The 121,719-nt window shown below is 38.5% G+C and overlaps 1 protein-coding gene across 2 annotated transcripts; it reads right to left on the bottom strand.

Moving 5' to 3' along the window:
- Nucleotides 1-1,283: 1,283 nt before the first annotated feature.
- On the bottom strand, nucleotides 1,284-120,493 carry gpr158a (G protein-coupled receptor 158a). 2 transcript variants are annotated; one of them, XM_058764620.1, is made up of 12 exons: nucleotides 117,625-120,493; nucleotides 101,227-101,338; nucleotides 59,595-59,697; nucleotides 56,087-56,316; nucleotides 52,001-52,069; nucleotides 17,005-17,114; nucleotides 9,786-10,024; nucleotides 6,954-7,092; nucleotides 4,404-4,509; nucleotides 4,148-4,294; nucleotides 3,914-3,997; nucleotides 1,284-3,475 (listed from the first exon to the last, which is right to left on the bottom strand). In XM_058764620.1, exons 1-12 carry the CDS (start codon nucleotides 118,467-118,469, stop codon nucleotides 1,535-1,537), a joined length of 4,125 nt encoding a protein of 1,374 aa, XP_058620603.1. In that variant the 5' UTR covers nucleotides 118,470-120,493; the 3' UTR covers nucleotides 1,284-1,534. The 2 variants fall into 2 exon arrangements, with proteins under 2 accessions (XP_058620603.1, XP_058620604.1); XM_058764621.1 differs by lacking the exon at nucleotides 3,914-3,997.
- Between the last annotated feature and the right edge of the window lie 1,226 nt (nucleotides 120,494-121,719).

Genomic DNA, 121,719 nt, shown 5'->3' with positions numbered 1-121,719 from the left:
ATGTGCTGAGAAGGCATACAAGATATGTTAACATTCCAACAGTAATTTAGACACATTGTTGAATTCACATCAGCGATCACTGGGGATGTTTCAGAATGTTCTTCTAAGAAATCGATACATTTTCCAAAAAAATCAATATGGTAAGAACAAGATTGTATTTGTAAACTGATGTAATCATCATAAAATGTTAAAGGATACCAGATACATATTAAAGAAATTGAGGCTTGGGTTAGAATTCCATATGAGATAGACTGGAATTTGATATTTCATATATTGTCATGAGTGTTCTAATTGTAAAAGACAAAAAGGAAAGACATTAGAGGCAGAAACCTTAATGATTGTGCCCTACGCTGAGAAAAACGATATCTATGGTCCCATGAACTGAGTAGTGGACTTTTTTTTCATTTTTTTTTTTTCATAGCGTACCCCATTCAAAAAGCATTTACAATTTTGCAACATTACTAATATATAAACTAAATTTCATTTCTTTTCAAAAATAAGATGCTGATTTTCATCAAGTGTTTCAATAAGTATTTGTAACATGGGCTATGACAAAGGTTTCACATCTCCCAATACAAAGTAAGACTGGTACAGGACTATTTAAATAGGCACATTCAGGATAATATATCAGCAAATTTGGAAGCATTGGAAATGTTTAATTTTTTTCTAGCTTTTTTTTCTAGTCAAGATAACTAAAAAAAATAAAATAAAATAAAATGTTGCAGATGTGCACATATGATCGCAGAACAGCATAAAACAGCAAGGCCAAACAACAAACAAGGACAAATATGAATGGAGTTCCGTCCAGTTTATGTCTGTCTCTCTAAGCATGATCTTTACTAAAGTGCTACAGGCTAATTTTCTAGCAGCCGCATGAATTCAGCTCACTGTACAAATGTTGTGTCTCTATTATGCTGTTGAGGTTTGAGTTCTTATATTTATTGGATTTTACCTCTATCTTTGGCAAATATGAATTTTTACTCAAACCAGATGATAATGTATGAAACAAATGAAAACAAGGAAATGGATCAGGCTTACTCCATGACGCTTCATGCATGGTCCACACCTTCCTTTGTAACAAGAACTTGTACAATATTTTGTGGAAGCCAGAGTCAAGGAGAGGCTACAGATGCAGCTGTTATGAGAGTTCAAATGTTAATGAGGATACATGTGGTGAGCATAGGCATCTTGTTTACATTGCACATAAAGAGTTGCATAATTGTAAACTACCATTTTTATTTAAAGGTTCAACCAATACTTTAAAATCTGGAATGCCTGGTGAGTTGTTGCATTTTTTTTTGTGTGTGTTTTTTTGTTTTGTTTTTTTTGTTTTGTTTTTTCAGGTTTTTTTTCCTTTTATTCCAAAAAACACAAAGGGAAAACAAAAGGTTGAAGAGAAAGGCAGCTTGTGCGACATGTTGATTTTCTTCTCCAAATCACCATCAATTCTATTAAAGTTTATATTCCATGGTGTATTTATGAAAGAAAAAGCACATATAATGAGGACTAACTAATGGTTCACTCAGGTAAAGTGTCATGCTTTTTTTGTTGGTCCTTGGTCATCAAAGTCCCAAGGGCAGACATCTGACATTTTAACATCACTAGTAACTCTGCCTTTGGAATTAGAACTTTTCTGTTTGCCAGTGGATGAACCGGTGCTCCGGCTGACTTCTTTACTAGTTGCCGCATCTTCAAAATCCCAAGGGCATACATCTGCTTTCTTGCTTTTTGCAAATGCAACATTTGGGCTTTTTTGTTTTTCCATTGAGACAATTTCTTGACTACTATCAGAGTCCCATGGACAAACCTCAGCCAGTTTAGACTGGCTGATAGGTCTTTCTTTTGTTTTTCCAGAGGTTAACTTGTCTTTTGCGTTTGATTTCATTTTGTCTTCATCGGGACCCTTTGTGTTCTCTCTTTCCATCTCTGATATTCTGACAGGAGAAGTTCCCTTCTTTATAGCATGGGTCTCCTTTGTTTTAGAAACCTGAGAAGAACAAGGGTGTTTTTCAGAGATGGGACCTGACGCAGTCTCAAAGTCCCATGGACACACTTCTACTTTAAAGGGCGGCTGTAGTGTGCTGCCTGTGGATTTAGTAGGCTCGGAGAAAACGCTCTTTGCTTTGCCCTCTGTGGGAGTTGTACCCTTGCCCTTGACTTCAGTAGGCGAGGAGCTTACTTTCCCTTTGATCTCAGTGGGTGTGGTGTCCTTTCTGGGTCTGCTCTGATCAGGGGAGCAATCCGAGTCCTTTGGCTTGCTCGACACTTCCTCAAAGTCCCATGGACAGACCTCAGCTTTAAGAACCTTGGCAACCTCTCCAGATGCCTGGGGTTTGGACATGGCAGGCTTACTACTGGAGTGAGGTTTTGGCCCCACTGCCTGACCATGGTCCTCATTTCCTTCCTCCCACGGACATATGTCTGCTTTATCAGCAGCTTTCTGGGTTGGACGTCTGGCCACGGAGGGTGACTGCTCTGTGCCTTTCTGCTTTTGCTGTTGAGACTTTGTCGCCTTGTTGCTACTTCCATGGACTGTGGTGGTCTGCTCTGGGGCAATAGACACATGCTTCTGGACCTTGTTTTCAGAGGGAGTCGGCAAGTCCTCCAATTCCCAAGGGCACACTTCTGAGAGGTCATACAGGTCTTTCCCCTTGGCTGTTTCTGAGCAAATTGAGGGTTGGCTTCCACTCATCTGTGGCTTCATTATACCAGTTTTGGCAGCTGTCTGCTTGTACTCTACTGACTGACTGACAATCATCTTTGGATAACCCTCCTTTTCTTCAGCTTCAGCTGGGGTCTTGGCATCCTTGTTCTTTTGATTAGCTTTCTTTGTTGGATCCTCCGCTGCTTGGGCCTTTCCTGTTAGACCAAGAGTTTTCTCTTTGGCACTGGCAATGACGCTTAGAGATTTCTGCAGCATGGATGTTCTAGGGTGAATAGGTTTCTTATCAGCTGTCAGGTTGTGAGCGCTGGCTGACTTACACACCAAGGGAACGGACTCTGTTGACTCACTGGCTGCATCAATCTTCTCAGAGGACTTTTTGACCAGCTTCTTGCCCATTAGGGTTTCGAGAAGGGAGCCTTCTGTGTTTGTGACTTCCATCTTGTCAGTAACTGAACTGCTGGAATCCTCACTGTGGTCCCGAACATGGTCATAACTGCTGTGGGACTTTTTAAGGGAGAAAACTTTGCTCTTCAAGGATTCATCTTTGGCAGGCTTAACAGAGTGTGAGGGGTCGAAAGGGTTCTTTCTCAAGACACAGATGCTGTTGCGGTTACTTCCATGTTCACCCAGGTCCTTGTCCTCACGGCTACACTGGCGGCCCATTGTCTCTGGAATCTCAGTGATGCGGCGCATGAGGGAGCGACCTAGGCCCTTTTTGGAGCTGCGCTTCTTCTGCAGGTGAGGATTGTTGGCCAGCATCTTTTTCCTCTTATATATCTCCAGCTGGGAGTAGAGTTTCTTCAGCTCTTCCTGTGGATTTGAAGACAAAATGGGCCATTAACTCATAACATATGCCTGGATGTAGAAGCATAAAAATGAAATGATTCTAGTTACAGTCAAGCAGACGCTCTATTGCACAGAAAGCATGCAGAACTAGTCATTATATGCAACTACAGACAGTGCCTCAAAGACGTTAGACCAAACCAACATGCTGTTTTACACTAATTAGAGACAGGACAGTCTGGGACGGTGTCAAATACGAAAATTTCATGTTTTATTGTTAGGTCTGAAACAGCCTCTGAAGAACATCAAAGTATTTCGTGCAGCTGTGTCTTGAAGTCATCAACGACAATTATACCAAGAGCAGATCTTTATCCCATTAGCAAAATGGCCTTTCTATGAACAAAATTTGAGTCTTTGGTGAGAGACTTCTTCAGCTCTAACAAACAAACGAAAACCTCTGCTCACGTTGGTACGTTTTTCCCAAAGACTGTTGCAAGACCTTACGCCACAGCCATTAATAGAACTTAGCTGGCCCATTTCCTCTGGTGTCTGCAATAAAAAACTGCCATGGCTCAGTATGTTTGTCAGTTATAGGACAAGGGGTCAAGAGATATTTGCAGATTATGAAATTTCATTTAATTACTAAGGCAGGAGAGAGTCAAGGGGAAAAGAAAGCCTGAAAGAAATCAGGGCACCTACCCGAATATCCTCTGGGTCCAGACTGTGCTCACTCCAGGCGGACGTTATGCTGCTATTCAGGTATGACCCAGACCGGCCCATGTCCAATTCATCTTCATAGGCCTCTGTAGCAATGTCATCCCTTAGATGCGTACCCGCAAACAAGAACTGTGGGAAAGACATGGAAAGACATGTTTAAGAGATTCTGTAAAATTAGATTTTAGCCAACAAATGATTCAGAGGATGAAAGAGGATGAAAGAGGATTGGTGGGTTTACCTTTGGCACAAGCAGTAACCCCAAAGTGACAGTCACTGTCAAGTGTGTATGAGCAAAGAATAGCATCAACATCCAGTCCGGATGCAGTTCAGGGGCAAGAGTGAACCTGTGGATGGATTTACAGAAAAAAATGATAATAATAATATAGTTATCTGGTATGTGTGCATTACAGATGTGGCTCTGGTCGCATTCCGAAATGCTTATTTACACAACCAAATTCTTTTGTAATTTAACTTACTTTTTATGAATGCATATCAAATTAAATAAACATATTGATATAATTTTCAATATATGGTATCAGCAAAGTGGGTAATATGGTAATGTTACAACTTTGTCCAGCTTTGAAGCAGCATCCAATGTTACATGTTTTGCTCACTTTTCTCGCCCATAAACCTTGGTAGTATCTACAGCATGCTTTTATCACACTCTTACACTCTACACTATTACTCTGATTTAAATAATTCTATGCAGAATCATTAATCATTGCTGAACCTGTGGGTGGATTTACAGAATACAAGTGAACAATCATCTACACTTTTTACTTTTTTTGGTGTTAGACTGAACAAAATAAAACCATTGCATGTTTATATGGTCACCTACTGCAACTACAAAACAGGATTTTTACTAAAATGAAACCTACTAAGTGAGTGATTAAAGAGGCTAAACTCAACTTTGAGCCAGGTCCATACAAGTGCCTGGATTTGTGTACACAACATACTGATTCCTGAACTCAGGAGCTAGGGAGCTGTTTGAGACGCACCCATATTGTTGCCTCAGTCTGTGAAGGTAGAATGGCATTTGCAAATGACACAAGCTATAATCGAACCTGCAGTCACACAATGATGACAGAGCATGTGCACAGCTCCAATACAGCAGGTTTATTTTTAGATTTAAGCTGTGTTTATTTGTGCTCGGTCATATTTTTTTTTTCTTCAGGTCTATCTGTGCTGACCTGCTGGGAGACTGTGTTCACCTTCACCATGTTTGCAGTGAGGTTTGCAGCTCTGTTGCTTCCAGCTCTTTTAATCTGGTTGGAAACTGACGGTCCCTCTGAGATGACAGATGCACTGCTACATGGAATAGCATGGACATGTCCATTCAAATGCAGAAAATAAGGTTTCCTCATATTGCTGTTACATCACCTTCTGAAATAACTGAGGTAAGCTAGAAAGGACCTGTGTATGCTCAAAACTGGCTGCCACAATACACTAATTACTGTTTATGATGAAAGGACACGGGTGCTGTTACACCAAAATACAGATAGTTAAGTAACACTATCCCATGGCTCTGTACTGTGATTAATTACTGTAGAAACAGTGGAGAAAGCAGCAAGCGATGCAGCACTTCTAAAAATCACATGCCCTGCCTTTGAAGTCAACTGCCTTTATCTTGTGTAAGAGTTCAAGCTAAGTCCCTGCCTGAATGAGTGCCTCATTACTGCTGAAGTTATTCATACTCTCCACAACCCTAAACTGACTCTTTAGAAAGCAGTGTCAGTCCATCGGGCAAGGGAAGCTGAGCTTCCTCAAAAAAGCATTTAAAATTATCATAAGAACTAAAAAAGCGATAAAATTGTTCAAATAGCACAGGGGGGTTTAATCACTGCCCAAATGCCAGAGCTGATAGCTTAATCAAAAATATCAATAGTAAACTGAGCATTCAGAATGAATATTCAAACAATGCCAAATCATTGGTTTCTGTCAAAAGTGTGTCTGAAATGGCAAAAGGGATAAGAATAAATGGTAACACTTTAGTACAGGGACCAATTCTTACTATTCTTACTAAACTAATTGTTTATTAGCAAGTCAGTTATCAACATATTTACTGTTTATTAGTACTTATAAAGCACATATTCTGCATGACCATATTCTACATCCCTAATCTTACCCAATAGCTAAACTTAACAACTATACCTTACTAACTATTAATAAGCAGCAAATTAGGAGATTATTGAGGCAAAAGTCGTAATTAATGGTTTGTCAATGATGAGAATACTTTAAAATAGTATGACTGAATAAATTAAAAAAAAAAAAACCTTTCAAACTACTAAGCGTGTGTATCATTTTAGTGAAATAATGCAACAGGTGAAGAGAGACTGTTTTGCCAAGTATCCAAATTAGTTCTGATTATTAAAGGATCTCAAAGCAAATGAACGAATACAATTTCATCAAAGCTTGAAGAAATCCTAACCTCTGAATTATTCAAATGATTCTTTGGGGGATTTTCCATTTAATGAAACTGATTGATGGTTCTTAAGACCCAATGATCCTATAATAGCGGTTAACAATCAATTGAAGAGGAAGATTTTTAAAGAAAGACAACCTATATTTAGATCTGTTCTTCACATAAACCACATGACTTGGAATAAAGAGCACAAGTCATTGTACCCTTTTTATTCTTTCATTGTAATTGCATGGAAAAGAGCGACCAGTGAGTTATTATTTGGGGGCGTGCAGCGAAGGCAATATCTGTATCTATTGCAAGTTATTTATATCTTTTAATGTGGGTGGGGCTTAAAATTAAGATGTCTGAGAAGTGGCAGTCACTCACCTTAAAATGTGGAATATGGAAGAGAGGATGAGCTCATTGTGCACTGCGATGGCCATGTAGCGTGGCTCATGAAACGCTGAGGGGACCGTCCTCACCGCATAACACAGATACACACCCCACAGGAGGAACAGGAACTCAGCTGTTTGAGAGAGGTAGTATAGAGTTAATACCCAACTGACGAGTACCTGGGACCTACCAGTTCCCAGATCAACTCGAGAATGATGTGGCTGTCAAAACCTTCCTGTTACAAACCAATATAGAGCTAGATTGAAAATACTAGAGAAAACAGACATTCAATAAATGCAATAAACGCCATCTAGATTGCTTGTATTCTCTGGACAACCCTTGACAGACAATTGCAAATGAAGCTGTGGAAGGCAGTCCAAAGTTTTATAGTTCCCCATCCCCTATTGGCACATCCTATACAATGTCAGCCAGTCAGCTGGCCTGACATCAATAAACATGTGTTCCCCGGTGAAAATCTGTCATCATTAATGTGACGCTTACTGGTCCAGGTGTTAGATTGGGCACTTTCCAATCTGCTATGCTTGAGGATAAGACATCAGGATAAACATTTGTGCTGAATTCGATTCGTCACAGCCCGACTGATGCTTCCTGCGAGATTCGCTATGTGTCTGCAATTAGTGCCAAGGCAGCCTTGATTCATCACTTTCTTGGCTTGTATTACGAACATGATGACCTGCATTGGTCTATCGCGGTTGTTATGTTTAGATTAGCATACGCTACACTTACAATGTATGCAGTAAAGAGTATGTACACTATGCAGATAGTTTGTTATTTTTTGTATGCAAAGCATACCTCAATGACATATGACATTTGTCAAATTGAGTATAGTTTACACAATAGAGTGCACTCACTGTATGTAATATTGTATCCCATAATGCAATGCTTTTGACTTGGCTTTCTATTTCAAATACCCACTCCATACAAATACGATAATTATAATGATGATAATAATAATAATAAAATAGGTAGTAAGATAGTATAATCTTGCTTGATTTATTATTTGTTTGGGCATTTTAACACAATGCAAAATAACTACTTTTGCATGTAGAATGTTGAATACTAATATTTGAAATATTTATCATAGCAAAATGCACTTCAGTTTTGTCTTCACTTATTGACAGCTTGAGCACTATTTTATTTGAAAATAAATAAATAAAAAATAAAACTTTAGGCCAATTTTGTCATGCTTATTACAGATGTTACAGACTTTGCATGAATAGCAACATAAAATAGCTGTCCTATATGAAAAAGTACAGTACATCCTTTTTTGCGTACTTTTAAAAAGAATACTTTTCTTTTAAAATGTACTTCTTTTTCATTTAAGCGCACTTCTTTTTCACAAGAGATATGTATTTTTTAATAAGAAGCGAGTCATTCATAGAAAAAGTTAAAAAGTAAAAACAAAAAGTGCCTACAGAAAAATGGGAATATATGGGCACCATTTAGAGTGCTCTCTTGCTACTGCAATATACATTCACTTTCATTATATGGAAAAGAGAGGTGGGGATATTCTGCTAAATACAGTTTTTTTGTATTCCAAGGAGGAAAGAAAGTCATATGGGTTTAGAACGACATGAAAGTGAGTGAATGACACATAAGTTACATTTTTGTTTAAACTATTCCTTTAAAGGTGCCATAGAATGGACAACTGTTTACCTTGGCATAGTTGAATAATAAGAGCTCTATACATGGAAATGACATACCGTGAGCCTAAAACACCATTGTTTCCTCCTTCTTATGTAAATCTCGTGAATAAAAAAGACCACTGAAAAATAGGCGAATGAGAACATAACACCGACTGTGATGTAACAGTCAGGATCACTAATAGTTACACCCTCAACATTTGCATATATCCGTCCATGTTCTAGGCCAGCTGCCAGCCGAACCATCAGAGGTTCTGCAGGTATTGTGAAGAAACAAGCGAGGACAGATGGCAGATCATGAAATAAATGTTATGTTCCAGGCTGTGCAGGGGATGTGAAGCGCAGGGATGGGTTGGTGTCTGTATTCAGAAAGGCACGGAAAGCAAATAATGCGTTCTAACAAAATAACGCAAGCCACTAAAGGTACTGTAGCCTGTTACAGTACATAAGATTTAACTTACCACATAAACAGAGTAAGGAGAGATGACTGAGGATGATGGCGAATGATTTACAGATCCTGAGCACCACTGACAAGCATCTGATCTTGTAAAATGTGTGGTAAGTACTGCCACTCCATAGTAAACAGAGTACGTGCGATTGCGAATCTTGAAAGTAAAAGTCGATTGTGCATTTGAAAGCAGTTTCAGTGCCCCGCACATTAATAGCGGTTCCCTGATGCCCACATTTTATATACAGTATAATTACCCAACGATATAACTGCGTGAGAAAGTATTGAAATATATATTTTCCTCCCTGTGTTTCCTTCCTGTGAGCTAATGAAATGAGCCGCACTGTGAAACAGCCAATCAGAGCAGAGCTCAACATTATTATTCATGACCCTTCCAATAAGCCAATAACAGACCGTTTCATTATAGGGAGAAATCCTAGGGTTGTAAATGCACATGTAAACCCATTTCTGGAAAATTTTTGCCCTTACCTAAGCCACATACCTTCTATGTAGATATCAGAGAACAATTTAAAATATTCTATGGCACCTTTAAGCAGTGCCTTGAAAAGATTATTTGTATTTTCTTTCATTAAAAAAGTATCCACATTTGGGAACATTTCATCTAGACTGTTACAAATGTAATTTATTCCAGCCCGTGCTCATTAAAATGCCAAATACTCATACAGGAAACTCTTAGGTAACAGATTCACTCACCCACAGCTATCATGTAGTCCCAGCGGTCCAACAGACACATGCTGAACTGTAGCCCATCAGTGGTGAAGCCCACACTGATGAGGGCGAGATTTCTGTTTGGATTCTGACAAACGGCGGCGGTCCAGGCTATTGCGAACCATAACACAATCAGCAGGATGACACACAGAAGACGTAACACTCTCCAGCTGGTCATGTAGGGGATCCTTTGGGCTGTACGTGACAGGAACACCTTAAGAACCCTGGAAAACAGTGGCAACAACCATTGTATCATTACCACTTCCATATTGGAAATGACATGGGATTGAATCTGGAAAAGTGGCGATATTAGAATATTTTGTTAAAGTTTTAATATAACTGAAGTATTACACATCAGTGTGCATTAAGAAATCATATTTCATTTGACGTATTATATACATTCTTCTATTTGGATGTGGACCAATTTTTGATTTCAAAGTCTATCTCATCAAACGAACTTATAAATGGCCATAGCATACAGTCCTCTTATAATCACTATTTGTCTATGTCACATTAAGTGTCATCTACACCCCTTTAATGAGTGTCTAGTAAAAAAATTATCTAAGCAATGTGTTAATTTTCACCCTAGTGACATATCATCCCATTTCTGTCCAGATCTGAACAGAAGTCATTCATTTCTGTTGCCTAATTACAAATGTCATTAAGTCTTTTGGCATTTCCAGCATATATCATACCATCTACCCCACATTTCCTTCTGTGCATGTTCTGTGCAAAATTCTCCTTCATCCTATTCTTCTGCAGGCCAGATCATCAGAACCCGCCACACAGGCTGTCCACTGTTCATTTTCTACTTTTGTTGTCCAAACCATTCAGTAAATTGTAATATATTGTGGTCATTTTGGTCTAAGTACCTCCGGTTATTTGTTTTCTCACAACGATTTTAAGTAGACATTTTGGCGTGTAGCTTAACGATGTACTGAATCTTTTTAAAACGTACTTTACCCCTGACGAACTAGTCGTAGAACATACAGCTCGGACACTTCATAGGATGCTTACCTTAATTGGAAATTAGGGATAATACAAACTTTAACTGTGCTTAAAAGGGTTTCACAGCAGCTAAATCAAACATTTTGAAATTAATTAAACATTTTGAAATAGACTGCAGCAATTAATATTTTGTTACAGCCTCTAGCAAATTACATGTTATTTTGCATAGTTCAGAATCATAGGAGAATCGTTATTTGAAACATAAAAATCGTGATTCTCAATTTATCGAGAATCGTGCAGCTCTATACACATGTAATGATGAAGTGGAAATGTAGTACATTTAAAATATGTTAACTTTAAACTAGGGATGTCAGCGTTAACACGTTAACGCATGCGTTTAATAATTTTTTTTTAAAGCGTTAATATTTTTTAACGCAAATTAATCGTTTGATAAGGTTTGACCCCAACTTCTTGCCGTCATCGCAGCGCGGAAGGTCATCTATCATTGTGTGATGATGGTACAGCGAACCAGTGTTGCCAGGTTAGCGGCAAGTGGGCTATTTTGAATATATAGTCGCGGGAAATATTACAGAGCCGTGGGTTGCGGTTTTTTGGGCTACTTTTATAATGTACCGCGGCTGCCCAAAGTGTATAGATAGACAAATACAAATTAAAATAGATCCTTTTACTAATGTGTATTATACTTGGAATGTATCCCTGGCAACTTAAGAACGGAGAGGCGGTTGTAACATCACAAATAACGTGAGTTTCAGCCAGAGCATGTGTTAAGGCTTTTACACAGAAGAAATAAACATGACAACAGCCACTATAGATTATATAAGATAATAAACACACGATTACGATAGATATGTTTTGTATGTGATTTTCTTGAGGTGAATGTGTACATCTGAAATGCTAATTTGTGCAGCGATATAAAAGGCTATAAACATATTTTAACAACAGTAAACGACCAAATTCCACATATGATCGCAAAAGGAAGTTATTACAAACACTCGATGGTGGTTTGAAGTGAGTTCTGAGTAAAAGTGTACTATTAATCTCATAAATTGTCTTATAAAGCATGATGCTAATATTAGCTCTAATGCACCTGCAGAACAGGTTCAATTCTTCATAATGCATTTTGTCATAATACTTCACGTAAGGTCGCAAGAAAATGTCTTGTTGTATTTATTTAGAAATACTTTTGATAATAGTTGGGTAAATGTGTACTGGGATTGAAGCGATGTGGCTTGGTAAACTTTTTATTGCCAGTTTAAAGGCTGATAATGGCTAAATAAAAACAAAAGAATAATGATAAAATAATAATAAGGATTATGTCTCATACCTGGCGGAAGTGTGACAGGTTTTGTTTCCTTAAACTAGTTTGTCATGCATTTCTTTATTTCAACACATTTACAGGTAAATCCTAGTATTTTAAATTTGTGATTAATCATGATTAATTGCAGTCCATGACTGTGATTAACGCGATTCCATTTTTTAATCGATTGACAGCACTACTTTAAACATAATTTTGGAATTACAATTAAGTACAAGCACATTCAATACAACTGAGGATATCTCATTTTCACAATGATATACAAAGTCATGCAGTTCAGAATATTTAAATTGCATAATAGTGTTTATAAAAAAAGTTAGTTAAAAATAGATTTTAGGGAAAAAATTTTTTTTTTGTCACACACACACACACACACACACACACACACACACACACGTCTGGTTTGCTATCCTTGTGGGGACTCTCCATAGGCGTAATGCTTTTTCTACTGTACAGACCATATATTCTATTGCCCTACACCAACCCTACACCTAAACCTACCCCTTACAGGAAACTTTCTGCCTTTTTAGATTTTCAAAAAACGTCATTCTTTGTGATTTATTAGCTTGTTTACCCGTGGGGACCTCAATTTAGGTCCTCACCGTGACACGAGTCCCTATGAGTCTTTGTGTATTCAGGTTTAAGTCCCCACCTGAATAGAAAAAGAAGGTACTAACAAACACACACACACACACACACACACACATATATATATATATATATATATATACAGTCATGACATACAGTATTGGCACCCTTGGTAAATATGATCAAAAAAGGCTGTGAAAATTAATCTGCATTGTTAATCCTTTTAATCTTTTATTTTAAAAAATCACAAAAATCTAACCTTTCATTGGAGAATAAGAATTTTAAATGGGGGGAAATTTTTCTCTTATATTTTTCTCTAATAAACATTGGCCACAATTAGCGGTACCCTTTTATTCAATACTTTTTGAAACCTCCATTTGCCAGTTTAACAGCTCTAAATGTTCTCCTATAATGCCTGATGAGGTTAGAGAACACCTGACAAGAGATCAGAGACCATTCCTTCATCCAGAATCACTCCAGACCCTTTAGATTCCCAGCTCCATGTTGGTGCTTCTTCTCTTCAGCTCACCCCACTCATTTTCTGCAGGGTTCAGGTCAGAGGACTGGAATGGCCATAGCAGAAGCTTGGTTTTGTGCTCAGTGACCCATTTTTGTGTTGATGAAGATCCAAACATGGCCCATTATAAGATTTCTAACAGAGTCAGTCACTTTTTTATTTTTTATTCAAGATTCAAGATTCAAAAAACTTTATTAATCCCAGAGGGAAATTACTTGCCATATTACAATTACTCTCAAAAAAAGAAAGAATAAATAAATAAATTGTAGTAATAATAGATCGAAATATGAATCAAATATGAAGTTAACTGAGGCACAATGGAACGACAAATGCTGATCATGATCCAGCGTGGTAACGGCAATTAAGCACAGCAGTTATACAGTATGTACTGCACACCAATCTCAGCACTGACAATAAATAAGCAGCAACAATAATAATACATTTATATTGCACATAAAAGTCCCTTATTGCACATGAAAAGAACATGTATTGCACATACATTACTCATGAATGACCCAGCACTTATAAAGAGGAGTTGTACAGGCTAATGGCCACAGGGATAAAAGATCTTCTAAAGCGCTCCGTGGAACACTTGACAGCGATCACTCTCAGGCTGAATGTGCTCCTCTGGTCGACCAGCACATTGTGTAGTGGGTGAGAGGGATTGTCCAGGATTTAGTAAAATTTTGACAGCATCCGTCTCTCAGCCACAACGTGAACAGGGTCCAGCTCCATGCCAAGTGCAGAGCCAGCCCTCCTGATTAATTTGTCCAGTTTATTTCTGTCTGCCACCTTCATACTACTTCCCCAACAGACCACCGCATAGAAAAAGACACTAGACACTACAGACTCATAGAACATCCGCAGCATGGTGTTGCAGATGTTAAAAGACTTGAGCCTCCTCAGAAAATACAGCCTGCTCTGACCTTTCTTGAAAAGTGCTGTTGAATTGAATGACCAGTCCAGTTTGTTATCTATATGGACTCGCAGGTATTTGTAATCTGCAACAATCTCCGCCTCCTCACCCTGGACAAACAAAGGAGTGACAGGGGTCCTAGATTTCTTAAAGTCCACAACAAGTTCCTTTGTTTTCCTGACATTGAGCTGTAGGTTGTTTAGCTCACACCAGGTAACAAAGTTGTCCACTACCGTCTGATACTCTGAGGTATCACCTCCCTGAATACATCCTACAACCACAGAGTCATCAGAGAACTTATGGAGATGGCAGAATTCAGAGTTGTAAGTAAAATCAGATGTATACAGGGTGAAGAGAAAGGGAGAAAGAACTGTCCCCTGAGGAACACCGGTGCTGCAGATCACAGTGTCGCACACCATTCACACACCATTCTGTATGCGGACGTATTGGGGGCGGCCAGTAAGGTAGTCCATAATCCAAGAGACCAAAGGAGTGTACGCCTACATGTTCTTCAACTTCTCCTCCAATAAAGTGGGCCTGATGGTATTAAAACCACTAGAGAAGTCAAAAAACATAAACCTCACAGAGCTCCTCGGTTTCTCAAAGTGAGTATAGGTTCGATGGAGCAGGTGGACAATAGCATCATCCACTCCAAGTTGAGACTGGTAGGCAAACTGTAACAGATCAAGGAAGGGTTTGACAAGGGGCCGAATGGATCTGAGGATCAGTCTCACAAAGACTTTCATTAGGTGAGAGGTCAGCGCTACAGGCCCGTAGTCATTGGGGGCACAGGGCTGTGATACTTTTGCTACCGGCACTAAACAAGATGTTTTCCATACCACTGAACCCTCTCCAGATGTAGTCTCAGATTAAAAATATATTGTAACACACCACAAAGTTGCGGGGCACAGGCTTTCAGTATTCTTGGACTGATTCCATCAGGGCCCACAGCCTTTGTGGGGCTAAGCCTACTCAATTCCCTTCTTACTTGATCCTCTGAGATGATGATGGTTCCAGAGGAATCTGGCATAGTAGCAACTACATGGGGTGGACTGGTGAATGTGTAGAGAAGTTGTAGGAGGAGAGCATTTGAGACTTCACATCAAATCTATTAAAGAAAAGATTAAGCTCATTAGCATAGTCTGTATTGCCTTCCAACAATGGGCTACCGGTCTTGTAGCAGGCTATTCTCCAATTTCCTCCTGCACTTTTCTTTTATCTGTTGGCATTTGATAGAATAAGTGATGCTGTGTGTCTAAACAAGTTGTCCAGGACCTCCAGCAGAAATATAGGCCCACAACATCAAAAATACAGCAGTATATTTCATTGTACACATGGGGTACTTTTTATCCCTGTGTTCACCAAACCCATCTTGAGTGTTTGCTGCTAAAAAACTAATTTTTTAGTTTCATCTGACCATAGAAGCCAGTCCCATTTGAAGTTCCAGTCGTGTCTGACAACTAAATATACAGGAGTTTGTTTTTGGATGAGCTAGGAAAAATTTTTTGAAACCCTCCCAAACAACATGTGGTGATGTAGGTGCTGTTTGACAATTGTTTTAAGGTTTTCTGACCCCGAGACTCAACTATTTTCTGCAGTTCTCCAGCTGTGGTCCTTGGAGAGTCTTCAGCCACACAAACTCTCCTTCTCACCGTGCATTAGGATGATATAGACACATGTCCTCTTCCGGGCAGTTTCGTATCATTTTATGTTGATTCGAAATTCTTAATTATTGCCCCGATGTTGGAAATGGGAATTTTCACTTCTCTAGTTCTTTTCTTAAAGCCACTTCACTAATTTGTGAAGCTCAATTATCTATTGCCGCACATCAGAACTAGATTATTTGGTTTTTTTTTTCATTGTGATGGATGAATAAGGGAATTTGTCCTTTGTTTTCCCTCCTATTTATGTTTCTGTGAAACAGGAAGCCATGTCTGGATAATTTCATGTTAATAATTACGCTGGTGTGCTCAAAATTGTAAATATGAATGGGAATATACTTCAGAGATATTTTACTTATAAGAATTTCTAGAGGTACCAATAATTGTGTCCGTGTATTTGAGAAGAACATTAATTTCATAATGAGATTTTCCCGCATTTTCAATTGTTTTAGTTCAATAAAAGCTTAGATTTTTGTGATTTTTGTGATTTTTTAAATAAAAGATCAAAAGGGTTAATAATGTAGGTTTATTTTCAGAGTCTTCTTTGATCAAATTTACCAATACTTTTGGCTATGACTGTATATATATATATATATATATATATATATATGTTTATTTATTTAATACTAAGAAGCATTCACAATTTAAAATGAACAGTTTTGTAATACAATAGTGTGTGTAAAATTTTAGTAATGGTTAAAGCCCTTGAGGAACAGATATAATCTAGCTGACTGTTCGGTCTCTGTAGCCCAGCCTTTGGCTCTCTCGCCCACTATCCAATCTGCTACCTGACACCCATCCAGCCTTATTGTTTTTTTCAGGGTTGATTCTGAAATGGCAAAGATCTCAGCAGGTTCCACCTCATCGGCCATATTAGGAAAGTGCAAGTTGTGACATTTAATAACATTGTGGTCTGTGAGTCATACAGCGTATGTGTGTGTTATTGTGTGAACAGGTGCAAGCGTATTTGTGTGTGTGTGTGTGTGTGTGTTTGTCTGAAGCAGCTTATCTATTTTGCAGAGGCATCAATCTCAAAACTATCACGGACTGCAGTGTGTCATTCTCCGCTCACATAAGTCATTCTCAATATCTCATTCTAGCCATTCCTAGGATTAAGATTTTTATCAATCAAAATAATTCATTATAACTAAGACTGTGACCAAAATAACAACAATACTGCAAGTACTACAGGTATCTGGAAGAGTGACTCATCTTTTATAATGTAATAAATGTCTTACCTGTAGAGTTTGAGGGTGACCGTTCCATAGACAGTGGCAAATCCGAGCAGACGAACCCATCGCAGTAGGATACAGCGGAAAACACTCGGCTGGAAGTACAGAATCACCACCTAGAAGACGATTAATAAGCACTTAAATGGAATATGCATTTATTTTAATATCTGGATATCTATTTATTCGGATAAGAGGATGTTTGATATGAGACCCCTACTGTTTTGTCCTTGACTGATGGTCACAGGATGAAAAAAGTTGTTTTATTTTATAAATTATAAACCACTAGAAAAAGAGTAAGCAAGGAAATATATAGTCTAGCTGTTACCATAAAAGAACGCCATAACTAAATAATCACAGTTTAATAAGCTGTGATAGAAGAAACTAAAAAATCAAATTAATTACATATGCACATTAAAGACACATATGATGCTTTTTTAAAGATCATTATTTTGTGTATTTGGTGTATCAGAATATGTTGACATGCTTTAATGTTCAAAAAACACATTATTTTTCAAATACTGTACATTATTGTAGGTCCTCTATGCCCCGCCTCTCTCAAACGCTTCTTTTTCTACAAAGTCCCTCCTTCCAACAAGCGCAGTATGTTCTGATTGGCCAACTGGCACATTGCATTGTGATTGGCTGAACACCACAAGCACTCGAGCCGTTTTAGGGGGGCATGGCAGAGTCTTAACTTTTATAAAGAATATCTCTTTGGTTTTGAGACTTTAGTCTTTGCAACTTCAGGGATCTTATCTATGCACAATCAGCTTGTAACACTCCAAAGAGAAAGGAAAACTTGAAATCACATCATATGACCCCTTACATTAATCGCTATATATAGGCTAATAATATTTGCTGAGAAAAGCCCAGCAAATATTATTATATATGTACAAAATAAAAGCCCTGTATATAATAATGTCTGCAACCTTTTTCTCACTGTTTTTTTAGCATATTGCGCCATGAGCAACACATTATATTATTTTGTTATGCTTCATCCAGCTTTCAAATTTCAATGCATTTTTTAATTAAATTAAATTATTTTATTAATTTATTTTGAATTGATTATACTTAAATAACACAAAATTTACACCCATTAATTGACAAATAAATAAACAAACAAACAAAAATGACACACTTAAACATCTTTTTATTGTTGCATTTGTATAAGGAACTAATGGACAACTAACATCCTATCAGCAGCTTTTTTTTTTTTTTTTTCTCCTGAGGACACCTGGAGGTGCATAAATCAGAAATTCACTTTTCATTTCTTTGCTCATAGCTCCATCCAAACTTACATCAAGCCTTAAACCTATTACAAAATGCAAAGAATCTCTATGATGTGTCAGTGATGTGTGCTTTCATTGATCTTTCCATCCATCATCCTTATCTGTCATAGTTCTCCAAACAAACCCGTCAGATGCCAAGGAATCTAACTGAGAATTCCAGCACATCACCACAGTTCCGTTGCATCCACAGAGAGAAAGAGAGAGAGAGAGAGACACTAAAGGTGAACTGTAATTGAAGCAGAATCTCACAGCTGTGCCGCCCCCCTCTGTCCCCCGTGCGCTGCTCAGTCTCTCTATGTGCAAACAGCGATGCGACGCTCTGTGTGTAATCTAATAACAACAGTCTGCTCACTTCTCAGGAAGCTCTATTATTGGATTGATTATGGAAAAATGATTCCGAGCGGATGAATTGCTCCAGCACGGACTCTTCTGTCTTAATTAAGTTGAGGAAAACTAATGACAGACACAGAGGCACATCCGTAGGGGGACTCCTGCAGACCCCCACAGCTCTCTAACACACTTCTACAGCTACCACACAAATCTTAGAGGCTGACATGATCGAATAGTGAAGTTGCACATCATCAAATATTTATTCTGCTATTTAAAGTCAACATGAGAAGCTGTTTTGGTAGCTCATTTAAGAGTGAGACTATATTTTATCCAATTGAAATTAGATAAGATAAAGACAACTATTCAACTACTAGTCTTACCACCAAAACGTACAACACGCAAAACAGACATGTAGATGGTCTACAGAAGATACATTTGTAATTTAATTTTTAATTAATTTATTTTTTTGTGTGTGAAAAGAAACCAGAATAACCTTTGACTGAGTGGTTTGGCAGTTTGAATCCTTCAGTTATAGACATTCAATTGCCCTTTCACAGATTACTGTTTTTATAGACAACATAAAAAACATACGAAGACCATTTATTAACTCTTAAATAAAATACATGGAAGTAATTCTAAAAGCATTGTGTTATTGTAGCTGCTTTGATCTCAAGTTTTTCCATTGCATTTACTCGTGTCACCAGCCTCTGTGTTTTGATTCTGTGCTTACTTGATCTATATTATATGTTTTTTAAAATGCTGTAGATTTACGTAGCAAATGAGAATCGCTAAAATTAATACATATATTTTGAGACAAAGGTCTTCTTTATGATTTTAAATTTTGTTTAAGATAATTAAAGCAACAGTTTTAAATAACAAAAGAATATGTAAAAATTACGGTATTTGGGGTAAAAAGCACCCCTGCTGTTGGGGCTAAAGGCGCACAGTAATTAACATGATAATTAATAGATCACTGACTTTTCCACTTGTTGACATGACATGGTTAGATTCAGATGGTAAATATCATATATTATGTTGGGTGTCCATATTAGAGATAATCACCATGTTTAGAATGAAACCATCAAAAACTCGATATTAATCATATCATATAATAAAATATAATTTGTTGTTACTACTGTAAATGTATATTTAATTATTATTGGACCTCCTTCAATACTTTCAGAATCTTTACTTATTAAATGATTTTGTTTCTGTATTTTAAAATATATTTTTTATATTAACACATTTTAATGACAGTATATTTATTGAACAAAAATTAATTATTTAATTTTTTCAAAATAAGCAGAAAATAGTACAAACTTTGCTAAAGTGATTGTTTTGAACAAGTATTAACTTAGACATTATTTTAAAAAACATTATTTTAGCTGAAGTATTTCTATCAATACCATACAAAGAGGTATAACATACCTGTGCTGCTTCCCAAGAACATTATAAAATAAACTATTATCACCAATGGTCTTTACAATATACTTGGGCTTACGATGTTTTGCAGCCCTGGACTGGTGCACCAGAATGGTGTAGTTATGGCATCTACCAGCAGGTGCCAACTGATAATGCTAACCAGACAAACCTGACCTTGCCAGTGTTGGGGGAAACGCAATATAAGTAACACAAGTTATGTAATCAGATTACTTTTTAAGTAACTATTAAAATAACATATTACTTTTTAATTTACAAGAAAATATCAGAGTTACTTTTTCAAATAAGTAATGCCAGTTACTTTGTTGTCCCATATACTGACTGACAGCTCTCTTGTCCGCATGTTGAGAGAAATCGGAAGTGCAGAGGCACTGTGTAAACATGATGGTTATGGTTACTGTACTTCTAGACTAAATGTGAACATGCATTTCTCATCTCACTTGCACAAAAACAGATTCAGTATTCCTCAAAATAAATAAAAACAGTGAAATGCTAACTCAGAATATGATGCAAATCTGCAATAATTAAAGGTAAAAAATAAATAAATAAACATACTTTAAGTATTATTACCATTGTAATATCTAATGTCTTTGTTGCTGACTGCTGACTGCTGACCGCTGACCTTCGATGAACCAATTGAACCATACTAAAAAGCAAAAATGACGTTAGAAAAAAAATATATATAGTTTTTTTTTTTTTCATTGGTTAAGAGTGTTGAACTTTCTTCTTCTGCATCCTATTCTTTATGCAATCCAAAATAGCAGCACAGCTGAAAGGTTTGTTTGACATGAATTTACATTCATTTACTTATTTTTATTTAAATGAATTTACTTATTCATTTCACTTAAGGTGTAAAAGGGTTTTTACATTTGTTCAAAATATTTTTTTACATTTTTACATTAAAAACAAACAAGTAAGCCCAGCCCAGATGAGAAAAAGTGACACACAATTAACGTAACACATTACTTTCCATAAAAAAGTATCTAAGTAACACAATACTGTAATGCATTACTTTTTTTTTAAAAGTAACTTTCCACAACACTCTTTATGTGTATATTACTGTGATAAATGGTCATTACTCTGTGTCACCAAAGTGTGCACTTGGGGAAGGACTGCAAGCGTTTAGGGTGCCAACATAAAAAAGGGATGTCTCTTAAAGGCACAGTGACAAAAATGACTGCACAATTGTCAGGGTCAGAGAGAGGGTGGAGAATGGATGTGGAAAGCTAAACTCAGATAAATGTAATGACCCCTTTAAATGCAATTTTAACATCCAGTGGGGCAGGAATGTGTTTAAGATGTAGTGTGTGTGTGTGTGTGTGTGTGTGTGTGTGTAATAGCTGCCTAAGATCCTTTGGCAGAAGTGTGTGTGTGTTGTGCTTGTCAGGGGAGCATCCAGTCGGCCAGCTCTTAATTAGAACTGGGAGTACCACACACCTCCAGCAGAACTCTCAACAGTTTTAACCAGTCACTGACAAACCATGCAAAACTAACACTTTACACCTCCTCATAAATATCTGATGCAGAGTAAACAGCACTCCTCTCAAAAACAACTTCATTGTCAGCATAATATTCATCTCAACTAAAGTCACATCACTGTTGAAACCTGTACCCTGTCAGCAATATCTATAATGTGCTACAGGAGTGACTAGAACCGCAGTGTTTCAAAGGCCTGTAATGTGTCAAAACGCAATGCAAGTATGCACAGCATCTCAGCATTGTTGCAAAGGGAAGCTAGGATGAGCATTAGCATAAACTGTCATCTTCTACATTCAGTTTCCTATTTCAGGTCAGCTAATGTGAAGTAGCAGTTTGAAGAGAATCTTGCTGAGCAAGTGAAAGTTAGTTAAACTGTCAACGGGTATAATAACTTGAATAACGCATTCGATGTAGTGACACAGAAATTTGAAAGTAACTCTATCGCCCCCTTCAGCAGTGAAGTTTGTATCTGCCAGACAGAAAAAAGTACTTCAGATAGAAGTTTGTATCTTGCTAGACAACACACTAGCAACACATTGGGCTAGTCTACATCTGTGTACTGAAAGTTTATTTTGAGTATGCAGTGTGTTTTTTGGAAACCGCTTTATTACAATTAAAGACTCAGAATTGAATTATTGCATAGTGTATATCATGTTATATAAACTACCTACTACATACTTTAAACATATTCAAATTGCATATTGAACAGTACACAAGCTGCAACAATACACGGTTGAAACAATAGTATGGTACAATGTTGTCACATAATATAGTCCAGCAGTGTAAAATTTGCATTCTATCAAAGCGTGTGCAGGATTTAATGATGATCATCGATTTTATACGTTTAATAAAAATGAATACAAACAGTATATACTACAGTACATTTTCCATGTTGTCATTGTCATGTGACCTACAGTATTATGTCATGTAAGTTGGTCATTTCTATAAATATTAATTTATGAATCTAGCGACTTCTCTCGTTACCTTTGTGCAACCCAGGCTCATTGGAAAAACGTGCCTGTGGTGACATTTCTGCAAAATGTTATTACACTGCTTCTTGCACTGTTTGTGACACTTTCAAAATGCTATATTCAGTAAATGGCACATAAATCATGTTTAGTTTTATTCCAAACAGAAAAACGTGAACATTACCGCGGGTAGTAGGGGTGCTGAGGGTGCTGCAGCACAATCTCATTTTGAATCAAATTGATTGTGAAAGTCGTTTCAACTTAAACTGACTTAGGAAGTTGTTTGTTGCCATCACTTTTTGATCATATTATTACCTGTAACATGTCTGTGCCGTACCCAAATCAAGAATTAACGACCATTTCTACAGACATTGCAAAGATACAGCAGAGAAAGATAGAGCCTCAGCAGCAACCAATCTTGCGTTCTCGCATCTGCAGCGCTTATTTTGATCTTTAACGTTAGATCTTTCCTATTCTTAGAAAAAAAAGGAATGCTTAAGGTTGGTTGATTCAGTATTTCTCTTAATTAAAAAAATAAAAATAATCCCACACACAACATCAGCAATGCTACAATGACAAAGTAGCTATATTAAACATAAAACTTTCATTAACTGAATGAATAAGACATACGTTGTAACAAATAAATAAAAGGTTTTTGGATTTTCCCTTACTTCAAACGAATGCTTAGTTTGGTTCATTATTATTATTATTATTATTATTAATAATAATAAAAAAGGCTATACAATAAAACAGTACAATGACAAATTCACTTTTAATCAACTTTTATTAACAACATGAATAAGGGAAATATGTTTTACCCACATTGTAACACAAATAAATAAACAGTCTTTGGATTTCCCCTTTCTTCAAAGCGATCATAGTTTGTTGTTCATTATTAGCCTATTAATTAAAACACATCAGCCATAAAATAGTACAATGGCAAATTTGCATAGGCCTGTATTAAACATCTAACTTTTATTAACAAAATGAATAAGACAGATATAGCCTACTTGCGTTGCATAAGGTCTTTTCTCTCTTTTAAAACATATGCGTTGTGGCTCATTGCTTTATTTATTATTATTATATATATATATATATTAATGAAAACAGGAACAATAAAGACAAATTCGCTTATATTAAACAAATGAAACTTTTATTAACAAAAGTTGCGCTTTTGGATCATAGTGTCTCGGACTCGCATCACTCTTGTCACGTGACAACCTCCCAGCCCCCCAAGTCAGGTTTTATTTCTCAGCCCCCCCTGCTCAATATACGTTCCTGCGGCTATGAACGTGAATATGGCACTGTTTTATTAGTTGGTTATTCAAGTGTGGAAATGAAATGTCCGTTTTTTGGTGCTAAAAGGATAAAATTGTATCACGTTTGAAAATGACACACCACCTACATTAAACCCTACCCTAAACCCCAAAATGAAAATTCTGTCATTAATTACCCACCCTCATCACATTCCAAACCTGTTAGACCTTCATCTTCGGAACACAAATTAAGATATTTTTGATGAAATCCGAGAGCTCTCTGAACCTCCATCATAAGACCCTTGATAATGGCAGAGGACTATCCCAGGAGAGAATAAATTGTTGAATAAAGTCGTTAGTTTTGTTTTCTTTGCACGCAAAAAGTATTCTCATAGCTTTGTAAAATTACGGTTGAACCACTGATGTCACATGGACCATTTTTACTATGTTTCTGTGCCTTGAACGTGGTAGGACCCTTGCTGTCTATGAAGGGTCAGAAAGCTCATGGATTTTAACAAAAATATCTTAATTTGTGTTCCGAATATGAACGAAGGTCTTACGGGTTCGGAACAACATGAGGGTGAATAATTAATGACAGAATTTAAATTTTTGGGTGAACTATCCCTTTAACAAAAACAAACATGAGATAAAAATGCCTTTGCTGAAGCAACCATGATATTTTAGATAGTTTCTACAAGTCCTTAAGTTCTTTTATTGTGACGTGTGTTTCACGGGACTCGTACTCGATTGCTTTGCACAAGTGCAATGATATACCAGGTGACCTACCGAGCAAGTTTACTGCAACAGAAAAGCCATACATATGTAGCTGGTAATATAATGTATTAAATTGCAAATCATGCACGATGGTATTAGTGTTTTGAGGTCCTAATATGGCATTGTGCAAAGAACAATGTAATTTTGTAATTTACATTATTTGGCCCCTGTAATCATAATTTATCTCAAAAGGAATAAAAGTTGTTGGTGTTTTACTGCCTCTAGTGTTCATTTCAGTTGGAAACAGTGAATTTTTAACGTATATGTAAATTTTTGGACTTTTGCAAAAATGTAGGTAGAAACATATTTTTCTAATGAGCCTTCTGTATGTTGCTCATAGAATAATAAATTGGATATGCACTTAAGAATCTTGCAAGAAGTAATACATCACCCGAGTGTTTTTGCCTACTTTTTCATGATACTGCATATTTGGATATAACACTAATTGGATACACTGCTTTCGTCATACAGTGGTGTAAGTAGGACGTGTGGAATATTGAAATGTAGAGAAGTAATCAACAATTATTTTGCCTTTCAAATCCAATTTTGTGTAAAAAATGTCTTAGAATTTAAAAATGTCATGTGATGAAACTATACTACTTCTGCTACCAGGGAACATTCTCAGACGTGTTGCTAACATTCTGGAAAGTTTGTTCAAACTTATGAACAAACATTCAACCAGTAACATTAAAAGAATGTTCATTCAGCATTATCTGGTCTTTAATAATGTTCTCAAAATGCACAAAAATATAACTTTTTAGTTGGATGTTGTTGGTTTTTAAGTTACTACTTGTTTTAGAATGTTTAGCGAACATTTAAAAGTAATGTTTCCATAATGTTTGCAAAATTATAAAATTGAATGTTCCCATACGTTCACAACGTTTTTAAACAATGTTTTTATTTATTTATTTATTTATTATTTAAATAGGATGTTTTGAATATTCAGAGAACTTATAATAAATGATAAATAATGTTTTTATAACTTAATGGGATCGTTAGCACAATTTTCTTAGTACACATTTTTGTTAGCAGGGATCTCTGAGTTTTCACACAAGTAAAGCAAATTGCATTCTGGGATGCATTACAGAAGTGTACTCTGGTAGTATACAGCACATATTTGCAAATAGTAGTAGCTTATCCAAGCGCTCCATACATATAGAAAATTCACACATTGTGCACAGTATACATACAGAAAAAAAAATAATAATAATTAAACAAAAAGAATGTTACCTATCATCTCCTGCATGCCACTCACAGCTATGCATAATGGATTTTCATTGATGACCAGTTGAAAGTTGATCCACACGTACATCAGTCAAAGATCAATGAGAATTAATGTAACCTGACCTCTCTGTGTGTGTGTGATGTGTGTCAGCACCAGAGCCCCATCCAAAACATGAAAGACAAAGAAGAACAAACATCTGAGGCTGCGTAATTATCAGTGTGTTGCAGATGTGCCACGACCCCCCTTTCGGGACCGTTCGTGTTAATCCGATTAGCAGAGGCATTAATGGTCGTCCCACAGCAGTGGAAAAAGATGCAGGCACGTGGTTATTTTGGCTCACTAGCTCTGAGTCAGACGAGGGATGTGGTGCAACTCTTGGGGGGAAAGCTGAGAGGAGGCGACGGAAGTCGACGTTGCCCGGATCGGTGAGGCGAGACTGTATTTTGCATGCTGCAGGGAAGTCTCACCGCACTCGGAGCGTTACAAAACACACAGCGCTTCAAGTGGCTGATTCCTCAGAGGGCTTGAGAACACAAACAAAACGCAGTTGCCGTGGCGAGAGACGACGGAGAGCCAGACGGTAACCAGGTTGAGAAAAAACACTGAGTTATCTAACACTACACGTTAGTGCAGCTATATCACTAAACCTTCATATTTTTCAGCCTTTACACGATATTTGATCTTGTTATAAATTAGTGCTGTCAAGCGATTAATCGCGATTAATCGCATCCAAAATAAATAAAACATGTATATATATATATATACATACATACATACATATATATATATATATATATATATATATATATATATATATATATATATATATATATATATATATATATATATATATACATACATACACTTTTATTGCGATTAATCACAATTAATCGCTTGACAGCACTATTATAAATACAGTATGTTTACCCTGTAATGACTGAAAATGGTGATTTTTTTATTTTTCAATCAAAAGAACTATATATACAACCAAATATTCACTGTTGCCAAGTTGACTCAAAATAAGTACTGTATAGTGATTAAAATATTCCAGGCACACAAAGAGGTAAAGATATATTTTACATCACTAATGAAAATTATATTGAATACATAGTTATAATTATTAAATATTGGAAATATAATGTCCAGCACATCACAGTACCTATTGTAACACTAACACCTTAAAAATACAAAAACAACATTTAAAAAACCCTCTGAAACTCCACTCTTGACGTGAAGGGGTTTAACTGAATGTCAGGGCAGTACGAAACGAAAAAAGGAAAGAGACAGCTCTGACATTTCCACAGTTTGCCCGGAGCACTTACATCCACTCTAAATATTAGTGATGAGAGGAACTTAATGACGAGACCTTCCCTCTTCCCAGAAAAACTGAATCTTATTGACAGAGAGAGAGAGAGAGGGGTGCACAGAGGAGCAGCTGACGCATGTCTCGTCTTTGGGGATTTGACAGAGCTCTCATCCATCAGAGAAACATGCTTTTGGGTCACACCTGCTATACAGCACACACATGCACTGTCAGCACTTACTAATTTTATGTTACTGCATATTCATGAATCAGTGCATCTAAACGACCTATAACGGCTCAACAAAAACTATAGCATTGAATTTTAAAGATTTTTTTTTTCTTGCACCACAAATGGTTATAATTCAGCTTTTCATTAACCATTTTTCACCCTTTCCCTAACCTGCAGAATTACACAGTGTTTCTACTGCAACTTCTATATAAGACTTCTATGTCTAAATTATCTCTGGTTATGACTGGCTAACCACCGGGCGTAGGTCTGATCAAAATCATATCCAAGCAATTTTATATTACAATAAGTGTATACACTAGCCTTTTGGGTCAGTAAGATTACTGTGTTTTTGAGTTTCTTACGATCACCAAGACTACAGTTATTTTTATCAAAAATATAGTAAAAACAGTAATATTGTAAAACATTATTACAATTTATAATACGTCATTTATTCTTTTGATGGTAAAGCTGAATTTTCAGCAGTCTTCAATATTTCAATGTTGAAAACAGATGTGCTGCTTAATATTTTTGTGGAAATATGAATAGAAATGACAATTAGTTGCGTTCGTTTGCGTTTTTTGAAATACGTTTTTTTTTTTTTTTAACAAATTCTTTGTCTCATCTGTTCAGTTAAATATGTTTTTGCTGAATGAAGGTATTAATATAGAATATATCATAAATTCAAATAGATATTTTTTTATATTTTAATAGCCATGTGGTAATTTAGTTAATTTACTAAATTAAATTGCAAGTAAAAATATATTCTTTAAATAATTAAGTTAAGCTAAGTAATGAAGAGAATTTGTGGCATAATTATCAAAAAAAAAAAAAAAAACAGACTCGTCCCTTTAAGGCAATTACAATGGAAGAGGAGATGCATTCACAGAAATGTAAGGCTTGTAATTTTATAAAAGCAGTTACATTAATTCTTCATTTAAATCCTGTGTATTATTTGAGCTGTAAAATTGTTCTCATCATTTTAGGGTCATTTTAAGGTTTTCATGGCAACAAAAATTGGATTTCACAGAAACGTTTAGTATTATGCATATTGTTTACTCATCATTTTGAAACATTTTAATAATTAATGTTAATCAATTTGTAATAATTAACATGACAGTTCTTCTGTTTATTGATCTTAACTTGTATTGAACATGCCATAATTGATCTAATTTCAGATGATCTCAAGATTCATAGTATAGAGGGTGAATACTGAATATGTTAATATGTAAATGTGGATATTATGTTATATGTGCTCATGTGACATTACCACAACATCAGAATGTCATCTTAAATAAATAAAAATAAACAAACAAATCCATACTACACTGTAAAAAAAAAAAAAAAGTTGAGCCAACTTAAAATTTTAAAGCAACCAGCTTCAGCAGATTTTTGAGTTTTCTCAACTTGTCGTTTTAAGTTTATACAACAAAAATTTGAGAATCTCCCACAAAAATAAGTTGAGCAAACTCAAAAATCTGCTGAAGCTGGTTGCCTTAAAACTTTAAGTTGGCTCAACGTTTTTATATTTTTTTTTTTTACAGTGTATAGGTCTACAGGCCCAGTTGCCATGAGAGCCACCCGACTGCCCGTTCCCTCCTCAGCAAACCAGAGCAAATGCCAGTGCATATAAAACTGACCTCTCTCTTTCATTCCCTTGTTTTTAAACTCTCCATTAATAATCAATGCTAAGTGCTGGGAATCACGATGATATTCCTGCTTGTTGAGGAAGATGGGGGGTAGGTAATATGAGTGAAAGGTTGCATCGGATTTTAAGTACGTAAAATTGTTATGAAGGCTATTAGCAACATTTAAATTATGCAATAAGGCCATTCTTATGAATATAGTTACAGCTAAAGTATTTTTCACAATACAACAGGGTCTCAAGTGCTTTATTGTTTTTACAATATATGCTTACAACGCATATCATATATCATATATATATATCATATATCATATAGATTATGATATTTTATAAATTAAACTGCAGTAATGGATGATAATGCTGTATTTATTCTAAATGTGCGCTGCAGTTATGATCAGTTTGCTAAACAGAATTTTTAATGAAATACCTTAGATGTTGATTTACTTACACAACACGCAAACAAATCTGTAAAACATGATCACGATTTAACTAAAAGAAGGTAACAAATTCTTAATTCCCCTTGTGCAAAAGTACACATTAACACACTTACGTACAATTAACGACATGTACGTACTATATGAATAGAGTTTGGCTTAGGGTGACTTGCATGTAATTATGCATAATTTACTGTTTTTATAATAGTAAGTACATGTAACATGTAACAAGGACACCTTAAAATAAAGTGCTACCAAATTTTAACTCTATGTGACCCTGGACCACAAAACCAATAGCAAAAAATACACTGTATGGGTCAAAATTATTGATTTTTCTTTTATGCCAAAAATCATTAGTATATTAAGTAAAGATCATATTCCATGAAGATATTTTGTAAATTTACTACTGTAAATATATCAAAATGTCCTTTTGATTAGTAATATGCATTGCTAAGAATTCATTTGGACAACTTTAAAGGCGATTTTCTCAATATTTTGATTTTTTTTGCACCCTCAGATTCCAGATTTTCAAATAGTTGTATCTCGGCCAAATATTGTCCTATCATAACAAATGGAAAGCTTATTTATTCAGCGTTCAGATGATGTAAAAAACTCAATTTCTGAAAAATTGACACTTAAGACTGGTTTTGTGGTCCAGGGTCACATATGTTATTACAAAGTGCACCTTCTAAAAGTGTACTTAAGTGTGTACATACATTTATATAATTGGGTGACACTTTATTTTAGGTTGTCCTTGTTATACATGCAACATGTACTTACTATAATAACAATAAATTATGCACAATTACATGCAAGTAACTCTAAACCAAACCCTAATCCTAACTCTAACCATATAGTAAGTACATAGTTAATTAATATTACTCAGTAGCCTACTTAAATGCATAATTGCACTGTAACAAGGACACCTTAAAATAAAGTGTAACCTAAAATTGTACTCTCTTTAAGTACACATTTCATTATTACTAGAATATCTGCATATACAGTTTTTGTTACGAAATATATATTGGTATTTAATTTTTATATCTGTTATACACTACAAGCACACTTTTTTCATGACAGTTGTGGCCACAATATCTTGTACATTTGAAAATAAAACTGAAGAAAAGGAGAACATTTTCAGCACAAAACAACTTAAACACAACCAAGACTATCTTCTTTTGTATTTGATAGAAAAAGAAAGTCATATTAGGACGAATAGATGAATCTGAATAAATGATGAGAGTATTTCTGGGTGAACTATTCCTTTAAAAGCAGGAAAATAAAGACACATTTCCCCGGTGAAACTGTGTGAGAGGTACTGTCATGCCGTCTGGCTCATCTGTGTCTGTGGCACTAGCCTCTGGAGTGTAAACCTGAGAACAGTGTGTTCCTCATTCCTCACGCAACATCCACACAAAAACACACACACTCCCCTTCAAAGCTCGCATGGGCATTCACTCACACACACTTCATTACACCCCTTCAGGGGCTCTATCCACTCACAAGCCGACGCCAAAAAAGCATTTATTATTTACCTTTACATAATAGTCCTGGAAGATTTATCTTAATGCCTCCCGCTTGCATTTCTTTTCTTTTTTTTGTGAGTTTCAACCCCCCTGCAGCCCCCTTTTTTCTTCGTCATTCTCAAAGAAAGCACCACATTACGTAACATGTCGTTTTCTCTGCACATCTTTGAGTCTTTGTGTAAGACGAAGAGAAAGAAGCCGAGTAGGAGTGGACCTGTCAAAGAGTGTTTGAACACATGCTCTCCCCCAAACACATAACCGCACACACACTCTCAGAGTGCCAAGGCTGAGATTGATAACACTGCAGTCAATCACGACGGCCGAGGAATTCACACAGCCGATGCCATCAGACTCATGTGGTGGAATTCAGAGAAACCCTATTAGTGCTGTCAGTCAAAACTCACACAAACAGCCGTGAGTGGCAGAGGAACACAGGAAACAGAGAGTGGCAGACAGGGAGTGTACAACACAAAGGCAGCAAAAAAGAGGGACAACGTGAATAGAAATAGTAATAATAATAGTACTTGTACAGTATCTGCAGTATTCACTGTGCAAATTATTTCTCTATTCATGGAATACCTGGCTTACTACAAAATATGTAGAGTACAACCACAGTAAACTGTGCTGAGAACCGAAATAGTGTCGTCATCTTGATCTTTATTTCCATTGAGATGAATGAATCAAAAGTACCGTACCAAACAATATTTCTATTTTAAATATATATATATTTTTACTGACTGATGACACCTCAAGGTACTTTAAAAATGTAACAAAACTAACTAACTAACTAACTAAATAATGTCATTTGCAAACTCTGAAAAAAATGTTACCATCTAAAATAAGTTTGTATTCAAGTCAAATATGTTATTAAACATTACAGAACCTATATGCATTCATTTATAAAAACAAAACTATTTTTATGTCTTAAATCAGTTATAAATAGTGCTTTCAGTTGACATTTGCAGGTTATCAATGTTTACTGTGTAGTAGCTACTATGCATAGAAATACAAAATGCTATGGTACAATGTCTAGAAAACCAACGCTATCTCATGGCCAATTCGTACGTATTTTACGAGGTGGCTAATTTGTATGAATTCGTACGACCTCACTCATACGATTTTGTACGATTTGTCTAAACCCCAGTGACGGGTAGGTTTAGGGGCGGGGTTAGGTATAGGTCATTCGTACAAATTCATATGAATTTGCAACTCGTAAAATACGTACAATTTAGCAAAAATCGTATGAATTTGTACGAGTGAGGTCATACAAATTCCTGCGAATTAGCCACCTTGTAAAATATGTTCGAATTGCCGTGAGATCGGGCTGAGAAAACCATGTTAATATCATATTACGTTTTGGCACTTTTTAAAGTTCATGTGCTCCCAGGTATCCTAAAAAAAGGTATGTTACCCTTTGTGAAAATAAAGTGTGCTTAATTGTACTTCATGTGCACATTTAGTGTAATTAAAATATCAAAAAAGTAATTATTAAAAAAAGCAAAAACAAAACTGTACTTGCAGATAATATAATATTAATGAAACAAAATGCCATTTAAAATTTCATGACTATGTTTCTCAATACTTTTTAAAAAATAATGTCAAATTATACATTTTACTGTAAAGTACAATTCATATTTGTCACGAATCTGGTCTGTACTTCCATTCACTCACCACCAGAGGTCACTCGCTCACCACATGGACTTTCACACCACACATCACAATGGACTCCAATTCCCATCATCCATTACTGATCACAGCTGTCACCAATCACTCATTGCACTAATCACATACACACCTGATCCTACACACACACTGATCACATACCTTATTTAAACCCTGGACTTTCCTTCCGTCACTGCCGAGTATTGTATGCATTATCGCTTCCCTACAGAGCCCCATTAGTTTTTCTAGTCTTGCCTTGCCTTTGTCGGATTGTGTTTTCCCCTGCCTGGACTATCGCTGACGTTTTGGATCACCTCTCCTGTCTCGCCCCTTTGGATACTGTTCGCTGTCGTATGACCCATGCCCGTTTTGGATTAGTCTTAGCATTACCTCTGATATACCTGTCTGCCATTGTTTGACCCTGCCTGTTATGACCACGTCTATCTTCAATAAAAGCTTGCACATGGATCCACACGTCTCACGTCTCGTCAGCCCCGTAACAATATTATTGTTTTGACAAGCTTTTGTAATGCTTTAAAAAAGTTTTTGACAGTCATTCTAAAGCACATGTAAAGTACTTTATTATAATTTTGACTGTAGTTTTTAAAATTTATATTTTTTTATATATATTTTTATTTTTGCAGAAATAAATTGCAACTCGTTACAAATGTGTAATGGCAATTATATTTAAATACACAAAGTTTTTAGAAATTGCATTAAAGTTTTAGCTTCCCATCAATGCTTTTTAGTACAGTTTACAGAACTTTTTAACCATAAATCAAACATATACTACATAAGTGGGTCAAAAAAGGACTCATAACTGCATTGAATATAATACATTTTTGTTCAATTGAAATCGACATGCAGTTAAGTGTCTAAAAACATTTAAGCTTATTATTTCTGTAGTAAGTAAAAGTATGTAACACTGTACTTCTTTTTAACAAGGGACTCTTTAGTATATTTTTTTATTAATTAACATCACTTCCACCATTCCGTACATGTCTTCTGAAAATAAATCTGCGAATGTTCTGCACTGAGGACATCTCTAACAGGTTCAGGAATGAATGCCGGGCAGTGATGCTGAGATAGCATGACTCAATCTCTCAAGCTCTCTCGCCTCATCAAGGCAGCACTTTCACAATGTGCTTTAATAAAGAACTTCCGTTTCCGTGGAGCGGTGTGGCTCCAACAGCTGGGCTGTGAAAGCTCGAGCAGATGATATGACGTCCGAAGCCCTCTATGCAGCTGAATGCTGTTATTTATTACAGTCATGTATGATCATTAGCTGGCGTGTTCCTCATCTCCACCCCCACACCAATCTCCACGCACTTGGTAACAAAGGCCACGGATCACGCCGTTGAATTGCTCAAACTGACGTTAAATGCTTCCGTGCAAATGCTGATGTATGATTCAGAAGTTCCACCATCTTGAGTTTGCAATTTAGCATTTCCATGAATTGGACACAAAATATGGCTTGAAGAGCTTGAAGAACTTTTCTTCAATAAATGCCAGTGAAAGGATAACCTCAGCTAGTCATTGCAAAAAAAATGTATAATTATTGGAATTCTTGTTTTTATTTTTACATAATAGCGGAGTAGATACAGGAAAGCAGGTGATTTTTATTTTCTATTTAGTTTTATTTATTTATTTATATTGTCAATACAGTCTTATTTGGGTCATTTTCTTTTCATGAATGAATATAAATTTAATACAATTGACAAAAAATGGGTAAAGATTAGCCTAAGTTGGGACCGTTTTGTAGTTATTGACAAATTAATATTTCCCATGAATTAAAGAAAATATTTGATTGATCTTTCCCTCTAACAAAAACTTGGCCAAAATGATTGAATACTTGAGTCTGGCAAAGGTAGTGAACACTATAATGTGTAAATGAGAAAATTGTGAAAATGCAATGAATTTATCCATCATGCAGTACAAAGAATCAATTTTTACTTTAGATGTCACATTTATTTATTGTTTGTTTGAGTGATTAATTGACTAAAGGATTGATTGGGAGAACTGTCATATTGTCAGTATAATTAACTGTTAGATACAGAAGGTCAAGACATTTAATGAAGTGTTTAAAGTGTTTAAGTCTTTAGCTAATTTTCAAGTGGAGGTTAATTTTAATGTTATATAATAATGTAACAAATAAATATGTCTCAACAAATTGTGCTTGTTACAACGTTTAAAGAAAAGTAATGGGACATGACAGTGGCACATATTCATGACGTGCCATTTGATAAGTGCCTAAACCACAAAGTGTACAATAGTGGTGTTTAGAATAACTAATAAATGTATTTTATTATTGGTGGACAAGATGTTATTGGTTTGTTGCTCGAAAGCATGACTCATAAAGCTGACTAAGGCAGAGATCAATGAGACAGACAGCTCAAGGTCAGAACATAGATCATCTGCTTATTGATCCTAGATTAGTTTTCGTAGAAACCCACATATATTCCAAGAAATTGCCTTATGTTCTTGAAGACGTGGTGAGAAGTGTGTGTAGGTGCGTATTATAGCGCGATTAATAATGCAAGAGGTTCCTGTCCTTCAGAGAAGCAGAAGAAACATCGTAAACATTTGCTTTTTATGCGTGAACATAATGCTAGCCAATCCATTCAATCAATCATTTGGGAGATTCTCGTGTAGCTGCATTCAAAGGTCCTATATTGAGTGATCTGATGCCTGTTTCAAAGCAGTGACCTTATGCCATCCATCCTTGACCCTTGGGAAGCTTCTATGGTTTCATATGCCAGATGGACAAATGCAGGATTAGAGAGAGCATGCACCTTTTTCCCAAACATCATAAATAATTGAGTGCCAGAGGAGGTCATTCCTGGGGCAGGTCTAATTGACATATCGGTAAGCCCCGCCCCCCTTAGTTACTGTTGCTCCCTCGGACAAACAAACGGAGTTGCTCACTGTTTTACAATGACAGCTAAAGTGTGAAAACCTTGTCCCACGATGTTTTTGCACAATTTTGGACACAGAAGGCCACCAAATGGGAATTAAATATTCCATGGAGGGATTTATAAAATATTTAAAAATAAAAACGGTGGGTAACTCGAAGCGAGGGTTTATAGATCACAATGTAAGCGGGAGAAGTCTCATATTACGGTCGGTCATCACGATCGCGGATGACAACATGCAGGATCAACACTGTTCATGTATCGCAGGGTACGATTAAATTAATGTACATTTAACCAGTTTAATATGGAGAGAAACTGAAATGTAGACCTACGTTTGTGTGTTATTGACCTACACTGTACAAGACGCGAGAACAGCCCGCTATTTAGGTTTGTACATTAGCATCACTAACTTTACCGTTAGCTAGTTTTAGCCAGAGATAACGTTACCTTGCTATAGCACAAGATAACATTAACGTTCTGCTTGAGCAGATGAAAACTGTAACTTAATGAGTGTATGACAACCAGAAAACAAACGTTTTTTTGTCTTCATTTGTATTGGGGTGAATACTTGGGAACATTTTGCTGTTTTGTTTGGATTCAGGAAATGTAATAAAATAAATTCCATTGCCCATCCTCTCCGGATATCTCGAATAAGTATTACAAGTGCCCCAGGCACATCGTTTTACCATTTTTGCGGCACAATCACTTTACCAGCGCGAGCAGTGATGCTAGCGGGCTAACACAGCTGTTCTAGCGATTGCAATCACACTCAAAAAGATCGGTAAACATCGTCAATATACTATAATTAACATCAGGATTATACACATAATCACCATCAACACTTTGTGTCATTATTAGCAAAAAAGAAGTAAACTTACAGCTTCACAAACTTTCTCTTGCAATGATAGTGTGAATGCGCTCTGACTGCACCGCTGGCGTGACGGTAGAGTGAGCAAGAACGTCACGCGCTTAACCACTTATTCTTAAAGGGAGAGAATTCACAACAGCCGCCCCCACATTTGAGCAGCAAATGGGTAATCAGGGGAATTCTCTAAGTGTCTTTGGGGTTATCTTCTAGAGCGGGCAACTGTATCAAGTGAGCAACTGGTCTGAGATACGTTTTGCCGTCAATGACAACTTCAGCAGTCCGCACACATCCATCGCTACTGGGCAATGTCTTTCGAACTTTGCCTATGGGCCACTGAGCTCTTGGGAGTTGTGGATCCACAAGCAGTACAACAGAGTCTACTTCCAGGTTTGATGATGCTTTATGCCACTTCTGTCGGGTCTGGAGTGTAGGCAGGTAGTTTCTTGTGAACTGTATCCAGAACTGATCAACAATGTTCTGACAGTGACGCCACCTTCGCCGCCCCATGTCTCCAGGAGCGTAAGCCACCTGAGGGAGTGATGCATCCCGCCGCCCCATAAGGAGAAGATTAGGAGTGATTGGGTCGATGTCAGCAACGTCGGTTGAGGCATATCCTAGTGGTTTTGAATTGAGGATTCAGGTGGCTACTTCCACTAGAACAGTGGACAGAACCTCCTCTGTTACTGCTTGGCTACCAACAGCTACCTGGAGAGCATTCTTTATGGAGAGGACCTCACGTTCCCACATGCCACCAAAATGTGGAGCGCTGGGTGGGTTAAACTTAAAGCTGATTTGGTGGTCTGCAAGACGGGTTTGGAGTTCTGGCTCCATACTAGTAAAGGCTTCCTGTAATTCTCGTTCTGCTCCGCGGAAGTTGGTGCCACAATCCAAACGGATCTCTTTGGGATGACCTCTTCTGGCTATGAACCTGCGGAGTGCGAGAAGGAAGGCATCCGCATCTATTGAATTAAGGAGCTCAACGTGAACTGCCCTCGTTGTGAGGCATTTAAAGATAAGGCCCCAGCGCTTCTCATTACACCTTCCTATTTTGACCAGGTATGCTTCCTTAGTCGCCCCCCAACTCTTATCAGATTAGTCAGTATGTCCCACTCAGGAGCGAAGTTGACTAGTCGACTGTGCACGGGAACAGATTTCTGTGCTTTCAGGGTAGCTACTTCTTCCGGGAAGCTCTGAGCTTGACATGATCTCAGCAGAACAGCTTCTGCTTCTCTTAAGCACATCACTTGATGTGGCCGCCCCTTGATAGACTTGTCGCGTTGCCTCCACCAATTCTCGCCAGGTATTGAATTGGGTGACATCAGGAAGACTGGAATTAGTTTACTGTCATTATGGAGTAGCAGGATAAGCCCTTAAGTTCTGATACTGCTTCTACTGGTGTAACTTCGGGTTTCTTAGGCCAGTGTTCTGGGCTCTGTTTCAAGAATGAAGGCCCTTGACTCCATCGACTGGGCTCAGACAGACTTTGGAGGGTTTTGCCCCTTGTTATGTCGTCTGCTGGGTTATCCTGTGTATTAACATACCTCCACGATCTGTGGTCTGTTAGTTCCTGTATCTCAGAGACTCGTGTCCCCACGAATACCTTGTATCAGCAGGAGTCTGACTGAATCCACTCTAGAACAGTCATGGAGTCTGTCCACAGGATTGTCTGACCGAGGGAGAGTGTCAGCTCATCTCTCACCACTTTGGCTAGTTGAGCCCCAGCTAAGGCAGCACAAAGCTCCAAGCGAGGCATAGATTGCTGCCTCTTGGGAGCAACTCGTGATCTGGCCATTATAAAAGAGACATGGATGTCACTGTCCAAGTTGAGTGCCAAAAATGCCACAGCCCCGTATGCCTTTTCAGAGGCATCACAAAACACATGTAGGGAGCTGTGCTGAACTGCTGCAGTCGTGGAGGCTGGTAAGTAACAGCGAGGAATCGATACCGTATTGAGTTGTGCAAGTTCGTTCTCCCAGTTGGTCCAGGCAGTCTGAAGGTTTGGCGGTAGATCTGGGTCATCCCAGTCTCTCTTATAACCCACAACTGCTGGATGATCACTTTCGCCCTGGTAGTAAATGGTAGTATGAATCCCAATGGATCATACTGGGATGCCAATACTTGATAGGCAGCGCTCATGGTCAGTGCTGTGCGTTCAATGGGCCGATAATGATAACCAAGGGTATCAGCTGCACAGTTCCACCTGAGGCCTAATGTGGGCTCCATCGGGTCATCACGCCTTTGCATTAACCACTGCTCTGTGGCAGAGGACCGTGCTTCAGATGGAAGATGAGCTACCACTGCCGGATGACTGCTGGCCCACTGTCTGAGGTCGAACCCTCCTTCTCCTAACATGCTGCGTAACTGATCCACTGTTTGCTTGGCTACAGAGACTGTAGGGAAGCTGGTCAGACAGTTATCCATGTAGAAGCTTTGATTTCAGAATTGTGAGCGTGATGTTGCAGGGCAAAGATGGCACAGCATGGGCTGCTTGTTGTGCCAAATGGCAGAACCTGCCACTCATATATGTCTGGAGGAGTTTCACTTTGCAGAGCTCTCCAAATGAAATGGAGAAAGGGTCTGTCTGTCTGCAGTAGACGGACCTGATGAAACATGCCCTTAATGTCTGAACTCACTGCAATCGGATGCTGCCTGAATCTTAGGAGTACTCCTAACAGCGATGGTCCAAGTGCGGGCCCTGGGAGGAGTTGATCATTCAGGGACAAGCCATGATGTCTGAAGGAACAGTCGAACACCAACCGTGACTTATTGTTATGGCTCACCAGGTGATGAGGCAAGTACCAGGCCTCTGCTGACTGTGTTGCTTCCCTCTGGTCGAGTTTGACTACATAACCTGCCTCTATGAGTTTAGCAATCTCTTCTGAATAGATTGAGGCCTTTTCAGGGTCCTTCTGGAGTCTCCTTTCCGTGCTTCTCAGATTTGCAAGGACAAATTGCACGGAGCCTTCAAGTTTAGGTGCACCTGGTTTCCACAGAAGAGGGGTGGCGTAACGTTGTACTCCGTCAACAGTGACTCGCTGAGTTTGGGACTCGAGCAGATGCATCGCCTCTTTGTCTTGCCTAGAGCGGACAACTACTTTCTCATTGCGAAATGGCAGCACATCCAGCTGCCATAATCTTTAAACATTTCTGTAGAGAAGATCGTCTGAGTGGGCCCTTCTCCTTAGAAGTGCTTGGAGCTTTCTCATACTGATAGCGTTGCACTAACCTGCTAGACAGTCTCTGTTGCTGGGCTTTGACTTGAAGCCATCCTGAGAAGTCTTGTAGGTTGTACGGGTTGATGCTGAGGGAGTTGAGCTTCCCTTGTAGCTGGAGATACTCTATGAAGCCATCTCTTAAGAACTTAGGCAGCTTACTAAGCAAGCGATCTACATGTGAGCAGCAGTTCAATTCCATGCCTTCGGGACCATCTAATGACAACAACATACTCACTAAGAGGTGGACACGGAGAGCGAAACTCTGGAAGCTGCGAGCATAATTTGGTTTCACTTCTGGCGCGGTAAGAATCACTGAAATCTCGCTCTGAGCCAACTGATGAGGCTGACCGTATTGCAATTGGAGGGCCTGCATAGCTGCCGAGTATGGAAATGGATGATGGCGACAGGACTGGCCAATCAGCTGGGCTTCAGGGAGTTTGAGGTGTTCCAGCAAAATGTGATATTTATATTTCTCATCCAGCTCTGCATGAGGTTCAAGGAGGTTATCAAGTGCTAGTTTGAGGTTAGCAAACTCCCTTTCATTGTCGTTAACAAAGTCTGGAATCTTTGGCTGGGGGGCAGCATGCAAAGGGCGGTGAGGCGTCAAATATTCTGGGTGCTTCGGTATCTGGCTGAATGGCTGTAAGGAAGGGGCAGCAAGGGCTGGAATGTTCATTGCAGGAGCTGAAGCAATGGGCAGAGTTTGAGGTGCTGCCGCCACTGGAGGCATCTGAGCATACTGAGGAAATGGAAAGCTAGAAGAGAGTGGAGCAGTGACAGGTTCTCATGAAGAAAGTGCAACTGACGGAGGGATGTAAGGCACATTGGGTTATTTTTCATATTGCTTAAGTTTGCTCTGAAGCACAGCCATGTCAGCGGCCTCGTCCCTTTCTTTATCAGACATAGACTTCAATAATTCCCTCAGTGAACTCATACTCATTAAGTCCATAGAGCCTGTGGCTGGAGGCTCACCCTGGTTGGAGGATGGATGGGTTTGACTAGTTATGCTCACTGCGGCTGTGGCTCCTTGTTGCTCCTCGGGAACCCCTACTGCAGGCTGGGAGGAAGGGCCCGGTCGGTGATGGCTGTAGTCAAGGAGGTAGTCCTCCAGATGCTTGGGTGGGTGGCGCTGCCGTGAGGGTCTATCTGACGCTTCAGCATGAGAGAGGGAGGCTGCTTGCTCCTCTGATGACATAACTGCAGTAGTCAATGCTCCGGCTCGAAGGACCAATGTTGGGGATTGCCCCACTGAAAACTGGTAATGGTGTTATTGACCGCTGCAGAACTCTGGTCAGGGAGTTGGAGTCATCAGATAGAGTTTAGCCATTTATTGTACAAGAACCATATACACATAGCAGTGTACTTGAGGTAGTTTCTGGAAATCAAATAACAGAAATAAATACTTATTGTATATATAACTTGACAAATATAACAACAATTACAGCATTATTATTAAACAACTTGCAAAGTACACTAATATGTGAAAGACGAACAAGTATCAATCTCAAATATCAATGTTGCAATAATAAACTGCACAGTAATGAATCGTATGAAGAAATGAGAAAGTCACTAGTAATAGCGATTATTACCAGGCATTTATCTCACAAAACCCGTAACAATCAGGCGGATTAAACTTGTAAACTTTACCAGCGCGAGCAGTGATGCTAGCGGGCTAACGCAGCTGTTCTAGCGATTGCAATCACACTCAAAAAGATCGGTAAACATCGTCAATATACTATAATTAACATCAGGATTATACACATAATCACCATCAACACTTCGTGTCATTATTAGCAAAAAAGAAGTAAACTTACAGCTTCACAAACTTTCTCTTGCAAATCAACCTGGCATGAGTGATAGTGTGAATGCGCTCTGACTGTGCCACTGGTGTGACGGTAGCGTGACCAAGAACGTCACGTGCTTAACCACTTAGTCTTAAAGGGAGAGAATTCACAACACTCGTGAACATGCGACAAAGACTGATGAGAAGAAACTGTTTAAGAAAGCTCTCGGATTTCATCAAAAATATCTTAATTTGTGTTCTGAAGATGAATGAAGGTCTTACAGGTTTGGAACGACATGAGGGTGAGTAATTTATGACAGAATTTTCATTTTTTGGTGAACTATCCCTTTAAGAAAGTAAATAGGGTTCATTTTTAATTCATGTAAAAGTTTACAAAGAGGCTAACTACTATAACAAGATACTTAAGATTGTCATGGGTCAAGCAGAAAGCAATTTTACAGCAATAACAACAGCTTGCCTAAGAGGTGAGAGGTGCTAGTCTTTTCAAGGCTTAGCTAACATTAATCTGAATGGTGATAATGTGAACAGGCAGCTTTGGGATGATAACGTCATCCACTTTCATTCTTTCACAGCTCATCTCATTCTTTTCTCTCTTCTTATCCCATTTGGTTTGTAATCTGTGAGAATGTCTGTGTGGACATGTCTGGTTTAGGTGTGGGGAGTAGTTGGCTCCTCTTTTTCACATTTGGGGGCAGGAATAGGAGGTAATGGCTAGTGTTGTGTCCCCTGAGTCTTGAGGCGTGTAAATTACATCTAGTTTGGCCCCCACGGAGTCAAGAGTTCTCTCTCCGTCAGAGCCGTGCACTGTTCCCTTCCCTGTCATCACCAAATCCACAGAGATATTTCTGATAACATTAGGTTAATAGGGATGTGACCTGTGCTTTGTGTGGGAGAGAGAGAAAAAAGATGGGAAATACAGCAAGAGAAATGTTTGTGTTGTTAGTGTACTGGATGTGCATAGCAAACCAGACTTTTGAGCGCCAGCTTCAGTATATATATATATATATATTAGGGATGCATGGTATTATCTGAACGATATCGGAATCGGCCGATAATGGCTTAAAATGTAAACATCGGCATGTACAATTATGACGACATGTCTTGCCGATAAGACAAATAACTCGCATGTGCTCAGGGTGTGCTAGTGATAAGATCATGTCAGCATTGTGGTCATTCTTGAAGCAAATTTTAGCCTGAATGGTGATTAGATTCACTGTTTTGATTGCTGCATTTAAACTGAGAATGCATGAACAGAATGACGCGTCCGGTGCACAATAGATTCAACAGTCACTAGCGCATGCAGCAGCGGTAGCAGCAGTCTCCCCTGGTCCTAATGCCCATAAGGTAAGGAGTTTTAATTCCCCAGGGGGCGCTGTTGGCCTACTTGTAATAAAATAAAAATTAAATACACAAATAACATTAAGATTGCATTTCTGATTAAATAAAGCAGTAACGGAGGTCGTAAAATCACGAGTATGTTTTGATTTAAAGGTCAGAAGATATAGCTTGCATGAATAAAAATCACAAACATGACACTTGTAAATTAAATAATTTTATATATACAGATTTATTTATTAATGTGTAATATGTTTTCTTTTTATTTTTTCAAACAGATTATTAGCTCTGAAAGATTTTCTGAATGTTTACAACTCTTTTTCTTTAGACCATCTACAAATGTTAAATCTTTAAATAAAATGTTAAGGTTACCACTGCATCTGTCTGAAGAAAAAGTGTTTGATTTATAGTTGATTTATAATTATTTTCAAAGCTTTCAATGTACTCTCATTATAAAAGAACATTATTGTTTATTTAATTCTAACAAATAATTGTTTGTTAAAAACTAACCAAAATTAAAAATAATTTGTTTAGAATCTCTGCACAGGAGAGACTTGATGTTGGTTTCCAAACAAAAGGAAATATATCTGTATCGGCATTGGTATCTGCAAAAATGAGTTGAAAATATCGGCATATCAGATATTGGCAAAAATCCAATATCGTGCATCCCTAATGTACAGTCATGGCCAAAAATATTGGTACCCTTGCAATTCTGTCAGAAAATGCAACACTTCTCTCAGAAAATTCTTCCAATTGCAAATGTATTGGTATTCACGTGTTTATTGTTTTTGTTTGCACTGCAACAACACACAAAAAAATAAAATAGAGAAGAAAAGTCAAACTTGATTAAATTTCACACAGAACTCAATAATGGACAAAATTATTGGCACCCTGTCAAAATTGTAAGAAATAATTGCTTTTCAAGCACGTGATGCTCCTGTAATTTGTTTTTAGACACACCTGTGGCAAGTAACAGGTGTGGGCAATATAGTAATCACACTTGCAACCAGTTAAAATGAAGAAAAGTTGACCTTTGTGTTGTGTGTCACACTGACCATGGAGAAAATAAAGAAGTGTAAAGAGTTGTCTGTGGATTTGAGAGAAAAAATTGTGGTAAAACATGGACAATCTCAAGGCTACAAGTCCATCTCCAGAGATCTGAATGTTCCTGTGTCCACTGTGCGCAATATCATCAAGAGGTTTACAGCCCATGGCACTGTAGATAACCTCCCTGGATGTGGATGGAAGAGTAAAATTAATGAAAAATTACAACGAAGGATTGTTCGAACGGTGGATAAAGAACCCCGATTAACTTCCAAACTAATTCAAGCTGATCTGCAGACACAGGGTACAACAGTGTCAGCTCACACTATCCGTCGCCATCTGAATGAAAAGGGACGCTATGGTAGGAGACCCAGGAGGACACCACTGCTGACACAAAGGCATAAAAAAGCTAGACTAGAGTTTGCCAAAACTTATGTGACAAAACCACAATCCTTCTGGGAGAACGTGCTGTGAACAGATGAAACAAAAGTAGAGCTTTCTGGTAAAGGACATCATGGCACTGTTTACAGAAAAAGAAATGAGGCCTTCAAAGAAAAGAACAAAGTCCCTACAGTCAAACATAGTGGAGGTTCAAAGATGTTTTGGCGTTGCTTTGCTGCTTCTGGCACTGGATGCCTTGACTGTGTGAACGGTATCATGAAATCTGATGATTACCAAAGAATTTTGGGGAGCAACATGTATATTAAGTTAAGGGTGCCAATAATTTTGTCCAGTGCATTTTTTTTAGGTTCTGTGTGGAATTGTATCAGATTTGACTTTTCTTCTCTGTTTTTTTTGTAGGGATGGGACGATACACCTACCTCCCGATTCGATACTATCGCGATACTTGGGTGCCGATACGATATGTATTGCGATTGTTTTGTTTTAAAGAATTTCCAATAAAATATCCAATAAAAAGCACTTTTTATTGGATATTTGAGTCCTCGCTAATCAGGTCTTACAAGTTGGTGATTGGATCACATTTAGTGTCGATTACATTCATTGGTTGTGACTGTTTTTAAATGTCTTGTCTGTAACAGCATACACAAGCTTGATGAAGGTCAGTGGACCGAAACGTCGCTGTTTTTTGTAATAAATTTCTATATTTAGCATGGACCGATAGTGTGCGGGATCATCATTTTTTATTGATTCTTAGGAAAAATAAAATAGTGAAATAAAAATCATGATTCTGAGGTAAACCAATCGATTTTTAAATCTTTTTAAAAAGAATCGCGATAGTTAGGTGTATCGATTTTTTTTTTTTTTCTCCCACCCCTATTTTGTTGTTCCAATGCAAACAAAAAATAAACATGTGAGTACCAAAACATTTGCAACTGCAACAATTTTCTGAGAGAAGGGTTGCATTTTTTGACAGAATTGCAAGGGTGCCGATATTTTTGGCCATGACTGTATATATTCCCCACATTACTTCTTGAAGAATAAAAAAACATTACTGATGCTCAACAAGGTAATGCATTAAGAGCTGGGGTGTGTACAACTTTGAATTAGATGAATAGAGTAAATTAGAATCATCGATTGATTTTTACATTAATTACCTGTTACAGTTTACATTCATGTAATGTGATGTATTGTAATCAGGTTTTGAAATGAACACCTGCCAACCCACCAAATGCAGGTAAAAATCAGCTGTGGCGGGTAACGCTGTCAAATCACTAGCCAATCTGGTGGGTTACTTTTTGTAAATTATGTTCTCTCATTAATTTCTTGGCCTAGTTCGCTTAAGCCAAATCTGCACAGATTTAGCGCAAATACTGAACTCATGAGTCCAGCTTACTTAAACTTACCCGAAAAATAACGCCACGATGGGCGCACTGGTTTCCTTTGCAGTGAAACATTAATGAAGAGTCGAAAATCGACGGACGTGAGCAGCGTGACAAAATACAATATAGAACCCATTATGATACATTGGATGCGGCGCGACACGACAAATCCCCGACAGTAAACTGATGCCTCGTTCTATTTATGACTTACTGATACAAAGTTCAAGTGATTTGCTACTTTTGCTTTGTCACATTCAGTTTGGACAGCTGCAAGCTGTTGGCTTATTTTGGTAATTTTTATTTTATTTTTTGGGCTAGTATAAGTTATGAATGGCTGGTAACTTAAAAATTTAGAAGCCAAATTGGCTGGTGAGTGAAAAAGTTAAATTCAAACCCTGAGTGTAATGTAATAAATTACAGTTTACATTAATTTTAAATACGTACTGTAACTAAGTTACATGTATTCCGCTACTCCCCAACTCTGCCCTAAGGCTATCCACGATGTAGATGAGAAAGTTAGCATTACTTCACTTGGCCACCAATGGATCCTCTGCAGAGAATGGGTGCCATCAAAATGAGAGTCCAAACGGCTGATAAAAACTTCACAATAAATTCACATGACTCCAGTCCATCAATTAGCATTTTATGAATGAAGTGAAAAGCTGTGTGTCTGTAAGAAACAAATCCATCACTAAGGAATTTCTTTTTACATTTAAACTGATGCTTCTGGACAAAATACCAGTCCAAAATAACGCTTCCTCCAGTGAAAAAGTCAATACCCTGTTGTCCCCTCACATCAGAATTTACCAACATACTTGTTTAGATCTGTTTTAGACTGTTTTTACTTGTAAACAGTGTTTGATGAGTGCATATTTTTCTCCTGATTCAGACGAGATGTATTATCACCGGAAAAAGCAATATTATGGACATGGACTCAGAAACCAGAAACAATGGTTTGAAGTTAAAATTGCCTTAATAATGAATTTGTTTTGTATAAACATGCAGCTTTTCCTCTCAAATCCATTAACTGATGGACTGGAGTCATGTGGATTATTTGTGGATTATTGTGATGTTTTTTATCAGCGGTTTGAACTCTCATACTGATGGCACCCAGTGACTGCAGATGATCCATTGGTGATTCTATTATACATTTCTACAAATCTGTTGTGTTGAAGAATCAAACTCACCTACTTCTTGGATGGACTGAGGGCATTTTTCTGTGTACTTACAAATATAAGTGTCCTAAAAATTACATTCAGTTCACACTTAAGAATATAATTTCTGTAATAAGTGCTCCTTTTAAAATTATGCTAAAGTGTACTTCTTTTTTCGCAGGGGTCGGTAACATAAGGCGGAAGATTGGTTTAAGATTGTGAAGCCAGGTGCACAGACAGGAGAACGACGGGTGTTCTGTGAATCACTTTATCCACAGAAAGGCAGCGACTTGGACCGACCAAAAACATATGGCCACACCCCATCCTGTGCCGGTCAGAACGCACCAGAGCACAGCAGTGTGTTTGTCATTAGCCTCCCGATGGGCCGGGCTCCAGGGTCAGGATGACATCAGGCCATTCGAACACGGAGGTGAAAGAAGTGGACAACTGGAGTGGGAGGAGGAATAAAAGGTAGAGACTGCTAGTGGAAAAGAAAGAGGGCCTAAGGTGAAGACTGTACCTATGGGGGATTCACGCTCACACGCAGATTGATGGAGGGTGGAAATGCTCAGCATGGAGGGAAGGTGTATAAGACGTATGAGGGACTTGAGGCACAAGGGAAGAATCACATCCCAATGGAGATAAATGAGAGAGATACTTGAAAATGGGGAGATCTGCAGTTGCTCCCTCCAGGATTTTAGGATAGCAAGTATTACAGGAGTAGATTACCCCAAAAACTAACATTCTCTCATTATTTACTCAGTCTCATGCCATTACAAAGCAGTATGTTTTTGTTTTCAGTGGAACACAAAATGATACATTTTTGAGAATTTCTTTGCAGCTCTTTTTCCAAATGAACTGTGCACCTAAAGCTCGATTCGGACAGTAATTGTTTCTCATATGGACATCTGTAAAACTAAATTTACATATCACCTCAGTGATAAAACTGATGGATTCGGATGGTGATTTATTCACAGTGGAGGAGCAAGTTCTGTGATCCTACGAACCCGGTAACGCACTACTCACGTGGCCAGTCACATGACTGTCTGCTGTAAATAAAATTAATTTTATTTACAAATTTATTCTTATTGGTGGAGCAGTTATGAAGTATTGTTCTTTTAAATACTTTCCAGCATAATTACATTAGAAGTAAAAAAAAAAAAAAGGATGCAAACTGTTGCTGTGACATTTATGAACTCTTTTGTTGTGTTTTGTATCATATAGGTTCTGTCTTCTGTATTGGTTTAGTCCTTCTGTGTTGGTTCCTTCCGGTTCCTGTTTGTCCCTATTTGGTTATGTTCCTGTTCTCATTAGTTCATTGTCCGTACACACCTGCACCTGTTTTACCCTCATTAGTTGTCCTATTTAGTCTCCCTCTTTAATTCTGTGTTTTTCGGTTAATGTAGATGTTATCCTGTGTGTTAGCTGTTCTTTGTCATTGTTGGATACCCATTAAAGGACTTTATATTATTGGAATTACCTTCGTCTTCGTCTGCCTACTTCACCATCCTAACAGCAATGTCTGTGACAGTTGCGTTACTTTTTTTTTTTTTTTTTTGAGCTAACGCATTATTTTGTGTCTATTAAATTGCTCTGAATGTTACAGATTTTCTGGTAAAACTGTATTTTATCTCTTTCCCTGGCATAAACAATTTTTCAACATTTATGACAACGCTTCCCTGCCATTGACGAGTTATTCTGGCAATCTGTGTTTTCACTCTTACGTGGTAGGGGGGCACTGTTCTGAACAAATCTTCTGAAATACACGTGAAGATGATCTGTGTAAACAGCATCTGACTCAAAATAGCGTAATGATACTGAGAAAATTGTTGATTAGAGGTCGACCGATAGCGGATTTTATTGATAAAGATAGCTAGGTTGGACCACACTGGCTGATACCAATTAATCAACCAATAGTTTTTCAAATGGATACTCAACGAAAACTAAATTTTTTTTTAAAAGAACTGAACCATACTTTGTAAATGAATAAAGAATATAAATTATATTGACCATTGAAGTTACCGTTGAAATTTAAAAATGTAGTAACAGTAAATGCTGAAATTAAAGGGGTGATATGATGCGATTTCAAGTTTTCCTTTCTCTTCGGAATGTTACAAGCTGTTCGTGCTTAGATAAGATCCCTAAAGTTACAAAAACTAAAGTCTCAAACCAAAAGAGATATTATTTATAAAAGTTAAGACTTGTCCACGCCCTCCTAAAATGCCTACGTCACTGTGTGGGAAGATTTGCATAACACCGCCCAAATGTATACGCAAAGAAAGAGGGTGTGATTTTTATTCTCGCTGTAGTATTGTTGTAGTATGTCCTGGAGACACTGTGTTTCGTTGTGAAAGCGAAACTACTTTGTTTGGGCTTCCAAAAGAGGACACCACTAGAAATCAGTGGTTAAGTTGTATTTACAACACTGTTCCAGAACAGTTCAACCCAAATATTAGAGCAGGGTTTTGGCAAAACTCCGGTCCTGGAGAGCCATAGCCCTGCAGAGTTCAGCTCCAACCCTAATTAATTCACCTGCCTGTAGCTTCCTAGTAACCGTTCAGACCTTGACTAGCTTATTCAGGTTTGTTTGATTAGGGTTGAAGCAGAACTCAGAACTCAGCAGAAAAGGTGTTGTTTGCCGATCGCAAATGCAGACATGGTAATGTTTACCTGGCATGAGGCAACGCGATGCGTAAAAAGACAGTATAAGTCATTATAACCATTAATTATGTCCTCACTGGATGCAACAAATGCCCCGTTTATATTGTTTTTGTCTCGTCACGCCAGGACACGGCATCACAATATGGTAAGGGGCGTAACATTTCCATTACATGCTTGAGGTATTCAGCCAATCACAACGCACTGGATAGCTGGCCAATCAGAGCACACCTCGCTTCTCAGAATGATGAGCTTTGCAAAAAATCGACGCGTTTCAGAAAGCAACAATAATGTACAGTATGTGTAAAATAATGTTTTTTTTTAACCTTAAACCACATAAACATTGCATTACACCAAATACACAAAATAATGTTATTTTTTAGCAACATCATATGACCCCTTTAACACTATAATCTGGCAACTTAAAAACAAAACTCTGGCAGGAAAAGAGTTAACGTGTCCTTTTTACACGTTACACAATGTAAAACCTGAGAAGTTACCAGAAAATAAAGCTGTCAGGCATTGGCAACTAAAACGACTTAGAAAATGACAAGCATCAGATATGGAGTATAAAGAGAATATGTGGATGGTTCAAAATTAACCAAAACAGGTACCCCGTTACTTTTGCATGGCCAGGGATGAACAGCCAGAAAAGCATGTGTGTGCGTACATGTAATTCAGTTTCCCCTCTCTCGCTCCACATCCCCCGCCTTATTCCAGATGCCGTAGAGTGAAGTTATTGCATGTGACACGCTCAGCAGTAGGAGAGGGGTGCGAGTTAAAAAAATTGCATTACTCCACAAAGCAGAATGCCAGGGGAACAAGATGAGATACATCTCTGCTTCTTGATAACACTAGAATTATTTAAAGTAGAAGAGGGGGAGAAGGAGTGGAGAATATTTTCCAGTCTATATTTAGATTGGGAGCAATCGCAGCAGAACAGACAGGCGGAGCTTCTATCTGCTTCAGATGAGCTACACGGTGGGCCGTGAGCGGGCAGATCTATCTGTCTCTGAGCTTCAGATTAAACCACAAACTGAATCAGAGGGAAACGACAGCTCTAAAAGAGCATACGCATTCTCATAGGCTGCATGTAAACTGATAATGTACAGATCTAATATTTTGACACCTGGCTGATATTTTTTCCTGTCTGATAATATTCACTTTAAACAAGAGCATCAGTTAATTAAAATATGTAATTGTGATTAGTTAATGTGATAATGTTGCTTTTTAAGGACAGAGAAATTAGTAATATGTGTAATTACTATTTGTGTGGATGGCAGAATGTGTGCATATCTGTAAAATGACACTTGAATCAAGACTGCTTTCAAGTAAATGATAATAAAATAACTCATTTTAGGGTAAAAAAGAACATACTAACTTGACAAAAAATAAGTTACGTTATTTAAATAAATACTGACGGAAATTAAACTAAATATAATTTTTTTTTTTATTTCAGCTTGTTTAACTTTTTGTTTAACTTGATGTGTTAAAATAATTAAAACAGAAACACACACACAAACAAAAGTGCAACAAAATGCCTAAAACAAAAATAAAACTAATTGAAAATATTAAAATATTATCTCAATGATACAAAAAAACTTATTGAAAATTAAACAGTTACACTATTTTTTACTCCACCCAAGAAAAAAAAATGAATGTTAATTTTGAATTTCAAACAAGTTCATCATATCAGATGTGTATTCAAGTTACTGTCTGTATGAATTACAATGTTTATGTATTTTTGAATAACTAACCCTAATCACCCTTCACAATTGCAAGTGGCCCAAATCAGATGCTAAAAAATCATAAACTGGTACTTTTCTAAAGGTAAAAAACAGATAAAGGCATTCATTTTCTGTGCACAGGGAATTACGGTCACACAAGAGCGATTAAATGGCTAAAATTCTCCTCCACCATCATTCCAACATCATCTCAAAGATTATTACTTTCCAGGACCTTGTATGTGCTAATTGCTTTAATTACAAGCCTCTAAATCAGTTCACTTTAATTACATTTACCCTTCCATGTTAAGACAAGCCCACAGCTTCCTGTGAATGCCACTAAACTGCAATTACTGTGAGCCAAAAGGCTTTGCTGAATAAAGCACATGACGACATCTGTCTAAATCAATACTTCATCGATACATGGACAGCAGAGATTGTCCATCAGTGAAATATCTCAGCCCTTATTTTATACTACATTGCTTCAGTGTATATTTTGCACCATGTGAAATGCCAACATCTGTATGGTTCTATAATGTCAAGGCCTTTGCAAATGTGACTTTTGCTGTATTTTATGTTCATGGATCAACACAAGCTGAGCTCTAACAAAAATCTGTAACATCAGTGAATGCAGCATTGATGTAATTCATGTGGACTGACTTTTCTCCATGCAAAAAGTCCCTTCGTATTCTTACACAAATCATGCATAAATTACCAGATTTAACAGCATTACATGATCATGACAGGAGTCCATAGAGCTAAACTCGAAATGATCCCAGAACATTTCTTTAATGCTTAAATTAGTGCCATTAAAAAGACATTCTCCATCTAATGGCAACATTACATTGCACTACAAGTCTAAGGATATTAGTCACCAAAGTGCCATTAATTTTAACACCCCTAAAGTAATAAAGTACATAATAAAAATGACTACGGTCATTAAAGCTTACCGGAAAGTACAGTAGGAGCGCTCCAAACAAGATGGCCTCTAACAGAATGAGTCCTGATGCTCTGATACTCTGAAACACATCAAAAACAACATCACAGTGAGAAAAAAAAGCCTCTCTCTTTAAACTATTCTCTAGCTAAAAATGGGTCAGTGGAAAACCATTCATTTGTGACTACTGCATAACTTATCTCTTTGCGCACAAATGCATTCTCCTTGGACTATTCTAATGTGTTCACAGGGGTTGATTCATCTTTGTTCTCTTCAGACTGATGCCTTGCCCTGGAATAAACCTGCTTTGTTTAACATTCACAACTTGATTTAATTGTAATCCACATTGTGTATACGTCCCAATATCTTTATGAATAACAATAGTAACACTTTTTTTATAGTCCACTTTAGATAATCTACTATAAGTAATTTAGTAACTACATGTTAACCATTTAATCCCATCGGACATAATAGTGACTGTAGAGAAGGTTTTCATTTATAAAGCTCTAAAAATGTTACTGCCTGGTGTTTTAGTGCATTCACTGCAAATATGGAAAAATAAATAAATAAAAGGTCTCAATTAAATGTGTGCAGTGTGACATGGTTAGTGCAAATTGTCACATGACCAGAACAGTTAATTCCTGTTTGCACCATGAGAAGATGATGGCTACATCAAATCTCCCAAACAAAAGGTTAGTAAAAGTATATTAACATAAAGATATGTCAAAGATTTTTGATACATGTTATCTTTACGGTGTCTAGTATTAATATATGAATTCGCAATTATTCAGTTTTTTTGAGTGTGGTACAGTAAACATGTTAATGGCAACAACAGTCCAACAACTCCAATTGCAGTTGTTAGTGAAGGTTGCACTAAAATGTCGCAATGACAAAGTTACAGTGGATACTGCACTAAATTAAAAGTTCAAATGTTACAAATAAGTTACAATATTGATGTTTTAACCCTTTATGGCACCGTGTAAATAAAATGAGACACCTATTTCATTTGTAAATGCTATCTCAGGAGGAAAACTCAAAATACTAATCAGTATAAATGCGAAAAGTGGTCACATGACCCACAGGGGTCCTTTTCTTTTTTTTTTTTTTTTTGTGGCACTGTGGCATGTATATTTCGTTTGAGTAGCTGGCTCAGGTATGTCAATGAGAATTCCATTAAGAGTCAACAGGTGAGCTGTCAAATGCTCTCTGAAATCAAACGGCCAATAGAAAGCACTTGACAGTGTGAGCTGAAACAGAACAAAATTTCTAATCCTAACTCTGTCGCTTTCATTTAGACTTCTCCAGCATTTATGGATCGCTTTCAGGCAGCGCCCAGACGGAGCATACTTCCAGAGTAAATTAAAATGCTGGCACTATCAAAACTGAGTGCCCTACATATCGACAGCCTAAACGGCGCCTCACTGCAGGGATTAATGAACCTTCCTCGCAGTCAGTGTGAATCCAGTCTACTATTACTCAGGCCACAGTCTGCACGTCTGCTCAAGCTGAGACAGTAGCATGTGTGGTATACGCTACTGAAATACTCTCCATATGCATTAATAATGTCCTAATTATAGTAAGTAGCTGTCCGGATTCTTAATCTGTACAGACTCCTCCTGAGAAAGAAAAAAAAAAATCTTAATGAACCTATAATTAACAGAGAGACAATTACGAGAAATCATCGAAGAGGTCAATGTTAAACTACAAGTTGAACCAAATCATGCAGGCATTTGCCATACATGACAGAAATCACTAAAACTGCTAAAATTATTCAAATATATGGGTGAGGAAACCTGTCAAGAACATTTTCAAACTTAATTTTAATTCAGTTTTAGTTCAGTTTTAACAGTTTACAAATTTAACGCTTAAAAATAAAACAAGATTAGGAAATCAAGGGCCAGTTTTACTAAACAGGGCAAATTAACGCGAGAGCACAATTCCAAAACAGCGCCGATGGGCGTAGAAATTTCTGCGGGTGATTTACTAACAATGCGCAAATTAAAGAACACAGATGCAACATCTCATTTACATATCGATCAACGCAATATACCAAGCGTAAAGCAAATTAGAGCAGTCGCAAATAAAGAATAAAAAAATAAAGAAGCCACAGTATGTTGAAAAGAACCAGAGGCCAAAAAAATTAAGCTAAAAGTTGCAAGAAGTTTTGATAGACCTGGTATTGTGTGACTCGTAGTTGAGGGTTCCAAGTCGTCTTTTATTTCCTGAAGCAAATTAAAAATAACATGGCTTGGTAAACGATATTTTCATGTTCTTTTTGCATTCCAAATAAATTAATTTGTGTGGGGAAAAAAATCCTCTCTCTACCACGCGCTCTCTATTCTGTGCGGTGCCTCCTTCTAGCAACAATAATTGCAGCCATTTCAAGCGCAAAATAATTTTTGGCCGTTAAATAATGGCACAAATACCAGTAATTTGATGAGCGCAAGCCTTAGTAAATCTCGTTGCGTGATTCATGTGAATACTCTCCTCCCATAAAGTTTGCGTCTGAAAGGGAAACTCCTACAAATGCATAATCAATAAGGTCAGGCGCAAAAATAGCTGTGTCCACGCCTTTTTAGTGCTAATTCTTCACTGCACGTCTTTAGTAAAACCTTACAGTAATATTTTAACACCAAAATACGCAAGCTGTTAGTAGAACTGGCCCAAAATGTTATACATCTTAAAAGGTAAATTTACCCAGAATTTAAATTCTGTGAAAGGCTCAAATATGCTTGCTTGACATGCGAGATCCAATGAGGTTCTTTCTTGTGTGTCAAGCAAGTCCGTTTGAGCTAGAATAAAGTTTGAGAAGTGATTGACATACCCCTTACATTTGATGCAATGGAAAACACCTTGACACTGTAGATAAATAAGATCCGTCTGTTAAGAACGGCTAGACTGATATCTCCCTTTCCTTTCCTAAGGTAATAGTTTGCAGCAAATAACACCTCTTTTTCCTTCCTCTGTAATTCCTCTGCAAATTTTGTCTCTTTCCCTCTAATGGTGCAATCCATTCATTTAGTCTCATGGAAACTTCATTTTCTCTGTCCTTTATCAACCTTGTTTGTGTCTCAACCTGTCTCTGTTCTAAATATCTCCTTAATTAACTCATATAAGCTTAAAATATACCATTTCTTATCTCCTTGGCATGCTGCCTAACATTTTGAAGTAAAATCAAAGTGCAAAGTGACAACCTGCAGTGATTAGTATATTGTACTTTTGCAATTATGTTGAATCTAATTTCACATTCAACAGAGCAGAGTTGACAGATGGAAACAAAGATGTTGAAACATGATGACAACCATGGCTCACTGGAAATATATGCCTCTAACTGCATTTTTGCAAAACTCCAAAAACGTACCTATACTGTATGTACAATTCACTGCGGTTTACATCTGAAATGAACACTAGAGGAAGCAAAATGCCAACAATTTGTATTCCTTGTCAGAAAAAAAAATTTGATTACAAAGGCAGATTATCAGTTAAGTAAGACTTATTTTCATGTGGTTCGTTGCACAATACTAGATCCAAACGGATTTGATTTGATTTGATTTGATATGAAACTAAACTTTGTTTTGTTAATTATTATCGATTAGGTATAGTATAGGTGGAACATTATTTTCAAACGCTGTTAAGTTTTTAGCACCATTAACCAAATATTTCATTTCCGAACTGCCACAATACTTACAACAACCAATGTAATAAAGTCTGCTAGAATCACATTCATCTCTTTGGGATACATTTTATCGCGCTTTTGGTGCCACTCAATGGACCTTTCACTTTGAATGTGTCGCAAAGCGTGCAAGACGCAACGAAAAATTAGTTCGCAGAAATGTAGCCACAAGCATGTATTTCCAATAAACCTGGTTTTCACAATGTAGATTACACTTGCAACTCTAATGTATCTCAAAACCATCTGCTTTCTAATTTAACAGGGAATAAAATGTCATCTAACAGGTATAATACTGTACACTTGGCGTACGAGTGACTAATTGTAATGTAACTCAGCATGGAAACACCCCGGTGTCAATAAGAACAGGATGTGCTTCACGGAAACAGTTGCCATCTTAATTAGCTCCCTCCGGCAGCACACACTCACCTTGTTCCTGCGGAAATGGTAGAGCAGCACCATACTGATGAAATCCACCAGCATGCACAAGCCCTGGAAAGAGAGCACCGCCATGCGCAGGGTGCCTTCACCCCGGGCCACGCAGGGTGCGTCGTCCTTGCAGAAAGCACAGCCTGCTTGGCAGGGCAGACAGTAGCTGGAACTTTCTGGAACATCCCTGTGATGTGGCAAACTCTCCTTGACCTTCCCAGTTGCTTTCCCTGGAAAACAAATCAAATAATGTTGCATGATGTTCATTTAAACAAATCTGCATTACATTTCAGTTGCTGTATCTTAGCACTTGCAAACATTTGCATACATTATAATCACACCAACAAAAAAGCGCAAAGAATCGTGAAATTAGCAGCACAGACGTGACATTTAAAGCGGTCCAGCCCACCCTCCCCTCCAGTCATTGGTGGTCTCATCAGTAGGCAACTCACACCGTTTCATGTGCTAGCCAGGGTGGATGGGTGTGTACACACCATCTGGGCCGTCACTTTGATGCACCAGTTGTTTCTGCCTCAGTTACAAATCTCACATCTTTTCATGATGACAATTTCATGGTATTCGTTAGTTTTAATTTCTCTTAAAATCCAGCTGTGATGTGAGGTATCACTAGGAAATCGGTTCAAAATATTCTTCTTTTTTATTAGCTGTTTAATGGCATTCAGTGATTACCCACACTGCAAGATAATATAGAATAAGTAGTTGGTGGCACTAGTAGGTGACACCAACAGTGGGATTTTAATGGTGAAGTGTATAATGTTTCCTTTGCTACAATATGTTGCAAAGGTCATGAGTTTGAATCCCTATGCATGAACTGAAAAAGTGTATACCTTGAATTCAATGTAAGTTGCTTTAGATAAAGAGGTCTGCCAAATTAAAATGTACAAAAATATGTTTTCTACTATCTCGAACCATTTTTCACCCACTCTCAATAATTAAAATCAAACAGGTCATTTTTAAGAAAACCTTTACATGTGAACAATAACAGTCACTTACAGGCTACAGGTTTGCTGTAAGCCCAACAGTAGTTTTTATCTGCTGCATTCTTTAATAGCAGACTTGCTTTAAATTGTGAAAGATTTTTTTTTTTTTTAAATCACTGTTAAAACTTTTATTTGTTGTTTATAACACCAGCATTCTTAAGAAGGATTTGCAGAGCAGTAGGTGCTACACACAGCCAGAAACAGCACAAGCTTTTAACCTTGGGTAAAGAAACATTTCACACTTGCAGTTTAGTAGTGGGGACTTTTCACCCGACGTTATGAAACCTTCTTATGTTGTGCCTCATCACATGTTTTGACAGTCACAGAATCACAGCACATTGTGTAAACAGTTGTTTCAGCATTTGGGGGGGAAAAATGTCAAATGGGGAAGGAAAGCAAGTCAATTGCAGTTATGTAAACAGGTTGCATGCTGCGTTTGTTCTTTCAAAGGCACTGACAGTGCAAATATCTGCAAAAAAAAAAAAAAAGAAAAAGTTAATCTGAGGTTACAGGGATAAACTGCAATTTATACCGAAGATTAATGGTTAACCCTGAGTAAATTATGAGAATTGTGAAACGTGAAACGACATAACCAAGAATTCTGTTTAACTGTAATTTAGAATGACCCAAGGTTTACTATTTCAAGTGCAAATGCCTTTTTTTGTGTGTGTTTCACGAAAGAAACAAAGTCATACAAGTTTGGAACAACACGAGGGCCTGACTATACATTCACAAAATACTGCATTCTTAACATTAACTGGGATAATGAAGGCCTATAAGACGTCAACAATATTTATCCAGAAAACTGAAGGGATGATGGCTCAGTAGAGCAGATAAAAGAGAAACACACGGAAGACAGCCAACTTCTCCCAGGAACACACTTATCAGAGATCATTGGAGGAGATCCAGAGATGAGCTATCACAGATGGAGGACCTGTGGTGATGTCCACATGTCTGTCTGCCTCTACCTCTCTCCGCACAGTATGGAAGGAATATAGCTTCACAATCTGTTCTTAAAGCAGACAAAAGTTTCTGACTTTCACCACAACTACAGACTTATAGCAAAACTATTCAGTGCTCCAGGACAATTTGGGTAGTCTTACACAGCCAGATTTCTTCACAGTGCAAACAAACAATGGAAAATAAATTAACCTCTGTGTATAAAATAACAGTTTCGTGATGGTAGTATGAAATATTAAAAATAAAGTAGCAGTTTTGTGAGGGTAGTATAGAATATTAAAAATTAAAACAAATTAGAATTAGATAATGTTGTGTTCAGAGAGGTGTGAAGGTGGGTGTCAACTGTGCTGGGCCCCTGCTGAGGGCCATGCTGCCAGCATACTGTTGATCACATGTCTCTCTCTCTCTCTCTCTCTCAATTCAATTCAATTCAATTCAATTCAATTCAACTGTGCTTTACTGGCATGACAAAAACTATACATTTGTATTGCCAAAGCAATTGCAGCTGGGCTGCTTACAAATAGTGTACATATGTATAAACAGAAAGAAAAAGAAGAATAATAATAATTGGAATAACAATCATATATAAAAGTATTAAGCATGTAGTGCAAAATTAATTACTAATGTATGTAAGTATATAAACTAGAAATAAAAAATAAAAAAAATAAGATAAGATAAGGGATTAGATAGATTTACAGAAGCAAAATGTACATCTAAGTAATATAATACAGTAATATGGCATAATATAATCTACATGTGCTGGAAACATCAGATCAGGCCAGATCGCTCTGTCTCTCTTTTCTTTTGCTTCTGCAAGTTTTTGTAGTGTTCGTTGTGGGAAAACCCTAGAGTGACGGGGGTTTCTGTGCAGAGAACTAATTAATTAAACATAAGGGGTGTAGTCTTGTACTGCTTCAATAAGATTAGAGGCAAATGACATCATGTATGCTAAGTGCTCAAAAACTTTGTTGGGCATGTCTGAGAAGGCAGAATGAAATATTTATACAAGATATTGCATCTAAACTGCACAGCGGCTCCACACTGAAAATATGGAATTTAAAATCTAATTTAAACTAGAAAGCAAACAGAAAGTTTTCTATATTTAAAACTAAAATTATGACACTGAATAAAGAAGCCATTAAAGCAAAAGCATTCAAAAGCTAAAGCATTTTTCAGACAAATTGTTATGGTGATACTATAATTTTTAGTAAAACACTGTATTACATTACAAAAATGTAAAATAAAACATATTTTTATAAGTAGACTTTTGGACCCCCTGTATTTGACAGATATGTGTAGACTTATAAATGGATAAACATATGGAAAGACAGGATATCAATAAAATTTTCATGAGAATGTGGTGGCAGCCTAACATCTAACATACATTTTGTTAAATTCATATCTTGTTCTGTCCATATTCTGAGCATAGCATTTACTATACTATAAAAACTGCTATAAGAAATGTAATGCAGATTGCATGAAATTACATGTTTTCTTCAAAACCAATACACATACACTAATCCATAAAATTTTAACATACAACTTACTTTTAAAGCCATTGACTGCAACTCTGCTTGAATGATAAAAGCCGATTTTGCAGTGACATTTATACTTGTCCAGCACAAATCCATGACCTGGGATGGGCAAACACTGTGGAAAAAAAGAGAGAGAATGGAAATATCAAAACTGTACCTTCAGGAGGCAAGAATATATACCTGGGAAAAAGAGTTTCAAGAAGTAAAGAAAAAAAAAAATCAATATAGAGGTTAAAGGTTTGATTCAATAAAGAATAACTCAATGTTACTTGCAGTTTCTAAGTGAAAATAGTTTCAAATGTAAATCCTACATCATTCATTCATTCATCTTAAGTGTATATATTCATTTGGAGATGAAAAAAAAAACTCTTGATGTTGCATAAAATGCGTTTTTGGACATTTTATAAAAGGATCAATATTCTTCTAAAATAAATAAATTAATAAACAATGGGAAATGTCATTTTTTTAAAAGTTGCAAATGAGGTTTCAAACCAAATCTAGTACCTACTAGCAATATGAGATATTGCAGTACCTACTAGTGATATTAGTAAAACAACCTTTTATCGCAAAGTTACAAACCAAATCTAGTGCCTACTAGCAATATGCAATATTGCTGTCAGTAATAATATAATACTAGCTATATTCACACTAGAAAATACTTTTTTAATGGTTAAAAAAGTTTCAAACCAAATATAGTACCTACTGGCGACATGCAATTTCAGACGTAGCTACAGTGTTATTTTTCAATTAATATGCTTTTGTAGCTGCCTCTGCAAGCAGTACACAGCAAGGCAGCTCATTGGTTTTGGAACAGAGTGAAAATTCAGAGCCTATATAACTTGTACTTTATTTCTTAATTATAGGATCTACACAGCTTCTTCTCTGTCAATAAAGACAAAGGACTAAGTTTCTACTAATAGCAAAGAGCCACTAGGGAGGCTGGGCTGCCGACATGGTATGCTGTTCAATATAAGAGCAGTGTGAGTTTGACTGAACTGATTTAAACAGTCCTCTGAAATATAATATTCAAACAAGGACAGTTTTGGCACAGATCTCCTTGCGTGTGCCAAGACATAATTAATATCTGAATTAAAGACAGACTCATTTGCTGAATTCAAAAAGAATATTAATTCAGTATCTAGAGGTTTCCTTCATGAAACAATAGGTCAAAAGCGGGAGTGTGTAATCATAATCCTCAGTATTTCAGGCCTGAGTGTTTCATGACTGCAGTCCAGGGCCCAAAGCAGACATGTTGACCCCAGCTCAATACAGATCCACTCCAGCACACACTTAACAAGCTATGAAGGGCCAAAGCCTTCATATTTGAGCAGAACAGCAGCGACATCAGCCTTAATGAAACACAGAATGGTAGAACACTTACACAAATCCATCTTTAGAGAGAAGAGGACTCTATTTCTGCCTTTCATGCTTCTATAGGATCAGGGTTTGAAGACAGATAGCCACAGGAGAATGGCCAGAGAACATTATGGGCTCAAAGTTAAACTATAAATATATAAATTAGAAGTCATTTTCAGCAGCATGTTTTGAAGAGGCTATATTGGCAGTAACAGTAAAATATTGTTGGCACACTGTATAGCATAAAAGAGTGTTTTAATGACCTAAGTACACTCAGTATGCAGTAAACAGAAGGAGGTTATCTGGAGTGAGAAGTTTTTGTTGATGATGCACAGTGAGAGTTATTTGGCTTAAAATCTCATTTTATTTTTGGCTATGTTTGCACCTGTAATTAGCAATGCGTGTTCATGAAAAAAATATGAGTTACTTATTCTGCATTACCAAAATACACGACTGTTCAAAAGTTTAGGGTTGGTAAGGTTTTTTGTTTTGTTTAGTTTTTTAATCTTATATGTTCATCAAGGCTGCAATTATTTGATCAAAAATACAGTAAAACAATATTACTGTGAAATATTATTTAAATATGAAATATTGTTTAGATATAATATTGAAATATTAAATATTATTTGAATAGCTGTTTTTATTTTAAAACATTTTAATGAAATTGAAATTTAAAAGAATTCAGTTACTTAATATATTTTAAATGTAATGTATTCCTGTAATGCAAAGCTGAATTTTCAGCATCATTACTCCAGTCACATGATCCTTCAGAAATAATTCTAATATGCCGATTTGCTGCTCAGAATTTTTATTGTTATTATTATTATTATAATTATTATTATATTAATGTTGATAATAGTTGTTTCCCCTTCAGGAACTTGAGCTGCGTCGAAAACGCTAGGGGAACGCCTTTCAGCAATATCAAGCTCTGAATCATATGTGTAATCAGTCCAATTGATGGCGAGACGTCAGGTGCGGGTGACGTCATGACCAGGAAGCTTAAAAGCACGTGAGGTGCAGCCGGCTTCAGCTTTCTGTCATTCAGCAAAGCTCTCTCTGTGTGTCAGTCACGATCTATGTTCTGTGAGTCATATTTATTGTTGTCCGTCAGTACACAAGCAATACAGTATGTCCAAGGCCAAGAATAAGGGCGAAAGCGGATCGCGTTATAGACTGTGTGTTCCTCCCTGCCCACGTTATATTACGAGCGGGGATACACACAGTCTGTGCGTGGTCTGCTTGGGAGTGAAGCACGCAGAGTCGGCTCGAGGGAGCCGACTGTCCGCATTGTGAGAGAATGCCACTGCGTGCGCTTCGCTCCCGGAAGGCTCTCTTTGAGGAGGGAGCCTTTGCCAGCGTTCCTCACGGTGCTGGCCCCGCTTCCGCCGAGGCGGAACGGCGGCTGCACTCGTGGGGTTCGCAGCGGGATCTGGTGGAGGGAATGGAGACGGGCGAGTCCCTATCTTCTTCCTCACCTGCCAGATCCACCGCCCGCCTCTGGGATCGGAAGCCCGTTCTGCGGTTTCTTCCCCGGGAGCGGGCTCGGCGCTTCTCTATCTTCCTCCGAGGAGGTTGATGTGGAGAGCGTCGAATATTCGCCCCTCAATCCCCACAGTATGAAGAGCTAGTGGAGGTAGTTACCGCGCTGGTTGCCAAGTTGAACATCGATTGGCCCGCCGAGAAACAGGCTGAATCGCAGAGAAGTAAATTAGATGAACGCTTTCTGCGTGCTAAGCCGCTACCTCCGCTACCGAGCTCGTTTTTTCCCGATCTCCACACCGAGGTGTCGAGATCGTGGAAGAAACCTTCGGCCCGCTTATTCGTCCCGCCTCTGATTATTATGGTAATGTGGCGGGCTGAGTAATTGCGGTTACAGAGCGATGCCCCGGGTTGAGCAGACGCCGCGAGCTATCTGTCTCCTGGCGCGCAACGCGTCTCTGAAGGCTCGGTCTTGCCCTCCAAGCCGCTGCGCACAACATCAACGCTGGTGGGCAAGGGGTACACGGCAGCGGGTCAGGCTGGTGCGTGTCTGCACACTATGTCAGTGTTACAGGCGTATCAAGCCGACCTGCTAAAAGAGCTAGACGAAGGCGAGCAAATAAAATCTGAGGATATGGTAGAACTGAGGAGAACCGCTGATTTAGCTCTCCGCGCCACCAAGGAGACTGCCCGTGCCATCGGGCGGTCCATGGCAGCTCTGGTGGCGGCGGAGAGGCATTTGTGGTTGACCTTGTCCGATATGAAGGAGAAAGACAAGGTCTTCCTTATGGACGCCCCGCTTGCGCCTTCTGGTCTGTTCGGCGACGCCGTCAATTCCGTCGTCGACAGATACCAGGAGGCTCGTAAACAGGCGGCGGCGTTTCAGCGGTTTCTCCCTCGCCGTTCGATAGCTCTGGGGGCTGCTGGGCGGGAGCAGCCCCAGCCGTTTACCAGCTCTTCATACAGAGAGGTTCAGAAGCAGAGCGTCGCCTCTCGTGCTACCCCGCAGCGGGACCGAGGTCGGCGGCGCTCTAAGTCGGGGGCTTCTAAGGCGAGGCCTGATCTGAGGGTCGTGCTTCAGTCTGGGAAGCCTCCGACGAAGCGGTCCTGACATCCATAAGTCCGGGACTGCTGAGGGCGGCCCCTACTGGGGAAGAGCGGGGTGCACCGCATTACACGGTGTCCGTCTCTCCTCAGCGCCCTCTGGAGATCGTTCTGCCAACCCTGCCAGTGTTCCAGGGCGCAGCGATCTCCAGCGAGTGTCTCTCTCAGTATTTCCCGCCCGGAAACGTAGCGGAGCTGAGAGCCTCGTCACCCCTTCGGGGGTCTCTCGAGCATCTAGTTCGGCCGTCTCCTGCCAGTCCTCCGCTTCAGGGCACCGAGCTAGTAGCTCCAAGCACACCAGAGGCCAGTCTCGAGAGACTGGTTCCCTTAGTAGATTATTTAGCAGCGTGGAAACTACTGCCAAATGTATCTCGTTGGGTCCTGCAGACTGTAGAGAGAGGTTATCGCATTCAGTTCGGCGCCCCGCCGCCGCCTTTCAAGGGGGTTTTTCTCACGTTAGTGGGCCCCGAGCAGGCTCTGGTATTAGAACAAGAAGTGAACACTCTCTTGAGGAAGGAGGCCATCGAGGTGGTCCCTCCTCTCGACAGGGAGTCTGGGTTCTACAGCCGGTACTTCATTGTTCCAAAGAAGGATGGGGGGTTGCGTCCGATTTTAGATCTGCGGCTATTGAACCGCTCAGTCATGCGTCTGAAGTTCAAAATGCTCACTGTCAAACAGGTCGTGTCTCAGATCAGGTCCGAGGACTGGTTTGTCACGATAGATCTAAAAGATGCATACTTCCATGTCTCCATCCTTCCCAGTCACAGGAAGTTCCTGAGGTTTGCTTTCAGGGGCAAAGCTTACCAATATCGGGTTCTTCCTTCGCCCAGCACTCTCACCCGTACTTTCACGAAGTGTGTGGATGCTGCTCTGGCTCCTCTGCGACTCCAGGGCATCCGCATACTCAATTACATCGACGATTGGTTGATTTTAGCTCAGTCAGAGCAGACGGCGGTTCGACATCGAGATGTCGTTCTCGCTCACATGAAAGAGTTGGGGTTAAGACTAAACGCCAAGAAAAGTGTGCTTTCTCCATCACAGAGGACCACTTATCTGGGTGTGGTGTGGGATTCGACCACGATGCAGGCACGTCTGTCTCCTGCTCGGATCGAGTCGATCCTCACTGCAGTCACGAGTCAGAGAAGGCCTGTCACTCACTGTCAAGCAGTTTCAGAAGCTGCTGGGTCTGATGGCAGCGGCATCCAACGTGATACCTTTTGGCCTGCTGTACATGAGACCCCTACAGTGGTGGCTCAAGACCAAGGGTTCTCCCGGGAAACCCGCCGCATGATCAAGGTCGCGGCGTGCCTCGTGCCTTGGACATGTGGAGGAAACCTTGGTTCTTGTCTCAGGGCCCGATGCTGGGAGCCCCTTGTCGCCGCGTAACGCTAGCGACAGATGCGTCCCTCACCGGTTGGGGAGCGGTCATGAGTGGCCGCCCTGCCCGCGGTCTGTGGACTGGTCGCCATCTCATGTGGCACATCAACTGCCTAGAGATGCTGGCCGTGTTTCGAGCACTCAAACACTTTCTTCCAGACCTAAGAGATCACCATGTGCTGGTGCGCACCGACAACACAGCGGTGGTCTTTTACATAAACCACCAGGGAGGTCTGCGTTCGCGCCCCTTATACAAGCTGGCGCACGGATCCTTGTGTGGTCCCAGAACAAGCTTCTCTCGCTGAGAGCAGTTCATATTCCTGGGCATCTCAATATGGGAGCAGACATCCTGTCGAGGCAGGGGCCGAGGCCCGGGGAATGGATGCTTCACCCCGAGGTGGTGAAGCAGATATGGAGAGTTTTTGGCCAGGCTCAGGTGGATTTGTTCGCGACTCATCAGACATCGCACTGTCCCCTCTGGTTCTCTCTGACTCATCCAGCTCCACTGGGGCTGGATGCTATGGTACAGACTTGGCCGAGGCTTCGTCTGTACGCCTTTCCCCCGATCGCTCTGCTCCCAGGAGTTCTAGAGAGAGTGCGCCGGTATGGGGTCCGTCTATTACTAGTAGCCCCGTTCTGGCCGGGCCGAGTGTGGTTCTCGGACCTGGTTTCTCTCCTCGATGGCTCTCCGTGGGAGATTCCCGTCAGGAGATCTCCTCTCACAGGCGGAGGGCATGATACTTCACCCCCGCCCGGAGTTGTGGAAGCTGTGGGTGTGGCCCCTGAGGGGGCACAACTCATAGCCTCTGGTCTCTCAACCGAGGTTGTTGAGACCATCCTCCAATCTAGAGCTCCCTCAACGAGGAAACTGTACGCCCTGAAGTGGAGACTCTTCACTTCGTGGTGTGGAGACCGCCAGCTTGACCCAGTTAACTGCCCGATTGGTACAGTGCTGGAGTTTTTGCAGGCTCGTTTCTCCACCGGGTTAACCCACTCCACCCTGAAGGTTTACGTGGCGGCTATAGCGGCCTACCATGCCCCTCTTGGTGGGCAGTCAGTGGGAAAGGACCCCCTGGTTACACGTTTCCTCCACGGTGTGATGAGGCTGAGGCCTCAGGTACGATCTCGTGTCCCTCCCTGGGACCTCGCTGTGGTGCTAGACGCTCTCTGTAGGCCTCCCTTTGAGCCTATTGAGGAGATATCAGACCGTCTTCTTACATTAAAGACTGTATTTCTCTTAGCGATATCTTCTCTAAAGAGAGTTGGAGATCTGCAGGCCCTTTCTGTGGCCCCTTCCTATCTCGACTTTGCGCCCGGTCTGGCCAAAGTTTTTCTGTACCCTCGTGTGGGGTATGTCCCTAAGGTCCCCTCTTCTACACCACTGCCTGTCGTACTTCAGGCTTTTTGTCCTCCTCCCTTCAGGGAGCCCGACCAGCAGAGGCTTAACTGTATGTGTCCAGTGCGAGCAGATGTGTCCTCTGATCTCCCCTCACCATTGGGGGTCAAGGCTCACTCAACGAGAAGTGTGGCGGCCTCTAAGGCCTTTTTGGCAGGTGTGCCTATGCAGGACATCTGCAACGCTGCGGGATGGTCTACACCCCTCACCTTCGTCAGGTTCTATGACCTAGATTTGCGAGCCACTCCAGGCTCCTCTGTTCTTTTGCCATAGCTGTGCTCTTCCACACTAGGCAGGGATTTGCAAGTCTGGCGGCGTGGACATCTCGTTCCCCTAGCGTTTTCGGCGCAGCTCGAGTTCCTGAAGGGGCGTCCCAGGTTACGTGTGTAACCATGGTTCCCCGAGGAACGAGGCGGCTGCATCGCGGGGCCATACCTCCGGCATCCCTACTAGAGCTAAGCTTCATTCCTAGAAGCTGAAGCCGGCTGCACCTCACGTGCTTTTAAGCTTCCTGGTCATGACGTCACCCGCACCTGACGTCTCGCCATCAATTGGACTGATTGCACATATGATTCAGAGCTTGATATTGCTGAAAGGCGTTCCCCTAGCGTTTTCGACGCAGCGTCTCATTCCCTCGGGGAACCATGGTTACATACGTAACCTGGGACGATTTTCAGGATTTCAGGATTAAATATAATGCATTATAAAGGTATTCATAATGCTTTAAATAGATATTTTAAGTTGTTACACTTTTTCATAAATACAAGTATAATAGTATTACATAAATATTAAGAACATATTTGTGGTTATAGTACTTACACTGAAGTATAACACATTATAATCCATTATTATACATGAAGAGGTAAGCGTCAAAATACAATATAAATGTGGTTACAATAACCTATGAGAACAGTGAATTTGCAATTGTGGTTTTATAAGGCATTTTGAATAAATACCCTCATAATGTGTTGAATATACTATTTTTAATCAACTACTTGCTACCAAATATTCAAGATTGGGAGATTCAAAACAAAATCTGAACAACTGTTAACTGGTTTGTCTTTAATCTGGTTATTGTGGTTATGACTGTTCTAAATATTTTGAATTTGCATGTATTCTCCATTTAGCTGTTAAATTGTGAGCTATGGCTTTTATCCTTAGCCAGGCCAAGATCAAGCATATCTTGACTTCAAGTAAAGAGACAACAACACTCCCAATATTATTCATTGTGTACTCCAGGAACTGACCCCTTGAGCTTCAGTCAATTCCTGCAATAAAAGCTTCAGGAATCACACAACTGATAACAGCTTCTGCCCGAAATGAGAGAAACAGACTCTGGCCCACGCTGAGAGAAAGGGACAGGGTCTTCTGATAGAGCGCGAGCTGACGGCGGGTATTGAGCAGGTGAGAGCTTCAACTGGGAACACTCTATCCTAATTAAAGCCAGACAGACACATCGCAGACACAGACACTGGCACATCTAAGCCGCTGGGAGGACACAGGATGAATTCAGTAGCTCTACACACCTTCACGCTGTTCACTTTTAATCAGAGTGAGAAAGTTAGAAAGAACATTTGACTGACTGAGACTAGGGATATAGGGATTGGTTTAGATAAAGGAGCTCCGTCTCCACTAGGGCTGCCCTGACCAAAGATTTTCCTAGTCAACTATTAATCAATCATTTAGTCGACGTTTACGATATTTAATATGTCATCATATTTACTGCTCTGTGCATTCAGAGGACTGTGGGACACGAGCATCTTCATGTCTTCTCCTGATGTTCCAAAGCAACTGACACTTGTTGTAAAAGCTCAGAAGTGCTAATTTTATCTTTTGCATGTGCAAGACATTAACTCTTTCCATGCCATTGATGGAATTTTTACTGTTATAGGAAACGCTATTATAAATCTTCTGAAAGAGTGCTGAATGTCTGGATCAAAACATGGTTAAGAAGAAGCAGAAACAAGCGATTGCATATGTAAGCAAATGAATATGTAAAATAACGCGATCATCTAACATTAAACAGCATATAGATCAAAACTGCCAAATGTTACTGAATGAAATATCGACAAAGCGGTATAGGACTGTAGAAATAGGACTGTAGAAGCTTTGGGAGAGCTGATGGAAGTGATTCTGATTCTGATCCGAAAATAGTCTTTGCTAAAAATGCAATTTTCTCAGACTTTGTTCAATTTTATTTTATTTAAAAAAAAATTATGAAACTTTCCCACATTCAAGTGTTGATAAAAAAGAATGCATGAAGCTAGATTATTACATGTTCAGATATTCATATAACAAAATATTCTTGGGGCCATGAAAGTTTTTGAAAATGATGAAACATGCTGGAGGTGACAGGCAACTTTTTTCAAAAAGAAGAAGAAGAAAAAAAAAAAACATTGGCAGAGAAAGATTTATGGCAATATTTGATATTCCACTGCCAGAGAAAGTGAAATTAAATTACCAATGTGTGTGTGTGTGTGTGTGTGTGAAATGTGCTATACAAATAAACTTGGCATGCATTACCAAAGTCTAACAAGCAGAAACTTGGAAAATATGAAAATAGGTTTGACCAGATTGCAAAATACAATACGAAGCTGAAATATAGCTTAAATTTATGAACTCATGTACCTCTCTAATTCAAGTCAAGTCAAGTCACCTTTATTTATATAGCGCTTTTAACAATACAGATTGTGTCAAAGCACTTAACAGTATCAAATTGGAGGATAGAGTGTCAGTAATGTATAATGATAAGATTAAACACTCAATTTTCAGTTAAAGGCATTTCATTATTGAATTCAGAGATGTCATTGTCTAGCTCAGTTTAGTTTAAATAGTATCTGTGCAATCAAATCGAGGATAATCGCTAGAAATTAAGTGACCCCAACTGAGCAAGCCAGAGGCGACAGCAGCAAGGAACCAAAACTCTAATTCAGCACAAATGTTTCTATGGTTGCGATATAACATTTAATTGCTTACCTTATATTTCTTTTGTAAACAAAGCTTTGTACTAAAATTGGGCCTTAATATTCATCTAAAACAGAATTTACATAGAAGGGCAGCGGCTATTTGCACTAAGTGTAAATAGTAAGAGATGCAATAGTGCAAATAGCGATAGATTTTACACTATGTTAAATTAGAAGGATTTTCTGCTATTTTTACTACTTATTGAAAATAGTGGCAATTATCTGTAGCTCAGTATTGTAGTACATTATAAAACAGTATGCAATAATAACATATTAAGTATAAATTATAGTTTTAATTCAAATTATTAAATGGATAGCCCTAGTCTTCACTGATTTCCATATGCACAAGACTTAAGTATCTTTTTTCCTGAAAAACCAATGGTAGCCACCATGAGGATTCTCTACTCACGATGTACTTAATTTTTAAAAACTGTACTTGCAGATATTAATGAAATAAAAGGCCGCTTAAGTGTACTTAAAGAGAGTTTAGTTTTAAAAAGTGCACTTTGTAAGTTACCTCCTAGGGCCCTATTTTAACGATCTAAGCACATGGTCTAAAGCACACGGCGCAAGTGCACTCAGGGCATGTCCGAATCCACTTTTGCTAGTTTAACGACGGGAAAACGGTCGGCGCGCCCGGGCGCATGGTCTAAATGGGTTGTCCCTATTCTCTTAATGAGCAATGGGTGTTTTTTTGGGCATAACGTGCAATAAACCAATCAGAGTCTCATCTCCCATTCCCTTTTTCTTAAGGCGAATTTTAAGGCGCACAGACTGAACGCGTGTCCAGAGAGCAAACGGATCTGCTCATGCGCGAGCAAATAGGTATTCTGATACACGCAATGACTATCCATTATGACATGTATGACATTTTTATGTAGCCTACACAATAATATTCTTTTACACTGTAATCCTTTAATTTTTTATATTTGCCATGTTTGTGTGCTGCAGCGCATCCCTGTGTGTAATAAGCAAAGTGAACGCACGTTGTGGACCCGCCCAGAGGCGCATTTTATACTACCACGTTCTTTAAATAACAAAAAAATAATAATATTGCACCATTGACTTTAGACTTTAGACCAGGTTTGAGTTGGTCTATGGCGCAGTCTATTTTCAGTTCGTCAAAATAGCAACGCGCCAACAATGCGCCTGAACACACCTAATTTTTTAGACCAGCACGCCCATGGGCGCACAAATGTGCGCAAATGCATTTGCTATTTAAACAACGTGGTGCAGGATGGGAAAATGAGAACTGTGTTGGGCTGAAACTAGCAAAAACACTTGTGCCGCGCCTTGCACCGCATTGTGCCGGGTGTATGATAAGGGTCCCTAGTGTTTTCCGTAGTCAGTTTGCACTTGTGTATATTATATATTAGTGTATATTAATGTATATTATTTCAAGTGCATCAGTTTGCACTTGTGTATATTATTTAAATGTATATTTGTCACGGTTGAGCACTGTGACGAGATGAGGAAACGAGAGGTAAACTTCAAAATAAACAGTCTTTAATCCAAACACGGGGATACACAAGGCAGGGAGAGACTCACAGGAAATACAACATCGACAATCAATACCGGACAGGGAACACAGGCAAACACAGTGCTTAAGTAATATTAACTAAACTAGATAATTAATAAACACGGACACAAATGAATACAAATGAGGACAGGAAACAGGAAGGACCAAATATGGGCATAATGACACGAGGGAAAACTAGGAGCACATAAGTAGGAAAACCACAACACACAACTGACATTATTATTTCCTTAATAAGTAGTCTTTTTAAAAGTATACTAAATTTTACTTCTTTTTTTAACAAAGGATGTTTAGCATACTCTCGTTTACCTTTTGATCTGATTTCCAAATACCTTTTTTCTTTGTATCAATTGACATAATGCGATTCATCTCACAGCAAGCTGGTTTGGCTCAAGCTTAGTACATTACTGAATAATATTTTGAAATGCCTATGAATCAAATGAATGGGAAATATAGAGGCTGCTGATAAAAATGGGCAGTCACTGATGTTCGTTTGTGTCATCTGAAACAGCCATGCTATGCCAAAACTAATAGAGTAAACAAAATATCTTTACAACAGTGACCCGCAGCTTGCAGAGGTGAAATCAATCTAACTTTCCAGCCATAAATCACAGTGACCCTCAGACATCCACCAGCTTCTTGCATGCTCTCCCTGTTTCTCTCATTCTCTTTTAGTCTTTTTGTGAATGTCAAAGGCACAGTTGTGGCAGCTGTCAGTCAGTGTGTGTGTGTGTGTGTGTGTCTGTGTGACAGGCTAATTGGCCCAGTGACACTGCTCACACTCAGAGCTAGAGGTTTTTAATGGCGGCGTCACACTGTCATGCCAGGAGGTCCATCCGCGTACACATGCCTGTGTCCCAGCAAACACCTCGAACAATAATAGGACTCCAACTGCACTGATGTCGACATTCTTTTATCTTCCCTGTGATCCTTACTCCAGAAGCATATTAAAAGTTTTTTGAACAATGTGGGTCGACCAAGTTATAACAATGCAAAATTTCACTATTGGTCTGGAGTTGTTGATTTATAGTGCTGGTCTAGGTGGTGGACCGTCTTTAGACCTGTAAAACTTGGCCAGAACCATAGATCAGTGTGATCCTGTCCAAATTAACCAAATAAAAGAATGGTTGTACATATCTAACTTGACTCAAATTACACTTAAGGTGCAGCCATGTTTACTGTTGTTTGAAGAAATTTCACAGGTTTAAGTTGGTCACTCAAATTTGTCATACTGACCAACAGAAAGCTGCTAGTGCTATGTTATATTGTTTGGGCACAGGAACGTAGCTAAATTTTTCTGAACAAAAGAACAAGGATGACTGATGTTTGACAGAAACTATGTTTTTAAGCAAAAAAAACAAACAAACAAACAACAACAAAAAAACGTTTTATTCTAGCTTCATGCAATCATTTAAAAAAAAAAAAAAATTTATCGACACTTGAATGTGGGTAAGTTTCATAAAAAAAAAAAAAAAAAAAAATATATATATATATATATATATATATATATTGAACAACAAGCTGAGAAAAAAAAAAAATATATATATATCTATATATATATCTATATTTTATTTTTTTCAAAAATTATGTCTGAATCAGATTATGATCAGAACATAGATGCTTCCATCAACAGTTCCAATGCTTTCACAGTTCTAAAACCACTTTCTGGTTCATAATTTCATTCAGTAGTTTTGATTTACATGCTGTTTAATCTTGATGATTGCTTTTTTTCCCCCCATATTCATAAGTGTTCACTTGTTTCTGCTTCTTATTCAGGTTGTTTTGATCCAGACGTTCAACATCAGAAAATGTGGAATAGCGCCTCCTACTGTACACCTCTTAAAACATGGAAAGCCGGAAAATTCAATCAACGGTGGAGAAGCACCTTCTCATAAATACCGATAAATTCCGTCAATGGCGGGGAAAGAGTTAAGATATATATTTTGTGAACTTACTGAACATCCAAAACCATGCTGTGTGCTAGACTTGTTGCGCTCGTGGTACATACGTACAAATGATGGTATTTTCGCGAAGACCTTATAAAATTTGTGAAGAATTCAAAATAATGGTCCTTTTGTATGGTCACATCAGGACATCACATCATGTTTTTTGCTCATTTAGATGCATTCATCTATCAGTCGAACTCCACCAAAGTTTGTTTGCTTGTTTGGTGTGCACCAAGGTTCGGATGGCAGCGTTCACACTAACAAAGCAATTGCACCAGAGTTATCTTGTGACATCACATCCTGTTTTGGTTCATTTAGATGTCTTTGGTCAATGTTGCATTCATATATCAGTCGAATCCACAACAAAGTTCATTTGGAAGTGGACCAAAATTCCCTTAAAAGGCTGCTTGTTTGGTGTGCACCAAGGTTTAGATTGTAGCATTAACACTTATTCAAACAGAGCATATATAACACAGCGATCGCACCAGATTTTAAGCGAAACAAACCTTCCAAGTGCAAACGCCCGGCCCTAGGTTTCATTAACTATCCCTTCATTTATTATCCCCATAGCAGGTTGTTTTAATTAGCTTTGTTTGACAACTTTTATGCTCTCTCACAGGCAGAATTTGGAGAATATGCCAGCATAAGCAAACAGCTCTACCTCAAATTGGCCTGGGAGTAGAGAAACAATAACGCTGTGGTGTGGATCTATTTTTGTGACGGTCTAAACCAGCAGGAGGGCCTTTGAAAGTACTTCTAAACATAGAACAGCAGCACACAGCACGCAGCCCATCACTCCTGCTTCTGCGGGCCGACAGATCCAGGAACAGAGTAAAGCAGACACGTGCAGCGGGACGGAGGGGTTGGCCAGCATGTAGGGTCAAACGCTGGCCGTACTGAGAGACAATGCGTCCTGAGATCTGGCCTCAGATCAGCTCTGGAGCTAATGCGAGTCCTCGGGTGGGCTCTACAGCAGCTGAGGGTGAGAATCAAAACAACCAAATCCATCTGCTCCATATGCTGATGTCTAGCAGCTTCCAGGATGATATTATAAACAAAAGGTGCATCGCAACAGGAAATAGAGCTCTGTGTGTCTTCCTACAGCTTCCCCAGTCTGCGCAGCATGTTTCTGTCTGCTCATTAAGTCTCTGTGGAGTCGATTTTCTGTGTTTTCTCCTATTTCAGCTTAATAGGTAGAGACAGCTATAAGTAAGCCATCTGCAGGTTGATTCCCCTGAAAAGTGTAAACACTGTCTTTGTGGTGCTTTCAAAATATCTCAAACTAGTAACACTTTATTTTAAGAACCAGTTCTTACTATTAACTAGTTGCTTATTGGCATGCATATTGGCTAGTGTTTATAAAGCACATATTAATGCCTTATTCTGCATATTTTAGATCCCTTAATCCTACTCTATACCTAAACTTAACAACTACATTACTAACTACTAATCTAATAGTTTATTGAGGCAAAAGTCGTAGTTAATATATGGGAATTGGTCCCCAGACTAAAGTGTGACGGTCAAACTGAATCGACCAATAGGATGAGTTTGGGGTGGGGCTATATATTTGTCAGACAGTGTTCTGGAAACCTATTTGAAGCAGTCATTATTTATTATTGCTACACATAAATTACACACTTCACCTTAAGTTTTCCTGTGGAAAAATAAGAACACTATACCTTTAGTACTTATTATGGAAATGATCAGTGTTGGGCAAGCTACATGGAAAATGTAGTGAGCTAAGCTAACAGTTACTCTTCTTTAAATCAAGCTTAACTACACTAAAGCTACAGCCCTGGGAAATGTAGCAAGCTAAGCTACAGCAACATGGCAAAAGTAGTTGACTACATCCAAGCTATTTAAAAAAAAAAATGTTTTTTTAATTCTATTGAACCAACATCATACCAAGTCAATGCTCTCTCAGTCATCAATAAAACTGTCAGTCAAGCAGATAGACAGGCATGTTCAGTTTAATTGTTTATTCAACAGCTGTTCCAAACCAATTTGGCAACATAATCAGTATCAAATACAGGGCCGGATTGACCTCAAATTGTGACATAGGCAAAATACATTTTTGCTGTCGGCCGGAAACCTCCTATTGGTAGTTGTTATTGTGGCTTTATTGTATACAGATACATTTATATAAATGGTAACACTTCACAATAAGGTTCAGTAGTTAACATTAGTTAACTAGTGTAGTTAACATGAACTAAGAATGAACAATTCTTCTGCAGCATTTATCTTAATGTTAATTTCAACATTTACTAACGCATTATTAAAATCCAAAGTTGTTTGTTAACATTTGTTAATGCACTGTGAACTAACATGAACTACCAATGAACGACTGTATTTTCATTAACTAACATTAACAAAGATTAATAAATACTGTAACAAATGTATTTTAATGAAATCATATTGTACCATATAGATGTTTAGGACTACAGATAGCCTATGTTTATTTGCATTGTTGCATGTGTCATTAGATATTAATATAAACATTTCACCAAAATCAAGTTCAAATACGAAGCTTTTGACCAGCGAATGTTTATTTATTTATTTTATTTTTTTGTTTTGTTTTTTCCTGACTCGTGTCCCGTTTTCCCCAGTTTTCTGTCATTATGTGGGCGTTCAGTTTTTTTCTGTTATTTGACCAAAGTATCATATTATGAAAGATTCAGCGCTTCACACGAGCTATTTGGCTGTGACTTGACAACAAATGCTAGAGAAACTCTTCGCTCCTCAAAAAAAAAAAAAAAACATTAACATTTATAAATAATGTTTTTTTGAGTAAAGAAACCGCTGTACTTATCCAATCAACAGTTCTTTATTTACCTTCAGACTGCAAACAAGCTGAGATGCTCTAAACTGCGCGCCACACTTCATTGACGAGAGAGGCGGGAGGAATAATGAGGTTTGACTGACAGTTTGAGGAGCCAATGGCGTTACGAGCTTTAGTGTCTGTGGCGTCACTTACTGATCCAGGATCAGTGATCCGTAGCTGTTATATTTCTGATTTGAGCTCGAGTTTCAGAATGCTTTCTTTGGAAAATGTAACGTTAGCTTTTGTTGATGCTACGCTACTTGATCAAAAAAAGAGCTTAACTTAAAAGCTATTTGATTCAGAAAGCAGCGATGCTACCGCCACGCTACTGAGAAACGTAGTTAAACTAGTAGCGTCACTACTTGTAGCGACACTACTGCCCAACACTGGAAATGATATACTTTAAAAGAATATACTTAAGTGCAAACTGTGTGCAATAATTTAATGTGCTTAATTTCAAGTTAATTGCAAATGAATGAAAATGCGTTTAAGTTTAGAGTTTAGAGTAACTGTAGAGTGCATTTAAGCAGAGGGACAGTGCAGTGCGGCAGTTGGTCGTGTTTGTTTTGGTTCATTTGTGAATTAAAGTATGCTATTTCAGTCCAGTTCCTGCCTCCTTCCTCCCTTATAAAGGAACTGTTTTACAGTCATATCTACTGAAACTTCTAATGAATTTACATTTATTAGTAATTACACAATTGTAATGATGAATCATTGAATATCTTTCTTTGTCATCTCACTGGCTCACCACTGGATGGACTACGGATATGAGAAAGGCAAAGTAGACATTGATGTGTTGTTGTGGTGGAGGTCACATGCAAATATCTACCACAGCGTGACAACCAAACTGTGGCGGAAGTTGAAAACAAGCCGTTTCAGACAACTGGTTTAACAAATGCTCTTTTTTATTTATACTACAATGACCTCTTATATGCAAAATGAATGAAATTTTAATTAATGTTATGACCCCTTTAAATAATAATCAGTCAAAATAATTGACTGTGATGATCATGAATATTAACATTATCTTTTTAACTACACTGACACTATCAAATGAGAACAAAATAATATTCCTTAAAGACCAACTCTTGTGTTTAGGATTAATTAATTCTGCCTCAGTGTCACCTGATGATGTGCTTAAAAAAGGAAGTGTATTTCTAGCCACACGTATTTAAATCTTCAAGTCATTTCCCAGTTAAATCATAGTCAGATTCATTCTCTATGCACCCAATTAAAGCAAGCACTGCTACACCGAGGGCTGTACAGACACGACTGGAGGCTACACTTTAACAAAGACACATCCTCTGCCTGTCTGACAAACATCATTAGGCAGGAATAGCTTGTCTTCTTTAATTGCAGCATCAGGCCGCAGCTGTGATGACCCTGCATTTGGGTTGTGAGGGGGTGAGTATTTCACTGACAAGCACTATTAATTGTTTGGGATTATTATCAGGTCAGAGCATAAATGTCACAGAGATTTCATCAATACTAAAATGAGGCATAATATACTGAGTGTGTTGTCCAGAAATTGTCTGAAGCGTAGAGTTACAAGCTATAATCAAGTCCTTATTTTGGGGCATTTGTGTTATTACAAATTCATTATTTTATTTAAGCAAAATAACAAAAGAAATATGTAAATAAAAAAACTAAAAAAAAACTGTTATAACCATGAAAAGAATACAGAAAAGAATGAAGTTGAATAAAACTGACTCAAGTGTGAACATGGTCGACGATCAGTCTATAATGTCTATATTCAAATATCAAACATCTATAACCAAACAGTGATTTTAGGTTTTAGGATAAATGTTTCATTGTAACATCACAATTGCCCTGAAGAAATATACAAAATAATTTAAGACCGCAAACAGAATTATAAAATGGTTTGACAGTCCCCATACTTAAAGGAACAGTTCACCTGAAAATGAAAATTTGTTGAAAATATACTCAACCTCAGACCTTCCAAGATGTAGATGAGTTTGTGTCTTCATTTTAACAGATTTGGATAAATTTAGCATTATATCACTTGCTCACCAATGGATCATCTGCAGTGAATGGGTGCCGTCAGAATGAGAGTCCAAACAGCTGATAAAAACACAATAATCCACACCACTCCAGTCCATCAATTAACATTTAGTAAATCGAAAAGCTGCATGTTTATAATAAACAAATCCATCATCAAGACGTGTTTTACTTTAAACCATACCATTTGGCTGTAACACATGCAAGTGCTCTAACAATTGCTTTCTCCAGTGAAAACGTCGTCTCATCTGAATTAAAAGAAAAATATGCACAGATCAAGCCCGTTTACAAGTGAAAACAGTCCAAAACAGTTCTAAACAAATACAGTATGTGGGTGGATTTTATGTTAGTGGACAACAGGGAATTTCACTGGAGGAAGCATTATTATGGATTATGGGCTCATATTTTGGCCAGAAGCAACGGTTTGAAGTTAAAATGCCTAAATTATAGATTAGTTTATTAAATACACACAGCTTTTCACTTCACAAGACATTCACTAATGGTCTAAAGTTACTTATTGTGGATTATTGTGATGTTTTTATCAGCTGTTTGGACTCTCATTCTGACGGCACCCATTCACTGCAGAGGATCCACTGGTGAGCAAGTGATGCAATGTTAAATTTCTGATGAAACAAACTCATCTTAGGTGGCCTGAGGGTGAGTCAATTTTCAGAAAATTATTATTTTTAGTTAAACTATACCTTCAGGCATAATTTATCAGGATATATCAGAAATACAACACATCATGTCATGAGTGTGTTCACAATGTCCAAAGGCTAGAGTTTGCTGGATATGTGTCATGATTACACTGGGCCATATGGGAACCCCGGACAGCATATGCTGTGATGTTTGCAGCAGTGGAAGCCTCCCATGGGGATGGAGGAGATCAGGCTATTTTTACAGCCAGACCTGCAGCTGACACTCACACTAGCAGCAGATCTCACTATCTCACTATACAGAATACATTTCACATGAAAGCTAATATGAGAGATCCTCCTTCACAGGCTTACAAAAATGTAACTGATTCTACACACTTGTTACCATAGTTCAAGGGTGATTTAAAAACTTGTTTAGCTTTTGCTAAAATCTCAGTATTTATGCAAATTGATTAAACGGGATTCTAAGCAGAGAAAGGATCATTTCAATCAAACAGACATTTTTTGGAAATTAGTTTAAAAATGTTTAATGTAAGTAATATAATAATAACAATGTTTTCCATTAAATGAGTAAGAATGATTTACACTACCATTCAAAACTTTGTTTAGGGTCAGTAGGATGTGTTTTACATTGTTACTTTTACTGTTTTTAATTAAACTTTGTTTTCATCAAAGTATCCTGGAATTGTTTTTTTTTTTTTTTTTTTTCAACATTAATAATAAGAAATGTTTCTTGAGTAGATTTCTGAAGTATTAAGCAACACTGAAACTGAAATTCAGCTTTGCCGTTACAGGAATAACTGTAATTTTAATATAATATTCCAATAGAAAACAATTATTTTAAATTTTAGTAATATTACAATAAAAGAGACAAGTCTTTTCTAAACTTTATGGGGAAATCCCTGAAATATTCATGATTTTACTTAAATTTTCTTAAAATCAGTGCAAATATATTGCAAATATTGTAAATATTGTTCATGTTCTGTCATGAACCTCTACTTCTCAAACAAGAAAACAAAAAACAGGTTGATTACACAGAGAGAATCTGATAGTTAAACCTGAAAGACACAGGATGCAGTGATTTGATGATTTAAGTGTACATCCGTCCTGTCTTGTTGTATTTCTGAAGCTCATGTGTTTATTTATTTAGCTGGCTAACACTGCTACAGCAGAGCTCTTCTTCTGCACGTGATGTGACCTCATGCTGGGAGATGACATCATTTCTCATCCTCGTGTCGCTGGAGGATTCTTTCTACAACTCTCCTCTCCTGACCTCTCTCCCTTGATTCCTGTGTTAACACTTGACTGAACAGCCACCGGGCTGGCTGTGCAATAAAACTCCACTTTGACAGCCTTGGATCAGATTCCCAATACAAGAATCAGTATCAAGGATCCATATGAAACTGCAATAATTTTGCATTATTCTTTTTTGAATATATACTATATGAAGACAGTTTCAATGAATGTTGCATATAAGCATGTCGGTTTATGGCCTTGAAATCAAAAATGATATTAATAGTATTATGTTATTAAACTTCCCCCCCTTGTTAAAAAAAGAAATGCACTTAATTGTATTGAATGTGCACTTGTAGAGTATTAGACATTTTAAAAGTATATTTTGTTAAAAAGTGTAATTGCAGATAATATTTTGCAGACATTTTTTTAATTATTATCTTTTAAGGTATTTAAAATGTACTAAATTAGAACTTGAAATAACAAATATGTAATTACAAATATATTAAATAAAATAAACTACATTCTATTATATTTTTAATTTATCATAGATGCTTCCAAGTGTGACAGTACACTTTAAACATATTTCAAAGACAACAGATGTGATTATGAATTATGAATGCATATAATGATGCATTTTAATTCTACTTTATTGGGTCAAAAACTTGCGTTAAATACAAATTTAAACTATACATTTTCATTTGATTGCAATTAACACTTAAGCAGTTAAATTCTGTAATTAGTGCTCTTTTTAAATATGCTAAAGTGTAATTCTCTTTACAGTCTGAGAGACAATATTTCCATTTAATCTATTTTAATGCATGTGTAAAAAAAAAAAATCCCAGGTTAATCCCAGGTTGATATGCCAGCACTTGTCCTAATATTTGTCTAATGAGAAAAGGGTGTTATTAAATTTTGATCATTTTTATTAAAATGCCCCTATTATGGGTTATGAAAGGTTAATATTTTGGTTTTGGGAGTCCCCAACAACAGGTTGACATGCATGCAAGGTCAAAAAACACTTTCATTTTCTTATAATATGCATTTTTAAGGCTCCAAGAGCTGCACCTAGTGGCAACAAGTGGGCCGGCAATATGCTAATGTTTCATGTTGACGTCAACATGAAACGGCTTAAGATTCGTTTTAAAAACGACTCATTTCAATGATTCAGAGTCGACTCTTTCTTTTGAGAGACAATAACTTTATACACAGTGCACTTTCAGATTTAAAACTTTGTAGGATGTTTTCATTCACTTAGAGCTGTGTTACACACTGCATGAAATAGGGGCACTTTAAACATATTTCATGGGGACCCAATGAATTTTCATAAATCATCAATAATATTTGCTATTGGGTTTCAATTTAGTGGAACATAATAAAATAATGTATACACTGTAAAAAAATTACATTTTGAAAAATTGTGGAAACTGACAAATAAACATTGACTCAACAAGCACGAGAGAGCGGAGCCGATGCTGAGGAACGACAAACATAATTTCCAGACGGATTTTCCATCATTAAAGTTATGTTGAGTACTGAACTTTGTCTTTATTAAGACATGTTTAAGTTAAACAGAGTGCAGGTCTCAGTAATTTTGACATAAAAACGAAAAACGTGGGTATAATATTAACGTTACCTTACATTACATTACCGCCACTGATAAGTTAACGCAAGTAACTTATTTGCTAAACGAATTAAAACGAGTTTCCGAATGTTTTACTTTAGGACACAATACATTTTATTGCATTGTATTTTGCAGAATAACGGTGAATTCATGTTGGCGTTATAATAACCTAGTTTAGCTCCTACTGATCTCTCGGTAGGGGTGTGGGATAGGCTATATATCGTAATTGCTGTTTTAACGACGTGGGGTTTGACATTATGATTAGTTTTATAGCAAAAACCAAACAAAACACACCTACAGAGTGCACGCATACACATTAGAGTACGTTCTTTCACTGCATGATTCAGTCTATTATTAAAATGCATTTAGAATGATCACAAAATTTAAGATATGGGGGCAGAAAATTTATATATTTACATAATTTCAAATGGTTAATCAATATCACACGAAGAGTGGCGTTTTTCTACCGCAAAGCAACATGATTACAAATGTGATATTGATTTTATACAACAATAAACAAGATGGTAATATTAAGGGACTTACGTTTTAGACACAATATTGGCTGTTTTTGCACTATTTGCTCTCAAAAATAATTACAATTTGCGTTTCATGTTTGAGCAACATCTCTGTGTTTCCTTCCTGAATGAATCAACCGTTTAAATGATTCGGTTCAATTGCAATGACTCACTTATTAACAGTGACTTGCTGCCTCCTACTGGTGACGTTAATTTCACATTTAAAGTATCTTCATTTTTAAATAATTCCAAATATCAGTATTCATGTTTAAAATATCAGAACATTATTTATGCAGTTGTAACTGTAGCTTAAATGGTTGATGTCCTGCATGAAACAGTTTGTAAATGTTTCTAAATGCCACTTCAGATGAAGCTTATGTGTTGCCGCTGCATTGCAAAGATGCATTTTGTTGATACTGATTTCATTTGCTTGGTAACAGCCCAAATGTCTTATTCTAATTGACTACTAAAATGTAAGACTTTGACGCAAAAGATGATGCACATTTTTAGAAAAATGGCTTCATGAAGGTAAAAATGCCCATAAAGGTAAAACTCAATTTAAATGTATTGGAAAAGATTAATTTCTATGACTGCTGTGAACTGACCACCACACAGAATATGCAGAATATCAAAACTTTAGGAGTCCACAGTAGTCCTTAAAATGTCAGCACAAAAACACTCTCAGCTAAATATTGTCCATCTAATTGTTGTTATCGATAAAATCCCAGAAAATATTGAGATATATTTTTTGTCAATACCGCACACCCCTATCTCTCAGTTACATAAAGTTACTATTTATTGAACTAAATTATTTTTATTTCACTTTATGATTATTATATTAAATGCATGAGACACAAGGAAAACATTTCTGCTGTAACAAATTTGTTTTGTTCCCCTCAGTGTAACCCACCATTGCTAGGTCTGAGCTTACGAGGCACCATTTAGTCAGATGTAAGTGTAAGGAACCACTAAGAATTTCACAGTGAGTATTTAACTCGGTTCTTATTGAATATGTTAATTCCATATTAGTGTCAAATACTATGAGCTCTTAGATGTAATTTGTGTGACGTAGCTCTGTGTAATGCAGGCTGCATAAGTTATTGAAGTTATATGTAGACTTATATTGACATTGCTATTTTATATTTTTTTACAGAGCCATTGGAGAACCACACAACTGCAATGAAAACTGGAATAGTAAGCATCAACAGTTGCACTTCAAGAGCCCTGTCAAGAGTGATAAATGTCTCCGCTTTCCTGGAAGAGGAGGTGGTGCTTCACAACTTAGGAGACTTTGTAAATGTATTTATTGTATTCTTTGGATTATTGTATGCACTCAACATGGAGTACAACAAGGATTTACAGTAAAAGGTTAGTTCACCCAAAAATGGAAATTGTCGTTAATCACTCACCCTCATGTTGTACCCAAAACTTTAAACCTTCAGTCATCTTCAGAACACATATTAAGATATTTTTGATAAATCCAAGAGCTCTCTGACCCTCCATAGGAAGCTATGCAACTTACACATTCAAGTTCCAGAAAATGATTCAGTGTTCAGTGTATATTCATTTAATGTTTTTTGTTTTTTATCATTTTCTTTTGGGACAATGGGGAATACACAATTCAGTAAGGTTGCTTTAACTATATACATTTGCCAATATACATTTTTAGATTAGGTAAAACAAAAAATGTATGCTACTACTATTTCAAATATATAATTGGGCCAATAACATGCTTTTGTAGATTTTATGTTTTTTCAGTTGGCTCAACATATTATTTCTCATTGAACCAATGTTAACAGACTGTTGCCACAATTGAAAAAATTAGTTTTGCCCAATGGAAAAATTTAGATGTAATCAGTCACTAGAAAATTTTGAGTTGGGGAGGTCTGACATTTTTTACAGTGTAGGAAATGCTTTCAAAATTACACACAGCAATTGTTTCAAAGTTTAAGAAACCTACATAATATGTAGGTGTGTGTGTGTGTGTGTTATATAATTAATATTGGCAAAACAATGAGAAAATTAAATATATTACAGATTAAAAATATTACATAATTATTACATAAAATACATTTCTTAAATTCTCAAATGTAATATATATGACACTGATCAATAATAAAACATAAAAAAAAAATCTGACAATGATAGGAATTACAAACGCTCAGCTTCCCTCCCTCTGAGGGCAGGAAACAATGCTCTCATCCGGGTGGTCAGTCAGATAGCAGGTATCAGATTGAAACAGCATTAGTCAATTACACGCTGTTCTGTTGACACCTATTTTAATATGGCCGGGGCAGCTGCTGCCGGTGCTGTCGAGCAGATGAAGTCTCTCTCTCCTCTATGAAGATGAATGGCCCTAGCACTCGCCGAGGACACCGTCGTTCACCATTACAGCCAGACAGCTGCGCAGCCAGTGAAATGAGGAAGAGAGGGGGAAATGAAGCTGGCTAAGTGGGGCTCAGTCAAACGGACTGAAGCCCAGAGCAAACAAACATGTTTATCCTCAGCTATTTTCTAGCGGCTCATTACATCAGCGTCACTAGTAGATCTGAGGACGGGACGGGGACATCAGAGCGAGCCGGCGGAGCGTGAGGTCACGGTAATCGCGCACAGCAGACAAAACAACTGCTTAAAGGTGAAGTGTGTAATTTGTGCGCCACTAGGGGCACCAGCCACTTGTAGGTGGTTGTCAGGGCATTGCTGCGCAGATGCAAAGGTGTTTGAGTGATTTTTTTGCACATTACTGCAGTTGCTATGGCATTGATGGTTCCTGGGTATTTTGAGGCATTACAAGCAGATACTTAATGGTTCAGGTTATCTAAGTATGAGTAAGCAATAGTAAATGTGATGCTAGGTTAATAACATAGCACAAAAAGTTGTGCCGCCATTAACCTAGCATCACTATTACTTTAGCAACTCTTTTTGTCCAGGTTTATTAATTTATTCAAAATACATCTGAAATGTATTTAAAACACAGAAAGTGACGTAGTTATATTTTTAATTAATTACATATCCGTAATATATACCGTATATATTTTTTAAAGACATTTATAATGTTACAAATGATTTATTTTTCAACTAAATAATTTCTATACATCAAAGAATCCTAAAAAAAAAAAAAATGTATCAGGATTTCCACAAAAATATTAAGTAGCACAACGTTGACAATACTCAATTTTTTATTTAATAAAACATTTTAAAAAGTAATTGTGACTTTTCATCTCAAATTCTGAATTCTTTCCTTGCAATTGCTTTTTTTTCCTCAGAATTTTGAGATATAAACTCGCAATTGTGAGTTATAAAGTCAGAATTGCAAAAAAAATAAAAAATTCTAAGTGTATATCTTGCGAGTGTATATCTCACAATTGTGACTTTTTTTCCTCAGAATTGTGAATTCTGACTTTATAACATACAATTGCGAGTTAAGAAAGAATTGTGAGATATAAACGCACAATTCTGAGAGCATATCCGTTTTTTTCCCACTCAGAAAAAAGTCAGAACTGTAATATATAAATTAAACTAAAAATTGTGAAGAAAAAAAAAGTAAAAAGGTTTTTGAAATTCTGACTTTTATATTTCACAATTCTGAGAAAAAAAGTCAGAACTGTGTGATGTAAACATGCAATTGCAAGAAAAAAAATATTGTGAGATAAAAAGTCGCAATTACATTATTTATTTTTTATTCAGTGGCAGAAATGTGCTTCCATAGTTTTTACTGTATTTTTTGATCCAACAAATGCAGACTTAGTAAACAACATAAGAAACTATTTATGTTGTATGTAAGTAGTATGTATACACACACAACTGTCTTGTTATCATAATAATTATTATTATTACTGCACTGAAGCAATTCCATTAAAATATTATAAACATTTGAAAAAACTGAAACCACCAAATGACGGTTATGAAGTGTGAACAACACGCAAAACAAAAGTAGGAAAAACATTGTTTCATGTTTTCCAAACACTACAGACTCATGTTGAGCTAGACATGGACAGATGTATTTGCATATTAGTAAGCTAGCATACATTTCATCAAAAGTAAAAATTTACACGCTTCAACTTTAAAAACAGATCTTCTACGAATACACTGTGAAGAAGTAGATTTTGGCTCCAAGCATCTGTCTGTTACAATGTGAGAGGTTCTTCAGATAAGCTGAAGGAGGTCGGGATTTGCCATGTGGAAGTTATTTGGCAGCACATGCGGCCAGCAGTGTGGGAGTGTGTCCCACGGGTGGGTAGAAGTGGAGTGTGTGCCAGCTGAGTGATCAGTCACGCTCAAAACTCATGCTCTCAGTGTGAGCCACAGACTGCTGCAGTCGCTGTGTGACCGTGTCGGACTGCACGAGGACTGACGCTCGCTCGTGTTTCCACAGCTTTAGCATTACACATGCTCACAAACATGTTCAAATACACTGAAATAAAGGATGTCTGCTTTATTTCTGTTGCTTTTTGTAAGCTCCATATTGACATCACATTGCCACTTGTGACTATGACTTTTGAGCCATTCGAGTCGACAAATTAATGGCTTCAAAAGAAGAAGAACATTTTGGAATTGGGCTGTTCACACTACCAGCAACACACAGCAATAAAATGACATGATTGTATTTTTTTTCAGTGGAGCGCTGCTGACTTGCGCTGACACAAGCAACAGTGATCACTGGCAACTGGATATGGGTGTAATTAAAGTTGTAATATTTTGAGAATAAATTCAAAATTATGAGAATAAAGTCTAAATATTTAAATATTTATTCTCGTAATTTTGACTTTTTTGACAATTTTTGAACTTTAGATTTTTTTTTACACTTTATATTATATATTTTTTATTTAATTTTCTACTAAAACACCATTGTAATATACAGTATGTGTGTGTGTGTGTGTGTGTGTGTGTGTGAGAGAGAGACCCTGGATCACAAAACCAGTCATAAGGGTCATTTATTTTTAAATTGAGATTTATATATCATCTGAAAACTGAATAAATAAGCTTTCCATTGATGTATGGTTTGTTAGAATAGGACAATATTTGGCCGAGAATCTGAGGGTGCAAAAAAAATCAAAATATTGAGAAAATCGTCTTTAAAGTTGTCCAAATTAAGTCTTTAGAAATGCATAGTACTAATCATAAATAAAGTTTAGACATATTTACGGTAGGAAATTTACTAAATATCTTTGTGTAACTTGATCTTTACTTGATTTTTGGCATAAAATGTATGTATGTAAATGTATGTATGTACAATGTATTGTATGGGTGTGTATACCGTGCTGTACTTATCCAGGGTCACACATATATACGTATATATATACATACAGTATATATATATATATATATATATATATATATATATATATATATATATATATATATATATATATATATTAGTGCTGTCAAGTGATTAATCGCATCCAAAATAATTGTTTACATAATATGTGACCCTGGACCACAAAACCAGTCTTAAGTCGCTGGGGTATATTTGTAGCAATAGCCAAAAATTCATTGTACACTCTCAGAAATAAAGGTACAAAAGCTGTCACTGGGGCAGTGCCTTTTCAAAAGGTTCACTTTTGTACTTATTAGGTTCAAATATGTACACTTTAAGTACTAATATGGTACTTTAAGGTACCAAAATGGACCCTTTAGGTACAAACATGTACCTTTTGAAAAGGTACCGCCCCAGTGACAGCTTTTGTACCTTTATTTCTGAGAGTGTATGGGTCAAAATTATTGATTTTTCTTTTATGCCAAAAATCATTAGGACATTAAGTACAGATCACGTTCCATGAAGATATTTTGTAAATTTCCTACTATAAATATATCAAAACTTAATTTCTGATTTGTATATATAATTCCTCGTCAAATTATATTATCTTAGTTTTACCATCAATATCATCTGTGATCACATTTTCTAAAGATAATTTCAGATATAGTCTAACGATAACATTACAGCAACAGCACTATAAGAATGCCCACAAGTACAAGCGACATGCAGGGACAAAGTTGCTGGCAGTGTGAACACAGCTTCACAATCCAGACCTAATTCCAATCGAAGAAACGTGGAATGACTAGAAGAGATTGGTCTAGAGCTGTTTTGCAAGGAAGAGTAGAGAACAAATTGACAAATGAAAATGTTCTAAGTTAATGCAGCAGACTCTTGTTCAAAACGACTGGCTGCTTTAAAAGCAAAAGGTGCTTCAACAAAGTAAATAATACTTGACTAGTTGTGTGTATAACCAGGTCCTAAAATTAATGCTCGCCAAGTGTGAGTAAAAGTGGCATTGGTGAGTATATGAAAGTATGCAGTTTTAGGCCTTGTGTAGAAGTAATTAAGTAGTTCTCCTCTTTCTCTTTTATTTTTTTTTCCTCTTTAAAAGTGTATTTGTTTGTTACATGCATTTTTTTGGTTTAATTAATTAATTAATTATTTTTTTACCTCTCAATAGTCTGCTTTTATAACATTGGTTTGTAGACTTTTTTCCAATCAGATTTCAGAGTAAAACTATATGCACAACATATACTTTGTTAATATATCATTTACAGCAATACATAAATCATCTGAGGTTTTTGGTGACTAGTCTCATAATCAATTTTAACTGACATTTTTTTTCTTTTTTTTTTTTTTGTGATCCATTATTAATTTTTGGACAGTGGCCACATAAAATCACATCATATCAAATCTACTTACAGCTCACGATCCTACTAATTCATCTGCACGGGAGGAAACTGCTCTAAGCAGTCACCAAAAAAATAGCACAGCTATTTAATGGTATTGCTGGCCTGTTGCCACACATCATGATAGAATTGATTGTCATATTGAGTGTGGCGGCAGTTGTTTTGCCATGACCAAATCAATGTGATTCATGAGTCTTTCCGGTTATGGCTCTGGCACACATTCCCTCACATGCTCTCTATAAATGGAGCTGTACTCCACTGTCTGTAATTCTTTCATATCAGCATCCTATTCATTTACAAAGTCTATAAATAGAGACATTATCACAGCAGATTGAAAGAGGAGATCAATTTATCATGAATGAAGCAGAAGCTGACATGATACTTTATGATCAACGTGACAGCCAGAACTCACAAATATAATGTGAAATTATTATAAGTAGAAAAAAAAGAAGGAAAAAAAACCTTGGCCTAGTGCATTCGGAAAGTAAATTTGTAAGCAGTTTTTGTTGTAAGGCAATCATTACTCTTAGTATTTCTCATACTTAGGGTCACTGATTTGAACAAAGCCCTAGAATTTCAGGGGCCAATCGCATGTGAGGGTGAAAGATTTCCCCATGCTAACGTTTCACTAATGCGTCAAGCCTCTCTCTCTCTCTCTCTCTCTCTCTCTCTGTTCCTTCGGCTTGCTCCCTTTATCAGGGGTCACCACAGCGGAGTGATCCGCACAACCGATTTGGCACATGTTTTACGCCGGATGCCCTTCCTGCCGCAACCCAGCTCTGAGAGTGCACTAACTTGTGCAACCCCAGTGCTGGGACACACTCACTCACTCACTCATTCACTCATTTACTTAGTCCAATTCACCTATACTGCATGTTTTTGGATTGTGGGGGATTAAATGCCAATGTTTTTTTTTTTTTTTCCTGAAGTTTGCATGCCTATAAGAAGTATTAAAGATATCTTAATTTCTTGTTATATCTTAGTTCTTATGAAACTTTTCTTTCTGTATTTTCACTTTTAAGGCCCTGTATGGTCTATTTTCATTAATATAGGGATTTCACTGTGTCTCTATAAATAAACTGTTAAACTGATACTTTTTCTACTTTTAAAGTCCTCATGCAATCAAAATTGAATATTTTTTGGCTTTTAGTATGAATATGTTAGCCTTAAAAGGGTCATGAACTGAGAAACGTCTCAAGTTTACATAACCCTAGCTCCCTGAGGGAACGAGATGCTACGCTGAACGCTTTGGGAATGCCTTCAGCATGACCATGCTCTGAAACATGTGTGTAATCAGACCAATGGAAGGGCGCAACGTCACGGACGGGGTGACATGTGACCAGGAAGCTATAAAAGCACGTGCGGTGGAGACAGAGGCAGCTTCTGGTAGAATGAAGGAAGCGCTCTCAGGGATGCCGGAAGTATGGCAGGAGTATGGTTCCCTCGGGGAAGTACAGGTAGGGTTACATACGTAACCTTGAGATGTTCCCCTTCAGGAACTTGAGCTGCGTTGAACGCTTTGGGAACGAGAATGCCCACACCGCCAGATTTACAAGTCTCTGCATAGTGTATGTACTGAGCACAACTACGGTAAGAGGACGGAGAAACCAGGAGTGGTACGAACACCAAGGTCGTAAAACCTGACGAAGGTGAGTGGCGTAGACCAACCCGCAGCGTTACATACAGTATATCCTGCATAGCCACACCCGACAGGAAGGCCTTGGAGGCCGCCACACTTCGGGTGGAGTGAGCCTTGACCCCCAAGGGCGAGGGGAGACCAGAGGACTCATATGACATAGAAATGGCATCAACAATCCACCAACTGAGGGTCTGCTTAGTAGCAGGTAGAAAACCTCTTGGAAGGACCATAACATATAAACAACTGGTCGGACTTCTTCCACATGGCAGCTCTGTGGACATGTGTGTCTCCGACTCTCTTCAAAGAAGTGATGGCTAACAAGAAGACAGTCTTAAGTGTCAGAACTCGATCTGAAACCACCTCAATAGGTTCAAACGTAGGTTTACAGAGAGCCTCCAGGACCACGGCCAGATCCCATGAAGGAACACGAGGTCGTACAGGAGGCCTCTGCCTCAGCGCACCGCGGAGGAAACGTGTAACCAGGGGGTGTCTTCTGACAGATTGTCCACCGAGAGGGGCATGGTAAGCAGTTACAGCCGCCATGTACACCTTCAGGGTGGAGTAGGTCAACCCTGCAGAGAATCAAGCCTGCAAGAACTCTAGCACTCAACTGACCGGGCAGTTAACTGGGTCAAGCTGGCAATCTCTACACCAGGAAGTGAAAAGTTTCCACTTCAGGGCATATAGTTTCCTCGTAGAGGGAGCTCTGGATTGGAGGATGGTCTCAACAACCTCGGTTGAGAGACCTGAAGCCACGAGTTGTGCCCCCTCAGAGGCCACACCCACAGCTTCCACAACTCCGGGCGGGGGTGAAAGATCATACCCTCCACCTGTGAGAGGAGATCCCTCCTGACGGAAATCTCCCATGGAGAGCCGTCGAGAAGGGAAATCAGGTCTGAGAACCATACTCGGCCCCGCCAGAACGGGGCTACTAGCAGCAGATGGACCCCGTCCCGGTGCACTCTCTCCAGAACTCCCTGGAGCAGAGCAATTGGGGCAAAAGCGTACAGACGAAGCCTCGGCCACGTCTGCACCATGTGAACGCAGACCTCCCTGGTGGTTGATATAAGAGACCACCGCTGATCTCTTAGGTCTGGGAGAAAGTGTTTTAACGCTCGAAACACAGCCAGCATCTCTCCAGGCAGTTGATGTGCCACGTGAGATGGCGTCCGCTCCACAAACCGCGGGCCACTCATGACCGCACCCCAACCTGTGAGGGACACATCTGTCGTTAACGTTACGTGACGACTAGGAACTCCCAACGCCGGCCCCTGTGACAAAAACCAAGGTTTCCTCCACATGTCTAAGGCATGAAATCATTGCCATGTGACCTTGATCATGCGAAGCGGATTTCCCCACAGGGAAAAACCCTTGGTCTTGAGAATGAGAATGAGAAATGAGAATGAGCTTTATTGGCCAGGTATGTTTACACATATGAGGAATTTGTTATAGTGACAGAAGCTCTACAGTGCAACAGAAAGACAGCAACAGGACAGGACACAGATAAAAAATAATAATATACAAAGATACAAATAGGCAATGTACAAAATAGCAAAAACACAATATATAATATAGACAGTTATGTGTGTACAGGTCTGATATGTGCAAATTTGAAATGAAAAAAAATATATATAATAATAATAAAAAATAAGTATTTGTGGTGAATAAATAATGTATAATAGTGTTGTGTGTTCCAAGTTTAATGTCAAGTGTTCATGAGATGGATTGCTTGGGGGAAGTAACTGTTTCTGTGTCTGGTCGTTCTGGTGCTCAGAGCTCTGTAGCGTTGACCAGACGGTAATAGTTCAAAGAGGGAGTGTGCTGGATGTGAGGGGTCCAGAGCGATTTTGCCAGCCCTTTTGTTCACTCTGGATAAGTACAGTTCTTGGAGAGTGGGGAGGGTTGTACCAATGATTCGCTCAGCAGTCCGGACTGAGGTCAGATTTGGTAGCTGAGCTGAGCCAGACAGTTATTGAAGTGCAGGGGACGGATTCAATGATGGCGGAGTAGAACTGTTTCAGCAGCTCCTGTGGCAGGTTGAACTTCCTCAGCTGGCAAAGGAAGTACAGCCTCTGCTGGGCCTTTTTCACAATGGGCTCAATGTGATGTCCCACTTCAGGTCCTGAGAAATCGTGGTGCCCAGGAATCTGAATGACTCCACTGCAGTCACAGTGGTGTTCATGATGGTGAGTCGGGGGAGAGCAGTGGGGTTTCTCCTGAAGTCCACGGTCATCTCCACTATTTTGAGTATGTTGAGCTCCAGGGGCCGGTTGCACCAGCTAGACGTGAAAAAGCTGGGTGTAAGCCCTACGCTGGGCTTTGCAATGTCCAGCTTTAGGATAAATATTTACACCTGTTGCACCAACTAAAACTACGATCAGGCACAGCTAAGCCCGGCGTAGACGATGCGCGTCCACGCTGACACATTCTCCCGCAGTTATAGATATGGCTGAGATGACGTTCACGCAATGGCTACAACTACTAATATAGAACTGAATTGCTCAAGACATCATAACAAGTGAAGCCACCGCATCATGATTTCACTGAGTAGACATTTTCTAACAAGTCCGCATTTTTATATAGTCTCCCTGCATGTTCCCATGACAGATTTCTTTAAACAAACCTTAAAAATGAAGGCGGCAGGTTAAGTAAAATATAATGAATGCACTACAAGGCTTCTTTCTAGTTATTTTTTTCTAGCTGACAATCGAGGTTATATGTACAATGAATGTCTTTCCTGAGGTAGCAAAATGCGACTTTACGTGACGTCTTTCTGTGGCTGGAAAACCACATTTATAGTTACAAAAGCACAAACTTACTGCGATTATTGAATGGCAGTCACGCTACAAATAATGAATGGAATTAAAGATGTGAAATATTTCCAAGCATACTGTCCTTCCAAACAAGATGTGGAATGGTAGGCTACATTTCTTTTCTTTTAGATCATATGTAATATTTTACTGTATAATTGCAAGATGTACATTAATATTTTTTTTATTAGTTCAATTACTGTCGACAGAGTGTTATAGTCAACACCGAGCTCTGCGACTGATATCACTTATCCTGCCTGAAAAGACCATAAACATTGCTGTTCACTTCTGCAGTAATAATTAACTAACAGACATGAATCCTAAAAGCTAATAATGTCTGAGCAAATCATGAGTTTTCACTTTACACCTACCTCTGACTAGGCGTAAGATTTAGTGTCAGGTGTAGCACTACGCCGAGATGGTGCAACGGGTATAAATTCTACGCATGACTTAAAGCGTATTTTACGTCCAGCCTAGCCTTACGACCAGGTGTACGTCCAGCTGGTGCAACCGGCCCCAGGTTGTTAAGACTGCACCAGACAGCCAGCTCCTTAACCTCCTGTCTAAGGCTCGTCACCGTCCTGGACGAGGCCGATCAGTGTGGTGTCATCTGCAAACTTCAGGAGCTTGACAGAGAGGTCTTTAGATGTGCAGTCGTTGGTGTACAGGGAGAAGAGCAGTGGGGAGAGAACGCAGCCCTGAGGAGCTCCAGTACTGATTGTACGAGTGCTGGATGTGTATTTTCCCAGCCTCACTAGCTGCTGCCTGTCTGTCTGTCAGGAAGCTGGTGATCCACTGACAGACGGAGGTGGGCACGGAGAGCTGTGTCAGTTTATTCTGGGGGGTGTACGGGGTGTTAAAAGCAGAGCTGAAGTCTACAAACAGGATCCTCACATAAGTCCCTGGTCTGTCCAGATGCTGCAGGATGAAGTGCAGTCCCACGTTGACTGCATCATCCAAAACCTGTTTGCTCTGTAGGCAAACTGCAGGAAGTCCAGTAAGGGTCCAATGATGTCCTTCAGATAAGCCAAAACCAGTCTTTCAAATAATTTCATGGCCACAGACGTTACAACCACAGGTCTGTAGTCATTAAGTCCAGTAATTTTGGGTTTCTTTGGGACGGGGATGATGGTGGAGCGTTTGAAGCATGAGGGGACTTCGCACAGCTCCAGTGATCTGTTGAAGATCTGTGTGAAGATGGGGGCCAGCTGGTCAGCACAGGATTTTAGGCAGGCTGGTGACACACCATCTGGGCCTGGTGCTTTCCTTCTTTTGTTCTTTCTGAAGAGCTGGCACACGTCATCTTCGCTGATCTGAATTGCAGGTGTGGGGGAGAGGGGGGTTGCTGGAGGTGTTAATGGTTGTGTGGAGAGGTGTTCAGGGCGGGTGTGGGGTGTTTTTTCAAACCTGCAGTAGAACTCATTCAGATCGTCTGCCAGTTGTTGATTCTCCAGAGTGCTGGGGGATGGTGTCTTGTAACTGATGATATCTTTCATACCTTACACGCTGAAGCATAATCACTGGAAGAGAATTTGTTCCTTAGCTTGCCAGAATAGTTCCTCTTTGCCACTCTGATCTCCTTTTCCAGTGTGTATTTGGCCTGTTTATACAAGACTTTATCCCCCTTAATGTAAGCATCTTCTTTGGCCTGACGGAGCTGTCTGAGTTTTGCAGTGAACCATGGTTTGTCATTGTTGGAAGTTAGATGAGTCTTGGTATGAATGCACATATACTCACAGAAACTGATATAAGATGTTTCAGTCTCTGTGAGCTCATCCAGATCATTTGCAGCAGCTTCGAAAACAGTCCAATTAGTGAGAGAGAAACAGGCTTGTAAAACCCGCTCTGGTTCATTAGTCCATCTTTTAACAGTTCTTAATACAGGTTTAGCAGATTTAAGTTTATGCCTGTAGATCGGTATGAGATGAACTAAACAGTGATCAGAGAGTCCTAAAGCTGAATGATTAAAACAGAGTCCAGGTGTTGTTGCTCAGTCTCTGTGATCTGATCAGCAAGTTTCTGTAAAGCTGAGCTCACGTGCGCTTGAGGTGGAATGTAGACACTCACGAGAATGAACGAACAAATAGAACGGCTTGCAGTTAATGAAGAGCGTTTCTAGATCAGAACAGCACATCTTCTTTAACGCAGTTACATCTGTACACCACCTCTCATTGATGTAAAAGCACATCCCGACGCCACACGATTTCCCCATTGATTCTGCGTCGCGATCTGCTCTGATCAGCTGGAAGTTAGGCAGATGTAGCTCGCTGTAGCACGCTGTCAGGTATGGCATCATTCAGCCAGGTTTCTGTGAAACACAGAGCAGCAGAGTTTGAAAAATCCTTGTTTGTCCGGAAGAGCAGAAGGAGTTCGTCCGTTTTGTTGGGTAGAGATTTGCTAGATGGATGCTAGGCAACACCGTTCTAAATCCGCGCTGTCTGAGCTTTAGGAGCGTGTCGGCTCACTTCCCCCCGTCTGCGCATCCTGAAGTGGTTGACCAGAGCTACGGCTCCGCCAACTACAATGTCCAGCAAAACGTCCGAATAATCAAAATTCCGTAAACGATTTTGTGGTGTGTTCTGCCGAATGTTCAGCAGGTCATCCCTGGTAAAACTGATCGTATTTGAGAAACAAAAAACAGGAAAAACAAACAAAAACAGTACAAACACTGAAGAGCATAGCGCTGTAGCTGCCATCTGCGGCGCCATCTTAGTTGTGGTGAGTCACCACAGTAGGGGTCTCATGTACAGCTGGCCAAAAGTATCATGTTGGATGCAGCTGCCATCAGACCCAGCAATCTTTGAAACTGCTTGACAGTGAGTGATCGTCCTTCTTTGACTCTCACGACTGCAGTGAGGATCGACTTGATCCGAGCAGGAGACAGCTGTGCCTGCATCATGGTCGAATCCCACGCCATGCCCAGATAAGTGGTCCTCTGTAATGGAGAAAGAACACTTTTCTTGGCGTTAGTCTTAACCCCAACTCTTTCATATGGGCGAAAGACATCTCGATGTCGAACCACCGTCTGCTCTGATTGAGCTAGAATCAACCAATCGTCGATATAATTTAGTATGCGGATGCCCTGGAGTCGCAGTGGAGCCAGAGCAGCATCCACACACTTTGTGAAAGTTCAGGGTGAGAGTGCAAGGCCGAACGGAAGAACCCTATATTGGTAAGCTTCACCACCAAAAGCAAACCTCAGGAACTTCCTGTGTTGAGGAAGGATGGAGACATGGAAATACGCATCTTTTAGATCTATCATGACAAACCAGTCCTCAGACCTGATCTGAGACACGACCTGTTTGAAAGTGAGCATCTTGAACTTCAGTCCCATGACTGAGCGATTCAACTGACGCAGATCTAAAATCGGACGCAACCCCCCCAAAAAAAACCCCAAAAAAAACAAAGGCAGTTCATGACCCCTTTAAGGTTATCTACTGTATAAGCTAGTGTGCTCCAAAACAATGACAAAATTTGTATTTAGAAGACATAAGCATTCAATATATAGGGGATAAGGAACAATATGCTTTCCATTGGGCCAAATATAGTCTAGTTTCACGTGCCACACAGTTAGCTCTGGTGCAGAGACACAATAGCACAGAGAGGATCATATGTGCAAGTCGGCACAGACCACAAAGCGTATAGGAACCATTTGAATTCTACACAGAATGCTTTATTTTAAAGCAATATGGACGAGATTAGGAGGAGAAACGGTTAGACAGATTCGGCATTAGAAACAGCACTGACGAGTAGAAGAGATAACACCGGTGCCATAAACCAACATACACGCTTTTCAAACTACACATCCTCAGCATGATTATGATCACTGTTGTCAAATGCGGCTTTACTGAGCTGAATCGACGGAGTTGTGACATAAGCGAAATGTTACTGGCTTTTTTTTATTATTTTTTTTAAAGGTGGGACTGCTTGATATGTCCTGCCCTGTCTTCTTGTTTCTGTTGAAATTGTCAAAACATTGCATAAAAGCTGTTTCAAGACACTTCATTGGACCTTTAAAAAGAAAAGTCTGAAGAACAAAAAATGTTAACACTAGAAATGTATTGTCTTTTCCTCTAGCACAACAATTGTGTAGACTATACCTGTTTGAGTGCCATACATTTTTTTTTTTTTTTAATGTATATCTCTGGAACTGAACCATAAAAATGGGCCTTAAAAATCAACATACCAAAAAAAAAAAACTTTGTTAAGACCCAAAATCTAAAAGGACCTTAAAATATCTTTGATACTTCTTGAGTTACAGGCATACAAACTTTGGAGAAAATACTACTACTACTACTACTGATAATAATAATAATAATAATAATAATAAAACACTTAATGATATCTTAATATACTATTATATTATAGTTCTTAACAAAATTTTATTTTGGTATCTATTTTTGGTATCTTCATGGCCTATACGATCTATTTTCAGAGATATAGGGATTTCTCTGTTAACATATAATGCAACAAAGATTGCTTAAGTCAACTGTTTTTACTAATAGACTAATCAATCTCTGTTTAAAAACAGCAACCATTTAGGCAGCCATTGTTAAAACCCTATCGTGTTATTATGAAGGCAAGTTTTGCAAGAACCACTCACATATTTTATCTACTTTGATCTACTTTTAAAACCACTTCTTATTGCCTCTTTGAAACACGAGAATTTCTTCCCACGTGCGTCCTTTATAAATTAGCAAACTCAATCTGTGCTTCTACATTTAGAGCAGAATTCATAAGGAAGCATAGTTTCCTCATAACGTCCATACTGTGATTTTTGTAAGGAATATCAGGCCTGCAGAGGCACAAGGTTATAAACGATGGCTCTTTAATGCCACTTCCTCTGAGCCTCTCTCTGCCTCGTTTGCTCATTAGTACCGCAGCCTATCGAAACCATACATCCCTGTCATACAGCGAGCGAGTTCAACGGATATTTCATCTCACACTAAATCTTTTTTTTTCTTTAACACGACCTACAGAGAGACATAAATGGAAGGAAAAGTAATTACTCCACCGGTGGATGTATTTCTAAATATCAAACTTCAGAGGGGGTTCAAACACACAGGCTCATCTGTTAAGTTCAGTGGATTAAAGTAGCAATAACAGCAGCGTATGATCAATGCAAAACCAGCAGGTGTGTGACTCACCAAGAAAAGATCAATTCAAAGTGCCGCTGAAAATAGCACAGCTATTTCACCAAAATAACCAAATGGAAAGTCCAAATAGAAAATGTGTGCGCATCTTTGAATCATGCATGTTTGTCTGCTTTTCTAAAGACTATTTATACCCTGGCGGATATTTGTCTGTCTAGTCTAATTTTGGCCTGATTGTATGACTAACTCTACAAACACTAGAGGATGAGCTGTTTTCTCTTGTCTGGTTGGGTGTACAGCACAGAAAAACCACAAATGCCATAACATTTTTACATTTTTCAGAAGATGTGTGTTTGAAAGGGTCTGAAGGGTCTTTTTTACTATCAGTTCTTATAAATGTCAATAATGCACGTTTCCATTAACACACATACATTATAACTCTTTTTAGGATTAAAGGGATAGTTTCCTATTCAACAAAACTTTGAAAAGGAAAACTCACAGAGGTTGTTTGCTGTTATGAGAGACCACACAACTTTAGAGATGTCAGAACGAAAAATCTTCATGGACTTAAGACTAACCTCTGACCAACCTACACTCTAAAAAATGCTGGGTTAAATATGGACAAACCCAGCAATCGGGTTGTTTTCAACCAACAGTTGGGTTAAATGTTTAACCCAACCTTCTGGGCAGTAACCCAACCGCTGGGTCAAAAACAACCCAGTCACTGGGTTTGTCCATATTTTACCCAGCATTTTTTAGAGTGTATGACAGATTGAAGAACAAAGTGTGTCAAGGATGATCAAGATTTCTCTCATTTCAAGTATTCTTTGATCATTGCTGTATTGTACTGTACTTTGACTTCTTCCATTGGAAGTTCTGAAACCACCGTCTTCAGTAAACTCTCTCAATTGATTGAAACTCAACTCCTGGTCATCATTGTTTATACTGGTCTCTCCAATGGCTCCAGCTGTGTTTTTCATAATGTTTTGCATTTGAATACGCTACTAGGGTATTTAAAATATGATGCTAGCAAAGTCATGGGTTATGCATGAATGCTACACATGAAAGCTTAATACTGACGGTTAAAATTTGCACTGGCCCTAAGTATGATTGATGCTTGTCTTACACAGTAGGATGTTTCAGCATCTACAGTCAAACCAAAACCAAACCTTCAACCACAATGGCTAAATGCATACACAGTACCGGATTACACATTTCGGAAGTCTTTGCTAATGGTATTCTTGGTCTGATGAAGGAGGAAATCTCTGGTTTGGCTTAAACAGGTTCAGTGACATGTGGGCTGCAGTTTCAGTGTCAGACATCCGAGATAATGAGAGTGAATTACAGCTTTTTTGCATACGAGGGGCGCTCTGGTACAAAGCTGCTATATCACATTACATTAAAACTTCTGATTGCAATGCAGTTTTGAGCTCTATATATAGTCAGCGTCACCGTCAATAGACCTGTGTTACGAGGGGTGAATGAAAGCTATTATGACAGAGGTCAAAATTCAATTGCATAATATAGTGAAGATGCTGTGTCGCTATGTGTGGTATGCTCGACTGTGTCTCGCACATGCACACTGTGCAGTGTCCATCAGGAGGCCGAGCACACAAAGAGCTTTCTCAATTATTCAGTGCACCCTGTGCAATCTATTACATCACATCCATTATGAAGGAGCCAGACCTTAAAAATCTATTCTCTTTATAACTGCAATCCTCCAAGCATCAGGTTAACAGCATTAAGACACAGCAAAATCTTTCACTGTTGAGCCAGAAGGTCAACGATATATATAAAAATGTCTTTTGTTATTCAAAATAACAGCAGGATGAACGCCATGAATCAAGAGTGGAAATCACAATGTGAGCTGGCATGCTGCTCTGCAATGATGTGATTTTTTGACTGCTTTGTAAGAGGTCCTGAAGAGTTCAAATTATGTATGTTCTACTGCTGACTGGGGATATTAAAGGAATAGTCCATCCAAAAATGAACATTCTGACATCATTTACTTGATGTCAATAATGTCAAACAAAGAAACTTGGTTTCTGTTTGTCTCATGATGAAACTGGCATAAAAATGAAGCATCAAAGCATTAAATATATCAACAATATAATATAATATAATATAATATAATATAATAATAATTTTAGTGCGCTTTTTTGTAAAGTTCTTAAAGACCTGAATGTTTTGTTTTTTAGACAATTAACTGTAAGTCATGTAACTGCATTACATGAAAATTTCATTACAATTTAAATAGTTTAATTTATAATTTATATTTTAAATGTATTAAATTAAATGTATAATTAATTTATATTATAAATGCAATTAGCTGAACTTTAGAGTGACTTTTTGACCCACTTATGTACATTTTTATATAATTTCATTATTACTATTACCTTTGAAATACTGCCAAATGTGCTGACAAACTTTTATAGTAAACTAATATATATATATGTATATATGTATATACATATATATATATATATATATATATATATATATATGTAATGTAATTTCTATTGAAATGTGTCATGTATATTTGTTTGGAATTTATGTATATATTTGGAATTTAGATCATTTAAGATAGTGAATATCAAATAGCACACTACAGTTAATATGCTTTAGTATGTTAGTCAACACATCAGAATACATGTACTTCTTTAAAGCTCAAAAAAATATTATCGAAAACAAAAATGATTTAAAATGTAATTTGTTTAATTTGACATTATTACAAAGTACATGGTCAGAAAGCTCTCGGATTTCATCAAAAAATATCTTAATTTGTGTTCCGTGTTACGTGTTTGTCCCTTCTATTTTCCTGTTTGCCCTTATTTGGTTTTGTTCCGGTCTTTGTCATTAGTTAATCATCGTTTATTATCCCCATCTGATTTGCGTTCATTATCTTGTTTGCTCCTTTGTTCCTTTTCCTTTATAAGCCCTCAGTTTTCTTTAGTCCTTGTCTGAGCTATATGTTGACTAATGGTATAAGTTTGTTGAAGCTTATTAAAAAGATTTCTGTTTCTTTACCGCTTTGTCGTGTGTTCTTCATCCACAACCACAACCGGTAACATTCCGAAGAAGAACGGATGCCTTACAGGTTTGGAACGACATGAGGGTTTTTTTTTTTTTTTTTCATTTTGGGGTGGAGTAACCCTTTAAGTGGCCTTTTATTTTATCAATAATATCTATATTATACTTTTACATTTTGAGATGCACTACAGGTGCTCATTCAACAGAATCAAGTGCATCTATTTTCACAAAGCCTGCCACATGAACTTTTCCTTTAATGTTATATTCTAATTATATTTTTAATCCACTGAAGTGTGACTGGTCTCCTGGAATGTGTACAACTAAAAAAAAAAAACTTTGGTGTTTGCAATCATGACACTGAGGCTTGAAGTTGGACTCACCTCCATAGTGGTGAGGTTGCACCTGTGTGGCCAGGCATCTGCAAACCAGCCATCTGCAGAGCACTGATCAATATCCACATCCTGCAGGCTGACATCCACTCGAACAACACCCCTATATGATATGATAGAGCACAAGAGAAAAAGAGAAATTAATCTATTGATAACTGTAAAAAAGCTGAAAATTTCTTTCAACGTTTAAAGTAAAACACTGGTACTTTAAATATACACTTACAGTACTTCACATATGTACATTTAATGCTAACAGTGTGCTAAAATGATTCTTCGGCTTTGATTGCTAAGCAGAAAAGTAATTTATTGACATATTCAAATCCTAAATTGTGTCTTTGTTCTAAGTGACATAACAGCCAATGTGGACGTGTGTCTACATGGATCCATTAAGACTAAGCATTTTCTGTATTGATATTTTCTCCCAGTAAACAACAAATCATCAATAAGATGATCAATACACTCTTTATCAGTCTGGTCTTCCACTTCAGTCAGCAGAGGAGAAGAAGCTTTTGCATTCTCATCAGCACTCATAAAGGACGTAAAATCCTCCAGAACCATACAGACATAATGTGCAATAGTCTCTCCTCATAGAGAGGCAGCATCCTGAATAAATAACCTCTAAAGTACTATGAAATCATAGGTATAGAAATTCTTACAGAAAATAATTGTTTATGGCTTCATCATTTGGCTGAACGGAGTTTTGGGTTAAGAACTCAAAGAATGAAGTTGACTGACACTGAATGATCTTTAATGGCATCTCTCTTCAGCATGTTTATTTTTATTTCTCATCACAGCTGTCTGCACCAGCATTCTCACATCTGCTGTCAACGTGCTGGAACATTAAGAACAGGCTTGTGCAACATCCCAGTCTCAGTTGAGAGAAATCACATTATGAAGCACAGATGCCCATGTGATCTAAAGGCCTGTTCACACCAATACAAATTTGGTTCGATTTGCGCATGCGATCTGTCTGTTCAGATGGGCTGAATACATATGCAAATCACTCTCAGGCAGAAGGTGCCACTTAAGAAAAAGCATAAATTAAGATACCGATACTGTGCCATGGCTTGATTCTGGTTGCAGAATATATCCCGGAATGGGACTGGCTATTATACTCTGATGTTGGATGACAAAATAACTTCATACACTGGATAGTAGAGTACATATTGCATACAATAAGTGCATTGTATTTAATTTGGAACACTAAATTCATGAAAATGTACTGTAAATATGCTACTTTATAAATGTCTGAATGGTCTGAATAAGAAACAAGAGCTTTTAGAATATATTCTAGAATATAAGCTATTCTTGTCTTAGAATAGCTTTTTCACAACACAGAAAGGGTTTAGACAGAATTCCTTTACTTCATATAGGACATTGTCCAATTTACCGCAATACTGCAAATCAAAATTATTACATATTCTATGCATACACAGGGGAAATAAAAAACATGTTAGCTTTCATTACAATACTGTAGGCTGTATAAAAATAAATACCAATATAGCAACAATACGATTTAAAGAATATCATTATTGTCCGTGTAGTTGCCTGATTTTGATATCTGCAGAGCATAGTGATCTTGATGATATCAAATACAATGTTATGAATTTGAAAGAAAATAATATACATTTTCATGTTGTCAGCAATAAATCATATATCTAACCCAAAGTCTCTCAGAGAATGCAATTTCTCTAGAATAACGCATCATTTTCAATATTTTCCAAATACAGTTCATTCCAGAGCGGTTCTACGAATGATCTTTATTGTGCAATGCCTTGCAAACCCTTAGTGAGACGGACAACTAAACTCCTTTCATTGTATAAATTCCATTTTTTTAATTGCTGTTTATAATTATAATAAATTATTTTAATTTATAATTATAATAAAAATAATTAATAATTAATTATTTGCTGTCTGGGTAGAACAAATCTTGTGTCTGGTTCTAGACTGCAGTCTGCTAATTGATGACCTCTGGATAAGGTTGTTGGTATTTGGAACTGAGCCAAGGGGGAGGTAACGTGTTTGTAAATTGAACGTCAGATTTGATTTTTATTTTCATTTAATGACATTATTATACTTAAATACTACTTTTAACAAACACACATTTCCGATGTGTTTCAGGAAGAAGGGGACATTAGCTACAGTAAAGCCAATCATCACACATGCTTGTGTTTTGGTTCTGACTGATGAAGTGGTTGTGGTTGTGGAGCCAGCAAGAGAACAACCGTAAAGATCAGATACTGAACATCCATTTCTGCTGAATAGCTTACCTGTGTCGCATTAAAATCTGCTTAAAACACAATATGTATCCTTAAAATAAATGTATCATAGCATTAGTTTTGGCAGTAAGATATTTTCTATTTGAATTTTCCAGCAAACATGCTGATTGCTTACTGAAACCATTGTTTATAGTTTATGTTTTGTTCATTCATTCAAAATTAAATAGAATAAACCTTTGAAATCTTTGATATATTAGCAATCGTTACTAATGTCAGATGCAGTCAAATGCAATTATGTTTAATCGATGGACTGGAGTTGTGTGTCACGGGACGGTCGAGAGATGAGGCGAGGACTCAAGTGCAGGAGAAAGTGGGTCTTTTAATAATAAAGTGCAACAACAAAAAATGAACAAAAACCACCCCGAAGGGGAAAAACAGGCAGGCAGGCAGAGGACCACAGCACAAGCAAACAAACCCACACACGACATGAAACATCCGACATCAAACAACGTAACAGCACAGGACTGCATACACCAGGAGACTATATGGGGAGCCAAACGAGGAGGACACAGGTGAAGTAACTGAAACAATAATGAGATAACAAGGAGGGCGGGTCAGACAATAGACAGGAGAGCACATGGCACCAACAACAAACAACAAGCCATGTGCTACCACACACAGTGACATCTGGTGGCCAACCAGTGCCCACCAGCAGGGCCGTGACACAACCCCCCCTTTAAGGAGCGGATTCCAGACGCTCCACACACTAAAACTGAAATAAAAATGTCTAGGAGAGAGGTGGGCGGAGGCGGATCAGGGGAGAGATGGTGGGCCAGGCCCATGTAGCGGCAGAGGGGACCTGGGGACTGAGGCAGCGCCGGCGGGATGGGGACCCAGGGCAGAACACGCGCCACCACAGCGGTGTGTGGAGCTGCCACCTGGGAACGGGCAATGACAGGCTCTGCCGTTTCGGGAGACTTGTGAGCGGATACCTCTGCCTCGGGAGAACTGCGAACGGGAACCTTGTGAGCGAACGCCGCCGCCTCGGGAGCTTTGCGAGCGGGAACTGCCGCCTCGGGAGCTTTGAGAGCGGACACCGCCGCTTCTGGGATCCTGTGAGGATCGTGAGCGGCCACCGCCGCCTCAGGAACCTTGTGAGCGGCCACCGCCGTTTCGGGGATCCTGTGAGGATCATGAGCGGCCACCGCCGCCTCGAGAGGATCGTGAGCGGGCACCGCGGCTTCGGGAACTTTGTGAGCGGGCACCGCCGCCTCAGGAGCTTTGTGAGCGGGCACCGCCGCCTCGAGAGGACCGTGAGCGGGCACCGCCGCCTCGAGAGGATCGTGAGCGGGCACCGCCGCCTCGAGAGGATCGTGAGCGGGCACCGCCGCCTCGAGAGGATCGTGAGCGGGCACCGCCGCCTCGAGAGGATCGTGAGCGGGCACCGCCGCTTCGGGAGCTTTGTGTGCGGGCACCGCCGCCTCGGGACGATCGTGAGCGGCCACCGCCGCCTCGAAAGGATCGTGAGCGGGCACCGCCGCTTCGGGAGCTTTGTGAGCGGGCACCGCGGCCTCGAGAGGATCGTGAGCGGGCACCGCCGCTTCGGGAGCTTTGTGAGCGGGCACCACCGCCTCGAAGGATTGTGAGCGGGCACCGCCGCCGGGAGCTTTGTGAGCGGGCACCGCGCCGAGAGGATCGTGAGCGGCACCGCCGCCTGGAGCCTTGTGTGCGGACACCGCCGCCTGAGCCTTGTGTGCGGACACCGCCTCGGGAGCCTTGTGTGTGGACACTGCCGCCTGAGGAATGTGTGCGGACACCGCCGCCTGGGAGGCTCGTGAGCGGCACCGCCGCTGGAGCCTTGTGTGCGGACACCGCCGCTGAGGAACGTGAGCGGAAACCGCCGCCGAGAGGAACGTGAGCGAAACCGCCGCTGGGAGCCTTGTGAGCGGACACCGCCGCTGGAGGAACGTGAGCGAAACCGCCGCCTCGGGAGGAACGTGCGGACACCGCCGCTGGGAGCCTTGTGAGCGGACACCGCCGCCGGGAGCCTTGTGAGCGGACACCGCCGCTTCGGGAGGAACGTGAGCGGAAACCGCCGCCTCGGGAGGAACGTGTGCGGAAACCGCCGCTTCGGGAGCCTTGTGAGCGGACACCGCCGCTTCGGGAGCCTTGTGAGCGGACACCGCCGCCTCGGGAGCCTTGTGAGCGGACACCGCCGCCTCGGGAGGAACGTGTGCGGAAACCGCCGCTTCGGAAGCCTTGTGAGCGGACACCGCCTCGGGAGGAACGTGGCGGAAACCGCCGCCTCGAGGAACGTGTGCGGAAACCGCCGCCGGAAGCCTTTTGTGAGCGGACACCGCCGCCTCGAGGAACGTGTGCGGACACCGCCGCTTCGGGAGCCTTGTGAGCGGACACCGCCGCCTCGGGAGGAACGTGTGCGGACACCGCCGCTTCGGGAGGAACGTGTGCGGAAACTGCCGCCGGAAGTTTTGTGAGCGGACACCGCCGCTGGAGGAACGTGAGCGGAAACCGCCGCCTCGGGAGGAACGTGGTGCGGAAACCGCCGCTGAAGTTTTGTGAGCGGACACCGCCGCTGAGGAACGTGTGCGGACACCGCCGCTGGGAGCCTTGTGAGCGGACACCGCCGCCTCGAGGAACGTGAGCGGTACCGCAGCCTCTGAAGAACGTGAGCGGGTACCGCAGCCTCGGGAGGAACGTGAGCGGGTACCGCAGCCTCGGGAGGAACGTGAGCGGGTACCGCAGCCTCGGGAGGAACGTGAGCAGGTACCGCCGCCTCGGGAGCGCGAGCAGACCACGCCGCTCGCATTGACATCAGTGGGGGTTCCTGCACGCTTCGTATCAGCCCAGGACGCTCTGGAAGCGGGCTGGAGGTATTGGGTGCGGCAGACGAGGCCTCTGACACCCTTTTGATTGCCGCTGGGGGCCCTGCAGCTTCTGCAGCTTTGTCGGCCACCACTGGAGGTGCTGCAGCTTCGGCGAGCACTGCCTGAGGCACTCCAGCTACCCTAGCTGGGGAACGTGCCAGGAACTCCACAAATTCCCCAAACGTCAGGTGGTCCAGCCCCCTCATCCTCCACCATTTGAGGGGCTCCTCAAGGGCACTATTGAAAAGGTCCTTGAGGGCCGCATCATTGTACCCCAAACCCTCTGCTGCACCACAGAACCTCAGGGCAAACTTCCTCACATCAGTGCCCTGCTGACGGAGGGAGCTCAGGGCCTGGAACTGGAGGATGCGTTGGTAGAGGGGGCTGCTGACGTTAGAGGCTGGTGGATGGTGTGAGCCCATTCTCCGCTGAGTCCTCATTTGGCTGTTTCTGCTCTGTCACGGGACGGTCGAGAGATGAGGCGAGGACTCAAGTGCAGGAGAAGTGGGTCTTTAATAATAAAGTGCAACAACAAAAATGAACAAAAACCACCTCAAGGGGAAAACAGGCAGGCAGGCAGAGGACCACAGCACAAGCAAACAAACCCACACGACATGAAACATCCGACATCAAACAACGTAACAGCACAGGACTGCATACACCAGGAGACTATATGGGGAGCCAAACGAGGAGGACACAGGTGAAGTAACTGAAACAATAATGAGATAACAAGGAGGGCGGGGCACATGACAATAGACAGGAGAGCACATGGCACCAACAACAAACAACAAGCCATGTGCTACCACACACAGTGACATCTGGTGGCCAACCAGGGCCCACCAGCAGGGCCGTGACATTGTGTGGATTATTATGATGTTTTTATCAGCTGTTTGGACTCTCATTCTGACGGCACCCATTCACTGCAGAGGATCCATTAGGTGCAGTGATGTAATGCTAAACTTCTCCAAATCTGTAGCGATGAAGAAACAAACTCATCTACATCTCGGATCTCCTGAGGGTGAACTATTCCTATAACAATTTGATATGGAAGATACTACACGTCAAATACTAAATCAAAATATGCATAAATATGACTTATATAACCAGTTGTTTCCTGAAACCATTTACGAAAATTCCATAAATCGTATCGATGCTGTGGTCTGTGGGGGTTAAGGAAGTGAGTCGATGTGGATATATAGTATCAAAGGCATATGAGAATGATGCTAATAATCCTCTAGACTCCATCTTTCTCATGTACTGCAGGTGAAAAATCATTATAAGCTATACTGTGGTGCACGCTGATCCTGCAGGCATGCAAACATAGATCAGAAAACACTAAGAAGGAGGACTGCCTGAGGTAACACAGATCTCTCTGTTTCTCTCTAAATCCGACTATATCCGTTTCCTGTCTTTTTCTCTTTCTTCCTCTCAGACAGACACCGAAGGTGCAGTCATGGAATAGTCTTTGCTTGCCTTAATTGAAGCTTTGGCCAAGCAAGTGTGCTAATTTTAGCAGCCGTGTTCATCAGGCGTCTGAACGCCACATCCTTCATCCAAGGTCAAATAGGACCTATGGCTCTGTATTGCCGTTATTAGCTCGCAAGACAGAAAGTGGATTGGTAACAGTGCCATCATTTTGACTTGATTATGAAAAGCCTGATGATTATTGTGATTAGTATAAATTGACTGTAATTACTGTGGCAGACTATGTGACATTGGATTATATTTCAGTTTTCCCTGAGATTGAAATGAGATCTGGAGACGCTGACAAGATCTGTTCAGAATTTTTTGTATCTTAATCAACAAATGTTCAACCAAGACTTCTATATCTTGTTAAAATGCACAACATAATTGTTAACAATTATCTCTGACTTCTCAGAGCACATTAGCTTGCTTGACTAATACAGTAAGAAGTAATACATAAAATGTTGTAAATTACTTTTTATACTTTACAAAATGATAGAAAAATAGGACTCTTAACTAATTCATTTTTTTTCTTTTTCAACAAATTGTTATCAGTTTATTAAATGCACTATATTTATTATCATTTATTATGTTTATTATATGTGACCCTGGACCACAAAAGCAGTCTTAAGTCACTGGGGTATATTTGTAGCAATAGCCAAATATACAATGTATGGGTCAAAATGATCGATTTCTCTTTTATGCCAAAATCATTAGGATATTAAGTAAAGATCATGTACCATGAAGATATTTTGTAAATTTCTTACCGTAAATGTATCAAAACTTATTGCATTGCTGAGAACTTCATTTGGACAACTTTAAAGGCGATTTTCTTAATATTTTGATTTTTTTGCACCCCCAGATTCCAGATTTTCAAATAGTTGTATCTCGGGCAAATATTGTCCGATCCTAACAAACCATACATCAATGGAAAGCTTATAAGCTTTAAGAAGATGTTTAAATCTCAATTTCGAAAAATTTAGACTGGTTTTGTCGTCCAAGGTCACATATATTATATTTCAATTTGAAATTTTGACAACCTTGCAAATAGATATGAGCATACAAATAAACACGACATAAACATCAAATTAAAAAATAAATAAATATTTTTATGGTAATTTTTTCGTACGTAAATGCCATGAGACCAGGTAGAATTTTTTTATGCTGTTGAATGTTTACAGTAAGCTACAGTACATACAGTACGGTAATCACCTCAGAAAATATCAAGGTATACAGTATTAAACAATTCAATTCAATACTGATTAATTTGTAAATATTTCAGGTAGGTCTGCATGTCAGTTTTTTCTTAAGGGAAAAAAAAAAACTCAACTATTGCTGCACACCTAACAGGGAGACCCTTCATTTGGTACATTTCAATAATATTATAGATTAACAACAGAGACTAAACTTTTTGGTAACACTTTATTTTAAGGTCTCTTAACTAGTTGCTAATTAGCAAGCATATTAATAGAATATTAGCCATTTATTAGTAGTAATTAAGCACATATCAATGCCTTATTCTGCATGACCTTATTCTACATCCCTAATCCTACCCAATACCTAAACTTGACAACTACCTTACTAACTATTAACAAGCAGCAAATTAGAAATTTATTGATGGAAAAGTCATAGTTAATAAGTTTTCCCTATTCTAAAGTGTTACCAACTTTTTATATTCAAATGCTATTAATTTTCAGATATAATAGGCTAATCATCATTTATTTGCGTCATCTCAAGAGAGTTGTATCCAAACATTTCAATAACACAGGTAATTTGCATATAAACTTAACTTCATGATATACTTATTTAAACACACATAAATATTTAACTGTAAATAAGCCCCCTCTAATGTTTTTTTTTTTTTTTCTAACGAACTATAAACACTGAATAACTTTCCTGAGGTAATGTTACTTTAAGTGGCATGTTCACAAGCTCTTATATTTACATAATTTCTGGGGTTGAAGCACTGATTGACCTATTAGATGAGAGATGGTGCATTCCTAATTGATACATTTATATTTAGCCTACCATAAATCAAGAATAATAATACTTTATCTTTGCTTTTTCTCACATTACAATGCCAAACAAATTTTTATAGTTTTGTTTCGCTTTTATTTTTAACGTTTCTTTATGAATTTTGACTTGGTTAATATGAAAATCACATTACTTTTGTGTATCATTACCAGTGCTCATAAAATCTACTATCTGTTATTACTCTTACATAAAACTGACATTGTACATGCATAATACTGACCTAACAACAGTTTAACATAAACAGTTACCAAAAGTGAGTTGTCTAAAACTTCAGAAGTGTACATTGGATGTTTTTTTTTTTTTTACGATCTAACGAACTATAAACACTGAATAACTTTCCTGAGGTAATGTTACTTTAAGTGGCATGTTCACAAGCTCTTATATTTACATAATTTCTGGGGTTGAAGCACTGATTGACCTATTAGATGAGAGATGGTGCATTCCTAATTGATACATTTATATTTAGCCTACCATAAATCAAGAATAATAATACTTTATCTTTGCTTTTTCTCACATTACAATGCCAAACAAATTTTTATAGTTTTGTTTCGCTTTTATTTTTAACGTTTCTTTTTGAATTTTGACTTGGTTAATATGAAAATCACATTACTGTTTGTGTATCATTACCAGTGCTCATAAAATCTACTATCTGTTATTACTCTTACATAAAACTGACATTGTACATGCATAATACTGACCTAACAACAGTTTAACATAAACAGTTACCAAAAGTGAGTTGTCTAAAACTTCAGAAGTGTACATTGGATGTTTTTTTTTTTTTTATGACTAGTTCCACAATGTTTTGGAATGTTCCAGAAAGCACTAGAATATTACAGAATGTCACAGAAACTTCTAGAATGTTCCCATCCTTGCTAAATATCTTTCAAAAACAAAACAAAAATGTACAGAAACATATCTGTAACAAACCACTGTTTCATAATTAATCATCAAAATTTTTATGACCTAAATATTTAACAAAATATTGATGCTGCTACATGAAAATAAAGGTGAAATAATGATTTAGCACCACATAATTACTTAAGAAACATAAAAAATAAAACAAAATAAGTGAAACGTTGTGTTACCTTTGGTAAAGCTACATTTGATGAATTCATTCAACATGATGTGATTAAAAAGCCTTTTTGTGACTTTTTATTTATTTATTTCTTATGAGACACCAATTTTAACCTATATTTGTAGAAAAAGTGCACTTTTATCATAATTAATCATCTACTCCATTACACACAGCTGTCATCTCATCACAGTACAATTTTCTTCTTACAAACATTATTATAAGAAGCATTATTATTATTATTATTATTATTATTAGGCTATTGTTGGTGTTGGCAAAGGTTAGTCAAACTACTTGTGTAATGCGATTGCATTTAGTGATTACCATCGCGAACAGTAATACCATGTCACATATTGCTGATTAAGAGCCATCTGCTCTACTAATCCAAGTTAGATTATAATCCCGTAATGTCCTCAAATACTTTTTTATTGTATAATCTTGTTTGTAGGAATGAAGCAAAATATCAGCGATCGGGCCAAATAAGATAAGACGTGTCCTCGCTGGATGGCACCCAGACGATGCAGTTAATTAGATCTCTATTCTGAGGACTATTTTGGGCCCTGTATGTCCAAACAGCTGATCAGAGAGAACAGCAAAGCGACAACGTTGCATTCCATTTAAAGCTGGATGTCAGATATGATATCTCCTAATTCTGGATGTTTCATTGCTCCATGCTTTGAAAATACAAAATGTTCATGCTACACTGCGATTACTAAGTGATTTAACCCAAATAAAGTAGTTTTGGTGGTATACATGAATGTATATGCACTGAGTCAGTGATAATTATTAATATTTCTGACTGAAATAAATCCAGGAAATTTAGATGTTTGATTATCAACAAAGCATTCTTCAGATCATGAAGGCATTATTATCAATCAACGATCATTTACTGTGACCCTGCAAAGTTTGCGAAACAATTATTTGGTTGCTGCAACCTATTTCTTTTACTTGATATTTATGTAATAGTATATGACACTTTAGTAAAAATTCAAAAGATTTAATTTAATTAAAATTCATTAATTTTTACAACAGATGCAGTGAAGTTAGTGTCAGTGCTACAAAGTCAAAAGTGACTGTATTTCAAATGTATTTTAACATTTAAATCAAAACTTTAACATACTTCGTACTTATTACAAGAACATACTTTAAAAGAAAATACTCAAGTATGAACTGAAAATGTTTCCCGATGCTTAATTGCATTGTTAATTGCAATTTAATGAATTTCTATTAAACGCAATTAGCTGAACTCTAGAGTGCTTTTCTGACCCACTTCAGTAGGACTAAGTAATCTTTATAAGTAATTTCATAATTATATTATACTTATTTTGTCTCATGCAAGTACTGCAGAATAAACTGACAAGCATTAATGGTAAACTAACATGCAATTTCTTTTGAAACTTGTATATCATCTACTTAAATATATTTGGAATTATACTTTTATAATGAAGAAGTTGCAATATTTTAAAATTGTAAATATAGTATCAAATAACACTACAGTTAAAATTGTAATTTAGTACTTTGCATGTGCTTATGATAGTCAAGACAGTTAATCAAAACATTATTTTAAAATGTACTTTCAAGGAAAAAACATTTAATAACATTATTACAAAGCGCATTTTAAAATAAAGAAAATAACTAGAACATGATTAAAGTAATGGACATTCAACACAATTAACTGCACTTTTTATCACAATGGTGTATGGCATGAAAATTTCATATATTTTCCTATTTTTTCCCAATGAATTAGTTATTTTCCTTTGCTTAAGTTGTGATATATCAGTCATATATATCAGTAAATATCGTATCACAGATGAAAACAGAAGAAGTTTACTAAACGTAAATTATTGTTAGGTTTGGCTTGTAAAGGAACAATGTCTGAGGAGACAGTGTTTGTTGATGGGGTTGCGTAATGGCAGTGGGGTAAGGGGTGAAATGTGAGGGCACAAAGAGACGCTGACATTAAAGATCGCTGGGCTGTCTGCTTTGATAACGGCCGACAGTACTCGACGGAATGACCCCGGTGTCACAGCACAGACGACAAGCAGGGCCTTGAGTCACATTAGCCAAAACTCGTCCTGTCAACCTAATGCATTTCCCTCACATTTCCCTCATTTTGTTTCCTTAAAATAGAAGCACAACATGACACTGAGATCATACTAAAACATAATGCTTCAGTGCACTTGATTTATTAAGAGGATGCTTTTAAGACCGTCTGCCATTCAATAGACATGTGCCTTGAAGCTAGCTGAGGATCTGTCGCTGCCTGAACAAATACTAAAAATTACTCTACGCTTCGTAGACGTCCACGGCAGAATGACAGTTTGCTCTTTAGAGAGTATGTATAGCTGTCTCCTGTTTCATTGTGCAGGTTTTGTTGGCTAATTGAATTTTATCTAACCGTCTTCCTTTTCTTTTTGGACTACATTAGCATAACAGCGCTCGTGGCGAGATTCAGCTTCGTGCTGGATGAAAAGAGGTGACATCCGTCTCCATGCGTTTTCTTTTTAATGAGCTCCCCCTTTTATGCCAAACTGAAATTCAATTCAAATAGAGCCGAACAGCAAGAAACCGTGTTCACGCTAATTCCAGCTAACACAGGAAATTTGGGATTTCTCCCAAAGGACTCGATTTGTTCAGACAAGAGGTCAGATAGGACATCAGTATTAACAGTAGCCATTTCCAATGCATTCACATTAGCTATGTTCTGAACGGAACGCCGGTTAGTTCTTAACGAATACTGCACTGTATACACTGTCTACTATTTTGAAAATGACTTTGTTTCTTGTCATTTCAGCAGTGTAACTTTATATCTTATTATTTTATATTTACTGGTCAAAAGTGGGTCAAAGATGAGACGTCCCATTTTGTTGTCTGCTTCAAATTAAACTTACAAAGGTGATTTTATATACATAGAAAGAATATTGCATGCAAGTTAAGTGTCTACTGTAATGCTTCAAACAACTTTTGTGAAAATAAAATGTCAAAATATGGGTAAAATAATGCTCCATCATCATTCAGCATAATGTAAAGATGAAACATACTTATGAAACATACTTATTATGGCCTGTACTCATTAAAATATAGAAAATAAAAGATTATCAAACTAAATTGTATTATATTTTAAATGATTAAAAACGGAAAAATTGGTAATACTTAGTGATTTGAAGGATAGTGGCAAAGATTGGGAAAGATTTAAAATGATTTTTTTTTTTTTTGGGGTGCTCTTTTAATGTCATTTAATGATTATTGTTCTAAATATGCCTCATATGATTTTTGGTGTATAAACTATTGCTACACTGAATGACATTTTGGTGGATGTATTCTGTATATCATGGTAAAAATGTATTATAGTCTTTTATTTTATTTTATGTTATTTCAAATAAATAAATACATACATACATACATACAATGGAGCACATTCCAATGTATGGACAAATATTCAATATAAATGTATATAAAAAAAAAGTTGTATTAAACTTATTATTGATTTGATGCTTGAAAACCCTTTGAAAACACATACTTGAAAATGAATATAATGAAGATGTTATAGAAATGGCGCTGTCTCTTTAAGACTACCATGCCAGTAGTAATTGGCCTATTCCAAACTCTGCCTCCCTTGGGCTCTTGGCAGGAGCTTGTAGGGCAGAGGACCTACAGCCCATGTGGGTTATAATAGGACATTGTGGATTTGTGTATCCCCAGAGGCCCCTGGCAGACTGGACAGCCTTAAAGAGTTCACTTTTCTCTCCATCCAACCCTCACTCACACCTGACAAAGGAGAAAGATTGCATGGTATGGTACCTTAAGATCCATTTAATGTACAGTTATTTAAATACAAAATATGCAAAGAAAGTACACTAAATAACTAAACGTATGAGGGGGCAAATCTTTGTTACACCATACACTGACATTCTAACGAATCGTGAAGTTCCGAATTTGTTGCAGCATTTTGGGCACAGTACTCCAGTCTGCAAATCAAGGTCTACATGTTCGCAGTCAAGGAATAACTGAGAAACGTATTTCTAAAAGTTCAAAAGTAAATCTCCCTTTACACTTGAGAGAAATCAATACATAAAATAGCAGCATCTGTGAGAGAAAGACATAGCCTTCACCATACAGACAATTATTGTTTCTCATCAGGAGCCAAGAGATAAAATTAATTTCAATCTTCTAGAATGGTTTGCCACTGCGTGTCATTGTCTCATGAGAACTTCTCATTTGATGATTAGTCCTATACCAGACGAATACTTATAATCAACAAACTCCTTTCCACATGATTTAAAACAAACAGCCGCCTATTAATCTATTAATTTTATAATAATCGATTAAAACCTTGAGAGATCCCAAAAAACTTTTTAAAAATAAAATTAGTATTTGGTTAATTAATTATATAATTATTATAATTATTATAAAAATTATTAATTCATCAATATCATCTATAATATTACATTTTTGGAGAGTTGCACGACATGACATTTTACAACTTGAACTAACCTATTCTTGTCATAAAATTTTATATTTAAACAAAATATTGCTGTCTTAAGTTTATTTTCTTCATATTTCTATGTGTCGGTTGCACCACATGACTTTTTCATTTCATTCTTTTACTCTTCATTATAATATCAGACCATTGTACCACACTGACTAAAAAATATCAAAATAACATTTTTAAAAATTATTAACATGCAAGAGATTTATTCAAGTCACTGTATGTATGATTTGCATTTTAATGTATTTTTGAATACATTACATTTAAATATATCCAAACAAAATAATGAACATTACAAGCAGCGTAACTGAGATACAACTATTTGAAAATTTGGAATCTGAGGGTGCAAAAAATCTAAATATTGAGAAAATGTGCCTTTAAAGATTTCCAGATGAAGTTCTTAGCAATGCATTTTACTTATCAAAAATTAAGTTTTGACATATTTAGGGTAGTAAATTTACAAAGTATCTTCATGGAACATGATCTTTACTTAATATTCTAATGATTTTTGGCATAAAAGAAAAATCTATCATTCTAAACCAATACAATGTATTTTTGGCTATTGCTACAAATACTGTATACTCGTGCTACTTAAGACTGGTTTTGTGGTCCAGGATAACAAATATATTTACAATTCATCATACGTGTGCTCTGCGTGTCCTTTAGCTCAAGCTACACCAGATAATGGAACTTGTCAAAGTGAAGAAAGACTCAACTAGATGTAATTAACTTTTCACCTGCATGGCCCAGACATTTTGCTACACAAATATCAGGTTGTCCGTCACAATAAGAAGTCTAAATTTAACATTCCGACACACAACATTAATCTAAAAATGTCTGCAGATGTATGAGAGGTGCCTCTAGTTGCTGTTGTACATCTTTCATTATTTATTCATTATCGTATTGACTGAAAGGTATCCTGGGAGTGAAGACTGGAGACACTGCATTACAGAACACCCCTTCCCCCTCTTTGCCCCTTTATAAATATGTGTAGGTGACAAAGAGTGGGCCTAAAGACAACAGGATGGATCTACCTTAATGTCATGGCCAGCAAGTGTTTCGAAATTCATTACCCAGGAGATACGAGCCATCATAAGACGAAGCCTTGGCCAAATATCGACCTGTGCAGAGAGGTTACAAATTACAGCATAACTACTGAACAAACCCAGAGAGACACTGGCTTCCGCTGGCTTTCTTCATTTAGACGATAGACTGGAGAATTTGACGATGGCAGATATAAATGGAAACACCATTTTGCTATACGCTATAAATTGAGCTCGGTCCCTGAATTGTTACATACCACAGTTCAGCTATGCATTTAAAGCAATCACATAAATGATTTGCCTGAAAGAAGCTACAGGACTGTTTACAGCTTTTAAAGAACAATTGTGGCTGTAAAACCTGAGTCCATGGTGCTGGCGCCTGTGGGATTAATTAGTAAACAGGAAACAGCCTTATTCCTGTCTCTGAGCTCCAGTGTTACCGGCACCCCTTAACTCATCTTTGAACAGAGTCGAGGATCCTTGTACACAACATCTCCACCGTGTTAGCCTGATCAGTCTAAACATCTCCAGTGACCGCGGTTGTATATTGAGAAGCGAGCTGATTGTTCGGGGGCCAAGAGGTTTCTTGCTATGCAACCAGCATTGGTTATTTTTAGAAGCACTCTCTACACCTGCAGTGATGGTTTACCATACTAACCAACAGCATTTGTGGTATAAAATACAAAATGTGAACAATAAGACTATGAAAAACCATTATTGTTACTGTAACGTTGCAATTCTGTTATAATAAATTGCTTTGACACACTCATCTCTAACCGATAACAAAATACTTCCACACTGAAACGCACACTGAAACATGCAATTTGTATTGTAAAAAATGTTATACAAATAAACCTGAATTAATTCTACAGTAATTATTTCATTTTCAAAATAAATAAAAAACGAATTCCTACTAAACAGAACATAATCATCATCATGTTAACAGATGTGGATAATCTGCACTGTAAAAATATAATTTTTCAAAGTTGTAAATAAAGATTATTAGATTATGTTTTACAAGAAAATTCTACTTTGAAATGCCACATTTAATTTAGTGCTTTACTTGCGGTTTCTTTATAATTGTGAAATTTGGCAATTTCTGAGTAAAAATAGTTTCTATGGCATACATTTTTCAGTGTGCATTATGAACAACTGAACAATCCATCCATGTTACCAAAGTTACCTGAAGTCTGGATTCCGGTTGGGTTTAAGGCCATAGAAACCAGCAGACAGTGTCATGAGCCATCTGGGAATGAAATTCCCATCTTTACACTCCAAATAAGGAGCTGACCAGTGAATTTGAGTTTTGTCGGTAATATAACTTTCTCCATTGCGCACGGACGCGTCAAAAGAGGCAAAATCTTGACTCAGCACTCGTTTTTGGAGATGGGTCTTCTTTTTATTTTTATGCTCGTGGTACCACTCGGTATCAGCCGTTCTGTTCTTCGTTACATGGTGGGCAGTGCTGGATAAATCCTGGAGGATGATCTCTCCACCTGCCCGTGTGGCCTGAAGGTAAACAGGTGGCCCTTCAGGAGGGACCTCGGTGCTCAAGGTAACCACTGCTCGATGGATCTTGATGTCTCCCTCCAGGATACTCCTGACTAGAGCGTGGTACCACTCCATATCGCGTCTGGGGCTGTGATCTCTGGACCTGTTCGTTTGTAGGATCATGTTGAGGAAGTTTGTGGCGTGGAGGACCGTGTCCAGGACGCTGCGCATGGAGTGATGCGCGTCTGCGCGCGTCCTTCCCCGCGACACCGCCAGCTCATATCTCCTGGAGCAGTTGCCGTGTTTTAAGGTGGAGGAATCCCCCGTGTGCAGAAACGCACTCACCACTCTGGGTACCTGTTCCTCAATTTTCTGCGCTAAACCCGAATGGGGCTTCCGGAGGTGCGCTTGCTGGTTGCTGTGCGTTTTATAAATGGGCAGCTTTGCGTTTAGGTCCCGATCATGTTCCACATATCTATAATTTGATCCTATAACAAATCCCACTTGCAAGAGTAACGATATCCGGATTATGGCCATATCCTTCAATCCCGCTCTTTTACCTTACCAGCTTCAGTTCACCAAATCTGATGCGAGAAATCACAGCTGGAATTAATCAAATCAGCACAGCATTTTCACCTGTGGATTTTCACGCATTTCTGACACCTGATTCCTGGCCAGAAAACAGTTATTGCATCGGTAATCCCCTTCCCCTCAGGTGCATTGGTGTTGTTTGTGTAAGTGATGCTGATTCGGTCTTGTATCTCCTTGCAGGAGCGCAGCAGATGTGCAGGATCCCCGACGCTCTCCTCCCAATATGATGCTGGACCACAACAGACGTGATCGAATGAGAGTGAGAGAGAAGGAGAGAGAGAGAGAGAGAGAGAGAGAGAGAAAATCCAATTTTTCGGAGGCAGGGAGTCAGTACTTCAGACTTGGATGACAAACACACTCCGCCCTCTTTCGTCCACTCCAGTCTTAAAGCCTGAGAACGGCAGAAACCATCTAGTGATGTCCTATTCGCTTAGGAGTCGTTCATTGAGTCGCTACTTTTCAACGAACCATTTCGCAAAACAGACTCGTTCGGTCAGAGCGCTTATCCAGTTCTCGGCTTGTGAATCGGCAACACTGAACTGAACCGTTCGAAGGAACCGATTCGGGGAAATGAGTCAGACTTCCCAACACTACTAACATCCAGTCTTCTTCATCACCTTATAGGGTTTAGGAAAGTGCCCTTGATTGGTGTATGGTCATTTCTGCTGTCAGTCATTTGACGTCATGTTTGTAAAACTGAAGGAGCTATCCAGTGCTGAAAGGAGAAAAACATACATCGAAAAAAACAACGATAAATCACATCAAGGTTTCGGGTTTCGGTAAAAATAGACGCTCGATGGGCAGGAGTACATTTATAACAGCTCTGCTATAACCATATCCTACTGCATTAAACGTCAACAGGGCGGCGCTGTTTAAAAGACACATTGCGCTGAGATAAACGGCGTTGCTGTCGAGGTTGAATTATGAGCTAGTATTGAGAAGTAACAATAAAAACGAATTGCCGTGGTTGTTTATCACAATAAACAGATCGCGTTCTTGTTTTCCGTCTGCTTTGTTTTTTAATTGTTGGTCTATGACATCAGTATAACGGACGTTTCGCCGTTGTCTTGGCTGGCTATTATTTCAGCTTTTCAAAACGTAGCGTAACTTCGGTTTCGATGCGCAGGGCACCGTTGCGCTGTTTTGTTTGTTTTTTTAATAGTGAGTCTATAACGGGCTTTGGTAGCGTTGCGTCGCGTCCCCCTGTTACGTTCATCGTCTCGCCTGAAAAGAGTCGCGTTTTGTTTTTTGTTTTTTTTCCATACTTCAATCGAGTTAAAATAGTGCGCGAAATACGCGTCTCGAGTTAATTTTGTGATTTCCGTCTGTTTGGTATTGAACGCAAAACGAGTCTTGACACACATTTGAACGCGTTCTCGCTTTTGAGTCTCGGTCTCGCTTACAGCACGCGTCTTAAGACGCCGTATCAAGTTTTAAGCAGTTTCAAAACGCGTCTCCGCCACGCTGTTTGAACGCAAGAATGCGTCCTGTGCGAACGGTCCCTAACGCTGATCTAAATACAAGTCAATGTTGTGATTCCCATCAAGAATTGCTTCTTGAATTAAACATATGCAAGCTGGACAGAGCTGTTTGCTTCGAGGAGACATCGAGTGCGCAGCACTGCTTGTCGCTCACTGGGGGAAATACTGCAGTGATGCGAACAGCACAGGATGAATGCATGCGACTGCGTGAGGATGTGAATCATGGTGCAATATGAGTCATCATCACCGCACGAGCGCTTAATCCAGATCTGTAAACAATGAGATGTTCAGAACGGAATCTAAACGCGTGCGTCAGGGGCGCAAATGACTCAAGCAACTAAATGAACTGAAATGGCACATAAGAGCAAACAATCGGTGATGCCATCAGAGGTACACGACTCAAGTTTACCAAAGCCCCTCATAAAAATGCATGTCTCTGAACCATATGTTCATAAAAGGAAATATTTGTACATTATTAATAAATCTCAACCTGACAAGATCATTTGGTGTTGTTTTAATATACTGATCATGTATCCAAGCATAACTTATCTCCTGATAGGAATGATATAAAAAGGGGAACATGGGCTTGTTGTCACATGGTCAAAGCTTCACAGGGGATGTATAGATTATATATGATATAATATAATGTATATAATAATTAGAAGGTTCAAAACTCTGACTACACATGCTTGTTTTTTTTTTCTAGCCTAAATTGGGATAATATTCTTCAAAACAAAATGTGCAACATCATCATACACTCAAAAAAAAAGTACTGTACACTATGTAGTCTTGTTGTATGAACCAAAATTAATTGTATAGAAATGTTCTGCTTATTTTAATTTTATTCACAGAATGAACAATTCTGCAATTTTGGAATATAGTAGCTCTTGGGTAATTCAAATCAAGTGTTTTGTGTTTCATAATTTTGAATTTAGATGAAAAGCCAAATAGACAAATAGAGAAGTAAAATACATAGGGAAGAATTTTAGTTAGCTAGTTAGTTAATATTTCAAATGACAACTGCTGCAAATGTGAAGAAGCAATGTGTGTAAATTAACTTAATGTAAATGCCTTTAATGTGATCATACTTCAAAAAAAAAAAAAAAAAAAAAAGTAATTTATTACGTTGCTTTCATTTATTTAAAAACTGTTCATCAAAAAATATAATTTTCTGCATGATGGAATTTTTTGTCTGTGGCCAGGCTAGCAGCTGGTTGTTATAAGAAATTAGTTTTGTACATGAATATAAACTGTGCCTATACACTCTGTACAAATATGGCCCATGTACCATGTTAATATGAAGGAACCCATTGCAATTTACATTTATGCATTTGACAAAAGCTTCTCTTTTTTTCAAAGCTACTTACACTGCATTGCGGGAACACATTTTAAGTTCTTGCTTTCCCTGGGAGTCAAATCCATGGCCAATGCTAGCACCATGCTTTACTGTTAAGCTACAGAAATGTTTTTAGGGCTGAAGGAAATTTCCATAAACTTGACAGGTCTTGAAAAGGTCATTTTCTGCCAGGATATTTTTTTTCTTCTATGGATATTTCTGATCATTATTTTATAATTCATGGTTTTATCAGTGGCTTCATTTACATACTCTTTCAACACTTTAAATATTTAGTGATTTTCAAAGGTTTTTAAAGGATCTTGTGTCTGTAAATTTGGGCTAAATCTGTTGAGGTTCATTCAACTAAACTGTCTTTTGG

This window comes from Onychostoma macrolepis, chromosome 24 (assembly GCF_012432095.1).
Source record: "Onychostoma macrolepis isolate SWU-2019 chromosome 24, ASM1243209v1, whole genome shotgun sequence".
NCBI classification, from domain to species: Eukaryota; Metazoa; Chordata; class Actinopteri; order Cypriniformes; family Cyprinidae; genus Onychostoma; species Onychostoma macrolepis.
Note: the sequence above shows the minus strand (reverse complement) of the source record. Positions and strands in the feature narration are given on the sequence as shown.

Excerpts from the sequence above, each read along its gene's own strand:
- gpr158a (XM_058764620.1), bottom strand. The coding sequence starts at position 118,469 with ATGGCCATAATCCGGATATCGTTACTCTTGCAAGTGGGATTTGTTATA. Across the intron at positions 59,698-101,226 it reads GCAACCTCACCACTATGGAG|TGTTTGCCCATCCCAGGTCA; the intron begins GTGAGTCCAACT and ends TTTTTTCCACAG. Across the intron at positions 56,317-59,594 it reads TGCAGTCAATGGCTTTAAAA|GGAAAGCAACTGGGAAGGTC; the intron begins GTAAGTTGTATG and ends TTTGTTTTCCAG.